Genomic DNA, 137,729 nt, shown 5'->3' on the forward strand with positions numbered 1-137,729 from the left:
GTGGGACCCCATGTCCTGGGAGCTCCGGCGGGAATCCCACCGTGGGCTGTGTCCGGAGCTCCCGCCCAGGGGGGACACGGAGCGGGTCGCCGGTGGGGACCAGGGCGGGTGGAGGGGGACAGGGCGGAAGAGAGCTGTGTCTTTAAGACTGTGCGGTGGTGATACGTACTTTTCTCTCCTGTGAATGGGTTTTGCTGTAAATTACAGCTCTGCCCCTGGTCCCTTGGGTCAGAAGAACTGGTCTCCAAACAGAAACCGCTCCGATTGGCGCCCTGCGCTTCCCTCCCAGCCCCTTCCTAATTGAAACCAAATGTGCGGCGTGCTGGATGCTGGGAGCCTGGCGCCGGCCCAGGAATCCTCAGAATGCGAGGTTTCTCGCAAAGGCATCTTGCATCAGCCCCGTGGATGTGCCGCCGCGGCCGCCGGCTGAGCGGGCGGCCTTCACAGCCCGCTCTGCTCTCCCTCCGGCCGGACCGGGACCGCAGCTCTGTCCTCAGCCTCTGCCCGCAGCGCGCACTCCTGGATGAGCGTAAGTTCCGCGTGTTTTTTTCTTTCCTTCGTTTTCTTTCTTTTCCGCAAACGAAAGCTCTGACTGTGCTTCTGGCGTCTCCGGAAGAGTTTACAGAGGAGGCCGGAGGCGTTTCTTCAGGTGGGGCCGGGGGCAGCGGGGCGGCTCCCGGAATCCCGGAATCAGGGCCTCCCTGCTCCGGGCGCTGGGCTCTGGTTCCAGGGAAGATCGGCAGAGCTGCGCCGGGGGCCAGGCAGCCACAGGCCAGGCAGCCGCGGCCGTGGAGGCAGGCCTGGACGCGGAGCCCGGCGGGCGGAGGCGCTGGGCGGGAGCGCCGCTGGCACTGGCCTTTGAGGCCCCAGTTTGAGAGAGGATGTTCCCTGGTGCTTTGTTTTGGGGGCACCTCGGGCAGAGGGGTGCCTCACCCCGAGGTTCTGTGGCGGGGCCTGCGTGGACGCGATGGGAAAGCCCGCTGCCGTCCTGGTCCCCGCGCCGGCCTGGCGGCGTTGCCTTTGTCCCAGGACTTGGGGCTGTTTGCCTTGTTGGCTGTGGGACCTCTGAGTCGTGGCTGAGGCTCAGGAGTCCCATTGACAGGAAGGAGCCTGTCCGAGGGCGGCCGCCGCCAGCCATTTCAGGCGGGAGCCCTGCCGGCGGCGGGGCCTCAGCACCATTTTGCTGCTGCCTGGCCGCAGCGCCCTCCCAGGACGTCGCCCTCCCAGGACGTCGGGGCCTGAAAGGCACTGGTGTCGCCTGGCCTCGCCCGGGGCAGGGGGTGAGCTGGCCTGCGTGGGGCCTCTGCTTCCCGTCCCTCTGGCCCAGCTCCACGGAGCCACTGCGGGCAGCACGGTCGGACCCCGTCAGTGAGCAGGGTGCTGAGGGCGTGGTGGGGCATGGTGTCTGTGGGTGCCCTGGGCTGTGTGTGGACACAAGACAGCGACCCCCAAGTGCTCACAGCACCCCAGGCTCCGCTCAGAGCTCCGCTGGTCACGGCTCCACCTTCTGCAGGGGGCGGCCCAGGAGGGTGAAGGGGGGAGCTGTGGGCCAGGTGCTTAAACGCAGTAGTAAGTCTGACAGCAGTGTGCCCTTGCTGTCTGCATTTTCTAGCGGCCAGGGCCCAGCACAGCAGGTGTACACATGATGCGATGTTGTCTGCCTGGGAAATGCTCACTCACCATCGTCTGGTCCCCATAGAAGAGCCTCGTCCTCTCGGGATGAGGACTCAGACCTGTGCCCGAGTCCCCAGCAGTGCGCCCGCCGCGCGGCTCTGAGAAGGCGCTGGGCGGCCTGGCGGAGGCTCATTCTGCGGCTCCGTGAGCGCCTCCGGCCTGCAGAGCCCGGGAGAGCCGCCGGCTCAGTGGGTGCCCCAGCCGGCACCCCTCCGGCCCCTGCGCCTCATGGTGCTGCTGCTCCGAGAGGTCCTGGACGTGGCCGCGCCTGAGGGCTCTGCAGGGCCTGCACCCCCAGTTCAGTGGGTGGTCATGTGAGCAGCCTCGGCCAGGAGGGGTGTGCCGGCCGGAGGGGGTGCGCTTGGGCGTGTGACTGACAGGGTGGCTTGTCTCCGTGGCCACCTCCTTGATGGAAGCCATCCCTGCTCGCGGTCAGTGTCCCCAGGTTTCTATCTGGGCCCGTGGCTGGCGTGGCCAGGACCCCTCCCCCAGCTGTGCCCGCGTCCCTGCGGGACCTGCGTCCCTGGTTGCTCCTCTGCGTTTTCCCGACGCAGCGTCCGCCGTGTCGCTTTGCACAGCGGGGTCTGAGGCGCTGGCACCTCCAGTGTCTTTGGGGAATTGTTGATATTTGGTTCCAAAAAGTATCGAAACAGCCGCGACGGGAAAGCGGGAGCCTTGCTGCCTGCCCCCCGCACGCTCGGCGCTGTGCTGGGGACGGTGATGCCTGCGTCCAGGCCCCGGGGCCCCTGAGGTCTCGGCAGGCCCATCAGCTGTCGTCACCCACGAGGTCGTGAGTCTGCTCCGCCACCCTGTGGGTGCAGCTCCCTGTGGTGGATGCACGGCGCTGGGTGGGCAGGTCACCGCGTGGGCGTCCAGACCACGCCATTTCCTCGTCAGACCCCGGCACCCCCTGCCCTGCCACCACCCACTCTTCCCAAGGCAGGGGCTCCCCCTGGCCTCTCCCAGGCCCTGGAAGTGGATGAGAGCGGGGGCCCCTGAGTGTGTGCTCACCCCTGACTACCCAGGCACCCCCTTCTCAGGAGTCAGCTCCTCCGGGCAGTCGGCCGCTGGGCACTGTGAGCACAAGCGGCCGTACCAGGTCTGCCCTCCACCAGGGCCCTGCACGTTCCCCCCAGCACGGGCACCTCCCCCCGCCTGTGGGCACCTCCTCCACTGCCCACTCTGCCCACTGGGCCTCCACCTTCGCTGGCATCACAGGCCCCGGAGCTCTGTAAATAGGCAGATCCAGGCGCCGCCCCAGACGGCCAAGAAGGATGCGTATGCGGGGTGACCAGGGCACCTGGACCGAGCCGCCTCCCTCGGTGACCTGGTGGGTGTCCTGCCTCATGTGGGGGCCTGGAGGACCACGCAGGGTTTCGTCTTCATCTCAAGGATGGACTCAGAGCGGAGAACGTGGTCTTGGGAAGGACGCGCCTCTGGCCAGACCCTCGCGGCCCGGGGCCGGCGAGCAGGAAGCACAGGCCGGTCCGTCAGGGGACTTCCCGGGGCGGGGGCCAGTCTCCCTTCCTGTCCTAAACGACGTGGCCAGAACTAGACAGGTTTGCATGCCTGTGGCCAGAAGGAAGCTGCGTGGATGTGGTGTTTTCTGCTTCACTCCGCCCGAGGTTAACGGGACTCACTCCTGTTCGGCAGCAGGTTCAGAGCATCGACTAACGGCGGGTGCCAGCCCCGCTTCTCAGGTCCCCTGTTCCGCCTCGGGCTCCCCTCTACGCTCTGCTCCCCTGCGCCCGGCTCCATCCTCAGGCAGCCACGTCCTCCATGTTCAAAATCGCTCCTCCTTGCTTGTCCCAGCTCTATTCTGGGTCACGTGCCCCGTCATGTGCGGCTGGGGCTGCCCATCGCGCTGAGCTCTCACCATAACTCGGCTGTGGAAATGGTCCCCTTCTCTGAGACGAAGTTATGTTTCCGGAGTCAGCTCAGTCTACGCCTGCCCCCCGGCCTCCCCTGAGCCCTCGGTGGGGGGCTCCTCTCACACCTGCAAGGCCGCTCTCCCTCGTGGAGCAGGGGACCCAGTGTCCCCGAGACCTTTTCGGGGAATCCACAGGTCACTGCTGTCTTCATAGCGGCACTAGATGCTCTGCCCACCCCCCCCCCCTGCCACGAGGTGACGTGACATTCACTCTCGCAGCAAATTGAATCCAGAAGTAGCAGAGACTCCTGTGTCCCAGTGCCACCCTTCTCGCTAAAAACTTCTGAAAAGATGTATTTTTAGAAAAAGTCATTATTTATGTTACCACGCAATTGTCATTTCACTGATTCCTAAATGACGAGCGCAGTCCTCGTGTCTTCTGAGTTGATGGACGTCATGAGCAGAGCCTCTGGACAGCGTGTGGGCCCCGGTGGGTGAGGGGTCAAGAGGGGAAGAAAAGGGGACTGAGGCTGAGTCGTCCACTTACTCTCCACCCTCTCGGGCCCAGGGCCGCACCCCAAGTAGAGGTCAGTTCTGGGGTCCCGGCTCAGGGGGACGGCCCGGCCCCACAGGGCGCGGGATGCGGGACCTTTCCCATCCCCTCAGGACCTGCCGGAGCTCTGGTTCCCACGTCCACCTGGGTCTCTGCTGACATCGCCATGTCATTTATTTAAAGTTGCATCTTACACAACAGCTGCCGGTGGTTTTGGGGGAAATACTGAACAGAAACACTACCAGCAGCATGACCGCCAGAGCCCGCGAGAGGCTCAGAGGCCTCAGTACTAGGAAGCCTGGTCCCGGGCGGCTGCTGCAGATGGATACACCCCCCACCTCCCTGTCTCATGTCGGCGGCAGGTCAGCAGGTCGGTCTGGGTCTGGGACTGTCAGTCAGCGGGCCCCGCGTGCGGTGCTGGGACTGTGAATCAGCGGGCCCCGCGTGCGGTGCTGGGACTGTGAATCAGCGGGCCCCGCGTGTGGTGCTGGGGCTGTCCGTCAGGGGGCCCCGCGTGCGGTGCTGGGACTGTGAATCAGCGGGCCCCGCGTGTGGTGCTGGGGCTGTCCGTCAGCGGGCCCCGCGTGCGGTGCTGGGGCTGTCCGTCAGGGGGCCCCGCGTGCGGTGCTGGGACTGTGAATCAGCGGGCCCCGCGTGCGGTGCTGGGGCTGTCCGTCAGCGGGCCCCGCGTGCGGTGCTGGGGCTGTCCGTCAGCGGGCCCCGCGTGCGGTGCTGGGACTGTGAATCAGCGGGCCCCGCGTGCGGTGCTGGGGCTGTCCGTCAGCGGGCCCCGCGTGCGGTGCTGGGGCTGTCCGTCAGCGGGCCCCGCGTGCGGTGCTGGGGCTGTCCGTCAGCGGGCCCCGCGTGCGGTGCTGGGGCTGTCCGTCAGGGGGCCCCGCGTGCGGTGCTGGGACTGTGAATCAGCGGGCCCCGCGTGCGGTGCTGGGGCTGTCCGTCAGGGGGCCCCGCGTGCGGTGCTGGGGCTGTCAGTCAGCGGGCCCCGCCTGCGGTGCTGGGGCTGTCAGTCAGCGGGCCCCGCGTGCGGTGCTGGGGCTGTCCGTCAGCGGGCCCCGCGTGCGGTGCTGGGGCTGTCCGTCAGGGGGCCCCGCGTGCGGTGCTGGGGCTGTCAGTCAGCGGGCCCCGCCTGCGGTGCTGGGGCTGTCAGTCAGCGGGCCCCGCGTGCGGTGCTGGGGCTGTCCGTCAGGGGGCCCCGCGTGCGGTGCTGGGGCTGTCCGTCAGCGGGCCCCGCGTGCGGTGCTGGGGCTGTCCGTCAGCGGGCCCCGCGTGCGGTGCTGGGGCTGTCCGTCAGGGGGCCCCGCGTGCGGTGCTGGGGCTGTCAGTCAGCGGGCCCCGCGTGCGGTGCTGGGGCTGTCCGTCAGCGGGCCCCGCGTGCGGTGCTGGGGCTGTCCGTCAGCGGGCCCCGCGTGCGGTGCTGGGGCTGTCCGTCAGCGGGCCCCGCGTGCGGTGCTGGGGCTGTCCGTCAGCGGGCCCCGCGTGCGGTGCTGGGGCTGTCCGTCAGCGGGCCCCGCGTGCGGTGCTGGGGCTGTCCGTCAGCGGGCCCCGCCTGCGGTGCTGGGACTAGGCTGGGTCCCGGAGTCTGGAGTCTGGACCTGCAGCCCCGAGGGAGGAGCCCTGTCCTTCGTGCGGCAGAGAGAGGGGCCAAGCCCACCATGGCCCAGATGTGTCCGGTTCCTCGCAGTTTCTGCAGTTTTCAGAGCGAAGAGTCAAGCAAGTGGCTGCAAGCTCTTGGGGGGAAGGCTGAGTCCACAGGGGTTTCTCCTCACTGTCAAGCCTTTCATGGGTTTGCCTGTTCATTATCTGGGGCCGCACCCCATGCCTCCTTAGCCACCTTGTGGGAGAAGATATCTCAGGTGCCCTTGTCCCCACAGAGTCCTTGAAAGGAATTCTTTCTTCCTTTCCCCTCTCCCCCCGTCCCCCTCTCCTTCCCCTCCCTTCCCCACAACAGGCTCCGGATACTGCATTGCTAAGAGGTCTTAGCCTAGCCTCCATGGCATGCATTTCAGAATGAACAATTCGTAGCTACAGTTAACCACTGACCAGAAGTTATTGCAGCTTCTCTATTGCATGAGATCCTCAAACATTAATTATCTGAATCATTCTGCTGTACCTTTCAGAGACTATCATTGTGGTCTTTCCTTCCCCGGCCACTCCATTGTAAGTGACTATTTCCAGAAATTACTACTGCGCTGTCCAAGGCATGTGCTGTGTACGGCCTCGGCCGGGAGCCGGGTCGGAGCCTCCACGGCCCAGTGTCGGACCTGGAAGTGTCCCTGGGCCCCCTGGGTCTTCTGGCCTCGGATCCAGGCTCAGTCCTCCCGAGAACGAGGAGAGAGTGCCACTCCGTGTCCTGCGTGTCACTAACAACAGGTGTTAGCGTCTGACCTGGAACACCGGAGGGAAGTGGCTGAGACAGGCTGGGCCCAGGGCCGCTCCGCGCCCTCGCCAGCTCTCCGAGCCTCAGGGCCTAGGGGACGGTCTGGCTTCTGCACCCTCATCCTGTTCGGGCCGGGGGCTCTGGCCTGGGTCCTACAGCACCAAGTGCTCCTAATGGGTCCGCAGAGCAGTCCTGCCTGGGCCTCTCGGGACGTTACGCTTCTAGGGGACTCAGGCTGAGGCTCAGGTGCCACCTCCTGCTGGTCCCTTCTGTGCCCCCTTCCCTCCAGCGTCCTGTCCCATTCTCTCCCATTTCCTTCTGTGTCTCTGTGGACAGAAGGGGCCACATGCTGACCTGACCAGCTCAGGGAGGCCTTGCAAACTCAGAGACCTAAAGTCACCACAAAGGATGGTCTGAAATTAAACTTTAAAGCAATGATGGTGGGTAGTCACGTCCTAGGCTGGTATCTTCCCTGACAAGGTCAACCTTTACCTTCCCTGAGCCTATTGTCTTTTTGCATCTATGATAACATCCCTGTGAAGTGTCTGGGTAACTTGTAACTTCCCTTTTCCCGGACCCCTCAGGGCACAGCCGAATGTGCTGGGCGCCAGGACAGAGACCACAGGTTCCTTCATTGTTGTTGTCATGTTAATTGTTGACTGTTAACTATCCTGCACCCACCTGAGTATGTGTCTGTCATTTTACTTTTTATCCAATCCCAGGGGCTCCCCTCTCCCTGCCCCCCACTCCGCTGTGCTTTCTCCCGCCTCTCTATCTATCACCAGTGGAGTTCGTGTAACCCACCTGTGTCCCTCCTTTGATTGCAATGTATAAAAATAGATGAAAGACCACCATTCTTTGGAGCACTATCTCTGCTTCTCAGCAGTTGTCGACAGTTTGGCTCCAATAAACTCACAAAAATTCTTTACAGGTTTGAGTGTTTTTACATTAACGTCTCTTTGTCTCTCGGCTCCACCTGTCACACTTTCTTCCCTTCACTGGAGGGCGGCTCCCGAGGGCGGTGCCGCTGAGCTGACTTCTCCGTGAAAGGAAGGGCTTCAGTTTCCCCGCAGGAGCCACCACTGCATCCGCGTCTGTGCCCCACGTCTCTCATCTCTCGGGTGGACTTCTGGTCCGGGGTTGGCCTGGGGGAGGCCGCGCTGGGGCTGGGGCTGTGACTGAACAGCCCGAGTGTCGGCTGTCTCAGAGGGTCCCATACGCTGGCGGGAAATGAGACAGTGTGGCTGTCGCTGCACAGGCCTCCGTCGGGGAGTTCGGATCTGTGCCGGTGACCATGAGGAGGCCAGGCTGGGCAAGCGCATCAGGAAGCGCTGATAATATTTTTGTTGTAAAACTTGACTTTCCAAAGCCCTGGGCAAGTGTGGAAGCCTCTGCCTTCAGGAGGACATACCAGACAGAGCCCTGTGGCAGTGACAGGACTGATGACCCATAGGGCCCGAGGCTGGGCCAGCAGGGGCAGGTGGGGCGGGACAGAGGGAGGGTGCCGCCCTCCCTGCCGGCAGGAGTGGTCCCGAGGACGCCCCATAAAGGTCACGTCACGTAAGCTGGTCTTTACCCCATAGTCGAATTTTATGGAGAATTTTCTTTTCTTCAAAGAGGAAATATATTTGTAACTAAAGAAATATCACTGAAGCAGAAACTCCTTGCATTCAATAAAAACTAGTAATTCTACGTGAGCAATCTGACCCCAGACTGTAGATCAGCGCCTTTACCCTGTCCGTGCTGTTGAGAGGGTCTCACTGCTCTGGGTCTATTCAGAGGAAACACTCCCAAGGGATGACACAGGTCACAGAGACGCAGCCTCAGGGGCGAAGCAGACGCCCGCCCGTGGGCTGGGGAAGGGAGCCGAGGGCCCGCCTTTAAAACCACGGTTCTGAGAATTTTGGATGATACAGCTACTTCAGGTTTTATTCACAAAGTTGTATGAAGGTGGTCAATCAATTATGTGCAATAAAGATGCACAGGAAGGACCTTGGGTGAAGGCGGGCCGAGACGCCAACCAGGTGGATGTTTGGGGGACACTCGTTCTTCGTGCCGTGGGTAGTGTGTGATGAGCCTGCCTTCCTTCACGATCAGCAAGGAAAGAAGTTGTGTCATTTCTACGTAAGGGACAACATCAGGAAGGAGTGTGTGTTGTTCCCAGAGACAGCGCAGTCAGCCTGTCGCCTCCCTTCCTGGGACGCGGAGGCTCTTTGCTCTTGGAAGGTCTGTCCTGTTCCCAGCGGGGTCATCACCACACGTCAGTCTGCTCCCAGGGACGAGAGCTGCTATTCGCACCTGCTCGTCACACGTGGATCTCAGCATGCGTGGATCTCCAACACACACGGATTTTGGGCACATGGACTCAGGCACACGTGGATCTCTCTGGCACACATGGATCTCTCTCTGGCACACGTGGATCTCTCTGGCACACATGGATCTCAGTCACCTACATGGACTGGAGATCTAAACCCTTGGTTTTCTGTCAGCATCGTTCAGACTCAAACCCAATTGCGCTCTCTGGCTTCTCTGCCACACTCACTTTCTGCGAAGTCAGAGCCCCTCTCAGAAGCACTGGGCTTCACCTGGGGCCCAGCTCCCTGTTTCTGACCCTCTGCTCATGCCCAGGGGCAGCACATACCACCCAGCCCAGCAGGCTAGGGGCCCCTTTCCACAGGACAGGTTGACAGTGCTGGGTGGGCACTTCTGGGTCTTGGATGGCACACCTGTGACCTGAGGGCGGGTGACAGCTGGTTGCCACGGCTCCCTGCAGCTCTGAAGCTGGTGGCCTTGTTCCGTCACTGTCCCAGGTGCGCATTCACCTGTCTGCACCGGCCTTGGGTGCCTGTCGAGCTCACGTTCCTTTTCTGCCACGATGTGTCCCCAGCGGTTCTAATTCGCAGCGGGTGTATGGTCCGTTGGCCACTCGTACATACCGCCTCTTGTCGAAACCACGGCAAGGACCTATGGATAGTACTGGAATAAAATTCAGCGCCATGGGGAGATCAAGTCAACGTTGGGGAAGAAGGTGCGCCCTTCCCTGGCGCTGGCCTGGGACCACGCAGGGCGAGGGGCATGGAGGCCGTCTACATACAGCATTTCTGGGAACCTCAGGAAGCCACGCCCGGCCTGCAGCTCATTGCTGTGTCTCAGGATTGTTCTTTTCCACCGACCGCAGCCTCCTCTCCTTCAAGTTCCTACAGGTGCCTCTTCCTCCTTTCTCGCCGCAAGCCCTGTGTCCACGTTGGACACAAGAAGAGGTCAGCTGAGAAAGGTGAGGCTGTGCTGACATGCTGCCAGGCCCCACACAGGGCATGCAGGAGGGGGTGTGTCCCAGCGGGAGGGGCGTGTCCCAGCGGGAGGGGGCGTGTCTCAGCGGGAGGGGGCGTGTCCCAGAGGGAGGGGGCGTGTCCCAGCAGGAGGGGCGTGTCCCAGAGGGAGGGGGCATGTCCCAGCAGGAGGGGCGTGTCCCAGAGGGAGGGGGCGTGTCCCAGCGGGAGGGGCGTGTCCCAGCGGGAGGGGCGTGTCCCAGCGGGAGGGGCGTGTCTCAGCGGGAGGGGGCGTGTCCCAGCGGGACGAGGGCCTCTGCTGACCAGCCTCACAGTGGGGGTGGCTGAGGGAGGGCCCCTTGTTTACCCTCTGCCTGGGAGCGTTCTCTTCCTTCTGTTAGCTGCAGAGGAGTCTGAGCTGCTTACAGGCAGGAATCTTGCTGGTTCATCTTTGCAGCTCTTTCTGGAACCTACTATGGTGCTAAACACAGGGTGGGCGTCGGTGCTGGGAAGGATGAGTGATGGAGGACAGGTGCGCCTGAGGGCAGTGGGGGCAGTGTGAACTCGGGTCTGTGGTTGTGGTCAGAGCCGATGACGGGTCATTCATTGCTCAACATATCTTTGGGGGGGACTCAGTTCACCCCAGCACTGCTAGATGGTGAGGGGTACCCTGGGTGTAGCAGAAGCCTCGTGGATTTGTAGAAATATGGCACTCGAGATGGGAGGACCCGTCATGATTTAAGCGTCTAAGGAAATATGTAGGGAAATGCAGTGGAGTTGCTTTGGGGTTCATGTGACACACGCCAGGCACGGGATGGATCCCTTTACGTGTATTCCTTGGCTCACGTGTGCCCAGAGGCTCTGCGACACAAGGCTGTGTAGGCGCTCCGGGCTCCCCACCCGGGAGACGGACACACGTCTCCTGTAGGAGAAAAAACACAGCACAGAGTGGCCGATGCCCTGCCCTGGTCACCAGCAAGGGGGGCGGGGCTGAGAACCCAGGCGCCTGGCGCTGGGGCAGGGGGACGGCGCTGCTGGCTCGGAGAGGAGGGGTGAGCGCAGGGGACAGGTGGCCAGTAAGCAGCGAGGGGGCGGGCGGGTGTGGTGACACACAGGTGGGCCTGGCAGTGCGCAGAGGGGGAGGGGACTGTGGGGGGCAGCGGGGGAGGCATGATAACTAGGAATTTGAACAAAAAGAATTGACATGAGATGATCCGAGACAGGAGAGGGAGAGGAGAACGTAAGAAAGCACCGAGTTCTCCCGCAGGAAACCCAGCATTTCCACGGGCGGGTGACATCCGGGGGCCGCGGGCCAGGCGAGGCGAGAGCTGGGCGAGGCAGGCTTGGCCAGGCCAGGCTGTGGGGGCAGAGGCCCTGAGGCTCCCGGCGGGTGCGGGCCACGTTTTCTTCCCGCGTGTCACGGTCCTTCTGGCCTGTCTGCGAGGCTCGCCTCCAGCCCGTCCTCGAGTCAGACCCTCACCGGGGAGTTTGCTGTCCATGTCGCCTCCTCACCGGGACTTGCTCCCAGGTTCCCATTCTGGTTGCTTCTGGTCGTGTTTGCAAAGCCACCCACAGACCAGTGCTGAACCCACATGTGCCGCATGGTACATGCCGTGGTGCCCTTCCCCGCCCCACACTGTGGGGATCTGTTATCTGCGTGCATGTTACTGTACATGTGTTATGACACAGATTCCTGTACACTCTGTTTCCTAATTAACTGCCCTCGTGTTTTGATGATGTTTCTAAGTGGAAAAGACTTAAATAGGCGAGTCCCTCCCTATCGTGTGACGGCAAAGATCAATTCCCACGCTCTCCGGGAGCGGCCTGCCCCACACTGACCGTGAGTCCTTCGCCCGGGCGGCCGCGCGGGCTGGCCCCAGCCTGTCCCCCTCAGACGGAGCCTGTCCCCCTGAGACGGAGCCTGTCCCCCTCAGACGGAGCCTGTCCCCCTGAGACGGAGCCTGTCCCCCTCAGACGGAGCCTGTCCCCCTGAGACGGAGCCTGTCCCCCTCAGACAGAGCCTGTCCCCCTCAGACGGAGCCTGTCCCCCTCAGACGGAGCCTGTCCCCCTGAGACGGAGCCTGTCCCCCTGAGACGGAGCCTGTCCCCCTCAGACGGAGCCTGTCCCCCTCAGACGGAGCCTGTCCCCCTGAGAAGGAGCCTGTCAGAGACGCGGACACCCTTGAGCCGGGCTCGTCGCCGGACGCTTGTGCGGGAGTTCGGGCGCGGAGTGCCCGGACCCCACTGGCTCCATGGCAGTGTCACCGTCACGCACGTCCTCTCGTTCAGCCTCTCACGCCCTGTCAGCTCCGTAATTAGCGATGGAGGCGGTCTTTGTGTGGATGCTACAATGAGCGCAAATGGACTTTCAAACTCTTTGCCCGGCCCCACCTCTCAGAGAAAAGCACTGCGTCCTTGCAAGCTTGGGGGAGGGCCTCTGGGGGCGGCTGTGGGGCTGGCAGCGCTGCCACGGGGCCCTGCTCTGGAGGAGGCAGCCGTCACGCCCGGACAGGCGGCCCCGCGGCGAGCTCCTCTCACCCTGCCCACCCGGCTCCGGCCTGGGGGAGAGCAGGCGCATCGGTGCCCAGGGACGCACAGGGAGAACTACCGTCGGCTTTCGTTTCCCTTGTGGCTTGTGGAAGGGTGAGGAGGTGAGCGAGGTCTAGATTCATGGAGTGTGTGCTTCATGTTTGTGTTGGCCAGCTCATTGCCTGCTATCTTCTATCTGTCTATCTATCTATCATTCTTCACTATCATCTATCGATCCGTCTATCCATCATCTATCTACGCTGGTCCTATTCGGTTACATACCTGACCCCACAGTGAATGATGAGTATTTAGGGTGTACATTCCAAGCATTAGTGGGGTGACGGGGGCCGTTCTTGGGGGTGCGGAGAAGCTACGTCCACGGTGGAGGGAGCATCAATCCGCCTGCACGGCTTCTGACAGGGGAGCTCCCTGCTGACTCGGGCGGCGACTGTTCTGGAGAGTCTGAGGACTGGCTCCCAGGCGTCGGCGTGGTGTGCGTGGAGGGAGGCCGTTAAAGGCCCTTCGCTTTGGACGTGTGCCAAGTAGCTGGGAACACGGAGCTGGGGCCAGTGACACGCGTGGACCGACGTGTTTCTCCAGTGAGAGCCAGAGTGTGGTCTGCGGGGCAGGCGCCTCTGCCTTCCTCCGCCTGCGCTTGGCGCCGGGGCTGCCTAACCACGCCAGGCCCGTGACCGTGACCCTGTGACTGAGGCGGCAGCTGAGGCTCCAAGGCTGATGTCTCGCGTGGGGGACCGGGTTTCCGCGAGATGGGAACCGGCAGCACCTGCCCTGAAATTGGCGCTCGGAACCAAGGCTGCGTTGGCACCATAACACCTGCGCGTTCCTTGATTTCAATCTGTTTGTGGGAAAGCATTTATGCCCCATTTCTATTCACAATTCGAGCTGTGTGTGGGGTCTGAGAATGGAGCCATCTGTCAGGAAGGCTCTGCAGTGATCCACACAGGAGGGCGTCCAGGGTGCGCTGGCCTCAGTCATTCGAAAGCTGTCCTGGTTGAGCCACTGTGGCCGGGGGACACTGGCTGGAGAAGGCCCGGGAAAGCCGCGGCAGGGAGGTGACAAAGCGTGCCCTTGGCCCTGCCCCGCCTGCTGTGGTGCCAGTGGGTGCCGGCAGGGGAACTGGCTTCTTCGCTCTCATCAGTGGGTTGGCACCTGTGCCTTTGCTGCCACTGGGGTTGGAGTCCAGTCCCGGGGTCTCCTCACAATGTCCTGCTGACACCTGCCCGCTCTGTTGTGACGGGGGTTCCTGACTTGGCCTGGGGAGGCAGTAGTTCTGCGTGTCTCAGCTGGTGTCAGCTGCCCTGGGGGTGGGCCTGTGGCTCCGGGGCCAGTGGCAAGGTGTCCCTGCTCAGACACAGCGAGGGACACGGCAGCCCGCATGGGCACGTAGCGGAATCGACAGCGCACGTGAACCCACGTGGATGTGCGGACGCTCTCTCCTTTGAGCCAAACCAGCCAAGGCACCGGGCTGGCTGCGAGCTGTCGGTGGTCGGTGGGATTGCTGGAGCGGGTCCTGCACTCACTGCCGCAGTCACTCCCAGATGGCAGGCCGTTCCGACGGGGCGCGGGCCCAGGGCACACTGTGGGCGAGGGTGTCCTGGGAGACAGGATCAGCCCTGTGGCCGGCATGCCCACCGGGGAGCTGGGGGCGGGAAAGACCTGAAGGGTGGCGCTGGAGACAGGCCACCGCGGGCAGGCCGGGTTAGGGTCGGGACGTGGACGGCACAACTGTGTGCGCCGGGCCCGTGGGGACCGGAACCGCGGTCACCAAGCGGGGTCCGTGAAAGTGTCTGGTGCGGGTGGGTGAGCGCTCAGAGCGGAGCCCCTCCTGGGGAACCTGGGACCCGGCGGCACAGAGGGAGCGGCCGCCCCCTTCCCGCGGCCCCTCCTGGCCGGCTCCGGCGCTCGGCCGAGGGCGTGTTGTTTGGCTGGGACTCCTTCCCTTTGGTTTCCTTCTCCGGGGCCCGTGTCAGGGGCTCAGGGCCAAGCAGAGACACTGGCCTGCATCCCGGCCTCCGTGGCCACGCGGGGCGGGTTTGGAAAGACACGGATGGGGGCCATTTGCTGGGCACTCGCTGGGCGCCAGGCGAGTTTGTACCTTCCCAGGCCCAGCCGGAGTAGCAGCTGGCAGCCCACCCTCCGGGTTGGGGCCCAAACCACTGCTTTCAGGGAGGCCCTCCCCCCTCCCCCTCCCACTCCCCTCCCCCTCCTCCCCTCGCCTCCTTCTCCCCCCACCCCCCAGAGCCTGCAGCTGCCTGCCCTGCCTGCGCGTCCTGACTTCTGGACCGGAGGCCCTGATTAGCTGCCACCTCTCCATGCCACTGGGCTGGTCTCAGCAGCCCTTGTGCCCTCTCCTCGCTCGCTGGCCCCGTGTCCATCTGGTGGGAGGTGGGTGGGCGCACAGCCTTTGGACCTGCCTCTGGGGCAGAAGCACCTCCGCCCTGCCCGTTGGTTGGCTGACCCTCATAGAATTCGTGGACAGGGCTCCTGGCGGGAGCGTTCCTCTCAGAAGGTTGGGGGTGGACACAGTGTTGGGAGAACTAGGAACCGCCTCCCAGCAGCAGGGCGCTGAGCCCCAGCCCCACGCCTGGTTCCATGCAGAGTCTGGACATGCCGCCCATCCCCGCGTGGACGTCCTGTGCTGAAACCCAGGCTTCTGTGGGGAATGGCCAGGTGGCTCTCACGTGGGCCTGCCATGAGACTGGCTGGAGGACTGGCGACGTGACCGTTCCCACCAAGCGCGGCGGGGTTGGCCCTGTCGCTCCGCGCTCCGTGGCTGTTGGGCTCACTCAGAGCAGAAAACAGAAGCAGAACTAACTCCCGTGAGACACTTGTTATTCCCACCAATTCTGCCCACGTGAAAGCCCAGGTCTGGTTTTCTAGCTGGCGCCCAGGAGGGTGATAGCCCGTCCCACGGGGAAGTCCCCAGACAGCGAACGCACGGCGGACACTCAGGAAGGCCTCTCCCCTAACAAGTGCCCGGGCTCTGCACTCGGTGTCACGCCGCCGTCTCCGGCCGCACTGCTGCTCCCGCGGCCGCGGAGGTGGGGCCGCCCTGGGGCACCGTGGCCTTGCTCTGAGCCGCCCACGAGGTTCTCGAGGCTGGCCCTGCGGACTCTCACCTGCGGCACAGCTTTCTGTTTGCAGCTCAGCTCAGCCCTCACTGGATCTCAGCCGTGGCGTCCTGGCTGCCGGGGACACAGCTCCCGCCACTGTGGGGAGCGTGTCAGCCCCGGTGCCTCTCGCTGTGGCAGACCCTTGGCCTAGATCCATCTGGGCACTCATGTCTGTGCCACAAGCCTCTCCAGGGACCCAGGTGCTGGGCGTCACGCAGCCACTCCAGTGCCGTCCTGGAGGCTCACACCTGGGGGACCGTTGTCCCCGGGCAGCTGGGACCCTGGGGCTCTGGGATGATATGGAGACTCTGAGCCCTCGGTCGTCCTCCTGGCATTTCTGGCTGGGACCCGGAGGCTGTGCCGTGTGGGCCGGGCAGTCCCCCATTGAATGTACATTAAATACGTGCACCACGTGGGTGGAATATACATTCTCTCCAAAGTGTGAGAAGCACGGGAGCCCAGCGCTCACGTTGGTTGGGTGGGTGTGTGACAGCCGTTGGAAGGCGTGTTCCTGAGAAAACGCAGCTCCGAGGGCTCAGCCGGAGGCCGTGGTCCGGTCCGCCGGGCACTGTCGGGGCAGGACGGCGCCCTCGCCTCGCACTGCGGTGTGAGACAGGGAGGGAGCTGGATGGCGGCCTGAAGCCATGGTTCCTCCCGGCTTCTGTCTCCCACACATTTGCCAGGAAATGAGACGGGACACGCGCTGGACAGCATCAGGACGGACGCCGAGGCAGGCTCAGGGCTGGGGTCAGGACCGGGAGGGACACAGACACAAAGGCAGCCTCCCTGGACGGAGGCAGACACCTGACAGCGGGCTTCATGCCTGGCCCAGGAGACGGCTTTGTTCTACAGCGGCACACGGTGGCCGCAGTGTTTTGGGGAGGCGATCAGTTTTGCCCTCCAGCTCTGACGCCCGCGGGAGCTGAGCGCCGCCCTGAGCAGTGTCGCTGCAGAGAGAGTGTTGTCCTCACCTGCCACGCGGCCACCGAGTCCGGCCAGACGGCACGTGCACGGCACCAAGGTGGCGTGGCCGCTCTGTGCCAGCGAGCCGTCTGGGGAAGTCGAGGAGGCCCGTCGCGTGCCGCCCCCAGCCCGCCTCCGGCCTCACTGACGCCCCTGGGCTCGCACTGCCTAGAGGGTCCTTTGGGTCGTGGCCTCCCTTCCTCCTGGTGGGTGAGTCCTTCCCTTTCCTTGGGGACTGTCTGCCTCTCCCATCACCTGGAGCAACGACAGACTCTCAGCCCCTCTTCCCTCCAGCGGGGAGCCTCATGGAACCAGCGAGCCCACGAAGTCCACCGCACATAGAGCCCATGGTCCCAGGCGTGTGGCCGTGTCCACCACACGATTCACGTGCGGCCCCAGCCCAGCCCCCATGCCCACGCCTGCGACTGCTGGTCTCGGAACGTGTAGTTTATGGGGCTGCAAAGTAGCTGCATTGACATGCAGTTTAAATGCTGCCTCCTAACCCGTCAGCCTCCCGCCTCCCGTCCTCTTGCTCGCGACCGCACTCTGTTCTCTGCTGGGCTGTAGTCAGAGGACGCTGCTGCCCGTGGCGGGAGGGCAGGACCCTGCGGGCTCTGCAGCGGGCGGTGTCGGGCGGTGGACGGTCACACCCTCAGAGGAGCAGCTGCGCACGGGCTGTTTCCACCGAGACACTCAGCAGGCAGAGATCCATAGTGTGTGTGTGCATCGTGTGCACACGTGTGCATGCATCGTATGTGCATGTATGTGCATGTTTGGGTGTGCCCATGCGAGTGTGGTGTGTGTGCACTGTGCACATATGTGTGTGTTCACGTGTGCACACGTCTTTTCCTTTTCGCCACCTGGCGCGTTGCTGGCGTGCGGAAGGTCAGTGGCCGCTGGCTGCCGCATGTGTGCAGCCTTCGCTCCTTTGGAAAGTGGGCATGTGTTTAGGGGAAGAGACGAGCGAGGCCTGAGGGATGGAGCCAGGAAGTGGGGCTTCGGGGTGCCTGCGAAGGTGGTCCCAACAGGTATCGTGTCACGCTGGGTGCCGTGGCCGCTGCAGCGGCGTCCGGCTCAGTCCCTGGTCGCAGTGTGTTTGTGCTAATACAGCCGGCACCATGCAAGTGGGTAAAGATGGAACAAGATTGAGTCGTATGAAAAAATTAGCTTCCAGTCATGGTCGAAGGTGATTGACACGGTGAGGAGCTGGGGGCGGGGTGAGAGTGCTTGCTCGCGGTCCCCGTGGGCGGGTGGTGGTGTGAGCGCGGAAGGGCCCGGGTGGAAAAGGTGTGGCTCTGACCGCCAGCCCCGTGTGGCGGACGGCCCCGCAGCACAGTCCGCTTGAGGCCCTGAGACCGAGGCGGCGGCAGCGGAGGGAGCGGGGTCTGCCCACCTGCCGACCACAGACTCCCCTCCTTTTCCCGCTCGGGCAGCCGGGGCGCTCACGCAGGAGTCCCAGCCGCCCCGGGGGCTGGCAACCAGGCGCCCCGGCCCATGTGCACATCCCTCCTCCCAGCCCCAGCCTGGCCCACGTCTCCATGCTCCCAAACCTCCTCCGACCCACTGGGAGCTGCTGGGGTCCCCGTGAGAGGGTGACACCGTCGGCCACGGTCCGGCCGCCAGGTGGGCATCCCCACAGTTACTGCTGAGGTGGGTCCCGCACTGACTTCAGACCTTCCTGCCTTTGTCCTCGTGTGTGTGTGTGTGTGTGTGTGTGTGGGGCGTGTGCATGTGCATGCATGCGCACGTGGGTATGTGCGTGCATGTGGGTGTGTGCATGTGTGTGCATGCGCACGTGTGTGTGTGAGTGTGTGTGCGTGTGTGTGTGCACATGTCTGACAGACACTGTCATCGGGGAGGAACAGAGCTGGGGAAGGGTCACGCACGTGTTGCTGTTAACCCACAGTATTGTCACGTCTCTGCCTTTCCTGGCAGAGGCACCTCGGGGGGCATCTCCCAATCTGCGGGGTCCAGGGTGCTGAGGGCGGGAGCTAGGTTTGTGAGGGCAGCACACGGGCCTGCTTCTCATTGTGGGGCCCCTTCACCCAGAGCCCACACTCCAGGGATGTCTGCGGAGGCCCCAAGCAGTCAGGGCCGATCTCAGAATGTGAGGCCAGGGGCCCCGAAGGGGGAGCCGAACAGCACAGATGCCTTGTGGGCGGCAGATGCCCTGAAGCCTCGCCGGCCGTGGGGAGGCCCGGGGGAGACTGTCCCCTCCACGTTGCCCACGGCTCCGTCCCATCTGAGTGCGGATGCCTCCCGGGCCCGGGACTGGCCTCCTTCTCATGAGGCCTTTGGCTGGACTCCTCGGCCTGTCTGTGTCCCAGGGGTGAGGACAGGTTCCTGCAGCCTGGGGTGCAGGCCCGCCCTCTCTGCCAGTTCAATCGCTGCAGCTGGGCCTCTGTCCTGGAGTGACCTGGCCCTCCCCTGACAGGCCCAATGCGTGGCCACAGTGACACTCCCTCCCGATGCAGCGTGTGGCCACGGCGACGCTCACTCCTGCTGCAGCACGTGGCCACAGTGACATCCCCTCCCGATGCAGCGCGTGGCCACGGTGACATTCCCTCCCGATGCAGCGCGTGGTCGCAGTGACATTCCCTCCCGATGCAGTGCGTGGCCACAGTGACATTCCCTCCCGATGCAGCGCGTGGCCACAGTGACACTCCCTCCTGATGCAGCGCGTGGCCACGGTGACATTCCCTCCCGATGCAGCGCGTGGCCACGGTGACATTCCCTCCCGATGCAGCGCGTGGCCACGGTGACATTCCCTCCCGATGCAGCGCGTGGCCACGGTGACATTCCCTCCCGATGCAGCGCGTGGCCACAGTGACATTCCCTCCTGATGCAGCGCGTGGCCACGGTGACATTCCCTCCCGATGCAGCGCGCGGTCGCAGTGACATTCCCTCACGATGCAGCGCGTGGCCACAGTGACATTCCCTCCCGATGCAGCGTGTGGCCACGGCGACGCTCACTCCCGATGCAGCCAGGGGCCAGCAGGGCCAGCGTGGCCTCTCCTCTTCCGGGGCCTGGGCAGGCCGTACGAGGAGCCGGGCAGCCACGGGCTTTGTGCTGTGACAAGGAAGCCATGGAGCGCTCATCGTTGTGGTGGAGGGCAGCCTGGGCCATGGGAGGGCCGTCTTCGTGACAGGCAGTGGCCTGGCGCTGAGCCGGCAGTTGGGAACCAGGGCCAGTGGATCATGGCGCCGGGGAGGAGCGGACTGAGGTGCTCCATGCCCACCTCCCCAACCAGCAGGGCACCGAGCTGCTGCTCCGGCACAGCCTGGCAAGGGTGGTGGGCCAGCACTCGGTCTGCATGGTGCCGCCCTCCAGTGCTGAGGTGCCCACCTCTCCCTCCCACTTGCTTGCCACCCTGGGAGGCTGAACCTGACTGTGTGTGTAATTTTATATTCTTTTATATTCTTTTATATTCTTACTAAAGCTTGTCTGAGTCTAAGGCCACCAGCCCTCCATCGCGCAGACCCTGCTGCCCTGCGCTGCCTTGGGGCCCCGCTCGGCCGTGTGTGGGCACCTGGTGGCTCCAACGCCCAGGCAGCACCCGCCCCCTGTCCGCTATCCCCCTGCCCCCTTGCCCCCCTGCCCCCCTGCCTCACAGCACCGTGCTGTCGGCTCACCGTAGCCGCGGCCCTTCCTTGGTGCCCATTCCCCCTCACCCCTATTTAGTGTCATTGGTGACACTGTTCCCTGCTTTCACCCACAGCTCAGCGTGTCTATAGAAAGTGCTGTTCACCCCGAGGTGAATGGCATTGGCCGTTTAGAAGCGCCCAGCCTGCGTCCGCTGAGGCCTCGGATGCGAGGGGACTGTCGGTGGCCCCGGCACTGGGCGAGCCCTCGCCTTCAGGAGGCCCAAGTGGGTCACAAGAAGGTCTCTGTGGGCCTCCTGTGGGGACAGAGAGCAGGGTCGTTCTCCCTGAGGCTCTGGCCGGCTAGCGTGCCTCAGTGACAGAGACGTCCCAGGCCCCCGAGCGCTCTGAGCCCCTAAGGATGAGGCCTGTGCCAAGTAGCCAGGAGCCCGAGAGCCGGCGCCTAGGGGGCCACACGCCACCACATGGACCCGAGGGCCGGCTCCTAGGGGGCCACACGCCACCACATGGAGCCGAGGGCCGGCGCCTAGCGGGCCACACGCCACCACATGGACCCGAGGGCCGGCGCCTAGCGGGCCACACGCCACCACATGGACCCGAGGGCCGGCGCCTAGCGGGCCACACGCCACCACATGGAGCTGAGGGCCGGCGCCTAGGGGGCCACACGCCACCACATGGACCTGAGGGCCGGCGCCTAGGGGGCCACACGCCACCACATGGACCTGAGGGCCGGCGCCTAGGGGGCCACACGCCACCACATGGAGCCGAGGGCCGGCGCCTAGGGGGCCACACAACACCACATGGACCTGAGGGCCGGCGCCTAGGGGGCCACACGCCACCACATGGACCTGAGGGCCGGCGCCTAGGGGGCCACACGCCACCACATGGACCCGAGGGCCGGCTCCTAGGGGGCCACACACCACCACATAGACCCGAGGGCCAGCGCCTAGCAGGCCACACGCCACCACATGGAGCCGAGGGCCGGCGCCTAGGGGGCCACACGCCACCACATGGAGCCGAGGGCCGGCGCCTAGCAGGCCACACGCCACCACATGGAGCCGAGGGCCGGCGCCTAGGGGGCCACACGCCACCACATGGAGCCGAGGGCCGGCGCCTAGGGGGCCACACGCCATCACATGGAGCCGAGGGCCGGCGCCTAGGGGGCCACACGCCACCACATGGAGCCGAGGGCCAGCGCCTAGGGGGCCACACGCCACCACATGGAGCTGAGGGCCACGCTGTCTGGGTCTCAGTTGGGATCCTAGGCGTCCAGGTCTCAGCTCAGGGACACTGGACTCAGCGCACCCAGCAGATCACTCTGCTTGGAAAAGGCCGCTGCCACTGCCTCCCCGCGTCCCGCTCACCAGAGAGGACGTCAGCTGTGGCCCTCGTGCTTCCCGTGGACAGTGTGACAGGCAGAGGACGGTGCCTCGTTTGGTGATGGTGGCGGCGGGACGGGAGGCTGGGAGCTCTTGCCCCCTCTACCTCGGACAAGCTCTAGTTGTCTGCATCTCACAGATGAGAGAGCGAGACGGAGGGAAGCACAGCGCTCCTCTGACCAGGGCCAGGCCGGGCTGGCTGCGCCGTCCCCTCGGAGCCGTGAGGGGCCTTCCAGCGAGAGCAGGGAGTGAGGAGACCCCTCAAACACGTGGAAAGCAAGGAAAAAACGTGAGGACGTTGGGGCAGCTATGGGACATGTGCATGAGTGTTTGCACATGTGTGTGCACGTGTGTGCGTGTGTATGTTTGGAGGCTGTCTCCTGCCAAAAACAGGCCCACATCTGCACACTTGTTTGCTGAGTGTTAATTCCTCCCGGGTCCTCTTCCCCTTTGTTGAATCTGAAATGAAAATGACTCAGCAGAAGGGAAAGCCACACCCTGATGCCCTGAGTGAGAATATGTGGCCCTAGAGCTGGCGGTTCCCCCACCAAGCCCTGGTCACCGTGGTGCACGGGGCTCCTGACCCATCTGTTACCTGGCCCTTCCCATGGCCGCTCGAGGCCCGCCTTCCTGCAGGGAGGCCGTTCGTGGGGGTGGAGGCCCCACTGTGGCCACGCGACCTTCCTGGAGGGCAGGCCCCTCCTCTCTGACCTCGTCACGGGCTTGGGAGAAGGGCCCTGCGGGGGGTCGGTGACTGGTCTTCAGATCTGAGGAGCCCAGCGGCCGCCATGCCGGCGCCTGCTCTGTGGGAGGAGAGCCTGGGTTAGGCACGCTCCTGCCTGCAGGTCCTGGGAGGGTTTGCTGTTCAAAGGCACCCGCCCTGGTCCTTCGGGAAAGTGGAGAATTGTCCGTCGCGGGGGGACTCCCTGATGGGGGGGGAGCAGAGGGAGCTTGTGTGCACTGAGTGCGATGTGAAATGTGCTGCGTGGTAGCTGGGCACCGAGGACGAGGGCCGGCCGTGGGGGTTTGGCTCTTTCCTAGTTCAGCTTCAGAGGAAAAGACGGTTCATATTCAGACTTCGGGGAGAAAGAGAGCGCTGTGCCCGGGGGCTGACTCCAGGGGTGTGGGGCTCCCCTTCTGTTAGGACAAAGGCCCCCAGGATCCACTCCCCTGCCCACCGCTCCCCGGGTTGTGTCCCAGTGGACCCGGTGCTGCTTCTGCAGATAAACGAAGTTTCTCTCACAGCTACGCCTCGAAAGCTCTTCCCTGTACCTCTCCACCGTCCATCACCGCCCACCTATCCACCGCCTAGCCATCTGTCTAATACCCAGCTACAGTCTGTCTGTCAGCTCTCTGTTACCAGCTGTAATCCATCCATCTGTCACTTTTATCTTCCTGTGATCCATCTACTATCAGTCCTCAGTCACCTCACTCGCTGTTACACGCACTCACTGCCGCCGTGAAGCACAGACACCAAGTGTTTGGAGACAGACAGGTGTGGTTCCCCCAGTGCCCAAAGCCCTGCTCCCCTTTCCCTCCTCGCCCCCCCCCCCGCCCCCAGCCATGTCCCAGGGGTGGGAGCTCACTAAGAGAAATCTTCCCAAGTTTTGTTATTTATAAAATATTGCACCAACAGTGCTTAAGGGTTCCCCTCTCTCCACATCCTTGCCTATACGTGTTGTCTTTTATTTATATACTAGTGGCCTGGTGCATGAAATTTGTGCACATTAAAAGGGGATTAATTAGAGGAAATATTTTAATAGTGCTATTTGCCCTTTCTGTATAATAGAAGTGTCAGAGATGAAAGAAAATTAGTAGAATGTATATGAAAATCTTCCTCCTGTCAGAGTCTGGGGCATGCTGCGGGACCCAGAGTCAAGTCCCCGCACACCTGCAGCACCTCAAAATTGTGCAAGACCCAGATCCAGCCAGTCCCACCCCCATTGGCCGAGATCCAGACCTGGCTGTCCCCACCCTTGTCAAGCCCCGCCGGGCGGGGGGGGGGGTGCGCAGCCTCACGTCCCCCAGCACACCCTCAGGTACCCCGGCCTGGCACTGGGGTGGGGGGCATGGCCTGAGGTCCCCAGTCAAGCCCTGCTAGGCGAGAGGCACGGCCTGAGGTTCCCTAGCCTGGACCTGGGGTGAGGGGCATGGCCTGAGGTCCCCAGTCAAGCCCACCAGGCGGGGGTGGGGGGGTGGTGTGGGCGCAGTCTCAGGTCCCTGCTGATTGCTCGTTAAGGCTTACGGGAACTTGGCCTCTGCTTGGGCACAGCCATCTTGATCATTTTGGTCAATTTGCATATTCCCTCTTTATTAGATAAGATTTTTAAACAATAGCCATCCGGACAGGTCTGAGGCGGTTTCTTGTTGTCGTTTTGACTTGCATTTCCTGGTGATTAGCGATGTTGAGCGTCTGTTTGCCATTTCTGTGTCTTCTTTGGAGAAATGTCTGTTTAAATCCTTCGCCTCCTTTTTACTCAGGTGATTTATTTTTATTTTTGGTGACTGAGTTGTGGAAGCTTTTCACATACTTTGGGAATTAATCTCTTATCAGATGTCGGTTTCTCCCATCTCAGAGGTTGATTTCCGTGTGCCTCCCACTTGTTTGTTTTGTTGCCTGTACTTTTGCTGTGATGTCTACAAAGTCAGTGCCAGGACCCCTGCCATGAGCTGTTCCCCGCTTCCTTCCGAAAGTGGTACAGTTTCCGGTTCGGTTCTGAGTGGCGTCGGCGTGGAGCGGGGCGGTCTGCCCCTCTGCGCCGGGTGCGGCTTTCTCCGCGCCGCTGGCTGAGGAGACTGGCCTTCCCTCGGCGTCCCCGGCTCCCTTCTGGAAGTTCACTGGGCCAGGGCCTCGAGGGAAACAGTAGGAAGACCCTAAAAATAAAAATAGAATAAAACCACCATGTGACCCGCCACCCTTCTGCTGGGTATTTATTCAAAACAACAGAAACGAGGGCCTCAGGGGAGCGGGATGAGTGAGCGAGGAAGGTGTATGTCCACACAGTGGAACACTGTTTTGCCTTAAAAAGAAAGGACAGTTGGCAAGGCCCAAGGGTGGACGTGAGGACCCCGGGACGTGAGCCAGGCACAGAGCGAGCACGGCACGCTGCGGCTGATGTCCCTGAGACCGCACGCTCACGGAGGGAGACCGCGAAGGGGGTTGCCAGGTGCGGAGGAGACCGCAGGAGCCTGGAGAGCTGATGTCCACATTGTGCACATGGTCCCATCTTCGGCCGTCGGGAGTCCTTCCTCGGACTCTGGGCCCTTTGACACAGCCCCTCATTTTTGTGGGTGTAGCTCCCTCAACCTCCGACACCAGAAGTGTCTCCAGGCTTGTCCTGTCTGTCTCCTGCCCAGTCCCAGACCCGCCGGCCAAGGCGCCCGCTGTTGCGTGGGCGATGGTGTGAGACAGGTCTGCACAGGGAGCTGGCGCATTGCTCTGGGGGTGCCATTGCTTCTCCCCCCTCTCAGCTGGCAGAGCGAGAGGCGTCTGTGTGCGTGCTACCCGCGTGCATACAGATACTTCATTAAGGGGGACGTGAGCTCGTGCTGATGCCGCAGCCTGGGTGCCTCACGCTGGGTCATCCGGGGAGAACATACAATTCCCAAGCACCGCCCAGAGCCACTGAGTCAGGACAGACAGTGAACATCACGGAATGTTTTTCTTGGTGTAATGTTGGCATCAGTATCAGAATTATGACAATATTGTAAGTGTAAGTTTTACTGTCCATCACTCGCCATTTGGGTAAGTGTTAACCTTTGGGCAACTTGTTTCCTGCCTCTGGTGTGAGCATTTCAGCTCCATGCGCGTGTGAACTAGCAGTGTGGAAAGTCTCACATGTGTCCATTCAGCTCTCAGGGTCTCCGGTTTGAAGCTCTAAGTACAGAAACCAACGCTGTGGAGGCGTGAGACTCGGGCACGCGGTGCCCTGGCCCACGCCTCACTCACCGCTGTCTTCTCTCCCGCGTCCCCGTGGCCGCGCTGCAGGTCCCTCGCTGCCGCTGAGATGGCCCCGGTCCCCAGGATGCCCTCAGTGCTGCTCCTGCTGCTGCCCGTCCTGAGTTCTGCAAGAGCCCAGGTCAACCCAGGTAACAGCGTCGCTCAGCCGGGCCCGATGGGCAGGCAACGGGGTGGTGGAGGGGGTCACAGCAGGAGCCGAGGGGAACCCGCTCCCCACGGGGGAGAAGCACGAGGAGGCCTATTAGAGAGGGGGTGGGGCCGCGGCCACGTGCTCTGCACCTACAGAGCAGGAGCCACTGGCTGGCGCAGGCTGCGTTTTCCCTTGTGGCGCTGCAGCAGGGTCTCCTTCCTGCACGTGTGGCGTGCTCAGAAATACGTTTCAGGAGGAGTCTTTCAGGCCCCCATGTTTTTATTGCACATGTTTAAACTTTACATGGACATAGACAATGGTATCACTTGCCTGTTGCCACGGTGATGCTGCCTGGCCACCTGAGTGGGGGGTGACAGTCGGGCTTGGATGGACCTTTCTCTGAGTTCCTCTTGGTCCCCACGAACCTGGAGCCAGCTGGTACTGCCCGTCTCTGTGGCCTGGCTCTGAGGACCAGGTTGCGGGCTGTGCCCCGCAGCTGGTGTGGGTGCGTTGCAGTGGAAACGGCTTGGCGGCCAGAGCAGACGCGGGAGAGTGTGGCACCGCCTCGGCCAGCCTGTCATGCGGCCCGGCCCGGGGTCAGAGGGCCAGGGCACGGAAACCACTCGGGGGTGCAAAGGATGGGGCTGCGTCCGCATTGGCCGCCGATGTAAACCTAGGAAAGCAAACATGCTAGGTGCTCACCCCAGGTGGGGAAGCAGCCGCCCAGCCCCATGCCATGGCCCGCGCGCCTCCTCGCAGCGGGTGAGTTTTGCTGGCTGTGCACCTTCTGTCAGTGCCATCGGTGATGCTGAAGCATCCCGTGTGCCTGGCTCTTCCGCCCGAAGGTGTCTGTGATGTTCGCCGTGTTGCGTGTAGTCGAGCCTATCTTGCTGCATGCGTTGAGAATGGAGGTGTCCGGTCCACATGGTGGGACAGGGCATTTCCGGTTCGGCCGTTGTAAGTAAAGCTCCTGTGATCGTGCCGTGCAGGCCTTTCGTGGGGTATGCGCTCAGTTCTTTTGGGTGTAGACCTAGCCGTGGAATTTCTGGGTTTTGAGTCACCCGTGACCATATTTGCACGGAGTTTTCCCAGATGCCTTTGCCTGTTCACCAGTCGCGCAGTGTGAGGCTTCTGCTCCATCTGCACTAGGACCTGAGAGCGTTTCCATTTTCTTTCCTTTTTATTGAATTTACTAGTGGCCCGGTGCACAAAATTCATGCACATTAAAAGGGGATTAATTAGAGGAAATATATATTTTTTATATATATTTTATTGATTTTTTACAGAGAGGAAGGGAGAGAGAGATAGAGAGTTAGAAACATCGATGAGAGAGAAACATCGATCAGCTGCCTCCTGCACACTCCCTACTGGGGATGTGCCCGCAACCCAGGCACATGCCCCTGACCAGAATCGAACCCAGGACCTTTCAGTCCGCAAGCCGACGCTCTATCCACTGAGCCAAACCGGTTTCAGCTAGAGGAAATATTTTAATAGTGCTATTTGCCCTTTCTCTATAATAGAAGTGGCAGAGGTGAAAGAAAATTAGTAAAATGTATATGAAAATCTCCCTCCTGTCAGAGTCTGGGGCATGCTGTGGGACCCAGAGTCAAGTCCCTGCTCATCCACATGCACCTCAAAATCACGTGAGACCCAGACCCGGCCAGCCCCACCCCTATTGAGTGAGATCCAGACTCTGCCTGTCCCACCTCTCTCAAGCCCCACCGGGCAGGGGGCACAGCCTCAAGTCCCCCAGCACACCCTCAGGTCCCCTGACCCAGCACCAGGGCGGGGGGGGGGGGCGGCCTGAGTTCCCCTGGCCTGGCGCTGGGGCAGGGGGCATGGCCTGAGGTCCCTCGTCAAGTCCCGCTGGACCGGGGGCATGGCCTCAGGTCCCCTGGCCCAGGCTGGGGCGAGGGGCATGGCCTTAGGTCCCTGGGCCTGGCGCTGGCACAGGGGGTGCAGCCTGAGGTCCTCTGGCCCACACCGGGCTTGGGGCGCAGCCTGAGGTCTCCCACTGCAGCCTGGCACCATGCAGCCTCAGGTCCCTGCTGATCGCTTGTTACGGAAACCCCACCTCCGCTGTGGGCGCAGCCATCTTGTGATGCGTGATGGAGTGAGGGTCAATTTGCATACCCCTGCTTTATTATAGAGGGTAGGGGTGACACTGGTTAAAAAGTCACACAGGTTTCAGGTGCACAATTCCACGACACATCGTCTGTACACTGTACTGTGTGTTCAGCGCCCTAGTCAAATCGCTGCCATCACCTCTTATCCCCGTCCTCCTCTCCATCCTCCCCCGCCCCTCAGAGCACATTTTACCCTGTTCCCCTCGCGTAGCATGAGGGTCGCTTGTGAGAATGCTCACCCTTTCTCCTTGCAGAAATCCCACTTCCATGCCACAGGCTTTGTGCCACCAGGAGGTGTCATCAACGCACCTTATACTCAGCCAGCGCCCTGCGGCTGTCCTGCCCGAGCCAGTGTGGGCCTCAGGTCTGAGCGTGGACGCCGTCCTCTCCGTCCTGCTCCCGCCCAGTGGGGTTCGGTGGCTCCTGCCACACAGACAAGCCTGCTGTTGTCATTGTGTCGTTGTCCCTGCTCTCCTCTCCTCTCCAGGAAGAGCCACTGTGAGTGACAGGGCAGGGTGCTGCCGCTGGGCACACTCACGAGACGGTGGGGCAGGAGGGCTGCACAGCTGAAGTGAAGGAGCAGCTGCCAGTCCGAGGCCTGGCTGCGGCGGAGCAGGAGCAGAACCCCGCAGCATTTCCCCGTGGCTAACGACTCTGTCAGCGGGAAAGAGACACAGGTCTCGACTGGAATGATCTGTGTAAGAACATGGTGTGTGTTGTGTGCATATGTGTGTGCATGTGTATGCATGTTTTGTGAGCGCATGCATGCGTCTTTGTGCGCGCGCATGTGTGGTGTGCATTTGTATGTCCACAAGTGTGTGTGTGTGCGTGTGCGCATGTGTGCACGCACTTGTGTGTGTAGACTTGATATGGCCTGAGCAGAGCCCTGGGAAGGAGAGGCCTCCTGGTTGGACTTCTCTCCAGTGAGCGGTGCGAGACGCTGCGGGTCGGCCTGCGGGTGGCTCCAGTGTCCGTCCTGGCAGTGAAAGGGTCTCTCCATGGAACAATGGAAACGCATCTGCCCCTTCAGCGCCCTTGATTGTGCCAAGCAGAAACAAGGGAATGCCCCGTTCCAAGAGAACTGCCTGGCATTCCACAAGCCCTCGAGGCATTCCTGGAGCCACTGGGAGGTGTCAGCAATGTGCTCCTCCCACACCTCCTGAGCAGGTCGTGCTGAGTCCAGGTCCAAGGGGAGGATTGGGCCGGAACATGAGGCAGCTCACTCCGGGTGCGCACAGCGCTCAGTGCAGAGCTGGGCTGCAACCCTCCGGCCAGCACCTTCCTGACCTCTGTGCTCACGCCTCCTGCAGAGCCAAGGCAGCGCTCCCAGCACGGCCTCCAGGGTCTTCTTGCTGAGAGGTGGAGGGTGAGAGGGAGCGAGAGACGAGGGAACTGGCGAGGTCAGGGAAAGGAGAGCAACGCTAGAACACGTCCCAGAGGCGCCCCAGGCAGTGAAGGTGGTGGCTGTCGCGAGGGGCACCAGGCAAAGGCCCCTGGCGTGGCGCCTGAAGCAGGAGCCACGTGGTTCTCGGATCCTCAGCAGGTGACGGGAGTTTTCTGGCCAACAGCTTTGGCTTCACCTGCGATAACAAGATCATGCACCATGTTCTCCCTCCCAGGATGCAGGCTCCATTATTTTTAAAAACTAGATCATTTTATTTTATGTTTAAAATTTTCAATAAATCTATACCCCTTCAGCCATCCCTCATGCCCTCCACCTCTGGCAACTGACCATCGGTTCTGTTTCTAGGGGCTTCGTGTTTTGTGGTGCTTTCTTAGATTCCACATTTAAGAGAAGTCATATGGTATTTGTCTTTCTCTGATTCTTTCATTTAGCATAATACCCACTAGGTCCACCCGTGCTGTCACCAATTGTTAGAGTTCATCCTTCCTATGGTCTTGTAGTATTCTGTCGTGTAAAGGTACCACAGCTGTTTAATCCAGTCATCTATGGGTGGGCACTTAGATTGTTTCCATCTCGTTGCTATTGTAAATATCGCTGCACTAACTCTGCACATTGCTGTGGGTAGTACAGATATTTGAACAATATTGATTTTTCCACTCCATGAGCATGGAATATCTTTCCATTTCTTTGTGTCTTCTTCAATTTCTTTCATCGCTGTTTTGTAGTTTTTACCTCCTTGGTTAAATCTGTTTGTAGGTGTTTTGATTCTTTTTGATACAATGTGAGTGGGCCTGTTTTCCTCCTTTCTCTCGCGGGTGGTTCTCATCAGCAGAGATGCAGCCGCGTGTGTGGCCTCGTCCTGGGGCGGGCTGCGGTTCCCTCTGCCATCACATGTCCCCCGAGCTGGGCAGGGCGTTCTAAGACTGACACAGGCAGCCGGCCTCCTCCACCCTCTGTCCACATTGTTGCCAACTTGGTTCTTCTTGTCCCTGAGGCGCACTCCACACAGCGTGGAGGGTGTGTGGTAACGGCAGCGTCAGAACACCGGCCCTGGGACCTCCCCACGGCCATGGAAGTGGAGAGGTCTCGGCTCTAGTTCCAGCTCCATCACTATGCAGCTTTGCGACTTCAGGTGAATCTCTGGGCCTCAATTTGCTCACCTATAAAATGGGCAGAATAAGCTACTCTGCACTTCACAGGGAACCAGATGAGACAGTGGGGGTCAATGGGCTTTGGAAAGTCACACGCAGATATTGAGGGCTGGGATCTGTCACTTTTGGATTTGGTTTTTTTGTTGTTGTTGTTTTTTTTTTAGAGAGGAAGGGGAGGGAGAGAAACAGTGAGAGAGAAACATGGATAGGTTGCCTCCTGCATATGCCCCACCTGGGGGATTGAAGCTGAAATCTGGGTATGCTCCCTGATTGGGAATCAAACCCCCACCTTTCGTGTGCGGGATGACTCTCCAACCAACAGCCAGGGCGGGGGTGGGTGGGGGTGGGGGTGGTGTGGTTGTTACTTACAGGAGAGGCGGACATTAAACACCCGCACACTGTGAGACAATGGTCTGTCAAGCAGCTGCAGGAGGAGGAAACAGCAAAGACCTCGTTGGTGACCATGATGGCCTTGTAGTTCTGAGGGAGACTCGAGGTACCTCTGGGGAGGGGAGTTCCACCAACCCTGGGCTCTGGCCACCCTAACTGCAAGGGGCTGGGGCCTGTGCCAGGAGTGTGTCCCCTTTGTGGGCTTTTCTGGGGAGAGCAGTCTGGTTGCTGACTTAGCTCTTGGTCTGGCCAGCAGGCCTCAGAGAAGCATGGATGTGGCAAGATTGGCCTCCCAGCGTTTTTTTTTTAAATGTGTTTTTAAAAAATTGATTTTAGAGAGAGAGCAAGGGAGAGGGAGAGAGAGAAACACCGATCAGCTGCCTCCCACATGCACTCCAGCTGGGGATGGAACCCACAACCTGAGTATGTGCCCTGACAGGGAACTGAACTGGTGACCTTTGGTGCCTGGAATCATGCCCAACCACTGAGCCACACAGCCCAGGGCAGCCGCCCAGGACTCTTTGGTGGTTTGGACACATATACAGTTAAGTAGAAGTTTGACTTTACAAACAGTGAGGTTTGGGGGGGGCGGGCATTAAGTAGAAGGTGATGAGCTGTTTAAGTGTCTGTGACTTTCCCCTGCTTCCCAGAGTTTATGACCTGGGCCACTGTCTGTGCTCTTGACCCCGCCCCCCCGCCTCCCGCCTCCCGCCTCCCGCCTCCCGCCTCCCGCCTCCCTGGTGCTTGCTTCCATCAGTGACGTGGGGGGAGGACAGGCAAAAAGGAAGTCAAGGAGCTCCCACGCTTCTCTGTGTTCTTCTGCAAAAAAAAGGATCCAAATGATCCATGTGGGACATGGCCTCGCGAGGGGAGAGGAAGCTGCGAAGGATCCTGTGGGAGTGCCGTCGCTTTACAGTAAATGGGGGTGGGGGGTGGGGTGGGGGGGAGGGGGGGAAAATGAGCCCAGAGGGAGCTAGCCAGAGGGGACCCGGAAGTCCTGCAGGCCCTGCTGTGGCTTTCCCCTGCTTCCCAGAGTTTATGACCTGGGCCACTGTCTGTGCTCTTGACCCCGCCCCCCGCCTCCGCCTCCGCCTCCCGCCTCCTGCCTCCCGCCTCCCGCCTCCCGCCTCCCTGGGCAAGCGCACCACGAGGAAGCTGTGATTTTAAGTTGTTTGCTTTTAGGGGGTGAGGCCAATATTTAAGGCTTCATTACAGCTCTCCTTATTGAGGAATTTGCTCAGTCGTGACAGAGCTTTGCTGGGAACTACTAATGCATATATCTTCGCTTATCGGTTGTGTTTCATGATTAGATAAAATTGACCCCTAATTTCTCTTATGGGGATGGATCTGAATTTCCCCCTTGAAATGCCAGGAGTAAGAGACTTATATGTATTTGGACAAATGTGAGCACATTTCCCTTGTTTATAGCCACTAAGATGCCTGGCCTGAGGGCAGAAATTGGCTTGGCAAAGCTGGGGTGATCTTCTCTTAGAAATGTGCTTGGATCTTCGACTCCCTTAAGAAGGTGTGAGCCCATAGTCAGACCGGCCGACAGTTAGAGTAGGTGCGCCCGCCTCACGTGGTAGAGGAGAAAGTCTGCACTCTGGGTCCTGCGTCGGGTGGAGCCTGAATTGTCAGTCAGTCGGTGCTCTTTATTTTATGTATTTATTTTTTTAAAAAATATATTTTATTGGTTTTTTTACAGAGAGGAAGGAAGAGGGATAGAGAGTTAGAAACATCGATTAGCTGCCTCCTGCGCACCCCCGACTGGGGATATGCCCGCAACCAAGGTACATGCCCTTGACTGGAATCAAACCTGGGACCCTTCAGTTCACAGGCTGACGCTCTATCCGCTGAACCAAACCGGTCAGGGCAGTCGGTGCTTTTTAAAATGCCCATGTGTTGTCTGGAGCTCCCTCCCTGGTGGGTCCTGAACTCTGATCTTGCCTGGTCAGAGCCTCAGCTCAGCCTCCCTAAGTGTTTACGTTGCTGTCTCCACACCCAGCAACTGTGCTGAGCGAGAAAGGCTGCCTCCAGGGGGCCGTCTCGGGAAGCTCGGGACTTTGTCTCCCGGACCCTCTGCCTGTGCAGAGCCCCTTGCCCAAACCCAAACAGCTAAAGTGGCCGCAGAGGGTCTGTCCCCCAAGTCTGCACCTCTGCCCTCCCGACCTCACCGACGACTAGGTGCCCTCAGAGACCATCTGTGGATTCATCTGGTTCCTCTGTTTCTTCTCAGGGGGCGCTGGTTCCTGCCAGCTCCTCCATCCCAACAAAAACAGGAATAAGGAGCCAGCTGTACTTGTGGCCGTTGTGACTCAGGCTGACTGACGACCTTTTACTTTGAATTGGCTACTGGGGAGCTCAGAGCCCAGTTGGAGGCCCATCACTAGCAAAGCACACAGAACCAAGTGCAAGGTGTTTTGGACATTAACCTGAAATGAGCGCCTTCATTATAGTCCCTATTTTTTGTTCCCCTTAACCCAGCGGTTCTCAACCTGTGGGTCGCGACCTCTTTGGGGGTTGAACGACCCTTTCACAGGGGTCGCCTAAGACCATCGGAAAACACATATATAATTACATATTGTCCTTGTGATTAATCACTATGCTTTAATTATGTTCAATTTGTAACAATGAAACTGGGGGCACCACAACATGAGGAACTGTATTAAAGGTTGCGGCGTTAGGAAGGTTGAGAACCACTGCTTTAGCCCATCTTTCCTTCCTTCCTTCCTTCCTTCCTTCCTTCCTTCCTTCCTTCCTTCCTTCCTTCCTTCCTTCCTCCCTCCCTCCCTCCCTTCCTTTCTCTCTCTCTCTCTCTCTCTCTCTCTCTCTCTCTCTCTCTCTCTTTCTTTCTTTCCTTTCTGTTTTTCTGTCGTATCTTACACAACTTTGGAAGCCAACTGCAATCTTTTTTTAGGCTGTGTCAGAGGGAAAATAATTACAAAATAAATAACACCACCCAGCCGGCGTGGCTCAGCGGTTGAGCGTTGACCTATGAACCAGGAAGTCAAGGTTCGATTCCCCATCAGAGCACATGCCCGGGTTGCAGGCTTGATCCCCAGAGCAGGGGGTGCAGGAGGCAGTGACCAATAATTCTCTCTCATCATTGAGGTTTCTATCTCTCTCTTGCTCTCCCTTCCTCTTTGAAATCAATAAAAAAGTCTAAAAAAATAATACCTAACTTTTATTAAATGACAGGTCTCTAAGTAGTTGGCACATATTAACTCATATGTGTCACAGCGTTCCTATACCCAAGCACTGTTATCACCATTAAACGGCAAGCAACCTTCCAAGGCTAGAGAAGTGGCTGCCATGCCTACCAGGAAGGCCGCCATCCGTCCCCGAGCGCCCCGTTTCTCACGGAGCACCCGCTCTGTCTGACCCCACCAGCTCTCCACCACCCGCTTGGTACGGATGAGGAAGGCGAGGCTCGGAGAGCGGCAGCCTCAGGTGCTAAGCACAGGTGACTCCCCGGCTGCTTCTGCTCCCAGCGGCCAGCTGCTGCGCTGGTGCAGCTCCCTCCTGGCGGGCGAGGCGCGTGGTTTCACTGTGCAGCCTCTGACTCCATTAACCGGGGAGGATGCACCTGTCTGACCCTCACGCGGTGCCCTGTGCTCAGGGAGCTCAGCAGGATTATTTCTGGAAAGTTCTGGGTCTTCCAGGAAAACTGTAATCCCAGAGGGCAGCTCCTAAGGGGAGTTTCAAGGCAGGCAAAAGGGGTCTTGGCAGAACAGCTCCTTGTGCCTGGAGCAAACCCAGTCATCGTCCGCGGCCCCTGGCAGGTTCCCGTGGCGTGGAGCCTGACCTGATACTTCCCTGGCGAAGCTGCAGGTGGACTGTGGGCACTTGTTGCAGCCTCTTTAACTGGGGCATCCTGTCCCTTCTGCACTTGGAAGAACTAGGCCAGTGATGGCGAACCTTTTGAGCTCGGCGTGTCAGCATTTTGAAAAACCCTAACTTAACTCTGGTGCCGTGCCACATATAGAATTTTTTTGATCTTTGCAACCATAGTAAAACAAAGATTTATATTTTTGATATTTATTTTATATATTTAAATGCCATTTAACAAAGAAAAATCAACCAAAAAAATGAGTTCATGTGTCACCTCTGACACGCGTGTCATAGGTTCGCCATCACTGAACTAGACCATGGTAGCCTAGGGTCGAAGAGCAAGGACACAGGGATCAGGAGACCTGGGCCTGGCCTGGTCACATGAGTCAGCTGCATCCTTGGTCAGTCAACCTACGTCTCTGGCTCCGATAATTAACTTGGGGCCATCACAGGGGTGTGGCTCCTGGAGGTCCTTCCTGGCTCTGAAGGCTCAGGATTGCAGGCATCCCACAGACCCTCTTGGGCTTCCCCCCACCCCCCACCCCAAGTCACTCGTGTCCTCCCCGTGCTCAGAGGGGCCTCATGTGCGCCTGGCGTTTTCCTGGAAGCGCAATAGGACTCTCACTGGTGGGAGCCGAGGCCGGGGCTCTCAGCCAGACGGCAAACAGCAGCAACAAGCAGCCCTTTGAGCTTCCACCTTGGCTCCTGGGCAGCTGCCCCTCCCAGGCCAGCCCGCCAAGCCCACTGGATGCAGCGCCGGGGATGCGCCCCCTGGGCCTGGGCCACGGGCGCTGGTAGTTTTCCACTCTGGGAGCTGGAAGAGGGAACTGGCTTCTCCGTCCAGGAGACGGGCAGCGGAAGCGTCGGGGAAACCACCAACACAGCCTGGCAGCAGGGGCAGGAGCCACGCTCGGCCTGAGCGCCTGGCCCCGCGCCCCTCGCCGTGCCCCGGCCTGGCTCTGGCTGCGCCCGGATGGGCTCCCAGACAGACCTTTGGGGTCTGAGGAGCGACAGGGCGGTTTGGGGGCCCTGGGGCCTGGCCTTTAGAACCTGGGCCACTTGCCACTTACATCTTCACTCTTGGCTGGATCCCTCCCCAGAGGAGCTTACCCGGCACCGGCGTGCTCAGCAGGCGGGCCCGGTGCTGCTGCTGAATGCCACCCGTGCCTGCGCCACGGCTCGTCCTGGCCCACGGACCCGCCGGGATGCAGGATGCCAACCCCGGCTTGTCCTTCCCTGTGCCCTTCCCCTGCGGCCGGGCCGAGCCTGTGCCTGAGTGAGAGCTCTCAGAAGGGGGCCCGTGGGCCTCTGTGGCCTGCTTTTCAAGGTTGTTTGGCTATTCTGGGATCTGTGCGTTGCCCTGTGAGTTTTGGAATCATTTGTTTATTTATGCAAAGACGCCCATCCCCCGGCTTTGGCTGGGTGGCTCCATGTCCTCGCAGCCCTCACTGCGCCACCTCCCCCGGCGTCGCCCCGGAGGTCTCAGCAGCGGGGTGCGGCGTGCGCACCCGCCGTGCTGCCTCGGTCCGTCTCCAGGTGTCTCACGTCACGTCACAGGAAGGACAGCTTCCGCTTCTATAGGCCTCTGCGCTGTCGTCTGATGCGTTTACTGGGGTGTCGGCGTGAACCCCACAATTCATTATTACTTTTGTTTAAATGGCCCCTTACCCCTTAAAAACATACAAATAACAAGAAATCATCCTCTGTGTTTACGATGGAATTCCCATTTGGACGGGAGGGTTGCTGTCAGGGTGTCTGTGGGCCTCTGGTCACAGTGGCTCCCTTTTCTCTGGCTGCTTTCAGATGTTCTCTTTGTGCCGTTTTTAAGCAATTGGATGAGGATCCTGTCATATAGTTTTCTTCATGCTTCTCGTGCTTTAGCTCGTAGAACTTCTTGGGTTTAGACTTTTCATCAAATTTTTAAAAAATAAATCTTTATTGTTGAAAGTATTACCTATATCCCCCCATTGCCCTCTCCACCCCTCCTCTTCATCAAATTTTATTCAATTAATTTTCTGTCTCCCTCCCTGCTCTTCCTCAAGGAGCCCACTGACCTGAATCCACGAGGCCTGAAAATTCCCACATCTTACTGATGTTTTATTTTTGTTGTTGATTGATTTTCTCTCTTGTTTCTTGTTTTGGATAGTTTCCATTGATGTTTTTAAGTTCATAAGTCTTTTCTTTAATGTCAATCTGTAATCCCATCCAGCATGCTTATCTCACACATTCAAGTCTCATCTCTAGAAATCTGATTTACTAATTTGCTATAAATATATATAAAAGGCTAATATGCAAAGTGTCCCCTTGGGAGTTTGACTGACTGGGAGTTTGATTGCTTGCTATGACGCGCGCTGACCACCAGGGGGCAGTGCGGAATGAAGGGAGGCCCCAGCTGGCAGCCAGCCGCCGTTAGGGACCCTACCCTTGCATGAATTTCATGCACTGGGCCTCTAGTCTATATATATAAAAGGCTATTATGCTAAATGTCCCTCCTACCGTCCGATCAGTTGCTATGATGTTCACTGACCACCAGTGGACTGATGCTCAATGCAGGAGCTGCCTAGTTGCAGTGACTTGGCAATGGCAGTGCTCGGGTGACGTGCCCCAAAACCAGAGAGGAGGGAGCCCGATTCCTCACAGGAGCACATGATTCCACCTTTGGCCGTGGGCTAGGTTGTTGCTGGGGCACTGTCAGCGTTGAATCTGGTTACTGCTCACTCGTGTTTGCGTTCCACACCCTGTACGACAGCAACTTTGCAGAGCGCCCTCTCACACCCGGGACCCCTCGGGGGATGTCGGAGAGCCTGTTTCGGCCCGATCCCCGCAGGCCAGGCCGAGGGACCCCACCTGCTGGAGGGACTCACTCACTCTGCAGATGCCCTTTCAGCCATGGCGCCACCCCAGGTGCAGCCGGCCGGGGAGGGACGGTGGGAGGTTGGCTCCAGGGCGTGTCCGCCCCACTGGCCACCTTCTAAGTAATTTCCTTTCAATGTGCACGAATCCGTGCACTGGGTCACTAGTATCATATAAGCTCTCCTTATGGTTAAATACATGCAACACAGTTCTGTTTTACTGTTTGATTTCCCAGCTCTCGTTTCTATATTAGCTCTGAATCAGTTGCAATTGGTTGATTTTTTTTCTCATCGAAGGTCTATTTCCCTGCTTCTTTACGTGATTTTTTTTTTTCTAATTGCATGGGACATGTTCATGCTCAAAGGTATTTGTTTTTTATCTGAAATGTGAATGTAGCTGGGAGGCCTGCATTTCCTCTGACCAGCCCTTCTTGCAAGCTCTGTCCCCTGTCCTCCCGGGCTCTGCTCTGTCCCCACTCAGGACACCCTCCAGCCCCGCCTGGGCTCTCGCTCCTGAGCGCCCGACATGGCGCGGTGGGAGCTGGTACAAAGTGGGCTCTCGCCTTGTTTCCTGTCTTTCAGGGTTGCTGCCCTGGGTTGTCTTATGTTCATTATATTGGACCCAGTTTTTCACATGCTTTATCCTTGTTTGTTTGTTTGTTTCACCCAGGAGAGCGAACCCGGCCCTGTCCCTTACCCCGGGTGGAGGGGCCCATCTCTGAGGTTCCTGATGGAGCCAGGGCCCCAGCCTGGTGCCGAGGGGCCGCGGCTGTGCCCCGCTCCTTCCCGGGGGTCTGGGCTTGCTCCCGAGTTCCATGAACCACCCCCGGGAGGAAGGGGTGCTCTGGCCCCGCCCCGGGTTGCGAGGAGCATCGCCTGTAGGAAACCCCACCTGCTGACAGGGAGTGCGGATGGGAAGGTCGACACAACTCGTGTTACAGTCCTTTCAGCCCTTGGACCAAAAGGTAGTTTGGCCGAGGGCCAGCGCTCGGACGATGGCGCGGTGATCGGTTTGGGGGCAGAACCAGGAAGGCGGGCTGAGCGTCACGGTGAGCAGAGCAGGTCATCGCGATCTGGAGGATTCGAGTCGCTTTTTCCACGTCCCATAACCAACTGTGCTCTTCCCAGGGAGGCCTCTGGACGTAACAATACGGATTTCCTGTCTTTGCTTTCTCTTGGTCCAGCCGTGTGCCGCTACCCCCTGGGCATGTCGGGAGGCCACATTCCGGATGAGGACATCACAGCCTCCAGCCAGTGGTCAGAGTCCACCGCGGCCAGATACGGACGGTGAGGACGGGGCCCAAGGCGGGGACCCGGGCAGCAGCTCCGAGTGGGACAGGTTTCCTGGACAGGCTGGTGCTTGGTGGGAGCGCGTGGAACCTGGAGGACGTCACGGGCCTGCCCTGGGCTGCGTGTTCTCAGGGAGAGTTGGGGCTCGGCCGCAGGTGCAGGTCTGGCGACATCCTGACCGCGGAGGCCGGGCCACACTACAGCGGGGGCTCCGGATGCACGGGCTGCCCTCGCCCTCTCGTCGGGAGATGCCAGAGGGTGGCTGGGCGGCAGATGCGGGGGTGCAGGTTAGCGAGGACCTGCTCTGGGAGCACCCTGCTCTCAAGGACGGTCCCGGGAGGCCCAGTCCCCGGGAGTGTGGCGCTCCCCGTGCGCTGGGACCAGGTCGTCTGCAGGAATAAACTCCTCGTCAAAAGCCCCTCTGCTTGTTAGGGCCGAACCGCCTTCTTCGAGCTGAGTCTTTTGGTGTGAAGTGTGGATTTCTGTTAAACTCGCATCACCCATAAGAAGAGCAACCCCCATAAATTCCACTCGTGTGTTAAGGACGAGAGGGGTGGTGGTGGGCTGGACGGGGTCAGCAGGGGTCAGAAACACCTGTGAGCAAAGGCACGTGCCAGGGAGGAGGGAGGGTGTCCCGGGGTCCCCAACGAACCTGGCACCCAGTTCCCCATTCTGCTCCGGCAGCGCAGCCTGGACGTAAGCACCAGATGACTCGCGGTTCCCTCTCCCCTCACTCCCACCATGTTTCCACCTGCTGGGCGGCCACGCCCCTCCTGCTGGCTACGCTGCCCACACTGGGAACCTTAGCCCCCCCAGACTTCCAGGCGACCATCAGGGGAGGCAGGTGCAGTGACTGTGGGGGAGGCTTCACGGCACCTCCAGTGAGGTCTCCGCATCCGGAATCAGGCCTCCCTGTGACCTGACGGCCCCAGCTCCCAGTGGTGACTGTCCTCCGGGTCCCTGGTGCCAGGGAGAAGGGCCTGACCATGCGGGGCACGGTGGTGCAGCCACCACGAGGGAGAACTCCCTGGTCCTGGGCCAGGCCGGGCAGCTGCTGGCTGCGCGGAGTCCGGGAGTCCGGGAGTCCGGGAGTCCGGGAGTCACGGATCCCCATCTCGCCCTCATGTCTCAGGCTGGACTCGGAGGAAGGGGATGGAGCCTGGTGTCCCGAGATCCCGGTGGAGCCCGACGACCTGAAGGAGTTCCTGCAGATCGACCTGCACTCCCTGCACTTCATCACGCTGGTGGGGACACAGGGCCGCCACGCCGGCGGCCACGGCATCGAGTTCGCCCCCATGTACAGGATCCACTACAGCCGGGACGGCGCACGCTGGATCTCCTGGCGGAACCGGCATGGGAAGCAGGTAGGAGGCGAGACGTCCGGCCCTGGGGGGAGGCTGGGGGAGGACGGGTCAGCGGAGCGTCGCAGCCGCCCCCACTCTCTGCTCTCCGCTCAGGTGCTGGACGGAAGCAGTAACCCCTACGACATCTTCCTGAAGGACCTGGAGCCGCCCATCGTGGCCAGATTCGTCCGCTTCATCCCGGTCACCGACCACTCCATGAACGTGTGCATGAGGGTGGAGCTCTACGGCTGCGTCTGGCTGGGTAGGTGTCCGAGCCGCGCTGCAGAGAGCGAGGGCGGCAGCGGGGTCCGGTCCCGGTGCGGGCTTCCCTCTCGGTCAGAGGAGAGGGGGAGCATCGCTCACCCAGCGCGGGAGGGGTGTTCCCAGCGCGGCATCACTTCAGCCCCCCTGGCTGCGCTGTGCCCGCTCGGGGCCTGGTGGCTGCAGCGCCGGGGCTCCCAGGCTGGTGGGCTCCGGTGCTGACCGTCCGTTCCCCTCGCAGACGGCTTGGTGTCTTACAACGCTCCGGCCGGACAGCAGTTCGTGCTCCCTGGAGGCGCCGTCGTCTACCTGAACGATTCTGTCTACGACGGAGCCGTCGGGCACAGGTAGCTCCTGGAGACTTGGGTTCTCAGGGTGGGAAAACGGCCACTAGAAGAGAACCATGGCTCGGGATCAATAGCCAATCAACCCGTCAATCCACCCCCAGTTTCCTTCAGACCCTGTCCTGGGCGTCACGGGATAGCCTAGATGGAGTTTACTCCCAGGAAGTGGGGCCTCCTGGGAGGACAGGGAATGGCAGGGGGTGGAGCTCACAGGGCGGCTCAGGCCGAGGACGCCGCGTGCTTTCCCCCTTGAAGCGGGACATAGGGTCTGACTCACGAATGGCAGCCGTGCACGGGCCGCAGGGACGGAAGGCGTCCATTTAATACATTGCACAGGTTAAGAGGTTCAGGCAGGATGCCCCATAACTATGCGTGCTTTAGAAGGTGCGAAAAGACGGGGCCAGTAGGAAAGGCTTAAGGTAGACAAGGAGGGTTCCGAGGATGGGCTGATCCTTGGAGCAGTGGGGAGGGGGGTGAGGACAGGACGCCTGGCCCAGGAGCTGGAGCAGAGGGGGGTAGAGGGGGGTGAGGACAGGATGCCTGGCCCAGGAGCTGGAGCAGAGGGGGGTAGAGGGGGGTGAGGACAGGACGCCTGGCCCAGGAGCTGGAGCAGAGGGGGGTAGAGGGGGGTGAGGACAGGATGCCTGGCCCAGGAGCTGGAGCAGAGGGGGGTAGAGAGGGGTGAGGAAAGGACTTCTGGCCCAGGAGCTGGAGCAGTGACGGCCTGGAGTGGACCTGTGAGGCCGTGTGCAGTCCGTTCAGGCCCTGCAGGAATTAGGGTTGGATAAGACCTGTCCCCACCTGTCCCAGGTGGCACCACACCTGGCCATTTGCCCACCCACTTCCACACCTTATCTCGCTCAGCTCAGTCTTGATCGGCAAAAGTGGAGCCTGGCGGAGTCAGCCCACGGCGAGGGCCAGACTGGAGCTCCGAGGTTGGTGACTCAGGAGCGTGGCGGTCCAGGGCCACGGCCCCGAGGGGAGAGCAGGCGGCTGTCCCCGCGCCCTGGCCGCAGCCTCCTGCTCCGGTCACTTCCTTCCCATCCGCTCGCCCCGCCCCTCCGCTGCCTTGTCGGCGTGCCTTCATCCCCCGCCACAGCCCAGCGGCCTATTCCCAGGGCCCAGAGGAAACCCCAGGCTTGAGTCCAATTTGCTAATCATGGTGCCTGCCAGGCACGGTGGGCATTCTCACCATGCAGCCATTGGTCCCGAAGCTCTCAGTAGAATGGGGCTAAAATAGGGATCAGTGGCCACACGTGGGGGTGAGTGAGCCGCGTCCCGAGCGGCCTGGCGCAGAGCAGGGGGACGCCCGGAGGAGCCCAGCACGGAGGGAAGGCCCTGGCCCACCTAACGAAGGTTCCTTCGCTGCGCTCCGAGGCTTATGGGATTAAAACGGAGGGAGAAGCGCCCCGAAGGGGGAGAGCTGCGCGTGTAGGGAGGGCCAGCGAACACCTGGCGGGATGGACAGACGGGCCCAGAGGGTGTGGAGCCGCCCGGCAGGGGGCGTGGAAATGGTGTTGGAGGCAGAGGGCCAGCATGTGGACAGCACCACAGCCTCCCTTTAGGGGAGCAGCAGCTCAGCTCCCCAAAGCCGCAGCGCGAAGCAGAGCGAGGCAGAGTCTGTCGTCCTTTGGAGGAACCTGAATGCCAGGCCAGGAGGGGTGGGGAAGGAAGTCCAGGCCATATGGGGACTGGGGGGTGAGGGGGACGTTCACGCAGGGAAGGAGATTAGGGCTGGCACGTGGCGGGAGGAGATGGCGGTGGAGACGCCGTGTGGTGAGCTGAGCGGGACCCAAGCCCGCAGTGCAGTCTTGGGGAACGGCCGAGCAGTGGGGCTCCCGCAGCTCCGCCCTCAGAGCGGCCTTGTTCGGAGGTGGAAAGGCTGCCGGGCCCAGAACAAAACGGAGCAGTCCCAGACCCTCGTGTCACCCATGCCTCTCACTCTGTGGGTCTCATTGCCTCTGAATTTGATCAAAATGAAATATGAATGAGTACTTAAATGTGGCAGGTTCTTTATTCTTAAATTACAGTTTACTTCCAATATTATTTGGCATTGTTTCCCGGTGTACAGCACAGGAATTAGACGTTGCTATCATTTACCACGCGGTCCTCAAGAAGCCCAGGCCCCCGGCACCGTCCATAGCTAGCGCACCTCGCTGGCTCTGCCCCTGGCCCGCGGCTGCCTGGGACGGCCGACGCGCACTTCTCGATCCCTTCGCCTCTTTTCACGGGCGGGGTGAAGGGCCAGGGGCCTCCTGCCCTGTAGTTTGGTGTCGGATGGGGTGGGGGTGTGCTGGCTTACTGAACCGACTCGCCGAGCAATGAGTTTCCAACCCGCTCAGGGACCAGGACAGGGGATGGGCAGGCTGCGGTCCACTCCACGTGCGTTCCTGCAGTCGCTCACTCCTAGATTCGTTAATCAAATGTCTTTGATAACGCTGAGTCATTATAAAAAGACTGGTTATGTCAGTATGTAGGAATAGGTCAGGGCACAAGAGAGTATAGAAAGTGATAGAATGTTGTTTAACAGCTTTGCCATTGAAGGGGGCTCAAAATCAAATGTTTTGTAAAATTCATCGATATGAAGCTTAATTCTGCACCGATGCAGGATGAATGAGTCGATACTGTCAGACATATCAGATTTCTCACAACCCGACACCCTCCATGATAGCCAGCTTTTTCAGAACCCGGCGCAGCCGGCGAGAGCTCTTCCGCGAGCATGCGCTAACTCGGGCCTCTGTCCCCTCCTCTCGCCCTTGGCTGGCAGCATGACCGAGGGGCTGGGCCAGCTGACGGACGGGGTGTCCGGCCTGGACGACTTCACCCAGACCCACGAGTACCACGTGTGGCCCGGCTACGACTACGTGGGCTGGAGGAACGAGAGTGCCGCCAACGGCTACATCGAGATCGTGTTTGAATTTGACCGCATCAGGAACTTCACCACCATGAAGGTCAGCGGGCACACGGCCCTGTGCGTGGCGGGGGCTGGTGGCCTTGGGCGGGACTGCAGGACACGCTCCTGACTGGCCACGTGCGGCCCCCCGTCCCCCAGCCGGTCTGGCCATTTCCTCATTGTAAACAAGGCGGCCGGACGAGGCCGCTGTCCCTCGTGGCGTGTGGTGCCAACGCAGAGCGGGCGCGTCCAGCAGCACGGTGGGCGGTCTCCAGGGCCACCATGCTTGTGGGCCCATGAACATGGTTTACCTCCTTTAAATATCAGAGGAAAACAATGAACTTCAGGGCCAAAATGATCCCCCCTCTGAACAACAGTTGTGCCATCTGATTTTAATGTCTTTTTAAGGAGGGAGGGGCCACAGAGGCACCCGTGCCAGGCTGCGGAGGCGACCCCGTGCCAGGGGGGTACCTGAGGGTCCCACCCAGGAGGGGGCTCCGCACTGTGCTCTCCCCACGGAGAGGGGGGGCTTTGCATTGTGAACCACTTCCCACGCGGGTGCCTCCCCCAGCACCGCGGAGTCGGCCTCCGCCAGCTGTTCACAGGCAGGGGTGCGTGTTCTCCGACGGCTCGGGCTCCTCCAGGGGCTCCCCTGTCGGCTCTGTCCCTGTACTCAGCATACCACAGCTCCGTCACCGCTGCGAGTGGCCAGGTTAGCGCCCCTGGTTGCCTGCGCCAGCCGTCTCTCGCTCTAAATGCTCTGCCACGCTGGTGCCAGGAGGCGAGCTCGAGGGCAGGGCTAGGACCCTGGCAGAGAGCACCTCTCTGGGTCACAGCCTCCGCGGGCAAGCGCCGCGGGCCGCCCTCTGGGCTGGACCACTCGCCCCGCAATGGCCGGCTTCAGTCTTCCTCTGTAGGGACTCGGGGACTCTGTCCACGGACGGGGTCACCTCTGCCTGCCAGGAGGCCTGGAATACAGAGCACGTCCATTTCCGTGTGCGGCCAGCGCCAGCACGGAGAGTCACGGCCCGGCCCCTCCCCCAGGTGCACTGCAACAACATGTTCGAGAAGGGCGTGAAGACCTTCAAGGAGGTGCAGTGCTACTTCCGTGCGGAGGCCGGCGAGTGGGAGCCCAACGCCGTGTCCTTCCCGCTGGTGCTGGACGACGTGAACCCCAGCGCCCGCTTCGTCACCGTGCCCCTGCAGCACCGCATGGCCAGCGCCCTCAAGTGCCAGTTCCACTTTGCCGACACCTGGATGATGTTCAGCGAGATCACCTTCCAGTCAGGTTGGGGCGGGGCCCGGGAGCGGGCGGGTGCGGGTGCGGGAGCTCCCCCGCCGGGGGCTTCTCAGGGGCATGGAGGGACCGCGCTCCTGGCTGCCCCCGTGGAGGGACAGGGCCGGGGCTGTAGGGACAGGACATGCGCTGGCTCCCACCTGTTTGTCTAAGAGGACAGAAATGAGGATTGAAAAGGGAGAGCACGGCGTGGTAGACGCTTCTGTGAAGTAAGCCCGTCGGCGGGAGCCCCCACGTCACTGTTCAAACATCGAGAGGAAATTCTCTAAAAGCACAGGGGGCACAGGGAGCCATGGTCCCTCCGCTTGCCCGACCGGCATGCCCGTGTGCTCCATTCCCCCTTTGCTTAAGGCAAATCGAAGGCAATGTTTGACTCAGCACTAAGAATGCTCGGTGCCGCTAAGAAACTGGCATCATCTTTATATGCATGACGCCATCATAACATCTACCAACACTCACCAGCAGGCATGGCCACGCCTGCACGTCCCCAGCGGCCGCCCACTCCGCTGCCCGTGGTGTCTTGCTGCGCTTGGCTGATTGGATGGGCCTCTGGGGCTGTGTCCCTCATTGTATCCCACGCGTCTCTTTCATCTGAAATAGTCCTTTTCAAAAACGGCCACCTGGTTTGGCTGGCGGCTTATCCCTCAGACGGGAGGGTGTATCTACGGCTGATTTCAATTCTGATTCCATATTTATTTTTGTCAATGGCTTTTCCTAGATGGTGCTTCGAGCTTTTTAAATTTATTTTTTATTTTTATTTATTTTTTTTGAGGGGGAGGACTGATTGTTTTATTTATTTTTTATTTTATTTTATTTTATTTTTTTATTGCTTAAAGTATTACAAAGGGTATTACATATGTGACCTTTTTTTCCCCAGCCCTTGACAATCCCCTGGCCTCCCCTACCCCCCAGTGTCTTATGTCCATTGGTTATGCTTATATGCATGCATACAAGTCCTTTGGTTGATCTCTTACCCCTCTCCTTCCTGCCCCCCAACCCTCCCCGGCCTTCCCGCTGCAGTTTGACAATCTGTTTGAGGCAGCTCTGCCTCTGTATCTATTATTGTTCAAAAGTTTATAATGGTCTCTATTATCCATGAATGAGTGAGATCATGTGGTATTTTTCCTTCATTGACTGGCTTATTTCTCTTAGCATAATGCTCTCCAGTTCCATCCGTGCCGTTGCAAATGGTAAGAGTTCCTTCTTTTTTATAGCAGCATAGTATTCCATCATGTAGATGTACCACAGTTTTCTAATCCATTCATCTGCTGATGGGCACTTGGGCTGTTTCCAGATCTTAGCTATGGTGAATTGTGCTGCTATGAACATATGGGTGCATATATCCTTTCTGATTGGTGTTTCTGGTTTTTTGGGATATATTCCTAGAAGTGGGATCACAGGGTCAAATGGGAGTTCCATTTTCAGTTTTTTAAGGAAACTCCATACTGTCTTCCATAGTGGCTGCACCAGTCTGCATTCCCCCCAGCAGTGCACGAGTGTTCCTTTTTCTCCACATCCTCTCCAGCACTTGTCGTTTGTTGATTTGTTGATGATAGCCAGTCTGACAGGTGTGAGATGGTACCTCATTGTTGTTTTGATTTGCATCTCTCGGATGATTAGTGACTTTGAGCATGTTTTCATATGTCTCTTGGCTTTCTGAATGTCCTCTTTTGAAAGGTGTCTATTTAGGTCCTTTGCCCATTTTTTGATTGGATTGTTTATCTTCCTTTTGTTAAGTTGTATGAGTTCCCTATAAATTTTGGAGATTAGGCCCTTATCAGATATGACATTGGCAAATATGTTCTCCCATGCAGTGGGTTTTCTCATTGTTTTGTTGATGGTTTCTTTTGCTGTGCAGAAGCTTTTTATTTTGATGTAGTCCCATTTGTTCATTTTCTCTTTAGTTTCAAGTGCCCTAGGAGCTGTATCAGTGAAGAAATTGCTTCGGCATATGTCTGAGATTTTGTTGCCTTTGGATTCTTCTAGAATTTTTATGGTTTCCTGTTGTACATTTAAATCCTTTATCCATTTTGAGTTTATTTTTGTGTATGGTGTAAGTTGGTGGTCTAGTTTATTTTCTTGCATATATCTGTCCAATTTTCCCAACACCATTTATTGAAGAGACTATCTTGGCTCCATTGTATGCTCTTGCCTCCTTTGTCAAATATTAATTGAGCATATTGGTTTGGGCCGATTTCTGGGCTCTCTATTCTATTCCATTGATCTATATGCCTGTTCTTGTGCCAATACCAGGCAGTTTTGAGAACAGTGGCTTTGTAATACAACTTGATATCTGGTATTGAGATCCCACCTACTTTGTTCTTTCTCAGGATTGCTGCAGCTATTCGGGGTCTTTTTTTGTTCCAGATGAATTTTTGGAGAGTTTGTTCTAGATCTGTGAAGTATGCCGTTGGTATTTTAATGGGAAGTGCGTTGAATTTATAGATTGCTTTGGGTAGTATGGACATTTTAATGATGTTGATTCTACCAATCCATGAACATGGTATGTTCTTCCATCTGTTTATGTCTTCCTCTATCTCTTTTTTCAACGTCCTGTAGTTTTCTGAATAGAGGTCTTTTACCTTTTTAGTTAAGTTTATTCCTAGGTAGCTTAATTTTTTTGGTGCGATGGTAAATGGGATTGTTTTTATAATATTTTTATTTTTTAAAAAATATTTTTATTGATTTCAGAGAGGAAGGGAGAGGGAGAGGGAGAGAGAGATAGAAACATCAATGATGGGCGAGAATCATTGATTGGCTGCCTCCTGCACGCTCCCCACTGGGGATCGAGCCCACAACCGGGGCATGTGCCCTTGACCAGAATCGAACCCGGGACCCTTCAGTCCGCAGGCCAACACTCCATCCACTGAGCAACACCAGCCAGGGCTGATTATTTTGTTAGGGAAACTTTTGCATGATTAACCTGCCAGAGCTTTCACCCCTCCCCTTGAAGAAATAATTTTTAAAGGGACAAGCAGTAGATTTACATAGATTTTTAGAGTCTTTTGCTAGTTTCTTTACTAAAGGCCATTTGTGAGTAACCCTGGGATTGTGTAAAAACCTTCTCATGGGTCAGGAAGTCAATAGATTTAACCATGTTCATGGGCCCACCAGCATGGCGGCCCTCGGTGCTGGGGGAGGCCCCCGCCTGGGCGGGGGGTTAAGGGCGCTCTCGGGCAGGGAGAGGGGCCTCCGTGCTTAGGTGCCCCCACGACCCCGCACGGCCGTAATGCCCGCTGCTTGGGTCAGTCAGCTCCTGGGGGACGCTGAAGGGTGGCCCTCAGGTCTTGGATCCTCTGCATTTGTCAGCGCCCGTCTTCTGACGGGACCCTCCTGCACCGCTCGTGCCCAGGAGGCAGGGCGTGCGCCTGGTTTCCCTCCTCGGCAGCCGTCGGAGGGAGTCGGTGCCCTCGCAACCTCCAAGGACCTCTGAGGAGCTGTTGGCTCTCCGTCCTGGTTTTGTGTTGGTGTCATTGCGCACGCATTTCACTGCTTTTTGGAAATTCAATGTGTTGAGTCAAATGCTTTCTGAAGCTCAGACTGCCCTGCGGGGGGCGCACACCCGTGAGCAGCTCCGTGTCCTTCGGCCCCGGCCCCAGGGCCTCTGGAACTCTCCTGCTTTAGGAGGAACAGGATGCCCCGAGCCCATTTGAGCATTTACTGCCCCCGAGCGGGACCAACCGTCTCCTCGGCGATCGTGGCTGCTGTTGGTGGGAATGAAGTCTGGAGGTCACGGCAGGTCCCAGGACTGTGCCAGGCCTGGGGAAGCTAACGGCACGGAGGACGCTGTCAGATTGGGACCAACCCTCAGCGGCCAGAGGAGAGAAGGGCCGCGGGCAGTGGAGTTGCCTGGACGCTGCCCGCGGACTGAGCCTCGTGCGGGGCCTGGGGGACGCACTTACCTGTGTGACGGGACCGCGGATTTCCGTCCTCGTGCAGCGTGTGCACAGCGACTGGTACCGGGCACAGCTAATGGCAGCCCGACGGTGTTTGACTCCTGGGGCCTCCTGAGCTTGGGTTCCACGTCACGATAATACTCGTGTTCACTGGACCCAGTTCCGAGCCGTCCTGGGGGCCAGCTGCCGCCCGCACGCAGAAAGCACGCTGCGAAGGAGCGCCGAGGGTTTGGCGAGAATGTCCGTGGGACAGAGGTGCAGGTCTAGCTCTTGACCTCCTCGGCCGGACACCCAGAGGAGGACTTCCGCTGCCCACGTCAGTCTGGCCAATACTGGGGTCCGGTCCTGACGCTGCCGCCTCCCAGAGAGAGCACTGGGTGCCGTCCGTGTCCGCAGGACGAGCTCGGTCACAAGTCCAGGGCCAGGCCACGCGGCAGGGTGAGAGCCCTCTGTCACACAGTTTGACTTCCTGCAGGGAAAGAGGCCTTGGCAGGAGCCTGCACAGGCCCATGTACCCGCCTTCCTGTGCGCTGTCTGACTTGGGGCCTTACTTCCTATGTGAGCTTTGTGATAATATGTAGTCACGGCTCTCCACATCCCCCTCCCTCCCTCCCTCCTCCCATCCCTCCCTTCCTCTCTCCCTCCTTTCCTTCCTTCCTTCCTTCCTTCCTTCCTTCCTTCCTTCCTTCCTTCCTTCCTTCCTTCCTTCCTTCCTTTCTTCTCCTCACCCAAGGATTTTCCCCCATTAATTTTTAGAGAGAGTGGGAAGGGAGAGATACAGAGAGAGAAACATCAATGTGAGAGAGACACAACGATTGGTTGCCTCCCACATGTGCCCCAACTGGGGCTGGGGATGGAGCCTGCAACCAGGTACATGCCCTTGATCGGAATTGAACCCATGACCCTTCAGTCTGTGGGCCGACACTCTAACCACTGAGCTAAATGGGCCAGGGCCACATCACTGTTTCTTTCTTTTTAATACCATGGCACGAGTATATAATAACTTAAACAAAAGTTTTACAAAAGTTGTGCTTACTCAATAGATGAATGGTGATGTTTTTATTTAATGTATGACATGATTTCATGTTTAAGAAAGGTGAGTGGCCGGCTGAGAAGTTGATTTCACGCAGGGCCGGCCGGGCCCGCCCTCTGCAGACTGCTGCCCGCTCCTCGCCCACAGCTCTGACTCCGCCTGTCTTTAACAGATGCTGCCATGTACAACACCTCCGGGGCCCTGCCCGCCTCGCCGGGGGCGCCCACCACCTACGGTGAGTCCGCCTCCCCAAACCAGGTGAAGGGAGCTCCAGGGGGCGGAGACTGCACCTGCTGTCTGTGTGGGAGCTGGCGCAGGTGGCTCTGCCCAGAGACAGCGCCCCCCACAGGTGGGCCCAGCCTCTGCTCCTCCCTGCCCGGCCTGTGCTTGCCTGAGGCGGAGGTGGCCTGCTTCCAGTGGCTTCGTGAGAGCTGGGGAAATGGGGAGCAGAAGCAGGGGGACACCTTTCTACCCGCGGCCCCCCGGGTGTCCATGGATGGGTGGGGCGCTGAGAGCAGCATCAGCCTCTCTAATCGGAGATAAATGTGCAGACATGTGTCTGTAGCTTCAGACACTCACTGGCCGCGGGAGCCAGCACCTGGGAAATGCGTGACCCTGCGTCTCAAAGACGAGCCTCGGCGAGTTGTCACCTCTCAGAGCGCGCAGACCGGACCCTCACCTGGTTCTCAGGAGGTGTGACAAGGGGCCCGTAGACCCCGGCCGTGGTGATAAAGGGACGACATTTGGGGAAAGTTGGAAAGCTGTCCGTGATCCCGTCTGACACGGGAGGAGGAGGCGAGAGGACAGAGTAGCAAGGCCGAGAGGGAGCAGGTGTCCAGGTGGCACCAGAGGAATTACCCTGAGAGGCCTGTGGCTGGTCCAGGCCCCCTTCTCTTCCTTGTCTTATAAGATGAAGGCGTTCTCCATCTCTCTTCCTGGTTGCAGACCCAATGCTGAAAGTCGACGACAGCAACACCCGGATCCTGATTGGCTGCCTGGTGGCCATCATCTTCATCCTCTTGGCCGTCATTGTCACCATCCTCTGGAGGCAGTTCTGGCAGAAGATGCTGGAGAAGGTGAGGAGGCGCCAGGCCGCTGCTGCCCCGGGACCCAAGGGCGAACTGTGAGGGTTTGCACCCAGCGAGGCGCTCGCCCGGGCCCCGGGAAGCGCAGGGTGGAGAGGCTTGTCGCCGAAGGAGCCAGGAAAGAACGGGAAGGTCCACGTTCTCATTCTCAGAGCGGAGACTTTGGGACCTGCCCAGGGAGCTCCTCCCAGTCGTGAGATCTCAGCTCAGGCTCTGCCTCAGAGATGCTGATGCCCTGGGTGGAGAGGGAGGTGCAGGCATGTGCGTTTAAAAAAAGTGCACAGGATGCCCGGCCGGCGTGGCTCAGTGGTTGAACATCGACCAGGAGGTCACGGTTCGATTCCCGGCCAGGGCGCATGCCTGGTTTGCAGGCTCCATCCCCAGTGTGGGGCAGCTGCTGAATGATTCTCTCTCATCATTGATGTTTCTATCTCTCTCTCCCTTTCCCTTCCTCTCTGAAATCAATATATATATATTTAAAAAAATTAGCAGGAGCCTAGCTGGTGTGACTCAGTGGTTGAGCATTGACCCACGCACCAGGAGGTCACAGTTAGATTCCCTGTCAGGGCACATGCCCAGGTTGTGGGCTCCATGCCCAGTGGGAGGTGTGCAGGAGGCAGCTGATCCATGTTGCTCTTCCGTGGATGTTTGTACTTCTCTCTCCATCTCCCGTCCTCTCTCTCTTAAAACACAATTAAAAAAAATTAACAAGTGCTTCTGATGGACAACTGATACCTACCCAAAATCTCTGACAGTACTGCTCCTCTTCTTTGCTGTTTGCTGTTTATTTTTTGGTGTGTGTGTGTGTGTGTGTGTGTGTGTGTGTGTGTGTGTGTAAAGCATCCAGCCTCACTAATATCCAAGCCAAGCTCTCACAGTTCTATTCCCACTTCTCTGCGTGCTTAGCGTTACCATTGTCCATCCCTGTGGGCCCCTCCTCGGTTCACTGTCCAGGCCAGCTGATCTGAATAATTGTCATTACGTCTAACGCTTTACCGTCCACAAGGACTGCCACTTGACCCTCACTGAGTGGTGGCGAGTTGGGCAGAGTTGTACCTGACGGCCTCTCTCAGGGCCACACGTGATGTGCTCACGTCACACGGCTCACACCTGTCTCTCTGTTCCTTCAGCTGTCGGTCTTGAAATAAGTTGTCATTTTCTTGCGAAACACGCTCAGGTCACCACAGGTGGGCCAGCCATGACTCGCTTGGTTCCTCGGGCCAGAGACCAGTTTTCTGGACACGACTGCTCAGTGCCTCGGGCTCTTCCGGGGAGTAAGGGTTTCTACCTTTGGCCGTGGACGTCCTCCCTGGGCAGGGAGCTCCCGTGGGCATGGGCGTGGGCTGTGGGGGCTGGCACTGCCTGTGAGGGGCGGGCGGGCCAGGCAGAGCCTGGGAGGACTCCAGGAGACCAGTGCCCACGGGAGGGGCGGGCGGGAGAGGCCGGAGGACGGCTGGCATCACGGGCTCCAGACTGAGCTGCTCCACAGTCAGTTTCTGAGACGAGGGGCTCGCGTTGGGGTTTCGGCCGCAGCGTCTCACGGGAGAGGCCTGTGCTTCCCTGTGACTTAGGCCTCGCCGTCAGCCTGGAAGCACTTTCCCTGAATTAAGGCTCTCACCACAAATAGCGCCTGGAGACCGACAGGAGGCGCCTGCAGCACGCGTGACGCCTGTGACGGACACGCGTCCGCGTCCAGGGCGAGGGCAGCCCAGGGGCGGAGCGGTGGAGGCGGGGGTGGGGGCGCTGGCACCGGTGCCCTGGGCTGAGGCTTGCTGGGTGGTCGGAGCTGCTGTGTCCTGATCGCACAGGCGGTGGGGCCGAGGGGCGGGTCTCTGCCCCCACTCCAGAGCTCTCTGTCTCTCTCTCTCTCTCTCTCTCTCTCTCTCTCTCTCTCTCTCTCTCTCTCTCTCTGAGCCACGCTTCGCCCATTCCCTGGGCCTAGCCTCCGAACCCCCCGCCTGGGCCGAGAGGGTGCTGACTGGACTCCGGGTACAGAGGAGAGGAACGTCTGCCCTGGACCGTCTATCTTGGTCCTTGAAAGTTCTTTCTCCCCCGGGCCCTGAGCCAGGGACCCGCAGAGGCCCCGTGGCCCCGAGCGCTGCGGGCGGACCCCGTGCCCGGCGTCTCTCAGCATTAGCTTCGGGCGGTAGTTCCTGTGGGCTCCTGGCCGGGCGTGCGCAGATCTTTCTTGGGGAGGCTCAGCCGAAGGCCTTGAGCCCCCCAGTGGACGCAGGCTTCCCGTGCTGCCAGAAGAGAGGAAGCTTAGGTTTGGGGGTTTTACTGCCACAGGCACCTTCAGGCAGTAAAGGGGCGAAGCAGGCGTCCCATCAACACCCACAGCGTGAGGTGAGGGACCAGGTTCAGGTTCTGGCATTTTCTGAAGGAGCAGCAGGGCACACCAGACAGGACGACACACAGTTAGCTGCTGTGACCCTGAAGCAGGTGTGGTTCGCTGGGCACTGCTGGTTGGTAAGACTGTGGGCGAGAGGAACTGGGTGAGCCGCGGACGCACTGTGCTGTGGTTGGCACGGGGTGGCCAGCCAAGTCCACTGCTGCCGAGGGCATCGAACGCCGGGCCTGAGAGCTCTGGTTGGGACGGACAGGCTCTCCGCGGGTCAGGTGATGAACGTGCCAGGGCCTCAGGGGACGCGAAGTGAGGCCTGTGCCACCAGCCGGCACCGGCCGCACAGCGCGCAGTCCCAGAATTCGCAGAGCCCGGGGGGGGGGGGGGGGGCGGGTGAGAGGAGCCGGAAGGCCCCCCGTGCAGCGAGCCCTCCCTCCCTCCCTGCCAGGCCTCCCGGCGGATGCTGGACGACGAGATGACCGTCAGCCTGTCCCTGCCCAGCGAGTCCAGCATGTTCCACAACAACCACTCCTCACCGCCCAGTGAGCAGGGCTCCAGCTCCACCTACGACCGCATCTTCCCGCTGCGGCCGGACTACCAGGAGCCCTCCAGGCTGATCCGCAAGCTCCCAGAGTTCGCTCCCGGGGAGGAGGCGCCGGGTGAGGCTGAAAGAGCAGCAGGGGCTGGGGGCGGCCTGGCCGAGGGTGGGAGGGTGGGCCTGCCACCGGCTGGTCAGCGGGAGGGGCCCACGCCCCCCACCGAGCGCCAGGGCCCCACCTCAGAGGTGGAAGCGAGTGAACAGAAGGGCTCACTGAGGCGTCTGGGCCAGGAGCCCCTCAGGTGGCCGAGGGAGAGTGCCCGGAAGGGCCTTCCCCACACCAGCGTCTGGGGGCGCGCTCAGCGCTCAGGACCGGGGCCCCTGGAGGAGGAGCAATGGAGGCTGCGGGCCCGGGGCCTCGGTTCCCCACCCAGACCTGTTTCCCTTGGTGAGCTCTATCTCACAGATTCCCTGACGGGCGTATTTCCCGGCTCTTCTCAGTGAGAGCTCCGCTTGGAGAAGCAGTGCCAGCGGATCGCATCCAGCATTTTCGGAAGTGGCTGTGGAGCCACATCAGAGGGGCTGCTGGGCCCGGCAGGGGCGGGGGCGGGACGGTGCTCAGGGGCCGGGGAGGGCAGGCGACAGACCCGAGGGAAGAGAGGAAGCTGCGGCCTGAGCCTCAGGAGGTGCTGCGCGAGGGGCACGGCCTGGAGTGCGGACAGGCGGCAGGAAGAGGGCGGGAGTGAAGCGAGCTCCCAGGCTGGGCAACGTAGCTGGTTTCTGGACCTAACACCCCTCGTATTTCAATGTTTTCTTTCAAGTTAGGGAGTGTCTTAAACTAGATCCTGTAAGTTTAACCAGAAAGCGTTTCACGACCTAAACTAGGCCATTAAGCCGGGGTGGTGGCTCACAATGAAGGAAGATGCTGTTAGAGCTCCCGCCGTAACCTCCGCCTCACAGGCCATGGCCGCGGGGATAGCGTCCCCAAGGTGACCCAAGGACATGCTCGCGGTCCTGTGGTCTGAGAAAGGCAAGCGATGGTGGCCACTCCAAAGCCACGAGGAAGCCTCTGGGAGCCCAGCGTGGCGGGGAGACGGGGCTGGGGACCTGCCCCATCCCCTGTCTCTCACGGGGCCACCCCGGGAGCCTCAGAGCCCCGAGCGAGCCCTCCACCATGTCTTCCAGGCTGCAGCGGCCTCGCCAAGCCAGGCCCGCCCAGCGGCCCCGAGGGCGCGCCCCACTACGCAGAGGCGGACATCGTGAACCTGCAGGGCGTGACCGGGGGCAACACCTACTCCGTGCCCGCCCTCACCATGGACCTGCTCTCGGGGAAGGACGTGGCCGTGGAGGAGTTCCCCCGGAAGCTGCTCGCCTTCAAGGAGAAGCTGGGGGAAGGCCAGTTCGGGGAGGTGAGTGGCTCTGAGAGGGGCATCCAGTCCTGGCGGCCCACACGCCGCGGTGAACAAACATGGCCCGAGAGCGGAGTCCCTCCTCGGGGACCCGCCTGCAGACGCCCGCCACGCCTCCCCGTGGCTCCCCAGGAAGCCGGTGTCGGGTCACCGCACCTCTGCCCAGCTCCGTGGCTTCCTGGGCCCGCTGGCTTCTGTGTGGGAGTTACAGCGGGCAGGTCACCAGGCTCCCCAGGCCCGGAGAACATTCGATATGTTCACATTGGTAGCGGTGACAGCGGGCGGGGGCCCGCAGGAGGTGATCGTCTCGTAAACTGTCCTGACACCGTTCTCAAGGGCCCCCTGTTCTCCCTTCATGGGACTTAGTGTGCAAAGGCCCACACAAGCCCGCCCGCCCGCGTCCCACAGCAGCCCCGGCCCCACTCGCAGGCCAAGCCGAGGAGGAGCAGCGGGCGGGCGCCTCGAGGCGGGCCTGTGTGTTGGCCCTTCCCTCTCCCGTCAGCCTCCTCGTCACCGCGCCTCCGAAGGTCCGAGCAGTGGCCGCCCACGCTCCCGCGGTGACGCCTGGTTAACGGGTGGGGGGCTGGTTTCAGGTGCGACGGGCTCCCCCCGGGGGGGTGGTGCTGCAGGCGTCCGAGGCCCTGCTCCTGCTCTCCGTCCTCACGCTGCCCCGAGTGAAAGGCGCAGGCTCGTTGTGCTGTTACGGGACCCGCACTTGCAATGCCAGCCCTGTGCTAAGGGGTCGTCTTAGAGGGGACACTGCCTGGCGTTTGATCCACAAAGGTTCAAGCATGTGTAGCGGCTCGCACGGGTGGTGAGCCCTCCGTGGTGGATGCCGTGCTGCGGGTTCGTTCACTCACACACACCGTGTTCCAGGCCGTGGACACGACCTGTAGGAAGCAGCACACGTCCTATTGTTTTTATAAGCATTTGGGCAGTAGATGTGTCCATGCATCCATGCGCCTGGTTGTTGGACGTGCGGTGAGCGGCCGTCCCTCCCCCGGAGGCACCGCGGAGGCTGAGCCGCCTCGGAAGCGCTGGCGCTGAGACGCATGCCTTTCGTCCAGGTCCATCTCTGCGAAGTGGAGGGGATGGAAAGGTTCAAAGGCAAAGACCTGGCCGTGGATGCCAGCGCCAGCCAGCCGGTCCTGGTGGCCGTGAAGATGCTCCGGGCAGACGCCAACAAGAACGCCAGGTCTGTGGCTGCCTTTTGAGTTTCCTTTATGTGTTTCATCCTCGGGTCAGGTCAGGGACACCCCGGGACACTTCTGAGCAATCTTTTCTTTGGAGAGGGTAGGCCTGTGAGCCACCTCACGTTTCCATGGTTACGCGTTACCTTCTACCAGGCCAGCATCCTCACCTTTGTTCTCCATCTCCCTCCCAGAAAGGCACATTTCCCACTGGACTCGCTACCTGTTCACTCCCTGACCGTCCGCACGGCCTGACCATCCCACGGATGGCCGTCCGAGTGGGCGCTCCTCAGCCATTGTCCACAGAGGCTCGAGTGTCCTAACTGCCGGTCACCACGCTCCTGCTCAGCCTTCTCCGTCCTTCTTTCCATCTCCGCTTACTTTCTCACTTTCCCCCTCTTTTGTGCTCCTTTTCTTCTATGTCCAGCAACCCCCACAGTGAGAAGCTACCTCCACTTGGAAAAGGACCATGACCTCAAAGCGGAAGGATCCACAGTCCTTTAGCAGTTTCCCCAACGGGGACCCTCCCCTCCATAGATGGCAGTCTCGCTGAGACTCAGAGTGAGAGACAGTTTCTTATCCCTCCTCAAACACCGTGAACTCCAAACAGGATGAAAAGGGTACAGGAAAGGCCTTGCAAATGGCAGGATGGGGGATGAAGAAGAAAAGCCAGGGAGGAGACCTGAGAGGGGCCGGGACTTTCACTGAGAACTCCAGTGTGAGGGACACGAGCACGAATGACAGATGACACCTTGGGTCTCATCCAGCAATGGCACCCTCCCCCTGCGTCCACGCCCACTGAGCAGTGGTGGGCGACTGGGGCTCTGGCCCCTGTAGAGCCATGGGGACCCCTGTTTGGGGTTGTTGTACTTGACGCGGTTCGGGGGGTGTCCATTGATAGAATTTTCCTAGAAAACTCCCAGGAGACTTAACCGATCTGCTCCAGTCATTTGGGGAATGTGGGCTGGTGGTCTCCCCGACCCCAATATCGCTGTGGGAAAGGGCATAGCCACTCTGTGACTCGGGCGGCTGCCACCAAATACACGAACAGTTACTAGTCGTGGCCCGGTGAGCACTTGTTTTGAAATGACCGCATATTGCTGCCCACATCAACTGTAAGAAACCACGCTGATGTTGGGACCGGCGTTGGGCATGCCTGCATCCAGGAAAGCCAGCAGGAGAAGACGCGGAATTGCCAGGCGGGCCCAGGGTCCCTGCTTTATTCATAGAGCGGCTCCAGGGCTCTTCCTAGGGGTAGACTGCTGTGCTCGTCAGACGCGATTTCGGTGAAGAGTTTAACTTCGCGAGCAGTTCTGGGCGGGTGTATCTGATGCAGCCGGGGCCCCTCTCCGCGGGCAGGCCTGTGGCTGGGTGCAGGCTTGCCGCCGTGACTCCCAGTTCTCGCTCTCAGGCCGCAGTGCGGCCGGGGCTTGCTCCAGGCTGTGAGAGTGAGGCAGCCTGGCCGGCCGTCCTCTGTCCTCCCCAACGTCATCTGGGAACCAGGCTCGTGCGGGGGGGACGGGCGCTGTGCCACCTTCGCCTCCTGACTGGCTCTGGCCTCTCTGGGCTTATCCACGTGTCTCTCTCGCCAAAGGAATGATTTCCTGAAGGAGATAAAGATCATGTCCCGGCTCAAGGACGCCAACATCATCCGCCTCTTAGCCGTGTGCATTGCCGACGACCCTCTGTGCATGATCACCGAGTACATGGAGAACGGAGACCTCAACCAGTTCCTCTCCCGCCACGAGCCGCCCAGCTCCAGCCCCAGCCAGGTGCCCACTGTCAGGTAACAGCCGTGTCCCTCCCCTGCCTGCCTTCCTGACATGAACCTGGTCTGCAGACGGGGAGCAGCGAAGCCCTCAGCTCGCTGTGCGGCGGGGTTGGCGTGTGGGGAGTAGCCACGCAGGGAAGGGCAGAGAGCCACGTGGGGGTCGGCGTTGGCTGGAACCGTGCAGACTGTGCACTTGTCACGGCTCCTTCTGTCCACAGGCGACTTTCTCTCTTGTTTTTCCTCAGTTATGCCAACCTGAAGTTCATGGCGACTCAGATCGCCTCCGGCATGAAGTACCTTTCCTCCTTGAATTTTGTCCACCGAGACCTGGCCACACGGAACTGCCTGGTGGGCAAGAACTACACCATCAAGATCGCCGACTTCGGGATGAGCCGGAACCTGTACAGCGGGGACTACTACCGCATCCAGGGCCGCGCCGTGCTGCCTATCCGCTGGATGTCCTGGGAGAGCATTCTGCTGGTGGGCGCCTTGGCCCGGGGTGGGGGGGGGGGGGAGGGGGGGGAGGGGGGGAGGCGCTGCGGCCCGGGGGGTGAGTGCAGCGGCCAGGGACTCCCAGGCAGCCGAGGCAGCCGCAGGCTTGGTGTCTGCTCAGATGGGATGACCTGCTTTCAGTACTAATTGTTACTTTTTGGCACTTGCCTATTTCTACTGGTAAATGTGACAGGCTCACTGTAGAAAACTTGGGGAAAAGGGTTAAAAATGCACCCATGGTGATAAGGGATTTAGTATTTTCCCCCCTTTCTCCTTTCCACCTACTGAGTGGTCTTCATTAGTTTAGGGAATTAAAAAATCATTTAAAGAAATGTTATCCACACAAAATAGTTCTCTTCCGAGTTAATTCCATAACCATATTTCTAATTCATTATTTACACTGATCTCTATATTTTTATTTTAATGATTATCACCGTTTACTTTTTATTTTAAGTTCATCATTCTTTGTTTTATAATTTTTATTCAACTCTTGGTCTTCTGGACCATGGGTGGGTAAGAGAGACTTTTTTTTCCAAATGTCATTTCTTCTGACCATCGGCCCTGAGCCAGGGGAGGCAGCCCTGAGTGAGGCACAGGTGTCGGGGACTGCCCGGTCCTCTCAGCGCCTCCACCGGCCATTTCAGAGCCCCGGGGGCAGGGGGAGGGGGGCGGCGGTCACTCAGGTTGTGAGACCCCAGCGCCTCCTGCGGGCAGGTGATTCTTATTTTCTCTCCTGCCCCGATCTAAACAGGGCAAGTTCACCACAGCCAGTGACGTGTGGGCCTTCGGGGTGACCCTGTGGGAGGCCTTCACCTTCTGCCAGGAGCAGCCCTACTCCCAGCTGTCCGACGAGCAGGTCATCGAGAACACCGGAGAGTTCTTCCGGGACCAAGGGAGGCAGGTGAGGCCGGGCTGGGAGGCGGGGCCGGAGCTCTCTCAGGGGAGAGAGGGGGCCTGGCTTAGCAGGACAGGGTGGCTGGAGGACGGGCCACCGGATGAAGTCCTTTGTCACGAATCATCCAGATAAAGTGAAAGACCAGCTCTTGCCCAGGCACCATGCACACACTCTGCTTCTGTGTCCCCCCAGGATCCTTGGGGGGCAGAGGGGGCAGGTCAGGCTCCTCGCCAGCCCAGACATTCCAGATCTTACAATAGCTAAGATCTGGGCTGTTTCCAGATCTTAGCTATTGTAAACTGTGCTGCTAGGAACATAGGGGTGCATATGACCTTTCTGATTGGTGTTTGTTTTTTTAGGATATATTCCTAGAGGTGGGATCACTGGGTCCAATGGTAGTTTTTTACTCATTTTAAAATATTCAGTGTAAAAAGTCCACCATTTCCTACTGGTAGTGAACCAATATATTCTGATCAAATGCCCAATGGTTGAGTAGTGAAGTCAAATATTTGATGAAAGCCCAGGCCAAAGCCACATATCACCACCCTGTTCTGAGTAAGCTCCTTGCCTCTAAGCACAACTTTAAATTTTCAATAAAAATTTATTAAATTTGCTCTGGCCAGTGTGGCTCAGTTGCTTGGGTGTTGTCTTGTGCACTGAAGGGTCGCCAGTTCGATTCCAGGTCAGGGCACATGCCCAGGTTTCAGGTTCAATCCCTAGTAGGGGGCGTGCTGGAGGCAGCCAGCAGACGTTTCTCTTTCTCCCTCTCCCTTCCTCTCTCTCTAAAATTAATAAACTAAAAAGAAAAAATTATTTAACACATTAACTTACGAAATGTAATTTATTAAATTTCTATTTTATTATTTTATATTACTACATTTTATTATGTAAATACTAGAGGCCCGATGCACAAAATTCATGAAAGAGTAGGCCTTCCTTCCCTCCGGCAGCCGGGACCTGAGCTTCCCTTGCAGCCCCGGCTTCGTCCGAAGGTCGTCTGGAAGGACGTCTGGTCTAATTAGCATATTACGCTTTTATTATTATAGATGATATGAATTTCCAATTCATATTTTACTGCTTTCCGTCGTATGGGTAGAATTTCGGTGTGTGAACTGTGAAAGTCTGGGTTGGCGCGCATGCGGCCGTCTCTCCCACTGTCCCTGCCAGGGGTCGCCCAGCCTGCGTGCAGTCTCTGTGCCTTTCCGAAGGCACTGTTACCATCACTCCTTCCGGAACAGAGTGGATCTCATTCAGGAGAACTTCAGCGACATGAATTCTAGCAGGAATTTTATACGCAGGGCCCGTCGCTTAGGCAAACCTTACATCCTTTGCATGCAATTGAAAGTGCGTAGAAGCCTATAGAGCAATCATTTCAATACTGAGAATAAATGCGCTTAACATTTTTGTTTGCAATTTGTCTTAACAAACGGTGGAGAATTTCCAGAGGGCACTTTCCTTGGAGGCTCATGGTCTAAGTGGACCCCGGGTTCTAACTACTTGGTCTCCAGTCTGAGATGTCATTTTGCTGCCGCCTGGCCTTTGGGCTGGTGGTAGGGACCCCAGAGCAGAAAGTCCTGCTGAAGGGACAGGGACGGAGACGAAGGGGGCGGGGCCGACAGGCTGCGGGCCCCTCGGGACGCAGTGACCACCTCCAAGACGGTGGAGGGGCGCGAGTCAGTGACGATGCAGAGGCTCCCCCACCCTCTTTCCTGAATGTTCTCTTTTTTTGTTTCTAAAGACCTACCTCCCGCAGCCCGCCATCTGCCCCGACTCCGTGTACAAGCTGATGCTGAGCTGCTGGCGGAGGGACACGAAGCACCGGCCCTCGTTCCAGGAGATACACCTGCTGCTGCTCCAGCAGGGCGACGAGTGACCGCCTCCCGGGCCAGGCCGCCCGCGCCCACGCCACGCCACGCCCCGCGCCCACGCCACGCCACGGACCGAGTGCACGCGAGGCAGGCTGTCCCTTTCCTCCTGCCCCTCGTTTCCCACCGCTCCACCCCCCTGTCCACCCCTGACCCATATATACTTTTTTTTACATTAAAGAACTAAAAAAGAAAAAAAACGCTAGGGCAGGTAAAATCCAGTAAAGAAACCTTCATTGATGTACCAGTGTTGAGAACAAAGCTAGATAATTTAGATAATTTATAAAGGCTAAATATGCTTATGTTTATAAATGTGCAGGTTCTACAATATTTTTTTATGTTGCCTTTAAAAATAGTTTCAGAAGTAAAACCTTGAATGCTAATGTCTTAGGAACACAGAGATCAGGCTGGGGAAAGCACACGGCCAGTGGTGCCTCGGACTGGGCTCGGCCCTCGCTCTGTGCGTCCCTCTGGGGTCCAAGTAGCTGCCACCTGTTTGGAAACGCGCCGCTCTCTGGAGTGGGTGTTTTGTTCATTCGTGGGCAGGGCTCAGGGTGGAGGTCTCTGTGCCTAGAAACAGATTTTGCGTAGGAAGGAATTGCATTGTGTGGAGGTAGGAAGGGCAGCCCGTCTCGCATGGCCAGGTGTGTCTCGGTGAGGCCGCGTCTGAATCCGTGGAAACTGCTGTTTCGATAGCTTTACCTAGGCCCTTGGTTCATCTTCTCTAAAGCTGCCAACTGTTTTAGTGAATGGCGGGCGGGGTTCCTCAGGCGCGTGCCATAGGGGAGCGCCTGCTCCGAGGGTCCCTAGGGGCCGCCTGGGACCAGCGAGGGGAGCGCCGCCCCCCTTTGCCAGGGGCGCGCAGGATGAGTGGGCTGAGGAGCGAGGGAGGCAGACGTAGCTGTGGACCCCAGAGCAGTGATGTGTGGACGGTGCTGGGTGACCCTCTGCACAGGCCACGTGTGATGGAGAGAAAGAGGGAGGCCTGGCTTTCCAACCTGTGGGAACAGATACCGGTCAAATCAGAGTCCCGTCAGAATGGCTCCCGAGCTCCCTACCCCCACACCCCCAGAGTCAAGGGACAGCAGTGAAGGGAACCCCAATTTCCACTAAGGGGACACAAGAGAAGACGGCAGAGGACACGGCTCAGGCTCAGGAGCAGCGTGACCCCTGGGCCTGCTTCTGACGCCCGTGCGTCCCCGCTCAGCCCCCAGCCTTGCTCCAGGCCACGGCAGACGCCGCACCCCCGCTCCCCAGGGCGCTGGCAGGGCCTCTCCTTCCCCCAGCAAACGCCCTTCCTGTCGTGTCCTGGGACTCGGTCTCCAGTCTCTCCCTCGATGAACTGGAGGCTCGCAGGTGGGGAGTCAGGACAGCGGCTTGGGGAGCTTGACCCGTTTCTGCTTTGAGCAGCTGTGCCATCTTGGACAAGCCTGCCGCCTGCACTGCCTCCTGGTCTGTGAGCTGAGAGTGCTGCAGCGGTGGCCGCGAGGGCTCCCAGTCCCATGTGTCCAGTCTCGCTGGGAACCTGCTCACCTCCTGCCCCGAGAACTGTGGTCGGCAGGAGGTTGTCAGGGAAGTCGCTCCAGCCGCACTAGTAACACCGCCACGTGTGCGCTCCCACGCCCGTCAGACACCTGCAGGGCCGAACACGCTCGCTTCCCCCTGGGGACTTGCCCCTCTCTGCTCATAAGGTCCGTGTTAGCGTCACGTCCTATTGAGAGTCCCCAGAGAAACAGAGGATAGGAGACACACACACGTTTCTGATTCTTATAAGGAATCGGCTCATGGCACCATTTGTAGGGCCGAGCAAGAGACCCAGGAGACTGTGGTCACCTCTGAGGATAGACCACCGGGGGCCAGTCCAGGGAGGAGGCTGAGGAGTCAGCTCAGTTCAGGCGGAGTGGACTCCTTTCCTTCCACCCGAGTCCTCATCACAGTGGGTGCGGCCCGCACACTGGACAGGCCTCTGCCTTCCTCAGTCCAACAACCCACAGCTAATCTCGTCCGGAAGCAGCTCTCAGACACCGAATAACGCTAACCTGGCACCACAGGGCCCGTAGGGTGAACAGATAAGATCAGTCATCACGTTTCTCTAGAATTCAAGGGACTTGAGCATGACCCCAGCGGGGCCCAGCCAGCCCTGCCAGGACTGCTGGGGGCAGGAGGGCGGCATTTCTCCCGTCCTGCGCCTAACTTTTCTCCTCTGCTTCTTTCCCACATCCCGCCTCAGCCCCTGCATTTCATGACCCCGCAGAGAGCAGTCCTATTTAGAAGGAATGTGGGGTGTCTCTGTTCCCCGGCCGTGGGCGAGAGAGGTCATCGGCTCCAGGTGGCTGGCAGACCATCATTGCGTCCTGCTGGCCTTTCTAAACGTCACCTTTATTCTGCATATGGAACGCTTTCCGTCCAGGTGGTGGTTTTGGAGTCAGATCGGAATGTCTGTGTAGGCGGGTCAGTGTGCTGAGGGCTAGGCCCCGCCCTGGGTGCCCGGCCCAGACTCACCTGCTCAGAAAGGACTGGCCTGGAGGCCGGAGGGGGCTGTGGTGTCCGCGCGGGGGCAGGATCGCCTGCAGGTGCCCGAGGTGTGAGGAGCACAGGACGGAGGGAGTGGCAGATGGTGAACGAATGTGCGTGTGGCTGAGGGGAGGCCGGTGGCAGGAAAAGGCCGCAGGAAGGAGAGCGGACCTCGCATAGGTGGCTGCGAAGGGTCGGGAGCCAGACAGACTCCGGCGAGGGTGAGACTCTGTTCTGGAGACGGAACTAGTCAGGGCAGAAAAAGTAAGTGTCGTGAAGATGAAAGGAGGATATTTATGGAGGGAAGGAATTCTGGATGATGAAAGAGGAGACGTCAGGGGCAGCGTGAACAGAGGGAGCTTTGCAGAGCCTCTGAGAGAGAAGTTCCTCGTGGGCGCGGCCCACGGTGCCCGGCAGGGAGGCCCTTTCATTCCCAAGGAAGCAGGTGGCGGAGGTCTGGGCGCCTGTATCCTCAGCTGCGAAGCCATCGGCTCCGCCCGCCGTGGACCTGGTTCCCAAGAGCTGCCTGGGATGCAGACCTGGGCCTGGGGAGCTTGCAGACCACCAACTGGCTTTGCGTCCCATCTCTTGCTTCTGTTAAGGGATCACAGCTGGGCCCAGAAGGGCTACAGAAACAGGGAAGCATTAGGCTCGAGATCGGTCGACTCAGTCTCGTTTGACGCCCAGGCAGAGGTGGGTGCCGGTGGAAGCCCTGTGTCTTCTCACTCCATCCAGGCTTCCGCACGAAGTGGAGCGCAACCATGTGTTTTGTGTCAAAGGAGAACAGAGAGAGGGAAAGAGGAAGAAGTTTCAAGGAAATATTCTAAAACAGAGTAGCATCTGCTTTGCCCAAAACTATAAAAAAAGTGAAGAAAATTATAGTTAAGCCTTAAATTATTCTTCAAATAGGACTGCTAAGTCCCTGATCCTAAGTTGAATTTAGTGTAGTCCTGCCCTCTTCACCTTTTCCGTGAGACCTCTGACCTGTGACCTGTGGCCTGGCAAACGGCAGGTCCCTGAATGCTTCTGGGAGTTACAGATCCTGGTGTATGTTGGGAAATCCTCCTGAACAGAAATTTAACATTTTTACGAAGCAGATGAATGTCTTTTCCACTTGGTAAATGAATTGGAATGCTTCCCAACGCGGGAAGAAGCCGGAATGGTTAATGAGGACTGGATTGCTGGCATTTTGAGTTCTCCGCTACAATCAGCTGCACTGCTTGGTAGGCAATTGTTTCTAAAACTACTTATCTCAAAACATTTTAAAACTGGCAAGAAGTTGCAAAACTAGTACAGAGTGGCCTCACCCTAACACCAGGCTTTCCCACTGATAACGTCTTACGGAACCATCACGCTTTTCCAAAGCCAGAAAACTGACATTGGTCTGATATTAGCGCAACCGCAGATCATACTCAGATTCCACCAGCTTTTCACCTGCACTGATTTGTTCTGGATGGGCTTAACCCTTGCTGGTTTGTAACCTGGCCTTGCTTGGAGGCCTCGAGAAAGACACCATCTGGATACAAATGTACAAACTCTTAAAGAGAATGTAACAAACTCACCTGTTCCTTTATCAACGAGCATTATCCTGCCTGGGCCGCGCACGTGCACGCATCTGCTGACTTTGCTTGGCTGTTTAGCATCTGGAACCATCAAGAACAACTTGGAAGAATCAGGCAACACAGAGAACAGTGAAGACCTGACATGGCTTGCTGGCTAGAGAATCTATAATAATAGAAGTGTAATATGCTAATTAGACCGGATGTCTTTCCGGATGGCCTTCTGGACGAAGCCAGGGCTGTGAGGGAAGCCTGGGTCCCCGGTGCCAGAAGGAAGCTGGTGCCGGCAGCCGGGGAAGGCCTACTCTTGCACGAATTTTGTGCATCGGGCCTCTAGTCAGGTATGAAGGGAAATCCAGGCAGTTCCTGCTGTTTCTACAGCAAGGAAGGATCGTAATTGTGGCAAAGAGAGCACTCCAGAGTGAACCAGTGTTTTGGTCAAGGAGTAGGTGGCACCGAGTTACGGCCCCAGGGCACCTTGTGGGAGGACTAGAATACAGTGGTATAGACCCTAAATGTGATAAACTAGTTTCAGAATAGTAGAGGTTTCATTTGCCTAAATATCTGTTCTGAAATGAAATAAACCACACTAGACCAAATTAAATACTAATTTCAGGGGGGAGGGGAAGGGGTGGCTGGTATTGGGGCTCCAGCTCTGTGGCTCCCAGCTGTGAGGTTTGTGGCGGTGTCTGAAGTGCCCTGTTTAGGACTCACCAGATTGTAACTTGTTTACCACTGCGTCCCATATCCTGTAAAGTTCCCTGCCCAGACTCGCCTGCTGGGCACCCCATACATGCTTACTGAGTGTTGTCTTTGAATGAATCAAATATAGAAACAGAAACTTGTCCAACTGCATGACTGGGGTGAATTGGGGAGAATTGCTCAGCTGTGATAGAGGGTTTTTCACTTGAGGAGAGAGTAGAAAGGGCCAGAGCTTACTGGTGGAGAACAGCCCCCATCGGTGGATGTCCTGTGTGCGCCTTATTCTTTGAGGTCTTTCGACAGCATTTCAAGGTCGTTCTGTATAAGGCACCCCGTCCGGAGCAGGCACCAGACTCTGGCCCCAAAGTCAGCCCTTTGGAAACAAGTCTTGCCGATGTCTGGTCAATAACCTCCAGGACTCTAAAGGGGCAGGACCCGTCAGCCCGAGCTCGCCGAGCTCGCGGGCATTCGGGACCCGCAGGTACCAGCACAGGGGGGTTTGCGAGGTTTGAGGGAAGGCACCGTGGGGTAGGCAATCACTCCGAGTGAAAACTTGTTTTCTTGAAAAGAGGCTGGGAACTAACGGAAGGTGTGAGCATTCCTACAAACACACCGAGTGTGCAGTCTAGCTGCTCACGTCCGCCCTTCACAATCCACGCCGCCCATCCCACTCCCCTGTTGTCTGTCTGTCCGTCTGTCTGTCCAGTGGCTCTGCTTCTGCTTCAGCGAGGAGCAGGCTTCCTGGGAGAGGGCACACCTGGGCTGCTCTGCGGACTCTGGAGGGCCATGTGGCTTGTCAAGGGGTAAAGAGAAAACTGACTTAATTTCTGCTTAAAACTATTGTAGTCATTCCAAAATAGAGCATGTAAGAATTCTCTGTATTAGAAAAAGAACGAGATACCAATTGTATATTTTCTTTTCTTTATTTATTCTCTGTAAGTCTGATAATGGTCAACTGTAAATAGCAATGATTAAAGAAATATGCGCCTGATGGCGGTTTGAGCCTTCTCCCTCCTCCCCCGGGGCCTCGCCTCCTTCCCAGAGAAGCACCGGGCGCCATGTGGGGGGTTGGGGGGGGGTAGACCCGTTCGTGGGGCGGGCTCAGCAGAGCGCTGCTGACCGAGCTTCTCACAGAACAGCCTGCTTTGCTGGCAGGGAAGCACCTCGGTCCCTGGCACAGCCAAACCCAGGAGCCGGGGCCTGTGCCGTCAGACAGTCCGAGGTTAATGGGAGCCCTTTACTGCCACCAAACTGCAGTCCCTCCTAAATCCAAGCAGGGTTTGTCCGGGCTCCCCCCGCGCCCCCCGCCGTGCCTCTCGTCGCCCCCCCCCCTCCACACACACACATACAAAGAGCAACAGCCCCTGAACAACCGGAATGCTGACCCGGCTCTGAAACAGAGATTTGGACAGAACCACCCAAACAGCGCCTCCTGCCTGCCCTGGAGGGTATGTTCATGCTCCATTGTTCCGCTGAAGGTGGGCACATTCTACCAGTGAAGGCCACAGGGGTGGTGTAATGGGGCGACCCGCGGAGACCGCCACCAGGGACTCAGATCAAGATTTAGGAGCCTTTATTGAGCTGGCCAGCGACTACAGTTACAGCACCCTTCTGAAGCAAAGGCTGAACTGCAGTGCCGACTACAGGAGTTACATTTTATTATTAAATTCTGTGCAGGCCCAGAGAAAAATGTCTTTCAAATTCTGGGCCCCCAGTATGGAGGGAACTCTCTTCATTTATACTTTTTCCAGTCCTCTGTCTCCCAAGTTTGGAATGAGACTCCCGGGCCTTCTGAGAGAGAAGGCCGGCGTGCTGGGAAGGGGCCATGAGACCGTATCTCCAGGCCTGGCCTGTGTCAGCACTGACAGCTCTGTCTGGGGCACAGTTTACCGCCTCTCTGGATGGGAGTAGTCTTACTTCCCTTATTATTTAAGACAGAAGCCATACTATCAGGGTTAAAATTTCAAACAGCAGTTTTTATATAAGATGGATACTTCAGCGGGGGACGGACATCGCCCAGAGGAGGCCACGGGGGCGGGGGACGGACATGTCCAGAGGAGGCCACGGGGGCGGGGGACGGACATCGCCCAGAGGAGGCCACGGGGGCGGGGGACGGACATCGCCCAGAGGAGGCCACGGGGGTGGGGGACGGACATCGCCCAGAGGATGCCACGGGGTGGGGGACGGACATCGCCCAGAGGAGGCCACGGGGGCGGGGGACGGACATCGCCCAGAGGAGGCCACGGGGGCGGGGGACGGACATCGCCCAGAGGAGGCCACGGGGGTGGGGGACGGACATCGCCCAGAGGATGCCACGGGGTGGGGGACGGACATCGCCCAGAGGAGGCCACGGGGGTGGGGGACGGACATCGCCCAGAGGATGCCACGGGGTGGGGGACGGACATCGCCCAGAGGAGGCCACGGGGGCGGGGACGGACATCGCCCAGAGGATGACGGGAGGCTGCAGAGTGCCCACTCCGTCCTGTGCCGGCGGACGGCTGCGGCCCACAGTCCCGTGTTTGAAAACCGGCGATTCTAGCCTGTTTCCACATCAGTCACCCCAAGAGGACTTCTTAGAGGAGGAGGAGTGGGCGGGCGTGGCGGTGAAGGGGCCCTCAGCCCGGTGCTCAGGTCAGGAGGGACCAGCAGGGGGCAGTGCCACACGCCAGCTCCAAACCGGCCTCCCCGTGATGGGGGGCTCCGCCGCCGCCGCCCCGGGGACCTTCCCAGTGATGGGGAGCTCCGCCGCCGACGCCGGCGCGCGGCCAGAGACGCGGGTCGAGAGGTCCCCGAGGGCGGCTGCTGCCGAGCGGACGGGGGTCGGGGTGCGACGGGGTGGGGGCAGGAGGGCTGGAGGCGGGGTCATCTGCGTGGCGGCAGAGCGCGGATTGGCTGGGGCTTGGCGTCCCTTGGCCCCGCCCCTCGGCCTATCTCACCCCACTTGGTCCCCGGAAGCAGAGGGCACACTGCGGGCTGCGATTGGAGGCCCCAGAGCGCCATCTGTGACGCCAGAGGAGCCAGGGCATCCCCGGGCCCGGGATCTGATTGGAGGACGTGAATGGGGCGTGGCACTCCTGTGTCACCGAGTCCTGATTGGGCGGCGGGCGTGAGAGGCGGGGGCGGCAGGGATCCGAGCTGCGCGGGTCCTGCTGGGCTGTCGGTCGGTGCGCGGAGATGAGGAAGGTGGTCCTGGTCACCGGGGCGAGCAGGTGAGGCCCGTGCGCCCGGCCCGCAGCGGGCCTGCCCCCCTTCCTGTCCGCCTGGCTCTGACCGGGGAGACAGGCGTGCTGGGCACCGTGTGGTTAATTCCGTTTCTGTCTAACCCAGTGGCGTCGGCCGAGCGCTGTGCCAGCGGCTGCTGGAGGAGGACGACGGGCTGCACCTGTGCTTGGCGTGCAGGAACCGGGGCCGGGCCGAGGCCGTGCGCGCCGCGCTGCTGGCCGCCCGGCCCTCCGCCCAGGTGAGCACCGTGCAGGTGGACGTCTCCGACCTGCGCTCGGTGCTGCGGGCCGCCAGGGAGCTCAGGCGCAGGTGGGCCTCTCTGACGGGCTTTCTCACTGTGGCGGTGCCGCCAGCAGCGGCCATCGAGGAAGGGCCTGCGGTGGCACCGGCGTCCTGCCCTCATTCCCTGCGATCATGCTTATTTCATGAGGAGTAACCCAGGCGCGCCCCTGGCGGGCGGCCAGCCCGGCGCCTTACTCAGCGCCTTGGACACCTGAGAGCATTTTCTGCATCTTTGCTCGCTGGGTGCTAAATAGGTCAGCAGGTACCGGCATAAAGAGATGAGAGCAGTGTGCCCGTGAGGCATAGGGCTTGAAGCTGGGCAGGTCCTGGAACCCAGCTCCCCTCCCTGGCTCTTCAGGGCGGACATTAGTTACCGCAGGTTAGCAATTTATATCAGGTAAGATGCTCGGTGAGTTAGCCCAAGCTTAAGGCAACCAGTGAGCTGCCCCCAGCCCACAGCGTTGGTGCAGTGGTGCTGTCCTAATTCTCCAAGCAGCTCTTAGAGACGGGTGGTATTGCCCAGGTTTAGGGGATGATGGTTGTTGTGATACAAATTCGGGAGGCTGTGACTGTGTTCAGACAGATCAGATTAGATGAATGTTATTGTTATATAAATTTTACTTGTCAACTAGGGAAGATGTGAATCTAAAAATATAAAATAAATAAAGCCCCAAACTTCCTCAGACCAAAGGAGGGGTGTCTCATGGACAGGGTAGCTGCAGAGCCTAACGGGAGGACGAAGCGAAGGAGTGTTGATCAGCGAGGTCTGACTTCACCGTCCATTGTAGCTCCCAGATCCTGTGTGAAGCCAGCATCCGAGAAAGAACGCTCACGTGACTGACCCTCCTGTCTTGGTGTTTGCCGGCAGGTTTCAGCGGTTAGACTATGTGTACCTGAACGCCGGGATCATGCCCAGCCCGCACCTGAACGTCGGAGCGGTGCTCTCCAGTCTCTTTTCAAGGTAATGCCAGTGCCCAGACAGCCAGTGGCCAGCAAGGCGTTTGCCTCGGCCTGGTTTTGCCCTGGGCGTGTGAAGTTGGGTGGCAGAAGGGTGTTGAGAAGAATGAAGACAGGAGGGAAGAAAAGCATTCGTCTCTGGGGAAAGCTGTGTGTCATGATTCCGAGTCCTGGGTCCGACACGTCTGTGGTGAGCCCAGAAGAAGGTGGGACTCAGTCCCCAGGAGGCACCTCGGGCCGGGTGCTCTGACCAGCGGGCCGGGAAGCGCACGGAACTCGCTGGCTCCTGGAGAGCCTCAGTACAGTGCGGTGGCTCTCAAAGATGTTTGAGCCAACCTGCAGGACGAAAGCACTCCTACCCTGTGACCTCACCTACTTTTTCATAGAGGTTCTTGCTAGACTTTGGTGTCGCTCTCTTCCATTAAACACACACACACCCTCAGTCCCACACTGGCCTTCACCTGATACGCTGACCTTGCAGCAGGCACTGCGCTAGGATGCTCGATGCTCTAAGGATGACCAGCGAGAGCACCAGCCGCCTGGCTGGTTGGGCATTCGCCTCAGTGTGTGGGGGACCCCTCCTCGGCATTGGCATCGGCATCGGCATCGCTGTTGTCCCCGTGGACCTGTGATCTGGTTTGGAAAGAGGTGCCGAGGACTTTAGCAGGTTTAGAGGCCCGGAGGCTGTTGGCACATGGGCTGTGGCATGTGAGGCATCTGGCGTTGTATGTGTCACAGCCCCCCAGTCTGAGAAACGTGGTTCATTCCCGTGTCACAGAATCAAAGACATGGAGTTGGGGACAGAAGGGCAGCAGGAACGTCCCTTCAGGGTCCGGTTGCCGGACGTGGGAAAGTCATGCCGTTCTCTTCTGCCGTTTCAGAAAGGTGATCCACGTGTTCTCCACCGCGGAGGGGCTGCTGACCCAGGACGACAGGGTCACTGCCCACGGCCTCCAGGAGGTCTTTGCAACCAATGTCTTTGGCCACTTTGTCCTGGTAAGTGCCATCAGGCCTCCACTCCGCCCTGGGGTCCTGAAGGCTGGGGCACCATAGCTCTGCTTTGTGAAGCTCACCGGCGTGGGCTGGTGTTGGACTGGGAGTATTTAAATAGGACCCTCACGCTCCCCTGAAAACATTGGTCCCTGCAGCAGCCTCTTGAGAGATTCTTTGTCCTTTTGCCATCAGCTCTGGAGAGCAGAGAGAAAGCAGAAAGGAACACAGAGGCCTTCGAAGATCATGCTCAGTGATCTGTAGAGCCGGGCTGGCCTCAGAGAGGAGGGGAGCAGGCAAGCCATTACTGAACGGGACTCAGCTAATCTCTTGTCGCCCGTTTCTCGAGCCCCCGCACTGTGCGCTGCGGTTCCGGCACAGCTGCCTTGTCCAGCCTGCTCCATGCTCCGGCCTCAGGCTAATCTCTTGGGTGACATTAGCATCTAGACCAGCCGTGGGCAAACTACGGCCAGCGGGCGGGATCTGGCCCATTTGAAATGAATAAAACTAAAAAAAAAAAAAAAAAAAAAAGACCGTACCCTTTTATGTAATGATGTTTACTTTGAATTTATATTAGTTCACACAAACACTCCATCCATGCTTTTGTTCCGGCCCTCCGGTCCAGTTTAAGAACCCATTGTGGCCCTCGAGTCAAAAAGTTTGCCCACCCCTGCTCTAGACTGTCACGCCGGCTGTGTCCAGTGGCTGACCATTGCTCGGGGCAGCCACTGCTTTGCCAGTGCAACCTGCTTCTCTGATGCTAGGTTCATGGTCACTTTTCTGCACGTTGAGCCTGTTTTCCCTGAAAATTGGACCACCTTTTGAGGACTTAGCCTATATTTTATAATAAATTGAGGTTACATACAAACACTGAATATTATGAAACCGTGAAAAGAAATGAAGACTATTTTGCATTGGTGTGGGATAGCCTCTAGGATTTGATTCTTACAGCGAAATAGCGTAAAGATACATCTTTACAAAGTACGTGCACATGTATATAATATTTCTGGAATTATATAAATTGGGAACACTGGCTGCCAGGGCCTTGGGGATAAGTGGGAAGTTCATGTTTCATTCTATATCCTTTCGTACTATTTTTAATATGGTACTAGTTTTCAATCAAAAATTAAAATACAAAGTCAGGATGGGTTGAATTCCTATCTGGTCATTTAAAAAATAAGTTCACCAAGATCATTATCTAATATTTCTCTTATCTTTTCGTAACCCTTTCCTCTTCCTCTGGCATCTTTGCTTATTAAAGCATTGGTGCCGACAGACACCTGCGTGGGCACACAGGATGCACTTGCTGCCCGGGTTCCTTTCATTGGAGCGGGTGTTAGACACCAGAACCTGGTGCTTGTTGAGGCAGCAGTGCTTCTGGGCCCTCTGCTGGCAGCAAGGGGATGCGTATGTGTGTACCAACCCACATGTGTGCACGCAGCTGTACATATTTCCACATGTCACCATCCGCACCTTTAATGAATGTGAACACGAGTCCATGCTGTTGTCTTCACTCTCATCCGGCACCACGCAGGGCCTTCGGGCCCCTCCCTGCTCACCTGTGATGTCCCCTCTCCCAGTGACAAACCTACCCCGTTACAGTAGACATTTCAGTGCTTTCCACATTGTTGCCCGTCCTCCCCAGTCGATCTTGGTTCGCTTTTTGTTCCTTTTTCCACTCAGATTCGGGAGCTGGACCCCCTCCTCGGTCGCGGTGACAGCCCGTCTCAGCTCATCTGGACGTCGTCCCGCAGCGCCCGCAAGGCCAGCTTCAGCCTGGAGGACTTCCAGCACAGCAAGGGCCAGGAGCCCTACAGCTCCTCCAAGTACGCGCTGGACCTCCTGAGTGTGGCCTTGAACAGGAACTTCAACCAGCGGGTGAGGCCGGGCTCTGGCGCGGGTGGGGCGTGGTGTCTGAGCCGCGCTGCTCCTGTGGCAGGGCTCACGCTCACCGTGGCCGCTGAGAAGACACAGCGTTGTTTCTTGAGCAGGATTGCCCTGCGGAAGGCAGAGACCTGCATGGGATCGATAGTTGGTGTCTAGGCACGTTTTGGGACAGAGATAACGAGATCCTGACTTCTAGGGTACAGGGGTTCAGGGGTTCGTGCGCCGCCCTGTACTTCTTCCAGGCAGAGCCGCGCCTCGGCACCTGCGCTGCGAGCCCTCGCTGTGCTGTAGGTGCCCTCTCTCTGCCTGTGTCTTCCGTACCTTTCCCGTCCCAGGGAGCGGGCTCAGCGTCCCCCTTCCTGTGAGGATGTGGAGAGGTTAAGTGAGGAACTGGTGGGGTGCAGCTCAGGGTGGGACCCAGCCTTCTGACTTTGCGGCCTGGATCCCCTCAGGCCATCCGCTGCCCCGTGTTCATATTGGTGTCCAGTGGGAGTGGTGGCCCTTGGTGAGCCCCGCGCTCTGCCCGTCCGCGCCCCGGGTGTCGAGGGTGTTTCGTTGGAGGGCACCCTTGTCAGTCACGCTGGGGCCTGCAGCCTTGCGGTCTGGGGCCTGCTGCGTCCTTGTGTGTCTCAAACGTTAACATCGCCTGTTGTTCCCATGGTGTTTTCCTGGGGGCTTTTCAGTGGTTGGGGTGTGAGGCTGTGGAGCAATTTAATTCCACTAATATTTACAAAATCTTACCATGTTTAGGGCACTGGGCCAGGCCTGGGGTGGAAGAGGAGGGAGAAATTAGAAGAGGACCGTGAAGCCATCTGCCTGTAGGGGAGCTGCTTTTGTTGGTGGTGCTAATCCTCACCAGCGGAGATTTTTTCCATGATTTTTATTTTTTTTATTTTTTAGAGCGGATGGGGGAGGGGAATTGATTTATTTTTTAGAGAGAGAAACATCAACGTGAGCGAGAAGCATCCGATCGGTTGCCTCCAACAAGCACCCAACCAGGGCTGAGGCTTGAACCTGCGACCCTTTGGTGCAGAAGCCGACACTAACCACTGAGCACTGTCCAGGGCAGGGGAGCAGCTTTGGTGCATTAGACACAGCAGCTGGCCTCCCGGGAGGGTTGGGACCTGCTCTGTCCTGGAGTGGAGGCCTGTCGGGCGGGCCCCACTCTGCGAGTCCTGACTCTTAGTGGTGAGCATGTGCACAAGTAGCAGCTGGGAGCCTGCAGCGGGGCCTGTGGGTCCTGGCTCAGGCCCGGGCCTCAGTTTCCTCACCTGGCCAGGAGGGACAGTAATAGTTCCTGCCTCCTGGGTGGGGAGCGAGGGCTGGTCTGGAGCAGTCAGCAGTGCTTTGTGCTCAGAGCGTGCCTGTGGGTGTGCACAGGGGTGCGCTTGTATGGTGTGTGCACATGGTCTGCATGTGTGTGCTCGTGCCTGTGCGGGCTGCTGTTATTCTTGGTACTGTGTTACAGTTTGAGCCCAGTGTGCTGGTCCAATGGAGAGCCTCTGGCTTCTTGAGATGACAGCTTGTCACACTGCTTGTCCCCAGACCCCCTTGTGGGGGCAGGTCAGCGTGGGCGGGCTCGTCTGACCTTGGACAGCTCTGGGCTAGTGAAGTCTGGTTGTCAAGCAAGTGAGGCAGGGTGGGGCGCCTTTTCTGCCAAGGGCCACTGGTGTTTATAGCATCATTCACTTCCTGTAGTTCCCTTAACATGAATTGATGTAACTGAGAAACGCTCCCAGATTGATGGAATTTCGAGTCCCGCCTGCAGTTGCCGTGGCAGGGCCAGACCCAATGATCGCGAGGGCCTCCTATGGCCCCAGGGCCAGACGTTCCCCACCCCACAGTAAGGGTTGGGATTTCATCGTACAGCTCTGGCCGGTGTGGCCCAGTCGGTTGGTGCTTCATCCTGTCCTGGTTTGATCCCCAGTCAGGGCACGCACTTAGGATGTGGGTTCGATCCCCAGTCAGGGCGCATGTAGGAGGCAACTGATCAATGTTCCTCTCTCACATCGATGCTCCTCTCTCTCTCCCCCTCTCCCTCTCCCTCCCTCTCTCTAAAACCAGTAAACATATCCTTGGATGAGGATAAAGAAAGAAGGGAGGCGTAGCTGCGGCTGCTGCTGCCCGGTCTGTGCTGCGGCTCAGCCTCAGCGTGGCCTTGACTTTTGCTCAGAGAGGCAGCCAGGAAAGAACTGCACCCTCCAGAGCTGAGGGATGTGTGCGCGTTGGGGCCCACCGGCTCCCGCTGAGCTGCCGTCCGTGGTGACGTGCCCGGCACCCAGAGCACCGGCCTCGCAGTCCGTGGTTCCCTGTGGGCAGTGGTCGTGGTGGAGCCCCTCCCTGCGTGTTTCTGCTGTGGCTCAGCATCAAGGTTTAGTTCACAGACGTCTTCACTTAGGGCTGACTGGCTCCCAGAACAGAGGTCCCTGGCTGTCTCGGGGGAAACCGTGACTTTCTTGGGAGGAATTGTTGGTCTGTAAGGCTGGCGAGTCCAGGCCCCTGGTAAGCGCGGGTTCTCCCGGGGGCTGGGGATCAGTGTGCTTTCTCCCCACGGCCGCCTGTTACACTGGTACTTCCAGCGTTGCGTTTAAAAAATAAGATGAAAAGTAATAAAAATGAGTTGAAATGGTCAATATCAAAGAAGGTCAAAGTAGTAAAAATTAAACTGATTCACTAGTAAAGCAAGTCCCGGTTCTGCAGGGGCAGACTGCACCCCGCCCCCTTCTGGTCCAGGAGTTGTGTTGCTGCGCTCCACAAGAGTCCTGGCGGAGGCCCCCTGGGAGGCCTGCAGGGGGCGGGGTCTCTGTGGGCCGCTCAGCCCTCTGCTCTGAGCCCAGCGCCCCACCCGCCCCACCTGCAGCTGGAGTCTGGGCCTGTGCCCCTGCTGGAAGGCAGACACACAGGGCAGTTCGTGTCTGTTCCCAGAGGCAGAGACTGTCCTGTGTGTCTTTTTGTCTCCAGTGATTTTTAGGGTTGACAAGCTGACCTGCACCTGACCCAGCAACACGGGGAAACTCAGGTGCCAGGCCCCTTTCTCCAGCTTCAGGTCTGGCTGCTCTTCATCCAGGGCGTTGCTTGAGATTAGAGACAGTCTCACTAATTTTCTGCATCCTGAGTACCCCCCACAGTGGGTCCTCAGCCCCAACTTCCACTGACAGGGTCTCCCCAGTGCCCAGGACCCCTCAGAGCAGAGGCCTTTCCTGCCTGTCCTGGCGCGTTGGTGCGTGTCCTTGGCTCACCAGCATGTCCGGGGCTGAGTCAGCGCCCCGAGCTCAGCCCTGCCTGCCGCCCCTGCGCCCCGAGCTCAGCCCTGCCCGCCGTCCCTGCGCCCCGAGCTCAGCCCTGCCCGCTGTCCCTGCGCCCCGAGCTCAGCCCTGCCCGCTGTCCCTGCGCCCCGAGCTCAGCCCTGCCCGCTATCCCTGCGCCCCGAGCTCAGCCCTGCCTGCTGTCCCTGTGCCCCGAGCTCAGCCCTGCCCGCTGTCCCTGCGCCCCGAGTTCAGCCCTGCCCGCCGCCCCTGAGCCCAGAACTCAGACCTGTCCGCCATCCCTGCGCCCCGAGCTCAGCCGTGCCCGCTATCCCTGCGCCCCGAGCTCATCCCTGCCCACTGTCCCTGCGCCCCGAGCTCAGCCCTGCCCGCTGTCCCTGTGCCCCGAGCTCAGCCCTGCCTGCTGTCCCTGTGCCCTGAGCTCAGCCCTGCCCGCTGTCCCTGTGCCCTGAGCTCAGCCCTGCCCTCCGCCCTTGCGCCCACAGGGCCTGTTCTCCAGTGTGGTGTGCCCGGGGACCATGCTGACCAACCTGACCTACGGGATCCTGCCCCGCTTCGTGTGGACACTGATAATGCCGATCATATGGCTGGTGAGTGCGCCCCGCCCAGCGCTTCCTTTCTCTGTTTATGCAGCTGTTCCACTAGGGACTGAAGGGTGTGTGAGGGCTGGGAAGTGATTTCAGAAATTGAATCGGGAGGTGGCAGAACCTCACATCCCTGGAGGATTGAAGTCCATGGCAAGTAGCCTCAGCTTCCCCCCAGCTGACGCCACACTGCCCGTCCCTTCTCTGGGAGGGCGCGCTCCCCTGAGCGTGGTCCGTGGGCCCGGGAGCCCTAGGGCCATGTGAGTGGGAACCTGGCTGCATGGTGGTTACAGGCTTCCTCGCGTGCTCGGTGTGGTCACGTGCACGTGCACACAGCTCCCAGCAGGTCGTGTGTGCTCACAGCCAGAGCCCCAGGTCAGAGCTTCTGGTTTGTGTTTTGAGCATTTCTCGCAGAAGTGCCTTCAGCCACTAAAAAAGGCTCCTTTGAGGGACTGTCCTTCCATGTGGAGCTCAGAAAACACCCTCCGTCGCCAGGCGCGAAGAGGCAGGAGGAATACGCCTCCGCGCTCCAGGGGCTGGCCTGGAGGGGGGATGAAGTGCCATTTCTGTTTTAGACTTCTTTACTTCGACACTTAAATGTTCAGGGAGAAGAAGTGCAGGTTTTCTTTAAATGTGTGACGAATGCTGCTTTTGGGGCCTTGTTCTAAACCCCCACGGAATGACGCCTGTTTTCTCTCCGTCAGCTTCGCTTCTTTGCAAACGCTTTCACCTTGACGCCGTACAATGGAGCCGAGGCCCTGGTAGGTGAGGGCCCCAGGGCGATGGTGGCCGGCACGCGGGCTTCCCGGGGAGATCACCTGTGGGTCAGCCTAGGGCAGTGATGGTGAACCTGTGACACGCGTGTCAGAGGTGACACGCGAACCCATTTTTTTGGTTGATTTTTCTTTGTTAAATGGCATTTAAATATATAAAATATCAAAAATATAAGTCTTTGTTTTACTATGGTTGCAAATATCAAAAAGTTTTTATATGTGACACGGCACCAGAGTTAAGTTAGGGTTTTTCAAAATGCTGACACGCCGAGCTCAAAAGGTCCGCCATCACTGGCCTAGAGACAGCAAAGCCCAGGCCACTTCCTGGGACGGAGATGCTCCTTCCTCCGTTCACATCGGAGTCGAGCTGTTACTGTTGGGAAACCAGCGCGTTTACTTACTGCGCTCCGGCCGGGGCTGCCGCGCTCCCTCGCTGGGGCCGACGCTGCTAATGGCTCACGGTCATCGTTTCTGTCGGACACACAGGACGTCCCCAGGGTCCTCTACTGCTGGGTCAGGGCCCGCTGGCCTCACCGTCTGGGTGAAGTCCCCCACTTGGTCACTCTGTGTGTCTGTCCCTCACTCCCCAGCGCTCCTTCAGGACAAGGGGCAAAGGCCACCAACAGAACTTTAAACTGCCTTAATCGTAGGAAGAGACGCCCAGTCTTACACTGAGAAATGCAAACCAAAGTCACAGTGAAGCTTCCAGCTCCGAGTGGCGGAGATGAGGGAGTTCACGATGTTGGCTCTGGGCTGGGGTCGGTGGACCCCGCAGGACAGTGAACACGGTCAGTGCGCAAACCCAGCCATCCCGGCTTCGGTGTTTATCGTCTCTGTGTGCTCAGACTCCAGGTAACGCTGGACTGTCCCTCATCACAGTGCGGCTGTGACAGCAAAAACCTGTACGTCCGTCCATTGGAAACTGGTTATATAGATTGTGGAATGCCGGCTGCTTAGAAAGAGAATGAAACAGACCCGCTCACCCACCCTGATGAAAATGTCTGCAGACGCTTGCGGAGTGTGGGGTCCTGCTTCCCTGTCAGGGCGAGCAGAGGCCACGCTTCCAGCAGACACGTGCTCGTGGGTGAACACGAGATGCTGGTCGCCTTTGCTTCCCGAGAGGGGACGGAGAGGAGGGGACCGAGAGGAGGCGCGGCGGGAAGGGGGCTCCCGGTGGAGTGCCGCTGCTTGTCTGTCACTGAGGCACCGCTGTTTCTGTGAGTTACCTGGTGAGCGGGGTGCCATGAGCTTTAATTTGGGGATTAAGAGAAGAGGCTTTTGCTTCAGGTGCTTTTCAAAGGATGCCGTCAAGCAGGCCGCCCTCTCCCTTCAAGTCCCAGCAGCGGGTCGTGGAGCCGTGACAGCGAGCTGGTCGAGAGGACTTCTAGTCCAAGTCCCCACCGGCCGCGCCCTCGGCCCGACCGCCCCGCGCCCTCTTCCTTTCCAGGTGTGGCTCTTCCACCAGAAGCCCGAGTCCCTCAACCCTCTGACCAAGTACCTGAGCGCCACCACCGGCTTCGGGAGCAACTACGTGACGACGGAGAAGGTAGGCTGCCCGCTGTCCCGGGGCGGCTCCGGCCTTTCCCCGTGGCCGTCTCAGTCCTCCACCTCGGCGAGCGCCCGCCCGTTCCCAGAGCGTTCGTGTCGTTCCCCGCCACTGTTTCCGGTTCCCTTCCAGATGGACCTCGACGACGACACTGCTGAGAAGTTTTACCGGAGCCTCCTGGAGCTGGAGAGGCACCTGCGGGCCACCCTGCTGAGCCCCGACTAGCAGAGCGGCGGTGGCCGGAGCGCGCGCCCTCTGTCCTCTGTGCCGGGCCCCTGGCCCCTGGCGCGGGGATGGTGTTGTTTGTGGTGAAGTGAACGCTCCGTCTCCCTTCTGTCCGGCGTTCTCTCCAAGGCCGTGTGTGCTCGTGGAAAAGGTTCACAAGTGAAAGTCACTTGGCTGTTCTCCAGAGTGGTGGCCCACCCAGCTCAGCCAGAGCCCCCGCTGCCACCTCCTCTCGGGGCTCCTGTCCCACCAGCTGGAGCCCCAGCCGGGCTCCGGGCCAGGCCTGGCAGGGACACGGCCACTCTGAGTGACAGGCTCAGCTGTGCCCTTGTCCCGGGGGCATTTTCTTAGGCCTTTCCCTTAACCTTCCCACTGCTCCTACCAGCCCCACGCTCCAGCCTGGCCTCTCCTTCAGGCGCCACCTGGCTGTCGCAGGAACTAAGGAACTAGTGTGCTGGGGCCGCCTCAATTATTTCTTACAATTTTTTTAAATTTAAGGGACAATTTAAAAGTATATTTGTATTGATTTCATAGAGGAAAGGAGAGGGAGATAAAGATGATGAGAGAGAATCATCAGTTGGCTGCCTCCTGCATGCCCCCTCCTAGGGACTCAGCCTGCAACCTGGGCATGCGCCCTGACCTTGACCAGGAATCGAAACGTGACATCCTGGTTCGTGGGTCAGCGCTCAACCACTTAGCCACACCGCTGGGCTTTCTTACTGTATTTTAAAAGCGTCATCTTGACATTGAGGTCAGTCCATGTTACCATGGGCCTGGCTCTTAACACCATCTGCAAATCTGACCAACACATTACTGACCAACACATTTTCATGCCCATGTTTTAATGGATGTAAACTTGGGCAAGAATGATTCACTCACATTTTATGTTTCAATAAAATTTTCCAGCTGAGCTATTGCTGGTGTTGGCAGTGGTCAGAGGCAGTGGTCGGAAGTTAATTCAGACTTTGTTTCCATGACATGAAGACAAAATGCTGAAATGCTTAGATGTTTTTACCCTAAATATAACCAACACCTGGGACACAATAAAGTGAGTGATGTTTCGGATGAGTCAATAACAGTGAAAAATTATATTTAAATATAATTTCTATACATTTTGAAGTATGAAATTTTTATTATAATCTCTCTAATTTTGTTGCTAAAGATATTTTCAATAAAGTTGGACATTCTATAGGCAAAAATGAGGACTGGAACCTCCCTGTGGAGTGAGGGTGAAGCGGGCCCCGAGGGCAGGGCTGGCTTGGGCAGTAGCGCCTGGCGGACACCCCGGTCCCTGAGTACAGGGGGCGGGGTTGTCTGCTTCCTCTGCCCATGGGAGGGTGAGCATTGAGCGCCATAATGTGCGCGAGGGAAGGAAGTGTTTTCTGGAACGATGACAACGAAGTTTTTACTAGAGACGGTGGGATGTCATGGCTCAGGTGCTACAGGTCAGGCACGGGGTGGCACCACGTGAAATGTCTGGACACAGTGGGTGGAGGGCTGCAGCAGGGCTCGTCCACAGGAGTGGAGACGGCACGATGCGGGGAGTGCGCTGTGTGTGTTCCCGTCCACAGCCCAGCAGCGGCCACGCTCGGGCTGCCTTGGCCTGGCCCCTGGCCTCTGGCTCTGGCCGCAGGAGAAACACCCACACAAAATGGGGAAGAGACAGAGGCACAGATGGCGGGCTGGGCGGTGTGCACGCAGCCTCTGTCCTGGCGCGGCCTCCACCATGGCCCGTGCGTTCATGTTGGTCATCCGAGCCGCCCTGGGCTGCCACCCGCCCCCGTTTGGCTGGGCAGGAGATGCTGGCGGGAGCACACTGCTGCCAGCTGTGGATTAGGTTGCCAGTTTGATGTGAGCAGGTGGAAGGTGGGAACAGGAAACCTAAATGGGGTGCCTGGGAGGGAGGTGGTCTGCACAGGCTGCGAACCCAACCCTCAGGGGCCCGGGACCCAGGGCGGTACCCTCTGGCCAGCAGGTGGCGCCACAAGTGTCAGAACGGGCGGCACCATCTCTTCAAGGCAGAGTCCTATTTTTGAGACCTTAGCCAGGGGTGCAGGTGGATCACTTACTGGTTCCCAGGAGACTCCCCTCCCCTCGATTTTCATCAACTGGCCTTGCAGATTCGGGGAATGGGGGAAACGGTTGAAAATAAAATTGCGCACATTTCTCTAGTGGCTGACGTGTTACTCTGAGGGCTCGGGAGGGTTGGAGAGGTGACCTCCAGGTGCCCTGCGCTGGGTCCCGGGACCCCCGTGCCCAAATATCTCCCCCATGCTGAGCACCCGCTCAGCCTCAGGAGGCACCCGGTGCCGCAGGTAGTGGGCGTTGGCGGCCCTTGCCAACACCTCCCGGAAGGAGGGGGCCCCCGGGGACACGTGCTCCCTGGCGCGGAGGTCGGGCAGCAGGCCTGTGGCCTCCGGTCTGGCCTCGCCGAGGGCCCCATCACCGGCTGGGCTGGCCCCGGGGCAGGGGGCTGTGGAGCAGGTGGCGGCGGCTGGGTCGGGCGGCATCTCCCCTGCGAGGGGGGAGGTCACCTGGCTTTGAGGCGGTGACTGCTCTTTGCTTCTCGTGGGGCCCTTGAGGCCATCGCGGCGGGAAGGAGGCTGGGCCCGGGCCCCCTGTGCCTCCTGGGCTGTGTTGGTGGCCAGGGCTCTGCGGGGGTGAGAAGGAAGGTTCTCTGAAGCCCATGAAGGTGCCCATATGTTGAATTTCCAAGTGATTGCCCCACGGCCCCACATGGGGTGTCAGCCAGGCCACAGGGGGGGGCGTGCTGCTCAGGGGCGGCATTTCCTCAGGGAGGGGCCCTGGCAGGGACAGCGGGAGGAGGTGGGTGGGTGCCCAGGCGGGTGCGGAGGGGCTCACCTGGCTCCAGTGGCCCGGGGGGTCCCGAGGTCCCCTCCCTGCTGGGGGCGCACGGGGGCGCCTCCCGGACTCTGCCGAACTCGGTTTCCGGGGGAGGAGGGGCACTTGCCCTTGCGGTCTGCTGGGAGGAAGTGAATACCTGTCATGGGTTGAATTGTGTCCCACACCGATCCCTCGCAGCCCTGACCCTGGGCAGCCTGTGGCCGTTGGCGGGGGGGCCTTACAGAGGCGCTCGGGCCACATGAGGGCACCAGGGTCCCTAGTCGCACGGGACTGGTGTCCATCACACGGGGAGATCGGACGCAGACACCTGAGGGGGAGACGTGAGGGGAGACAGGAAGGGAGACAAGGGGGAGGACGCCTGGAGGTTGCCTGGGCTCGCTCCTCCCTCCCAGCGAGCAGCCTGGCCACACCTGGGTCTGGGCCCCAGCCTGCAGGGCGGGCATGACTGTTTTTAAGCCCGGGCTGTGGGTAGGACACCCAGGCCCAGGGCAGTGCGGGAGGAAGGAAGAGAAGCTGAAGCCGGCTGTGCCTGGGCCGTGACTGCCGCCCGGAACCCCGATGGACCCTAAGGCACCAGGCTTCCGCCCGTTTGCCTCGAGTGGGTGGGGACCTTCTGTCAACGGCCATGTGGATATTTATAGCTTCATCTCGGGCCACACAAAACTCTCCTCTTCGCTTGCACACTCGCCTGCTGTATTTGGTCAAACATTTCTTTACCTCCTCCGCATGCCTGGGCCGGTCAGGCCCTGTGCTGTCACAGCCTCCTGGGGCCGCGGCGATGCCCACCCCCGGCTGGAGCGTGTCCTGGGGATTTAGGAATCGGCATCAGCGGCGTCGACTCTGCCCTGGAGGCTTTGTGTGAGCGTTTTCCTTGTGGAGCTGGGTGTTTGCTGAACCGAACCATCTCGGTGTGAGTGACAGCCAGAGAGGGTGCTGCCGTCTCCTCCCCGCTGTCACGGCCCCTCCCGCCGAGCAGGGCCGCGTGGCTCCTCCCGGCTCCGTCTCGGCCCCGCGCCCGGGCGAGTGGGCTCCGCCCGGCTCCGTCTCGGCCCCGTGCCCGGGGGGTTGCCAGTCTCACACCCTTTGGCTCGGTCTCTGGGCTCCCTGAGTGGACGTGGGGGTCGGGGCACCCGGCAGAGGGAGCAGGACCAGACGGGGCCCGAGAGCCACACCTGACACCTCCAGCCGTCTCCGCACTCCTCCGGGGGGCACTCAGACCAGGGAGTCCTGTGTGGGCCCCGCGTCCTCTGTTGCCTTTAGTGTGTGTGTCTGCATGTGTATATGTGTGTGCATATGTGTGTCTGAGTGTGCATGTGTGCACATGTGTATATGTGTGTGTCTGTGTGTGTGTCTCTGTGTGTCTTTTCCATGTGAGAACTTCACTGACTCCCTCTACACTGAGATCTGGAGCTTCTCCTAGCCCTGGCCGGGGCTCAGTGGTTAGCGTGTCGGCAATTTGAGACCCTCAGGGCCGACAGGTTCAGAAAGGAGCATAGCTTTTCCCTGACGCCTGACCTTTCGGAGCTTCTCTGTGAAGGCGTGGCCTGCCGCCAGCCAGCGTCCGGCTGAGCATGCCTGCCCGCTGTGCCAGGAGGCGTCCTCTTGACTGACAGTCCCACCTTCTCAGTATCTCAAGATGCTCCTTCCCTCACCTGCCAACGCCCTGCGTTAGGTCTTCACGCCGCGAGGCCTCCCCTTGCCCTCTGACTGTAGGACAGGCCACCGCTCCACTGCCAACCCTCAGGCTGGGGTTTCCACTCTCCGGCCCCTTCCTGCCCTCAGCCTCCTGCAGCCCCAGCTCCTGGCAGCCAGTGGACCCGTGTGCACCCTGCGCGCACCCTTGTCCCAGCCTCTCGTCTCCTCCAGCTGGGCTTGCATGCCGCCTCCTTGGGAGGCCTTCCCTGACAGACACAGGGCCTGGCTGCTCCTGCCTCCCTGGAGCGCCCCCTGAGCAGCGAACAGGTCCGTCCTCAGCTCTCAGGCAGCGACCTCGCAGTGCCGAGGCGAGGCCTGGCGGGTGTGGGCCCGCAGTCGGCTTTCTCCTTGGCATTTCTGCCTCCATAGGAGCAGCCGAGACAGTGTCTGTGCCTCTGGTCCCCAGACCCCTGTCCCAGAATAGTCTGCAAACCCCTACCCTGCGGCTCCAGACTGGCCGAGCGGGATGCGTGTGCACCAGCCCTGGGCGCCCGAGGCTCCACGCGGTTGTGGTGAGTGAGGCAGGCGCAGCGCCCAGCGGACATGGAGACTCACTGCACCTTTCCTTCCGTTCCCCGAACCCACGGTCAAGAAATCTGAGGCTCAGAGAGGACCCCCTTTCCAAAGGACACAGTCGGAGGCCGCATCGACGTCCTCTGCCTCTTCCCTGCCCCTGAGCTGCGGGCCAGGCACCCACCTCCGCCGCCGGCTCCTCCCCTGGAGGCCCTGGGCTCAGCCGAGGGCCTCTCCCCGCCCAGGGCGCAGCTAACTTGCAGCAGACAGGGAAGCGGGAAGCAGAGAGGGCTGGCTGCCCGTGACCACCTTCACCTGCGACGTGCGGGCGCCACGCATGGCTCCGTGTGCCCCTCAGCTGTGAGGCCCAAGGAGCTGACCCGGTGGGACACCTGGCGCCCTGAAGGCATGGTTCTCGGGGTGGGCTGGCACCTGCCTGGCAGGACGAGTGGGGCTTCGAAGAGGTGAGGGTCTGTGCTGAATTACGGGATGATCTTAAAACCCAGCCGTTCACGGAGCCCCCTGAACAACTCTTTCCTGACTGGCTGGCGAGCCGTCACTTGCTAGATCTCACTTTGCGTTCAGGGGCTGCGCCAAGTGCTCGCTGAATGGAGGTGACTTCCCCCGTAGGGTTTCAGCCTGAGGCTGGGCTGGGTCCATGGACGAAGGTGGGGCCTGCGGGAGCCTGGGCTCTGCACGCACGGTGCCCCCACCCCCCCCGACCCCCGTGGTGACCAGGACTGCTCACTAGGACGAGTTAAGGCTACTCTCGTTTTGACTCTCGCCCACACAGTCGGGGCTGGCGGGTTCTCAGTGCCCGGGACACCGGTCTGTGGGAGGAGTGACTGGAGACCCGAGCGCACCCGTCTAGGTGAAGAGGCCTCTGGGGGATGACAGAGCACTTGCCCTTTGGCTTAAGAGGAGCGAGAAGCCCGGAGTGGACGCGGTGCAGGGCGTCGAAGTGTCCCAGGGAGGCCGGGCGGTGGGCAGAGCTGGGAAAGCTTGCCCCCCCCCCCCCCCCGCCCCATCTGCTCAGCGGGGCCGAACCCTGGGGTTCAGGTTTGATCCCTTCCCTAAGGTGCCCTCATGCTCATCGCTGCGCTGAGTGGTACGGACCCGGCATGGAAAAGAGGTGAAACCCACTCTAAGGGGCGCGAAGGGAGAGTAGAATAAAAGCAAAGCGAGGAAGCAGGAGACCAAGGGTTCGAGCGGGAGAGCGAATTGAAAGAGGGCCTGGCCTCAGCGGGAGGTCGGGTGGGCGCTCCAGGAGCTTCGAGGGCCTGGCCCCGCCCCGCCCCCTCCGGGGTTACCGTGCTGTAGCCTCTGCAGCTGTTTCTGCAGCTGCCGCTGCTCCCAGGCCAGCAGCCTCAGGTGGCACAGGTGGGCCTGCTCGAGTCTCTGCAGATGCTGGCTGAGCCTGGCCTCGGCCTGCTTGGCATGCTTCCTCTCCCAATCCAGCTGCTTATGCAGCGGCCTCCCGGCCATGTGCCGCTCCGTCCCCTTCATGCTCTCCCAGGTGACACGGAGGCCCCGACACAGCGAGTGGGCGCCTGGCCTGGTCTCTCCCAGGGGTCTGAGCCGCGCTGCCTGCCTGTGAGGTGGAGGCGCTCTGTTGGGAGTCTGCTCTGTGGTGAATGAGATGCCAGGGACCCAGAGGACGGAGGGACAGTCGCTCCTCTGAGCCACCCTCTGCCCAGAAATCCGTGGTAGATGGAGCCCCCCGCCCCCCCAGGACCTGCTGTAAGATCAGGGGAAGCACACAGGACTCCGGGGAAAGAAGGGCAAGGCTGTCTGTGGAGACGGCATCGCCACCCACGGAAGTGCCGCCTGCCTTCCTCGGTGTCCTGCTCAGGGCTCCTTTCCGTTCATTCACTCACACGCGCAGGTCCGTGGCCTGTAACGGCCCGTGCCAGCCGCTCTGGGAGGGCCGGGGTCCCGTGGGAGGGAGATTTCAGGCTGGTGACTTGGGGGCCAAATCGGAACAATCACTTTCCAAAGTGCAAAGAGTGGGACCTGCTGGTCCAGGCGCTGCCCGCCCCCCCGCCCCCCCCGCGCCCCCCCCCCCCCCCCCCCCCGGGCCTGACACAGTCCTCGGGCGCCCTCAGCCTCTCGTCTTCCCAGAACCGCCCCCTCCTCCCTCTGGACCCTGAGGACCAAGCCCAGGGTGACTCCTCCCTGCTCGGGTCTCCTGGCAGTGAGGGCAGGGACAGGTCTCCCTGCTGGAGCCCGGGGTGAGTGGGTTTCCATCGATAGTGATAGCACCGTGGTGGCAAGATAAGGTCAGGACGAGGGAAGACGAGCGAGGACACAGGAGAAGCTAGGCAGCCGCTCTGTGGAGCGAAGGCCAGGTGAGCAGCACTCACCTGCGAGCCCGGCTCCCCCGGAGGACGCTGCTCCCTCCTCTGCGCTGGGTAAGGAGCTGAGCTGCGCTTCTTGGGCCCAGGGGTCTGGTGCGGGGAGCGAGGCCAGCTGGAGCCAGAGCGGAATATGCTTCAAAGCTCACAGAGCCTGTGTCTCACTCAGGAATGCTGGCTGCCTGGCAGGCTCGCCCCAGGCTCTAAGCCCCGCCCCCCCAAGGGTCCCGCCCCTTACTGTCCCCGTGTCCATGGGAGCCCAGAGTGGAAGCCAGGCATGTCCGTGCTCGCACCCCCTTCTTCCTCTGCTTAGCCCTGCCCCCTCCTTTCCCCATTCCTGCCCCCGGGGAAACCAGGCCAGGCCCCAGAGACGCAGAGTGGTTTTCTGTCTGTGCTTGTCTGTGGGCAGGAGGGACCCGCTTCCTGGCGCCACTCACCCCCAGGCTCCTACCCTGTCCCCGCATTTTAGTGCCAATGTTAAGATTTCCCAGGCTCAGACCCAGAGCCGGATGGGAAACTGCAGGTGCTTCGGGATTGTCTCAGGGACAATGCAGGCGGCCAGGCCCCTGTGGGTTATGGAAGGAGGTGTCAGTGGGATTTTGGCTGTTGCCTTGGGCATCATCCAAGAACAAGAGGCATGAATGCCCCACGGGGTTTACTCATCTCCAGAACGTCCCGGGAGGCAGCCAGGCCGGCCTGATCCCCACGGCCCCCCTCACACAGGCTTTGTGGGGATCTCTGAGGGGGCTGCTCTCAGTGGGGAGCGCTCCCTCCTCTGCCCTTCCCAGGACACCACCCTCGCTCCTCCTGAATGCCAAGCCTGGGCCAGGGTGGGTTCCAGGAGAACCACCAGCCAGAGGGCGCCTCGCCCCCATCGGGGACCTGGCAGGACCACAGAGCAGCCCATGCCCACCTGGTGGCCCGGAGCTGAGCACAGCGAGGAGGGCTCAGGAGAGAGTTACCCCTGCCACCCTGGGCCGCCCTAGAGGAAGCTGCCAGGGCAGGTTCGCAGAAGGGCCCCGAGCTTGAGGGGCAAGAAGGAGCCCAAGTGTGGTGACTCGGGAGGGAATGGGGCCAAGCCCTGGGGTGCAGAGGGCCCCGGGCTCCTGGTCCTGCAGGAGCAGGGCTGGAGGAGGGAGCAGAGGCCGCGGTCTTGCCCTGGGAGACGCCAGGTCCAACGAGGTCATGCTTCTCATACTTCGCCCAGAGCGCGCAGAAATGGCAGGGCCGCGGGCAGACCGCAGGGGAGCGTCCTCACCTCAGCCAAGAGCAGAAGACAGCGGGGCGCCCGGACCAGGAGTGCTGCTCATCAGGAAGGACCTGCCTGGTCCCTCCCTCCTGTCCTCAAGCACAGGGGGTGCAGTGCTCGGGAGACGGGAGAGGACTCGGAACCAAGGACCCCCAGGGTTGGAGACTGCAGTGACAGAGCAGGTCACCCTCCCTCCCCTCCTGGGACTCAGGGAGGAAGGGATTAAATGACCTGGGATCCGACTCAGTGCGAACTGACTCTGGTGGAACCACGGTGGCCCTCAAGGGCCAGAATGCAAATGAACGACAGACGGAGGAAGCCCGTCACTTTCAGCCTCTGACGAGGTCACAGGCCAGGCCACCGGCCTCAACCGGGGCGCGTGGGGGGACTCACGGTGGCCTCACCGACATCGCTCACAGCCACAGCTCAGTCTCAGGGACAGAGGGGAGAAACCCAATGCCCAGCAGCCTGAGTGCACAGAGGGGCACCGCCGGAAACTGCTTCCCCTGAGTCAATCAGACCTTGAAGTCTGGCTCCCAACGCACAGGATTCTGGGGGAGCTAATGGACAAGCTGAGAAAGCAAGTCCGAACGTGGGTCTTTCTAATCAGTGACCTGGTTTCTCTGAGTCAGTAGCAAAGGGGGCGGGGGGGGGGGGGAGTGAAGAAAGGGCCTCTGGCCCCGTAATCAGCACTCAGCACTCCGAGAGACACAGCCAGAGCAGCGGCCTGCTTAGACCCGCCTCTACCGCCTGCCTGGAAGGCGCCCTTGGGACAGGTGGGCATTTGAACAGATGTGGGTGTTAGAGACCCTAATGTTCTTGTGGATTTGCTGGTTGGGCACTTCTGTTAGTAAGATCTTTATCAGTCATGCTGTGGCCTGAGTACAAGGAGGGGACGTGTCTGCTCTCAAGCACGCCAGCCAAGTAAGATAAACTACCATGTGCATAGGTGTCTGCAAGGGGGAACATGGTGGCGACTCAAGCTGGGGTGTGGCATAAAAGGGTTTATTAGATGATTCTTTCTAAATTTGGAAATGTTTTAGGTTTTCTATAGTAAGTGCTTAAACATCACAGCAAACTGTGTGAGGCAGCCAGGTGGAGGGGAAACTGATGACGGCCACAGGAGTGACAGGGAGTGACAGCCACGGGAGTGACAGGGAGTGACAGCCACGGGAGTGACAGCCATGGGAGTGACAGCCACGGGAGTAACAGCTGCAGGAATGACAGCCACAGGAATGACAGCCACAGGAATGACAGCCACCGGATGTCCAGAATTGCTGGGGTCCAACCCCAGCAGGTCCAGGGGTCCCCAAAGGTGTAGATGGAGTCGGTGAAGAAGGAATGACATGGAGACAGCGTTCAGTTGATCAGCAGCCTAGCCAGGATCTCTAGCCAGGATCTCCAGCCAAGTTCTGGTCTGGATCTCCAGCGAAGTTCTGGTCAGGATCTGCAGCCAGGTTCTGTGTCCATGTTCTCTTGCTAGGTTCTCCAGCCAGGTTCTGTCCAGGTTCTCCAGCCAGGTTTGGTCACCAGATTCTGTAGCCAGGTTCTTCAGCCAGGTTCTGGCTAGGTTTTCCAACCAAGTTCTGTAGCCAGGTCCTGTCCAGGATCTTTTGCCATGTTCTCTCCAGCGAAGTTCTTGTCTCTAGGTTCTGTGTAGGTTCTGTGTCTAGGTTCTGTGTCTAGGTTCTGTCTAGGTTCTGTCTCTCTTGGTTCTGTCTTCTAAGTTCTGTGTCCTGTTGTCTTGTTACATCTGTATTTATACCAGTTGATTCAATCCTATCAATCTCTATTACAAAGGTTAGGGCGTTTCTTATCTCCATTCCAGGGAGTAAAGATTATGTAGCTTAAGCATAATTGTTCGTAGTTAAAGTGATTAGTTACCCGCCTGGCACTTAGTTGAGGGGTTTTATTCCCTCCCTAACTTCAGGGGAAAATCCCTACTTGGGGAAACAACCTTTCTCAGAGAGGTGACCTTAGTTAAAACACATAGTGCCAAGAAGGTGAACAAACATATTAAGAACAGTATGCCATATATGCCAGGTCCCTTGAAACAGCAAGGATGGACCGGCTCCCGGCACAGAACCAGTGGCAGCGTCATTCCCCCAGGTCAGTAATGAACACGCTCAGGTAAGATGCAGGCAGGACATGGGTATTTGGACAACATCATGGCAAACTCAGCCTCAGGAATGTCCTCAGCCTCCCTTCTCAGCAGTCGGGGAAAGTACACAGTTTTCACATACCACACGCCCCACCTTGCGCCTAACAGCTCTGCACAGGACGCCGTCTCCATGGTGACAAGCCCATGTCTGCCCCACCTACATGCTAAACATCCACCTCCCCCGACACGAGTGTCCCTGGGCCACCAAAACAGAGTCCCACAAACTGGGCGGTTTATTTTATTTACTTTTTAATATTTGTTCAATTGATTAGGTGACATTGGTCAACATGAACATAGGATTCAGGTGTGGGTTTCTATGCTAGAAGATCTGTATGTTGCACCATGTGCCCACCACCCGAAGTCACATGTTCTCCTGTCACCTCATATCAGGACCCCTTCTGCCCCCACCCCCTGCCTCTGGCAGCCACCTCACTGCTGTTTGTGTTCATGAGTTTCAGTTTTACTGTATGTCCCACATCGGAGTGACATCACATGGTCCTTAGCTTTCTCTGCCTCCTTTCACTTCGCATGATGTTCGCAAGGTCCACCATGCTGCTATGAATGAGCCATTTCCTCCTTTCTCAGGCTGAGTGGTGTTCCATGAGCATGTGGACCACATCCCCTTTGTCCAGTCCTCTGTCGCAGGCACTGTGGCTGGTTCCACACCTTGGCCCCTGTGAATAATGCTGCAATGAACATAGGGGTGCATAGATCTTTGCGAATACATGATTTCAAGTTTTTTTGGGTATATTCCCAGGAGAGGGATCACTGGGTCGTAATTTTTTGAGGAATCGCCAGACTGCTTCTCATAATGGCTGCACCTGCCTGCATTCCCGCCAGCAGTGAGTGAGGGTTCCCTCTTCTCACAGCCTCCGGCACTTGTTGTTGCTTGTCTTGTTGGTAATGGCCACTCTAACAGGGGTGAGGTGGTAGCTCATTGTGGTTGTGATTTGCATTTCCCTGAGTGCCAGTGAGGCCAAACATCTTTCCATCTGTCTATTGGCTGTTCGCATGTCTTCTTGGGAGAGGTGCATCTTCAGGTCCTCTGCCCACTTTTCGATTAGATTGTTTGTTTGGTGTTGAGTTTTATGAGTTCTTTATTTTGGAAATTAAACTTTTGTTGGAGCTACTGTTTGCAAATATCATCTCCCATCTGGTTGGCTGCCTCTTTGTTTTGTTATCAGTTTCTTTTGCTGTGAAGAAGCTTTTTAGTTTGATATAGTCCCATTCATTTATTTCTGCCTTGACTTTCCTTGCCTTTGGGGTCAAGTTCATAAAATGTTCTCTATGACCAAGGTCTATAAGTTTGGTACCTATATTTTCATCTATGCAACTATTGTTTCAGGTCTTATATTTAGGTCTTTGATCCATTTTGAGTTAATGTTTGTACATGGGGACAAACTGCAATCCAGTTTCATTCTTCTGCATGTGGCTTTCCAGTTTTCCCAGCCCCATTTATTGACGAGACTATCTTTACTGCGTGTTTCTGACTCCTTTGTTGAAAATTCTCTCTTTGTCGAAACATATGGTTTTATAGCTGGGCTTTCTATTCTGTTCCATTGATCTGTGTGTCTGTTTCTCTGCAGTAACATACTGTTTTGATTATCATAGCTTTGTAGTATAATTTGAAGTCAGGTAGCGTGATACCTCCAGCTTCATTCTTTTTTTCCTCAGGTTTACTTTGGCTATTTAGGCTCTTTTGTTTTCATACAAATCTGATGAATTCTCATTCTATTTCTTCAAAAAATGACATTGGGATTTTGATGTAGATTACAGTGAATCTTTAACTATGTTGATTCTTCCAATCCATGACCATGGGCTATTTTTCCATTTTGTTGTTTCTTTTTCAATTTCTTTTAACAATGCTTTGCAATTTTCAGTATACAGGTCTTTCACATTCTTTGTTAAGCTTATTCCTAGTTATTTTATTATTTTCGTTGCAATTGCAGAAGGAATTTTTTTTGCATTTCTTTTTCTAAAGTTTTGTTGTTAATATATAGGAAGGCGTTGGATTTTTGCATATTAGTTTTGTATCCTGAAACAACTATATTTGCTTATTGTTTCTAATATTTTTTTTGGTGGAGTCTTTAGGGTTTTCTATGTACAGAATCATGTTGTCTGTAAAAAGTGATGGTTTGACTTCTTCCTTCCCTATTTGAATATCTCTTATTTATTTATCTTGCTTTGTTGCTCTGGCTAGCCCTTCCAGCACTATGTGGAATAAGAGTGGTGAGAGTGGACATCCTTGTCGTGTTCCTGATCTTAGGGGAAAAGCTTTCAGTTTTCACCACTGAACATGAGATTAGCTGAGGGCTTATCATAGTTGGCCTTTATTGTGTTGAAGTACTTTCCTTCTATCCCCATTTTACTGAGTGTCTTAATCATAAGTGGATGTTATATCTTATCAAATGCTTTTCTATCGATAAGTTCATATGGTTTGATCCTGTCTTTGGTTAATGTGGTGTATTACGTTGATTGATTTGCATGTGTGGAACCATCCTTGTGCCGGTGGAATGAACTCCACTTGATCGTGATGGACTGTTGTATTTGATGAGCTAGTATTTTGTTAGGATTTTTGCATCTGTCTTCATCAGCGATATTGGTCTGTCGTTTTCTTTTGTGTGCGTGTGTGTTATATTTTCCAGATTTTGGAATCAGGGTTATATTGGCCTCATAGAATGTGTTAGGAGGTGTTGCCTCTTGTAGTTTTTTGGAAGAGTTGGAGAAGGACAGGTTTTAATCTTCTTTTGACTGTTGGGTAGAATTCACTGGGGAAGCCTGGATTTTTGTTTTTTGGGAGTTTTTTTTTTTTTTTAATTTATTGATTTTTTACAGAGAGGAAGGAAGAGAGAGAGAAACATCGATCAGTCGCCTCCTGCACACCCCCTACTGGAGACGTGCCCGCAGCCAAGGTACATGCCCTTGACCAAAATCGAACCTGGGACCCTTCAGTCCGCAGGCCAACACTCTATCCACTGAGCCAAACCGGCCAGGGTATGTCTTTTGAGAGGTTTTTGATGGTGGTTTCAATTTCCTTACTGCTGTTCTGTCTATTTAGATTATTTAGTTCTTGCTGATTTAGTCTAGGAATGTTATATATTTTTAGGAACTTATCTATTTCTTCTAGGTTGTTGAATTGGTGACATATCGTCTTTCATATCATCCTTTGAATATCTGTGATGTCAGGGCGACTTCTCTTTTATTTCTTATTTTGTTTATATGGGTATTTTCCCTTTTTTCCTTCGTGAGTCTAGCTAGGGGTTTGTCAATTTTATTAATTTTTTCAAAGAACCAGTTCTTTCTTTTATTGATTTTTTGTATAGTCTTTTTGTTCTCTACCTCATTTAATTCTGCTCTAATTTTTATTTTTGCCTTTCTTCTGCTGACTTTGGGTTGCTTTTGTTCTTCTTTTTCTAGTACTTTAAGATGTGATGGTAGGTTGTTTACTTTGTATTCCTTTTTTTCTTGAGATAGGCCTGTGATGACATAAACGTCCCTCTTATTACTGCTTTTGCTGCATCCCAGAGGTTTTGATATGTTGTATTGTGGGGAGCCGCTATAGGGTTAAGCCTCAGACTGACCTGTTGGCAAAGTCACAAACAAGTCCCAGCTTAGAGGGCACAGTCCTCTTAAGCATAATTAGGCTTGACCTTATGACGCTCCCTAGATCTTACCTGGGAAGCTAATGGGCTGAGGGAAGTGCAACAAGAACAAAAACAAGCAAGACTCACAAGAACAGTGTAAACAAGTGAAACTCACAAGAACAGTGTAACCTTGGTAACCACCACCTTGTTTACCTCTGACTATAAAATAAAGGCTCAGCTTGCCTCCGGATCTTTCTCTGTGGCCTCAGCCAGGCACAGGAAGATCCACGGAGACTTAAGAGAGCTAGAGAGTTCTGAACACTGTCTCTGTGTAAAACATTCTTCGCCGACTCCGTCCACACCTTTGGGAACCCCTGGACCCCCGGGGCTGGACCCCGGCATTGTATTGTCAGTCTCATTTGTCTCTATGAATCTTTTGATCTCAGTCATTTTTTAGTAGTACGTTGTTCAATCTCCATGTATTTGTGGCTTTCTTTACTTCCTCTCTGCAGTTGATTTATAATTTCAAGTCATCGTGGCCAGAGAATCTGCTGGTATCATTCCAATCTTATTGAATTTGTTGATGCTGGTTCTGTGACCCAGCATATGGTCTGTCCTTGAGAACGTTCCATGTGCTGGAGAAGAATGTGTAACCTGATGTTCTGGGATGAACGTTTCTGTAAATGTCACTTACGTCCATTTGGCCTAGTGTTTCATTTAAGGCTGATATTCCTTTATTGATTTTCTGTTTGGTTGACCTAGAGCTGTCAATGGAATATCAAGGTCCCCAATTATGACTGTGTTTTTATCTGTTTCTCCTTTTAGCTCTGTGAGGAGGAGTATTATATATTTCAGTTCTCCCTGGTTGGTGCATATATATTAACAAGTGTTATGTTTTCTCCATGTAGTGTTCCCTTTATTATTATAAAGTATCCATCTTTATCTCTTGTTATCTTTGTTGTCTTGAAATCTATTTTGTCAGATATAAGTGTGGCTACACCTGCTTTTTTTGTGGATGTTATTTGCTTGGAGAATCATTTTCCATCCTTTTATTTTAAATTTACCTTTGTCTTTGCAGCTTAGATGTGTCTCTTGTAGGCAGCATATGGCTGGGTTTTGGGGTTTTGATCCACACTGCTACCCTGTGCCTCTTTCTTGGTGAATTCAGACCGTTTACACGTAGGGTAGCTATTGATGTACAAGGATTCCCCATGGCCATTTTATTGTTGTTTCTGGTAGCTCTGCCTTGGTTCTTTCCCTTTATGTTTCTGTCTGTTGTTTTGTTTGGTGGTATTCCATACATCTTTCCTGTTCCCTCTTTTTTTTTTTTTTTTAAAGCTATATGTTCTGGTTTGGGGATTTTTATGTGTGGTTACCATTCGGTTTATGAAAAATGAAGTTGCATATTGTCAGGGTCAGGTCCATTCTCATGGGTGGGGCAGACAGAGGAGCCATGCAAGGTTGTGGGTCTATAAGAATGAGTCTTTATTGCAGAAGCCAGTGGCCATATAGCCGTCAGACAAAACAGTTCTTTACAACAAAGTCCATACCAGCAGGCAGCCGGACACTAGTTGGCTAACATGTACCTCTTTCCCACAAAGCTGTAGAAACCTCTGTGCTCACAGCTGTTATCTGAGCCGCTGCACGCTGCCCTCTAGACGCATCGCCTCACATCATAGCGGCACCTAAGCTCTCTGCCACCGCAGCTTCTCTAGCCTCTCTGGCTCAGCAGCTGCTCCTGTCTCCTCTGCCCAGCACACTGGCTGGTCTCTGCAGCCTCACACAGTAACTACCTATGAGCTCTTAGTCTTACATCATATCAGCAGCTCTCAGCTTCATCTGAGCTCTCTAGCCTCTCCTGCACACATAGGAGCTACATTCTCTGTGCCTACTGCCTGTGCTTCTCTGAGCTCCCTCTCCTCTCTCTCGTCAGTAACCTGTATATTATTCCAGAGACAAAGAAGGCTAGCTGCCAACAGTGACATCAATCATTTTGGCTACAGAAGGGCATAGCGTACCGTGAGATCACTGTGGCCTTGTAGCTGTTTATGGCATCTTGGTCTTGGGCACCCCTATTAGGCTCACGCTCCGAGCACTCTTGGCCATCCTGGTGAATTGACAATGAGGCCTCTGTGCTCCCATTGGCCTGACTATCCTGGGACTCATATATTCATATGTGGGTTCCCACACGTATATATCATAGTTTTTTTCTTTTGAGTTCATCTGATCTTCATCTTCTTTGCCAGTTCAGACCTTTCCCCTCTCCCTTTTATGTTTTTGTTGTCACAAATTATCCATGTTTATGCTATAAAGTTTTTGGTGATCTTACTTGTAGTGTTGTGACTTTGTGTTCTTTGTTTTAGGTAGAATTACTCCCTTGAGTATTTCCTGCAATTGAGGTTTTCTGGTGATAAAATCTCTTAGTTTCTGCATGTCTGGGAATGTCTTTATTTCTCCTTCATATTTAAAAGAAAATTTTGCTGGATATATCACTCATGGCTGGTAATTTCTCTCTTTCAGATGTTTGACTACCTGTTCCACTCTCTCCTGGCTTGTAGAGTTTCTGCTGAGAAGTCAGGTGAAATTCTGATGGGTTTCCGTTTTTTAGGTCACTTCCTTCTTTTCTTTGGCTGCTTTGAGAATTTTTTCTTTGTCATTAATTTTTGACAGTTTCAATACCAAGTGTCTTGAAGAAGGCCTCTTTGGATTGAGTTAACTAGTTGTTCTGTTTGCTTCTTGAATTCGAGTATCTGGTTCTTTCCATAGATTTGGGAAGTTCTCATCTATTTGTTTTAACAGACTCCATCCCATGTCCCCTTTCTTCCTCCTCTTCAGTACCTATCACTCTAATATTGCTTTTTCTGATAAGTCAGATTGGTCTCATAGAGCTCTTTCCTTTTTCTTTATGCTCAGGTCTCTCTCCTCTTCCTTCTGTATCATTCCTATTTTTGATATCCCTAATTCTTTCCTCTATCTGGTTGGCTCTTTTTTCTATGCTCAATAGTTAATTCTTTTTTTAAAAAAATATATTTTTATTGATTTCAGAGAGGAAGGCGGAGGGAGAGAGAGATAGCTACATCAAGGATGAGAGAGAATCATTGATCAGCTATCTCCTGCATGTCCCCTACTGGAGACCAAGCCTGCAACTTGGGCATATGCCCTCACTGAGAATTGAACTATGACCTCCTGGTTCATAGGTTGATGCTCAACCACTGAGCCAAACCGGTTGGGCAGTAGTTCACTCTTTTTTTAAAATATATTTTATTGATTTTTACAGAGAGGAAGGGAGAGGGATAGAGAGTTAGAAACATCGATGAGAGAGAAACATCGATCAGCTGCCTCCTGTACACCCCCTACTGGGGATGCGCCCGCAACCAGGGTGCATGCCCTTGACTAGAATCGAACCTGGACCCTTCAGTCTGCGGGCCGACGCTCTATCCACTGAGCCAAACCCGTTAGGGCAGTAGTTCACTCTTAATCTCCTTAAGTGCATGCTTCATTTCCAGGATTACGGATTGTTCTTTTTAAAAGTTTAATCTCTTTAGTAAAGTTAACTGTTTTGTTCATTGATTTGTTTTCTGAGGGCACTGAATTGCCTGTGGGTATTTTCTCACATCTTGTTGAGTATTTTCAGAACTGCAACCTTGAAATCTGTCATTTATTTATTTATTTTTCTCTCTTTTTTTCTTTTTTTTTAAATTAAATCTTTATTGTTCAGATTATTACATTTGTTCCTTTTTTTTTCCCCCATAACTCCCCTCCTCCCAGTTCCCGCTCCACCCTCCGCCCTCACTCCCCACCCACTGTCCTCATCCATAGGTGCACGATTTTTGTCCAGTCTCTTCCCACATCTCCCACACCCCTTTCCCCCCCAAGAATAGTCAGTCCATTCCCTTTCTATGTCCCTGATTCTATTATAATCAACAGTTCATTCTGTTCATCAGATTATTTATTCACTTGATTCTTAGATTCACTTGTTGATAGATGCATATTTGTTGTTCATAATTTGTATCTTTACCTTTTTCTTCCTCTTCCTCTTCTTAAAGGATACCTTTCAGCATTTCATATAATCCTGGTTTGGTGGTGATGAACTCCTTTAGCTTTTCCTTATCTGTGAAGCTCTTTATCTGACCTTCAATTCTGAATGATAGCTTTGCTGGATAAAGTAATCTTGGTTGTAGGTTCTTGGTATTCATCACTTTGAATATTTCTTGCCACTCCCTTCTGGCCTGCAAAGTTTCTGTTGAGAAATCAGCTGAGAGTCGTATGGGTATTCCCTTGTAGGTAACTGAGTTTCTTTCTCTTGCTGTTTTTAAGATTCTCTCTTTATCTTTTGCTCTTGGCATTTTAATTATGATGTGTCTTGGTGTGGTCCTCTTTGGATTCCTTTTGTTTGGGGTTCTCCGCGCTTCTTGGACCTGTAAGTCCATTTCTTTCACCAGGTGGGGGAAGTTTTCTGTCATTATTTCTTCAAATAGGTTTTCAATATCTTGCTCTCTCTCATCTTCTGGCACCCCTATAATTCTGATGTTGGTACGCTTGAAGCTGTCCCAGAGGCTCCTTACACTATCCTCACATTTTTGGATTCTTTTTTCATTTTGCTTTTCCGGTTGGATGTTTTTTGCTTCCTCGCATTTCAAATCATTGACTTGATTCTTGCGCTCCTCTGGTCTGCTGTCGGGCGTCTGTATAATATTCGTTATTTCAGTCCGTGTGTGCTTAATTTCTAGTTGGTTCCCCAATATAAGATCGAGGGTCTTATTAGTTTTCGTGTAGATCTCATTAAGTTTATCGGCAGCTTCTAAACAGTTCTTGAGAGACCTTAAAAGTGTGGTTCTGAACTCTATATCTTCCATTGACAATTTTGTCCTGTTTCTTTGTCTCCGCATTTTGTTATGCTTCCTTGGTGCAGCCCCTAGTGGTCTTTGTTCGCAGTCTTATAGATAAATCTTGATTGTTGTAGCTAATTCCAGGGAGGGTTTGACCTCCAGGCCAAGTGGCTATGAGAATCAGCTGTGTCAGCAGTGAGAGAACTTCTGTCCTCTAGGGAGGTGCTAATCTAGCCTTTGCCTGAGGCTATCTGGCAAATGCCTCTGTGCAGGGCTTGGGCGGGGCGGGTCGCACAGGATCAACAGGGTGGGCCGGAGAGAGCAGTTATGGCGGCTCTCAGTCCTGTCCCCAGGGGCTCTGCCTCTCTGAGTCCCAGCACCCGCTGCAAAGCTGGGAGAGAAAGCTGCACTCGCTCTGACCGAAGCCAGACAGTCCCGCTTCTCCCGTTTGAGTCTGGGTCCCTAAAGACTCGCCCGGATCTGGAGCTCAGAGTCTGCGACTCCCTCCCGATTGACAACGCCAACCGCGCCCTCCGCCACCAGCCCGCTCCGCACACTCCGCACCTCAGAATTTGACTTCAGCACTGCGCCTCCTCTGAGTGTCCGTATGCGTTTCTCTTTCCTCCTAGTTGTAGGACTTCCACTCAGCCAGCGTTCCTGTGGTTCTGGGTGATGTCCGTTCCGTGTTTTAGTTTCACTTTTGAAGTAGTTGTTCAAAGCAGCAAACTCCGGCGTTAACCTATGCTGCCATCTTGGTTCTCTCGAAATCTGTCATTTATATCACACATTTCCATGTGTTCCCGCTTGCTTTCTAGGGATTTTTCATTTTCTTTCTGGTCATTCTCATTACTGATTCTTCATGGTATGTGCTGTCCTCCTTTGCTTACACAGGATCTCTGAGGAGCTTTCTACTATTTTCAGTAGATGGCACTGAACTGCATGATTTTTACCTCTGGCCTCCCGGTCTTGACCCTCTGGTTTCTGTAAGGCAGCACGGCCACACTGCTTGGGGTAGGGTTGTTTGCCCTCGCTGGAATGGCGACCCCTGACCTCCATGGGGTTCCACCCCAAGCACCCTTCCTGGGGATCAGTCACAGAGGGAAACAGGGGCTCTATGCAACAGTTCTTGGTTTACAGACAATGCGCTCCTGGACCCGACTGCAAGGGCAATGGGAGTTGAGCTTGGGGAGTCCAAGTGGCGGCAGAGCTCTGTGGTTCTGTTTCTTTGTCTGAAGCACCACTGCCTGGCCCGACAGGGGAGAGCCGCACGGCAGAACCTTGCGCTCTCTCAGGTGTCTGCTAGCTCAGACTCCGTTCACTCTCTTACTGCTCACCCTGCTGGGCTGCCCCCCGCAGCTCTCTGTTCCTCCTGCCAAAGGAAGTTCCTCTACCACAGCCTCTCCCCTCTCCCGACCGAGCTGCGGGCTCCTAGCTGCGGGGCTGCGTCTGTGGGCTCCTAGCTGAGGGGCTGTGTCTGCGGGCTCCTAGCTGAGGGGCTGTGTCTGCGGGCTCCTAGCTGCTGGGCTGTGTCTGTGGGGGCTCCTAGCTGCGGGACTGTGTCTGTGGGGCTCCTAGCTGCGGGGCTGCGTCTGTGGGGGCTCCTAGCTGCGGGGCTGTGTCTGTGGGGGCTCCTAGCTGCGGGGCTGTGTCTGTGGGGGCTCCTAGCTGCGGGGCTGTGTCTGCAGGCTCCTAGCTGCAGGACTGCGTCTGTGGGGCTCCTAGCTGCGGGACTGTGTCTGTGGGGGCTCCTAGCTGCGGGGCTGTGTCTGTGGGGGCTCCTAGCTGCGGGGCTGTGTCTGTGGGGGCTCCTAGCTGCGGGGCTGTGTCTGTGGGGGCTCCTAGCTGCGGGGTTGCGTCTGCGGGCTCCTAGCTGCGGGACTGCGTCTGCGGGCTCCTAGCTGAGGGACTGTGTCTGCGGGCTCCTAGCTGTGGGGCTGCATCTGTGGGGGCTCCTAGCTGCGGGGCTGTGTCTGTGGGGGCTCCTAGCTGCGGGGCTGTGTCTGTGGGCTCCTAGCTGAGGGACTGCGTCTGTGGGCTCCTAGCTGCGGGACTGCGTCGGTGGGCTCCTAGCTGAGGGACTGCGTCTGCGGGCTCCTAGCTGAGGGGCTGTGTCTGCGGGCTCCTAGCTGCGGGGCTGTGTCTGTGGGGGCTCCTAGCTGCGGGGCTGCGTCTGCGGGCTCCTAGCTGCGGGGCTGTGTCTGTGGGGGCTCCTAGCTGCGGGGCTGTGTCTGTGGGGGCTCCTAGCTGCAGGGCTGCGTCTGCGGGCTCCTAGCTGAGGGGCTGTGTCTGCGGGCTCCTAGCTGAGGGACTGTGTCTGCGGGCTCCTAGCTGCGGGACTGTGTCTGTGGGGGCTCCTAGCTGCGGGGCTGTGTCTGTGGGGGCTCCTAGCTGCGGGGCTGTGTCTGTGGGGGCTCCTAGCTGCGGGGCTGTGTCTGTGGGGGCTCCTAGCTGCGGGACTGTGTCTGTGGGGGCTCCTAGCTGCGGGGCTGCGTCTGCGGGCTCCTAGCTGAGGGACTGCGTCTGCGGGCTCCTAGCTGAGGGACTGTGTCTGCGGGCTCCTAGCTGAGGGACTGTGTCTGCGGGCTCCTAGCTGTGGGGCTGCATCTGTGGGGGCTCCTAGCTGCGGGGCTGTGTCTGTGGGGGCTCCTAGCTGCGGGGCTGTGTCTGTGGGGCTCCTAGCTGTGGGGCTGTGTCTGTGGGGCTCCTAGCTGCGGGGCTGCGTCTGCGGGCTCCTAGCTGCAGGGCTGCATCTGTGGCTCGTCTCCCCGTTAACTCCTGGTTCCCCACCTATAGAGGTTTCAGTGTGCGGGTTCTCAGGCGTGTGTCTGGGTTGAGCAGGGATTCCTTGATCTGACTACGTTGGTTAGCTTGTTGAAATTTCAGCGGGAGAGTAAAAGGTGTGCTCTCACAGGGCCATTCCTCTGACATCACTCCGGGTGGTTTAAAAAACAGAAATTTATTCTCTCGAGGTTCTGGAGCTGGAAGTGTGAGGCTAAGGTGCTGGCAGGGCCACGCCCACTCCTGAGCCTCCAGGCGGGACCCTTCCTCACCTCCTGCAGCTCCTGGGCTCATGGCCGCCTCAAGCCAGGCTCCGCCCTCTTCTCCTCTTTCAAGGACAGCGGTCCTATTGGCTTAGCGCCCACCTGCTTCAGTACGGCCTCATCGTAAACTCATCACATCGGCGAAGACTGCGTTTGTAAATAAGGTCACATTCCTAGGGACCACGGGTGAGGACGGACATAGTTTTGGGGCCATGATTCAACTATGACAGGGACACGTGCAGAGGTCCTGTGACAGGGACGAGGGCTGAAGACAAGGATTAAGGGCAGTGACATAGCCGGTGAATGAGGGGCTCTCACCCTGAAACACCCAGACCCTCAGGCCACTTGTGTGGTCGAGGGAGGATGTCATGTGATGATGTGGTGACAGTGATGGCCAGTTCACTGGCTCTACTTTGCTTCCAGACATTATTGTTTTCTAATCCTCACCCGAGGATATGTTTATTGCTTTTAGAGAGAGAGGAAGGGAGAGGGAGAAGGAAGGAGAGACGGCGACCAGTTGCCTCCCATATGCAACCCAACTGGGGATTGAGCCGCAACCTAGGTATGTGCCTGGCTGGGAATTGAACCTGCCACCTGTCAGTGCACAGGACGACACTCCCACCACTGAGCCCGTGGCCAGGCAGGAGTCTTTCTGAAGGGCATGGGCAGTGACCAGGCCTGTGCTGGAGCCAAGCTCCATGGGCTGCACAAGTAGCCACAGGCCTGAAGCAGGTGATGGTGGCGCTTCAGTTGGGCTTGTCCAGGTAGAGCTCAAGTGAAAACCTGTAGTTTCCGAGTAAGACACGCGGGGGCGCTCCTCCACCACACTGAGCTGGGCCTGGCTGGGCAGGACCCGGGACTGGGAGTGGAGCCCAGGCAGCTTTTCCCTTCCTCGTTCCTGCGCATTTAACGCCGGCTGGGCCTTCCCTCCCGGGTCCCTCGTTGCATTGCTTTCTTTATTTTACTGCCCCTTAAGCTGAAGCTATTTTTTTCAGTCAAAGTTAGGAAACGTTTCTAAAGGATAAAACGAGGGTGCCTGGCCCCATCGGCTCTTCTTTCGTGTTCGGGGGACGTAGAGACGAGGCGTCTGAATTAAAAGGAACGTCCACGGGCTCCTGCGCAAAGGCTCATGTCAACGGCCCACTCGGCACCACCGGAGCCACTTTGCCGGGAAATTGACAGAATCAGGTGACAGAGTGAAAGGGCTTTTTAAAAACCAACAAGTTTAAAAACAGACGTGGCCGGTGGTGCTTTTGTTGTAAGGGTCGCCTGGGCAGGAGGCTGAAGTGCCTTCAAACTGCCGAGGACTTGGCCAGCCTCCTGCCGCCGGTCTCAGCCGCCCGCACGCAGAGCAAACCGCGGAGAGCCCTGCCGCCCCGGGGTGCCCGGCAGGGACGTCCCTTGGCCCTGGCTGAGCCGCAGCACCTCCTCCTGTTCACCTGAGCCTGGCACGTCACCTCCTCCCGGGCAAAGAGCCCCGTCTGCTCCCTGGCGTCTCCTGCCGCGGGGACCTGCCTGGCACCAGCCTCACGTCCCCGCACCGCGGCGCCGGCTGAGCTCCTGCTCTGGTCCTTCTCGCACCTGCAGCTGCAGCTGTAAACTCGTTGTGAAAGGGGGCGGCCGGTCTTGTTCCGCGCTGACCGCCTTTGTTTCTTACTTTTCCGTTGCTTTGAGGCTCCCACTTCCAGACACACCCCTCAGCTGTGTGTCCTTCTCTTTAACTGCGTCCCCAAGCCTCCCTGGCACGGAGTGGCCCGGTGTGCCAGCCGCTGGCGACACTGCGCCGTGGGCCTCCTCCAGCTACTTCCTCTCTGCGGAAGCCAAACTTCTGAGCTGTGAAGCGGAGAAATTTAAAGAAACTACGAATAAGCCTCTTAGCAACATGCCCAGCGCAGTCAGCACCACAAGGTCTGATTCCTAGTTTCCCCTCCACGTCAATTCCACACGCATTGTCCACACGCCCGCGGACGCTGGGCCCTCGGAGCTCGACGGACCGTGGTCGGCCGCAGCCCTTGCCCGAACAACTCCGGGCCTGAGCCACGGGCCGGCGGGAGCAGGCGTGTCGCTGACGCCTGAAAAGCAGCGCGCCCTCGAGCCAGCTGTGGGAAGAGGGCCGGGCGACCCAGCTCAGCCTCTGTAACGGGGCCGGGCGCTGTGCAATCTCAGGTCTCAACTGCTCATTCTTAAGACAACGGCGCGGGCACCCCTGTCCTCCTCACGGTACAGGGCAGGGGACGAGGTGGGGAGGGTGGGGCACCCGTGAGGAGTCCTGGTCCTCAGAGGGGTGTCCCGGGAGGTGGGGGACAGCTTGCCAGTCCCGGAAGCAGACCACACACAGGTCTGTGCCAAAGCCCCGTCAGCTGTGGGCACCTGGCCTGGGAGGCAGGGACACCCAGGGCCGCTCAGGACGTCCATGATCCTACTCCTGCGTTGGCATCACACTGACTGCAGTTGAGGGGGCCCCTGGCCCACCCCGGGGAAGGGGGTCGTTTGGGCAGCAGCCACTGGGGCAGAGCAGGGAGTTCCTTCTCCCGCTCCCTCACCCTTTGCCCACACGCCCGCCTTCCTCAGGCCCGGGGTCAGGCCTGCAGGTCAGAGCCTGCTTCTCTGCGCCCGGCGCAGCCTCCTCCCATCCCGGCCCCGGCTGTCCGGGAGGCGAGGGACCATGCAGGCCGGCTTTCCACGTGACTTCCTGGGCGTCCTGTGTCCCCCCCTGCCCTGCCCTAAGTAAGGCCCCTTCCAGCCGCCTTTCCAGCACCCTGAGAGCGTGGCAACATGGACCTGCGTATGGACAGGGCAGGCAGTGGGCGGGGGAGACAAGACTGCTCCTGGCCCAGAGCCGCGTCCTGCCTGCTGCCTGTGCCCGTGCCCACCCTGTGTCCCCGGGGGGGGCGGGGTGTCGGGGCCCAGCAGATGTTTGCTAAGTGCATGACTTCCAGCCTGCGCTGCCGGCTGCCTGGCAGGGCTCCAAGGGCCTGCAGAACCAGATGGCTGTCCCCAAGTCCCCTCGCTTCCCTTGGGTGCAGGGGAGCACGTAGCCCAGTGGCAGGGCCCCGGGCGGGGGAGGGGGGCAGCGAGGAGAGGAGAGGGACTGTTTGTGTCACTCTCTCCATGTGTCTGGACACATTCGGCACCGCCTGCCCCCTGCCCACCTCTGACCCCGGGGCACAAAGACAAAGCTGACACTGAGCAGCCTGTGGCTCCTTCGCCCTGTGGTCCCACAAACACTGAAAAGACGGGCCCTGCGGCCCCGACTGTGGGTGGTGAGGCCTGGGAAAGCCGTAGCGGGAAGCCGTGTGCTGTCGGGGAACACGCACTCGCCTCTGAGATGGACCTGCGGGAACTGCTGGCGTGGGGGCCGCGTTAGGACTGAGCCCACTGGGCTCCCGCTGCTGCCTGGGTTTGTGGAGTGACAGAACTGGAACGTGGCTGGGAGCAGCAGCCCGCCCGCCTCCCCGCCCACGGCCACAGCTGTTCTCCCTGCGCCCCGCGGTGCTCAGCTGCGGACACGCGGGTTCCCGACAGCGTGAGGGCGGGTGGGGCGACACAGGGTCACTGTTGCGGAAACGCAGCCAGACCGGGACACGCGTGGACACCTACTCACCCTGCCAACCAGCTGCTCCGGCAGCCCTGCCCCTGGCCCGGCCCCGCACCTCGCGCTGCGGCCGCCTCGTCCGTGGGAGGCGTTGGTGCCCGGCGCCTGTGTCTCACCCCCGTCTCCAGGTTCTCGACTCCTGTCACTCGGTGCCCCTCTGTTGTTACATCTTCTCTGACGTCACTGCAACCTCGACCCCAGTGGGCCTGTGACCAGAAGGCTGCTGCCTCGTTTCCCGTCCGCCTGCCTCTCTGACGCCTTCCTGGCCCTGGGCACCCTTCCTGCCCCGTGCCTGGCCCAGGTGCTCCGCTCCACGCCCGCCTTGCTGTGACGGTGCAGGCCCGGCCTCCCGGGACCATCCCCAGGCCCTGTGTGTCTCGGTGCCATCCTGCCACCGGGTGAAGAAGTGTGTCCCTTGCCCAGGGACCAGCACCAGGGCTGGGTCCCCCTGACAGACGCAGAGCAGGCGGCTTGGGAGCCAGTGCCGAGAGCCACGGTCAGGCTGCGCTGTCGGTGAGGCCAAGTGAGGAGGCCTTGATTCTGAAGCCAGGTGTAGGATGAGTTGACGGGAGGAGAGTGAGCTATTAGTGAGAAAGTTACGGCTCATCTGTTGCTCCAAACACTCACTTTTTAAAGTAATGGTTGTTCAATACTCACTGACGTTTACATGGTTTGATAAATATGCTTTTATTTTTTAAAAAAGGAATAGTAGCCGGGCCAGTGTGCCTCAGTGGTTGAGCATCAACCCATGAACCAGGAGATCATGGTTCAATTCCCGGTCAAGGGCACGTGCCCGGGTTGTGGGTCGATCCCCAGTGGGGGGCGTGCAGGAGGCAGCCGATCCATGATTCTCTCTCATCGTTGTTTCTCTCTCTCCCTCTCCTTTCCTCTCTGAAATAAAAGCAAAAGGGGTAGTAAATGCCCGCTGTGCTTGGGCACAGGGCCCCTCGGTCTCAGCCGGCGCGGCTGCCACTTCATACGTAGCCACGCGCGGCCCTCACCTCACCCGTCATCCGCGGGGCAGCCCGTTTACCAAATTTTTGTGTCAACTTCTGGAAAGACAAGCAACTCCTTGAGAATTTGCTGTTTAAAACTGAAGTGGCTGCAGGACCCTGGCGCAGGGATTGCCAGAGGCCTGTGGGGCCGGCCCTCGACCCCCAGGCGGCCGTTCCTGCCCTTGGGAATCAATCAGGTGGGAGCTCAGAAAGCCCTGCTCGCGGCCCAGGCCATTCATCAGACTGTCCCGGGGGTGGGGACAGGCCTTCTCACCATAATTCCTTTTGTTTTTTCCAAAAATTGTAATGTTTAAAAAATTTTTAAATTGATTTGAGAAAGGGAGAGAGAGGGGCGGGGAGAAGGGGGGGAGAGGGAAAGAGAAAGAAACATCAACTGGCTGCTTCCAGAGACTGAACCCGCAACCTGGGTTCGTGGCCTGACTGGGATCCAACCGGCAGCCTTGCGGTGCATGGGACGGCGCGCCAACCACTGAGCCCCAGCCAGCGCCTCGCCATTATTCTTTTAATGCTTCGGCATCTCAGTCGCCTGAGGGCTTGTTAGAACACAGGTCTGTGTCTCACCTGGGTTTCTAATCCGCAGGTTGGCGTGAGGCCGGGAAGTCCATGTTTCTGGCACTTTCCCCGGTGCTGTTGGTGCTGGTCTGGGGCTGTGCTCTGGGGACCGGGGTTGTCTCTCCACCCAAAGCAACGACCTTACTGTTTACAGCATTCTTATCAGAGGGCGAGTGAGCTGCGCCTCGAATTGACGTCTGTCCTTCCATGCTGGATGTTTTTGCAAGAAAAAGGATTGGCCATACCTCCTTCTGTCCCTGTCCTCAGGGCGGGCACAGATGCGCGGGGCGGGCACAGGTACACGGGGCGGGCACAGGTACACGGGGCGGGCACAGATGCGCGGGGCGGGCACAGGTACACGGGGCGGGCACAGGTACACGGGGCGGGCACAGGTGTGCAGGGCGGGCACAGGTACACAGGGCGGGCACAGGTGTGTGGGGCGGGTACAGGTACACAGGGCAGGCACAGGTGTGTGGGGAGGGCACAGGTACACAGGGCGGGCACAGGTGTGTGGGGCGGGTACAGGTACACAGGGCAGGCACAGGTGCGTGGGGCGGGCACAGGTGCTCGGGGTGGGCACAGGTACGCGGGGCGGGCACAGGTGCGCGGGGCGGGCACAGGTACTCGGGGCGGGCACAGGTACGCGGGGCGGGCACAGGTGCGCGGGGCGGGCACAGGTGCGTGGGGCGGGCACAGGTGCACGTCTGTAGAGAAAACGCAGCACATTTAAAAGTTTGGATGGAGTTTCCGTCTTGTCTGCGTCTCCCCCAGAGGCAAGGCAGCTGTCAGCGAGGGTCCCGGAGGGTTTCTAACCCCAGTTTCCTGGTCCTTAGGTAATGGTGACGCTGAGAAAATGCTCGTTTTCCTAAAACGAAGTGTCTTGCTCTCCGGGATCCGTGAGGGAGCTCTTTTCCGAGGCTGGTGGCGGTGGTCCCCGAGGGGCTGTGGCGGAGAGAGGCCTCCACGTCCCTGGGAAGTTGTTCGCGCTCGGGTCCAGCGCCCGCAGCAGGCGGGGCCGGGCTCAAGCGCTGACCTCGCTCCTCTCGGCTTCTATTTTGGTCTTCCTTGTAAACAGATTAGCCCAGATGGATGGTATTCGTCCTCCAACCATGGCCTGTTGGGGTTAGAATAATCCAGAAACGTAGGGGCAGGGCCGTGTTCTTTCTCCAACGCCTCAGGCCAATTGGCACTAGTTGCACTGGCTGCTGCCCGCCAGGTCCCAGGGAGGGTCCGCGCGTGCAGTGGCCGGCTCACTGGTCTGGACGGATCAGGGCTTTGCAGAGACAAGGCTACGGGGCCCAAGTTTCTCTGACCCGTCTCCTCTGCTGAGTCCTCTGGCCCTGAGTGTCTGATCAGATGTCCTGCTATCCCCCAGGTAGGGGGCGGCGGGGTCCCCAAGGCTCAGTGGGCCAGAGGACAGAGGAGTCCCGACGCAGCCAACAGGGCTCTTGTGCCCTGATTTCCCCTGTGCAGGCCACACAGGCCCCGGAGCTGGTTCTGCTCCTGCACCCAAACCACGGACAAGCGACGGAGCCGTCTAATGCAGGGGCCGCGGCGGCCTGACCTCACTCCCTCAGACACAGGAAGTGACACGTTTCATGCCACGGTGCCTGCTGAGCACCCACGGGGGTGAGGCTGGCACGCACTCTGCGGGGACTCGGCGGGCTCCCGCCGCCAGTCATCACCGAGCGAGGCGCGTCGCTGAGAATTCTTTAAAGCTGGTGGAGGAAGCACCACATGACGGAGGCGCCACGGGGTCACCCCTCCCCAGCCTCTCCTGTCCGGGTCCCGCTCAGCCTGCTGTGTCCGGGCCTGGGAGGGAGGGCAGGCCCCTCGGGAAAGGGCGCTCGGCTCCGCCCCCAGCACCACCTCCTTAGCACGTCACCGTCACCCCGTGAGCTGCTGGGTGTGGAAATCGGGAGCTCGGGAGCCGCCTGTCTGATGGGAAGACAAGCACGGGGTCTGTGTGGCCAGTGGCCCATGTCCCCAGCCACTCGCGCTCCCCAGGACTTGGTGCCTGAGCCTCTCGCTGGACCCGGGACACAGGGACCAAAGCGACAAATGGAGACCAGCCACTTGCCGTCGTCCGAGCCTCAGCGCATCCTGGGAGAGAACACGTGCACACAGAGGAGGAGGAGTCGTGTTGAAGGCCCTTCACAGCGCCCGGGGCCTGTGCCCCTCGGAGGAGGGGAGAGCGGCCGGCTGGTGGGCACAATCCCCCGGGGAAGCCCTCCCGCCCCGCCCGGGTGTCGGTGCACGGTGTTTTCTGGTGCCCTCGGGGTCAGCACAGGAGCGACATGGCCACGGGGCGCTGGGGACCCCACGAAAGCCGTGTGGTCTGGGTTGCAAACGGGGGCCAGGGCGTGGGGACACTGGCTGGGCCTGTGTGGGGTGAGCATCGCCTGACGGGACAGGGACCACTGATGCGGCTTTAGGTCCGGACCATGGATCACAGCAAGGCCCAGATTCAGTGATCTCCGCTTCTTGCTTAATTGCAGGTGTTTTTAATCAGATGGGCCCCTTAATGGCCACTTAGGTTTCGATGGGGAGGTCACAGGCGGGCAGTGCTGCCGTCACGGCCCCGTCTGCAGTGGCCGCTGGGCTCCCTTCTGCTCCCGGTGGGAGGGGAGTGCCTGGGCCCTGGCAGCCTGAGAGGCGGAGACTGGGCCGGGGAGACAGACGGGCCGGTGCTGCTCAGACCAGAGGGAGCCCAGGACGCCTCCCGGGTCGTGGCGGTGACTGCGAGCTGGCAGGGGCGCAGGCTCTGTCGTGACAAGGGCTGCTGTGGGTTCCTCGGGGCAGCACCGGAGGACGGGTGCTGGTGCGACTGCATCGGGCGACCGGAGCCCCAGGTGGCCTCTGCTGTCCTCTTCTCGAGTCACCGTAATTAGAGGGAAAACAGGGTTCTCCTCCGTCAGCGAGTCTACTGAGCGGTGGGCTCTGACCAGCCCCTGAATGGTTGGACGGGCACAGTGTCGAGAGTGGGACACACTATTTCCACGTCACGGAGGCAGACACGCAGGCAGCGGTGAAGCCCTTGGACGTGGTGTGACCGGCACCAGCCTCTCCCGGTGGCGCTCCGCCCGGCGTGGCCCGGCGTGGCCCGGCGTGGCACTGCTGGTCTCCGACCCGCACCCTTGAGCCACATCTGCTCCTTTCCCATCGGAGACAGGAGACGTGTCCTTTTCTCCATTTCTCTCGGGGACGAGGATGGAACAATGGCATCACCGTCAGCGTGAAGGAGCCCAGCTCCCGCCCCCTCCCCTCGCCCCCTGCTCCTGGGGCCACAGCCGCGCAGTTTCAGGCAGGAGCGCAGGAGCGGCTGTGCGCGCCCTCGCTGCACAGGCCTTGGCGGGCCTCCCGTGGAGGTTCCGGGCAGGAGATGCGGGAGGCAGCCCGGGAGCGAAGACGGGCCGGCCTCGGCCTCCTCTTTCCCGAGAGGTTGGAGGTAGGCCTTCCTCTGGCCTGAACCGGACACATGGTTCCAGCTGAACGCTCAGGGGTGGGCATGCGGGCAAATGGAGATACTCATTAAATCGGCGGCATTTTAACACTAAGGTTCCCCTCCCACATGCGTGGGCTGTGCGGCCGCTGTGCTGTGAGCAGGCCAGCATAGGGATGAAGGCGATGCTGAGCCACTGACTCCCACGGCGGCACACAGCATTGCGGGGGCCCCACGTGCAAACAGCGCCACGTGCTCCGCGGCGAGAGGCATGGCGCCTCTGAGAACTGACAGGGGTGCTCTCGCTTCTTCCCGTTGGAGGCGGTGCTCAGGCCTCTGGACCGACGTGCTTCGCTGGCGGAACCAGGCCGTCGGGGACTGAGTGAGCCGCGGGGTCGGCGTCTGCACTTCAGCCGCCTGCCGCTCACACTCCGGCCGTGGAAACTGCTTGGTGTCTCACGTCTCTGAGCCTCCGTTTCCACCTGTCCCATGAGCACACGCATGTCCCAGGGTAGGTGTGAAGAGCCAGTACGATCATGTGTGACATGCACGGGTGGACCGAGTGCTGCTGACCCACCTGCGTCCTGAGAGCCCTGAGCTGCGGACCCACCAACGTTCCGTGGCACTGCCCAGGGATGGCCCTCCCCGCCCGGTCCCCACCCTGTCCCGCTCCATCTCTGCTCCACTTAAAGGTGAGAAAACCTCCCTCCCAGCATGAGACTCCACCTTCAGGTGTCAGTTGGTGTCAGCCAGCCGGTGTCCTCAAACACCTCCTACTGCTTCCTCTCCTGCCTGACCCTCGGCCCTCCTGCCATCCAGGTTCAACGCAGGCCTTGTGCTCAGGAGGACAGGGGACGCTGCAGCTTCTCTTCGGCACCGGAACCCGATGCCCTCGTCCTGCTGAGCTCAAGTCCTTCGGAAAGGAGGGCGGTCACGCCTGCCCTGCCGCCTGGGTTCCCAGGGTGGGTGGGAACCCGGGAGACGCGCTTCGTGTTCTCGGGTTGGGGCAGTTGGGGACTTCAGGTCCTTCCTTCTTAGTCCTGGGCCGTCCCTGGTCACAAACATTCTGCCGTGTGGATGAGAAAGGCCCTGACAGAAATCCATGTCTCCTTCCCGACGGGCAGGTGGGAAGGAAACACTCAGGCTGAGGCGTGCTGACGCACAGGTGCAGAAGCAGACACGGGCTTACTTATCAGAGGAGTCTTTGAAGATGCTTTTATCATGTGCACAGTGTCGATTCATTTATTTAACTTTCTTTGATCCATTCCCAACTAGTTGGAATGGTTGTCAGTATGCTACATCTATATCTACACTAATAAAAGACAAACATGCAAATTGACCATACCTTTGCTATGCCTTAAGCCATGCCCACCAGCCAATCAGAGCAACTATATGCAAATTAACCCAACCAAGATGGCGGCCGGCAGCCACGGAGCTGAAACGAGCAGGAGGCTTCCCTCCGCCTGCCCTGGCTGGCTCTGAGCTCCTCTCAAGGCTACAAAGTTTCAATTATAGAAGGTAAATAAATCCCAGAATTAAAAAAAAAGAAAAGAAAAAAAGGAGAGTCTGGGAGCTTCTGTCATCGGGGGGGTTTGGTCAGCCTGAAAAAGGCCCTCAGCCCCTCACCCAGACTGGCCAGGCACCCCAGTGGACCCCCCACCCTAAAGGGGGTGTGGCCAGCCTGAAAACAGCCATCAGCCCCTCACCCAGGCTGTCCAGGCACCCCAGTGGGACCCCCACCCTGATCCGGGATACCCTTCAGGGCAAATCAGCTGGCCTCCACCCATGCACCAGGCCTCTATCCTATATAATAAAAGGGTTATATGCAAACTGACCCTAACAGCAGAATGACTGGTGCAAACTGACCCTAACAGCAGAACAACACACTGACCACCGGGGGCAGACGCTCAATGCAGGAGCTGCTCCCCTGGTGGTCAGTGCACTCCCACAGGGGGAGCTCTGCTCAGCCACAAGCCAGGCTGATGGCTGCCAGTACAGCGGTGGTGGTGGGAGCCTCTCCTGCCTCCTCAGCAGCTCTAAGGATGTCCGACTACAGCTTAGGCCTGCTCCCCGCTGGCAAGTGGACATCCCCCGAGGGCTGCTGGGCTGACAGAGGGATGTCTGACTGCCAGCTTGGGCCCGATCCCCCAGGGAGCAGGCCTAAGCTAGCAGGTGGACATCCTCCAAGGGGTCCCAGACTGTAAGAGGGCATAGGCCGGGCTGAGGACCCCCCCCCCCCCAGTGCAGAAATTTTTGTGCACTGGGCCTCTAGTATAATATAATATAATATAATATAATATAATATAATATAATATAGTATAATATAGCCCATTAAGATTATGTTTTAAGAGTATATATCTAGATATCTGTAATGACACAGAGCTAAAATTCAATGGTTCAATATTAAATAATTTGATTCAGGAATCAAATCTCTTATAATGTATAATCCCAATTTTATAAAAAAAATAGTTGTGCCTAAAATAGATGAACCAAAATATTAACAGGGATTGTCTCTGACTGCTGGGCTTACTATTGGTTTTGTTTGTTTGTTTATTTTTTTCATTATACTTTGCTGTGCTTTCTAAGTTTTCTACCATAAAAGGTATATTTGTTGTTTAATTAGAAAATGTCATGTTAAAAAGATGTAGAAAGGATTTTCAGAACTTTCTGAGTTAATGAAATGCAAACTATTTCAGGAATTTTTTTCATAAACTTCCCTCATTCTTCCTGTGGGAGATAAAATTGGCATTACAGATGGCTTAAAGATTAAACATAAAAATAGCAACATTTCCCCAGGAAAGCGCTGGTTGCTGTACCGCTCGTCTTGGAATGAGCAAGCCTTCAGGCGAGAGCGGAACCCGAGTCCCGTGTAAAATGTTTGACGTGTTTCACTGCATGAAGAGTTTCTTAAAAAATCTGTTTGGCAAGAAGAAATGCCTCAAGTAATGTTAAAAGTCAAACCCCTGAGAAGAAAGCCTTTTTGTAGCAGACATGATGGGAACTAATCGTCTTCACTTACAAAGAGGCCATCTCAGTCATTAGGAAAAGAGACCTCAGGGACATGGGCAAAGGGGTTTCTGCTTTTCCGGGAGCAGGCCGGTGCTGTAGACCCACCATCTCGTCCTGAGAGGGCCCAGGGAGGTAAAGGAGAGCTTACAATGTGCCGTGCTGGGGAACCAGGGGCAGGGTCCAGGGTGACCGGGATTCCCCAGTGAGCCGGGCCGTGGCCTTCGGGAAAGGGCGGTGAGGCGAGGCGACACTGCCCTGAGTGCAGCCGGGCAGGGAGGGTGGGGGAATGTCGATTCAAAGACGGTGGAGTCCTCACCCACTGGGCACACAATGAAAGGCTGAGGGTAACTAATCACAGGCGTCAAGGTGATTAGGAAAGACGGGATCTTCTCCGCTACAGGAGGACCTGAGCAGCAGGCCAGGACTAGTTGTCAGGATAGTAGAGGTGCAGAGGAAGTTGACTTCGAAGCTGAGCCCCTGACGTGGCACCAACCCTTGAGGGAGCCGGTGAGCCTCGATGGCACGTGGCTTCCAAGGGACGCCTCCCCCCCCCCCCCCCCCCTCGGTGTTCCACTTGCTGCCTGGTCACCTCTTGTCCTTCGCTCCAAGTGAGGACCTGGTCCCCTGTATCTTGCAGCCTTTCTGCAGTTTGAGGTCCACCCTCTACCGTGTCCGGGAGTGGAGCTTAAGCCCGGCTCTACTGATCACTGGTGTGACAGCAGGCGCGTGAGGGCAGTTTATCTAAGGCCAAGTGCAAGCAGACCCCTCTCACAATTCTCCGAAACCCGGAGAAGCAGATGTGGAGGAGGTTAAAGAATGTCTGCAAAGCTGCGGAGCTAGGAGGTGGCGGGGTCAGGGTTCCAGCCCAGATCCACCTGTACCCCAAACCCACTCCGTGGTCGGCTTCAAAACCTGGGCCTCAAAGTCCCCAGGTGGAACATGTGAATAATCACGCTGCCTCGTGGACTGTGGGGAAGGCGCACGGCGCGTGGGGTGGTGCTTTGCACAGAGCGGGCCACGCGGACGCAGGCTGAGATCTGTGGAGGGATATTAGGTGCCAGGCCCCCCGAGAGCATCAGTGTGTGTCATCCATGAGCAGGAACACTGACACCCATCGCAGAGCTCCGGGGATGGGCCCCAAGGCTGAGCCATGTCCTCGCGGCTCTGCGGCGTCCAGGGGCAGACCCGGGCTGTCCTCAGGCCGCTGGTCTGGAAGCTGAGAGCCTGGGCTCCGGCCATCGCACCCACCTTCCACCCACAGGTGCTGCTCCCGATTCACTAAATTGTGGCCTGTGTTTGTTTCCTAGAGCTGCAGGGACAAACCAAGAGGTTTAAACAACCGATGTTTCCTGTCTCAGTCCTGGAGCTACAAGTCCCAGGTCAAGTGCTGGTCCCGTGTGAGGGGGAATCGGGTCTGACCTCTCCCCCTCCCCCTGCACCCTGCCCCCTGCCGCTGGTGGTTTGCGGACAGTCTTTGGGGTTCCTTGGCTCGTAGAAGCATCACCCCAGTCTCTGCCTTCGTCTTCCCATGCTGTTGTCATGACTGGGTTAGGAGCCCATTTTAACTAATCACAGTAGCAGCAAGCTCTTCCCAAATGAGGTCACTGCTGATGTGCGGGGAGGGGCTGGGACTTCAGTGCCTGGCCTGTGGGGCCACACTCAGTCCGAGGGCCCATCAGCAGACACTCTCCGGATACTCTTCTCTTCTTGCTGCTGAGCGAACCGATGCGGTGCCGGGGCTGCGGCGACAGTGCCCCCTCTCAGCACCTTCCGAACCATGGGGCTGGGAGGCGTCCGCGCTGGGAGTTTCCCAACCAGGTGAGGGGCTGGGGGCTGGGACAGCACCACCTCACCCATCAGGACGCTGTGTACACAGTGCATGCCCTGGGGACAAATGTGAAATGTGATTGACATGTTTCTAATCGCTTCTGTTTATTGCTGTTTGCTTTGGTCAACACCACTCTCAATTAAGTCCTCTCTTTACATAACATCTCATCCTGTGAGTCGAGAGGTTTGCCTTGTAGCAGGGCTCAGTGGAAGTCTGGAGGCCGTGGACTTGAGCCAGATCCCCCTTCTCTGGGCTCAGTTTCCTCCTCCCGGGACCTTCCCGGGGTGGTACGTGCCCTTGGTCTTCCTAATCCAGCTACCCCTGCCCTGGCCCACATGTCACACCTGCCCCCAACCTTCAGTCTGGCCTAATCAAGTTGTATACATTCTTATCTCCCACCTTGGACCTCACAGGCACCTTAATTAGTGGCAAACTCCTCACTGGTCTGCAGGGGTCCTGGGTGCGGGCTGGACTGAGGTCTGTCCTCTCAGGAAGGGTCTGGTGGCAGGAGCAGGACAGACAGTCCCCATGGACACTGGCTCCTCAGGGACGGGGTGGGGGGAGGGCAGAGAGATGGGCAAAGCAGACTCACTCTCCATGGACAGGGGTGAGGGGCGCAGGGAGGGAAGAAAACGTCAGGAAGCGGGGGAGTCTTACTGCCCCATCCTCTCCAACAGGAGGGTTTACCCAAGTTAACAAGCCCAGTTTCAGCAGAGCTGGGGCCAGAACGGGACTTGGGAGCACTTGCCGCCAGGAGTTCCGCCCTCTCCAATGAGGAGCCAATGCCGAACGGTCCCACTGTCTCCACTGCAGACAACAGGCATCCAAGAGGCCACAGCCCCGCCCTGCCGACAGGGCTCCCAGACCCTCCTCATGCCTGAAGATGCTTTCATCCCATTTCCCAGGGCGCCTGAGGCCAAGGCTGAGAGATGGAGTCACCAGCCCACAGGCACAGAGCTTGGCAAACGCAGGGCTCAGGGCTCAGGGCTCGCGTCTGTCTGCTGGTGAAGTCGGTTCTTCTATGACCTGAGCACTTCCTGAAGGACGCGGCCTGAAAGGTGGGCAGGCAGCAGGTGAGGGCGGCCAGCACAGGGGCCCGTCCCAGGGAGCTGCCAGGCCAGGTGACAAATTCTCTTTGGAGTAACTGCGACTCACGCCCAGAAGGACGTCCTGCCTAAGGAGAACCCGATGCTTTTCCAGGAAGAGGCACTTAGGTTCTGTCTCCTGGGGTCAGGGCCCTGGTGGCCCTTCCGTGCTCACACAGTGACCCAAACACAGGGTATCCAAAGGAAAGCTGCCCTCCCGGGTGGCACAGTGCAGCGAACTGGGAAACACAATTCTCGGTGTGAAGCGGCTCATCTGTCTGATAAATTTATGATCTCCATTTCATTTAGCTTTTCTTCTGGAGAATTCTCTAGTTCTTTCATTTGGGGGTTGGTTTTTCTTTTTTTAAATAAATCTTTATTGTTCAGATTATTACAGTTGTTCCTCCTTTTCCCTCCATAACTCCCCTCCACTCAGTTCCCACCCCACCCTCTGCCCTTACCCACCCCCACTGTCCTCATCCATAGGCGTACGATTTTTGTCCAGTTTCTTCCCGCACCTCCACACCCCTTTTCTCCCCGAGAATTGTCAGTCCACTCCCTTTCTATGCCCCTGATTCTATTATATTCACCAGTTTATTCTGTTCATCAGATTTTTTATTCACTTGATTTTTAGAATCACTTGTTGATAGATATGTGATTGTTGTTCATAATTTTTATCTTTACCTTTTTCTTCTTCTTCCTCTTCTTAAAGGATACCTTTCAGCATTTCATATAATACTGGTTTGGTGGTGATGAACTCCTTTAGTTTTTCTTATCAGTGAAGCTCTTTATCTGACCTTCAATTCTGAATGATAGCTTTGCTGGATAAAGTAATCTTGGTTGTAGGTTCTTGCTATTCATCACTTTGAATATTTCTTGCCACTCCCTTCTGGCCTGCATAGTTTCTGTTGAGAAATCAGCTGACAGTCGTATGGGTACTCCCTTGTAGGTAACTGACTGTCTTTCTCTTGCTGCTTTTAAGATTCTCTCTTTGTCTTTTGCTCTTGGCATTTTAATGATGATGTGTCTTGGTGTGGTCCTCTTTGGATTCCTTTTGTTTGGGGTTCTCTGCCTTCCTGGACTTGTAAGTCTATTTCTTTCACAGGTACGGGAAGTTTTCTGTCATTATTTCTTCAAATAGGTTTTCAATATCTTGCTCTCTCTCTTCTTCTGGCACCCCTATAATTCGGATGTTGGTACACTTGAAGTTGTCCCAGAGGCTCCTTACACTATCTTGATATTTTTGGATTCCTTTTTCTTTTTGCTTTTCCGGTTGGGTATTTTTTGCTTCTTCATGTTTCAAATCTTTGACTTGATTCTAGGGATCCTCTTGTCTGCTGTTGGATTGCTGTATATTATTTTTTATTTCAGTCAGTGTATGCTTAATTTCTAGTTGGTTCTTTTTCATATCCTCAAGGGTCTCACTAAATTTATCAGCTGTTTCCAGAAAATTCTTGAAAAACCTTATAACCATGGTTTTGAACTCTATATCCAGTAGTTTGCTTTCCTCCATTTCTATCATTTGTTATCTGTTTCTTTGTCTCTGCATTTTGGCTGCTTCCCTGTCTTGATAGAGTGGCTTTGTATGCTAGGTGTCCTATAGGGCCCAGTGGCTCAGCCTCCTCAATTATTTGAGGTGGACACTCTTGGTGCACCCCTTTGTGGGCTGTGTGCACAGTCTTGTTGTAGTTAAGCCTTGATTGTTGTTGGTATCACTGGGAGGAATTGACCTCCAGGCCAATTGTCTGTGAGAATCAGCTGTGTCTACAGTGGGAGAACTTCTGTGCTGAAGACACCCTTATGGGGCAAAACTTGCTTCAATGGGGCTTTGGTGCTCACTGAGTCTGCCCCCTGAGTGTGTCCCTTATGGATCTGAGGCGTTGTAATCTGGATGGTCCCACTCTGACCACTAGGTACATGGGCTCTTGGATCTCTAAGGAGGTGCTAATTTAGCCTCTGCCTGAGGCTACCGAACAGGAGCTACGGAGAGATCTGAAGTTTCCTCTTCCTTGTTTGGGGTTTGGAGGTGCTTCGATGAGGCCCAGCTGTGAAGCAATGCAAGCTGCTGTGGGGCCTTGGGCCTTCTTTTGGAAGTTCTGGGTCTCTCTGACCCAGCTGCAGTTTGTTAGGTAATTCTAGATCTCAAAAGGCCAGCCTATTCATATGCAAAAGCTTCTGCTCCCAGCTCGGGTGGGGCGGGGTCTCAGGGAATCAACAGGGCGGAGCAAACAGCTATGGCTGATCCTCAGTCCTGCCCTAAGAGGCCCCGGGTCTCAGTGTCCAGTGGTAATTGCTGCAAGCACCTCTGAGAGAAAGCCGCCCTCGAGTTCCGCCTACTGCCAGACAGTCCAGTTTCTCCCCCTATGAGTCTGGGTCCCCAGAGATTCGCCCGGAACTGGAGTCAGGGCCGTCGGGAGCTTGAGACTCCCTCCCAATTGAATAAGACAACCGTATCCTCCATTGCCAGCCCTTTCCGCACGCGTGCCTCTGTACCTCTGCACTTTATTTCCGCACCTCCTCTGAGTCTCAGTGTGCTTTTCTCTTTCCTTCTAGTTGTAGAATTTCCACTCAGCCAGCCTTCCTGTGGTTCTGGTGATGTCTGTTTTGTCTTTAGTTGTATTTTTGAAGTTGTTGTGGGAGGCAGCAATTTCTGGTGTTTGCCTATGCCTCCATCTTGGTTTCTCCTTGGGGGTTGGTTTTCTATCTCCCCATTTTGGCTGCCTGTTTGGTTCTGTGACCATTAGGTAGGTCTGCTACACTGTTTCTGACTCAGGCAAAGATCAGGCAATGACTCAAAGCCTCCAGATCGCCTCTGCCTGCACACTGAGTGTATTCAGTCTTGAGTAGCCGAAGGCAATTGTCCACAGGTTGAACGTGAGGTTTTCCAATAGGGTGGGGCAACTGTCTTAACCCGAGGCAAAAACCACCTCGATAGCAAAGCTCTGCCTGAGAGGGTTGTCCTCTGCAGGTGAGGGAATGACTCAGCTTAGAAACCGGGGTGTCTGCCCTCCACGTTCTAACCCTAGAGCCCCCATCTCTGGCTTGTGCTCACACAGCTCAAGTCCACACTGCCCTCCCTCTGCTGGAGCCCAGGGTAATTGGCTACACATGAAATTTTGTGTGTTAGCTCTTTAAGAGGATGCCTGAAAATTTTCCCATCTTAGTGATATCTTTATTATTTTCTTTTTTTTAATATTTCAAGAAAAACTATCTTAAATATAATAATGTTACATGCAATAAACCTTAATATTTCAAGAAAAACTATTTTAAATATGATAATGTTACATACAATAAACACCAATTATTCAAGAAAAAGATCTTAACATAATAATATTACATGTGATAAACATTAATATTTCAAGAGGAAAAAGGATTTTAAGTATATTACCAAAATTGTACTAACATAGTATGATATCACAAAAGTTGTAGGAAATATTAAAAATCTGCAAATAACAGGATTACTTCTATTCTAAAGTATTTTTTTTCTCTGGCTCTATTTTTGTTCATCAGTTTATGTTGTTCATTATATTCCACACATGAGTGAGATAATTTGATATCTTTCTCCAACTGGGTTATTTTGCTTAGCATGATGCTCTCCAGTTCCATCCATGCTGTCGCAAATGGTAAGAGTTCCTTCTTTTTTACCTCAGCATAGTATTCCATTGTGTAGATGTACCACAGTTTTCTAATCCACTCATCTGCTGGTGGGCACTTAGGCTGTTTCCAAATCTTGGCTATTGTAGATGGTGCTGCTATGAACATACGGGTGCATATATCCTTTCTGATTGGTGTTTCTGTTTTCTTGGGATATATTCCTAGAAGTGGGATTACTGGGTCAAATGGAAGTTCCATTTTTAATTTTTTTGAGGAGACTCCATACTGTCTTCCATAGTGGTTGCACCAGTTTGCATTCCCACCAGCAATGCAAGAGGGTTTTTATTTTTCCTCACATCCTCGTCAGCACTTGTTGTTTGTTGATTTGTTGATAATAGCCATTCTGACAGGTGTGGTATGGCACCTCATTGTCATTTTGATTTGCATCTCTTGGATGATTAGTGATTTTGAGCATGTTTTCATATGTCTCTCAGCCTTCTTTATGTCCTCTTTTGAAAAGTATCTATCTAGGTCCTTTGCCCATTTTTTGATTGTTTATCTTCCTTTTGTTAAGTGGTATGAATTCCCTGTAAATGTTGGAGATTAAACCCTAATTGGAGATAACATTGGCAAATATGTTCTCCCATGCAGTGGGCTTTCTTATTGTTTTGTTGATGGTTTCTTTTGCTGTGCAGAGCTTTTTATTTTTATGTAGTCCCATTTGTTTATTTTCTCTTTAGTTTTCATTGCCCTAGGAGCTGTACTGGTGGAGATATTTCTACAATATAGGTCTGATATTTTGCTGTCTATGGATTCTTCCAAGATTTTTATGGTTTCCGGTCTGTGTTTTAAGTCCTTTATCCATTTTGAGCTTATTGCTGTGTATGGTGTAAGTTGGTGGTCTAGTTTCATTTTTTTGCATGCATCAGTCCAATTTTCCCAGCACCATTTATTGAAGAGACTCTCTTGTCTCCATTGTATGCTCTTGCCTCCTTTGTCAAATATATAATAAAAGCCTAATATGCTAAGTGTCGGGTTGTCCCTTCAACCAATCAAAGTGTAATGCTAGGGCTGCTCAACCGCTCACTCTGATGTCCACTGACCACCAAGGGGCAGAGGCTCTGACTGGTAGGTTAGCTTGCTGCTGGGGTCTGCCCTATTGGGACTGAGCTAGATGGGCTGGACATGCCATGGAGCCCTCCCATGGTCCCTTCCTGGCTGGCCAACCTCCCGCATTCCTCCCCAGCCCCGACTGTGCACCAGTGGGGTCCCTTGGCCTGGCCTGCACCCTCTTGCAATCCAGAACCCCTCAGGGATTGTTGGAGAGCCGGTTTTGGTGTGATCCCACAGGCCAGGCTGAGGGACCCCACTGGTGCCTGAATTTGTGCACTGGGAGTCTAGTTTGAGTATAATGGCTTGGGTTGATTTCTAGGTTCTCTGTTCTGTGTCATTGGTCTATATGTCTGTTCTTGTGCCAATACCAGGCAGTTTTGAGGACAGTGGCTTTGTAGTATAGCTTGATAACTGGTTTTGTGATCCCTCCAACTTTGGTCTTTTTTCTCAGGATTGCTGCAGCTATTCGGGGTCTGGTGCCTGAATTTGTAGCCATTTCTCCCTGGCAGACAGCAACCCTGCTGCTTTTCACAGCCAGAAGTTATGTGGGCACCCTTCTCCGTTCTGGTGCTCTCTGCTGGGGGCCCCAGCTTGGGGGTTACACCCCAGAGTTCTCAGTGGCAACCCCCCACAGCTGGGATATCCCTCTGGGACTTCAGCTGCTCTCTGTGGGAGCCTTCCAGCCCTTTTGCACCTCTGCCCCTCCTACCAGTCTGTATGTCAGGGGTGGGCAAACTTTTTGACTCGAGGGCCACAATGGGTTCTTAAACTGGACCGGAGGGCCAGAACAAAAGCATGGATGGAGTGTTTGTGTGAACTAATATAAATTCAAAGTAAACATCATTACATAAAAGGGTACGGTCTTTTATTTCAATAGTATTATTCATTTCAAACGGGCCGGATCCGGCCCGCGGGCCGTAGTTTGCCCACAGGTGCTCTATGTGGTCTGCACTTTCAGTCCTTGGTTATCAGGGTTCTCTCCAGCTCCGTGGTCGGCAAACTGCGGCTCGAGAGCCATATGCAGCTCTTTGGCCCCTTGAGTGTGGCTCTTCCTAAGCCTTAGGAGGATCCTAATTAAGTTAATAACAATGTACCTACCTATATAGTTTGAGTTAAAACTAAAAATTTGGCTCTCAAAAGAAATTTCAGTCGTTGTGCTGTTGATTTTTGACTCTGTTGACCGATGAGCTTGCCGACCACTCCTCCAGCTAGTCTTCAGGTGATTATTCAGGGTGCTTGTTGCTGTTGTTGTATTTTAGCTGTAATTCCAGTTTGATTCTGAGAGTGTGTCTGTGTAGCTTCCACTTACTCTGCTGCCATTTTTAATCCTCCTCGGGGTTTATTCTTGATCACACAGCTAATAATCTGAGGCCATTTGTTCTTATTTTATTTTATTTTTAATTCTTTATTGTTTAAAGTATTACATAAGTCTCCTTTTCCCCCCATTGACCTCTCCCCAGTCGCCCCCACCCCCCAGCACATGCCCTTTCCCTGCTACTGTCTGTGTGCGTTGGTTATGCTCATATGCATGCGTCCAAGTCCTTTGGTTGATCTCTTACCCCCTCACCCCCTGCCTTCCCTCATAGGTTGGACAGTCTGTTCGATTGTAGCCATTTGTTCTTAACTCAGTTTGATGCTGATCAGAATCTGGTGTCCTAAGGGCTTAATGATTAAGGGATGCAGTGAATGAACAGAAAGGAGAAAAGGGATATATATATCCCTTCCTCTCTGAAATCAATATATATATATACACAGCTAAGAGAGGAAGGGAAAGAGAGAAACATCAATGATGAGGGAATCATCAATCAGCTGCCCTCTGCACGCCCCCTACTGGAGACCGAGTTTGCCACAGGGGCCTGTGCCCTTGACCAGAATAGAACCCCAGACCCTTCAGTCTGCAGGCCAATGCTCTAGCCACTGAGCCAAACTGGCTAGGGCAGAAAGGGTCATATTAAAGAAATGGAGTTTCTGAGCAATTACATTTATCTGTTTTATGCCAATTTAATTAGGTCAGCCAAAGAGCCTGGACGAGTAAGGGAAAAATTTTCCTCTGTGACAGTTTGCACACACAACACCTAAAGTCCATGTATGTGCTATAGGGGAAGAAAAGTTGCCTTCAGCTGAAAGAATCAAAATTCCAAAGTGGCATGTTTTGGGGTAGCATATTCTGTCAGCCACCAATGTCTGTTTTTGGATGGGAGTGTCCTATAAAGGACAGGGTGAAATCCTTAAAGATGTTCAGACCGTGAAAGGGTGGCATTAATGTTGGGTGAAACCATCAGATTTTTTTTAAAAAGGTGCCAGGAGGCAGGTACTCTTTAGAGCAGTGGTTCTCAACATTCCTAATGCTGTGACCCATTAATTCAGTTCCTCATGTTGTGGTGAACCCCAACCATAACATTATTTTCATTTCTACTTCATAACTGTAATGTTGCTACTGTTATGAATCGTCATGAAAATATCTGATATGAAGGATGTATTTTATTTTTTTATTTTTAAATTAAATCTTTATTGTTCAGATTATTACAGTTGTTCCTCTTTTTTCACCCCATAGCTCCCCTCCACCCAGTTCCCAACCCACACTCTGCCCTTACTCCCCCACCCCCCACTGTCCTCATCCATAGGTGTACGATTTTTGTCCAGTCTCTTCCCACACCCTTTCTCCCCTGAGAATTGTCAGTCCACTCACTTTCTATGCCCCTGATTCTATTATATTCACCAGTTTATTCTGTTCATCAGATTATTTATTCACTTGATTTTTAGATTCACTTGTTGATAGATGTGTATTTGTTGTTCATAATTTGTATCTTTACCTTTTTCTTCTTCTTCCTCTTCTTAAAGGATACCTTTCAGCATTTCATATAATACTGGTTTGGTGGTGATGAACTCCTTTAGTTTTTCTTATCAGTGAAGCTCTTTATCTGACCTTCAATTCTGAATGATAGCTTTGCTGGATAAAGTAATCTTGGTTGTAGGTTCTTGCTATTCATCACTTTGAATATTTCCTGCCACTCCCTTCTGGCCTGCATAGTTTCTGTTGAGAAATCAGCTGACAGTCATATTGGTACTCCCTTGTAGGTAACTGACTGTCTTTCTCTTGCTGCTTTTAAGATTCTCTCTTTGTCTTTTGCTCTTGGCATTTTAATGATGATGTGTCTTGGTGTGGTCCTCTTTGGATTCCTTTTTTTTGGGGTTTATGCGCTTTCTGGACTTGTAAGTCTATTTCTTTCACAGGTAGGGGAAGTTTTCTGTCATTGTTTCTTCAAATAGGTATTCAATATCTTGCTTTATCTCTTCTTCTGGTACCCCTATAATTCAGATGTTGGTACACTTGAAGCTGTCCCAGAGGCTCCTTACACTATCTTCATATTTTTGGATTCTTTTTTCATTTTGCTTTTCCGGTTGGGTGTTTTTTGCTTCTTCGTATTTCAAATCTTTGACTTGATTCTTGCAATCCTCTAGTCTGCTGTTGGGAGTCTGTATAATATCCTCCATTTCAGTCAGTGTATGCTTAATTTCTAGTTGGTCCTTTATCACAACCTCGAGGGTCTCATTAGATTTCTTGAGGGTCTCATTAAGTTTATCGGCGGTTTCTAGAAAATTCTTGAAAAACCTTAAAAGTGTGGTTTTGAACTCTATATCCAATTGTTTGCTTTCCTCCATTTCTGTCATTTGTGTCCCGTTTCTTTGTCTCTGCATTTTTTTATGCTTCGCTGTGTCGATAGAGTGGCTTTCTGTGCTAGGTGTCCTATAGGGCCCAGTGGCTCAACCTCCCCAATTACCAGAGGTAGACACTCTTGGTGCACCCCTTTGTGGGATTTGTGTACAGTCTTGTTGTCGTTAAGCCTTGATTGTTGTAGGTAACACTGGGAGGAATTGACCTCCAGGCCAATTGGCTGTGAAAATCAGTTGTGTCTACAGTGGGAGAACTTCTGTGCTGGAGACACCCCTCCGGGGCAAGACTTGCTTCAGTGGGGCTTTGGTGCTCACTGAGTCTGCCCCCGAGTGTGTCCTTTATGGATCTGAGGAGCTACAATCTGGATGGTCCCACTCTGACCACTGAGCACACTGGCTCCTGGATCTCTAAGGAGGTGCTAATCTAGTCTTTGCTTGAGGCTACCGAGCAGGAGCCAGCTGTGATGCAATGCAAGTTGCCCTGGGGCCTTGGGCCAGCTGCAGTTTGTTAGTTAATTATCAGATTGCAAAGGGCCAGGCCTTTCATATGCAAAGCCTCCCTGCAGGGCTTGGGCAGTGTGGGTCCCAGGGGATCAACAGGGCGGAGTGAGCAGTTATGGCTGATCTCAGTCCTGCCCTCAGAGGTCCTGCTTCTCAGTGTCCCGGCAATTGCTGCAAGCAACCCCGAGAGAAAGCTGCCCTCGAGTTCCAACCGATGCCAGATAGTCCAGTTTCTCCCGTATGAGTCTGGGTCCCCAGAGACTCACCCGGACCTGGAGCTCAGAGCTTGAGACTCCCTCCCAATTGAAAAAGACAACCGTGTCCTCAGCCGCTAGCTCTCTCCACATGTGCCTCTGTACTGAAATGGCGAGGGCTATGCCCTCCATCTTACCCCGGATCCTCCATTTTTGGGCAGCAGCCATTAGCCATGTGCTCGGCAAGTGCTTCTTCCCGGAAGCCCAAGCCTCTGCTAGAAACTAACCAATGACAATCAAGAGAAGTGTGCACCATAGGCACAACCATATCCTTTGTAACAAGACCCAGACTTGCACCTGGCCAATCGGCAGGGCCCACAGTCCTCTCTCCTCCCCTTACTCCAACCCCCCTATAAAACCCCTCTTCCCACAGAGCTAGCTCTCTCTGACCCCCCCCCCCCCCCCCCGCCGCTGCGTCGGCGAGTGTGGTCGGGGAGCTCGAGCTAGCCCGAATAAAGACTATCTGCTTTTGCATCGGACTCGGCTGGCTCCCTGGTGGTCTATTGGGGATCCTGAAATCTGGGCTTAACATGTACCTCTGTATTTTACTTCTGCACCGCACCTCCTCTGAGTCTCGGTATGCTTTTCTCTTTCCTTCTAGTTGTAGAATTTCCACTCAGCCAGCCTTCCTGTGGTTGTGGATGATGTCCATTCCATCTTTTAGTTGTATTTTTGAAGTGGTTGTGCGAGGCAGCAAACTCCGGTGTTTACCTATGCCGCCATCTGGGTTTTCTCCTGCAGGATGTATTTTCATTGTTACAAATTGAACATAATTAAAGCATAGTGATTAATCACAAAAACAATATGTAATTATATACGTGTTTTCCAATGGTCTTAGGCAACCCCTGTGAAAGGGTCGTTTGATCCCCAAAGGGGTCAAGACCCACAGGTTGAGAACTGCTGCTTTAGAGGTTAAGCTAAGCAGGTGTGGGTGGAAAACAGCCTGTATTGTTCCTGGTAGAGCCACAGAGGAGCTGATATAAGGAAGTGGTTCTGGTTCGAGGCCAGGTTACATGGTCGCACATAGTAATCTTTGGCCTGGAGTTCTTGTCAATGCTGTGGGTTGTTCGAGAATAGGTGCTCTACATGCATGAACTTACTGAATCCTCACACCTAAGAGAAGGTGTTACTGTCCCCGTTTCCAGGCGAGGACAGGAGGCACAGAGGCTGGCGCTCCCTGTAGGTCACAGCTGGGAGTGCAGCCACCCCAGGGGGATGGCTTTGAGCCTGGGTTCTGAAGGCCGCTCACCACACCGCCTCCACCAAGGCTACGGAAACACCGTCCGTGGGGACACGAGCTTTGGGAAGCTTCCCTAAGCCAAGTCTGCACCTTGACCCCACATGCAGTCCTCCGTTCAGAGCACCACCGCCTTCAGGGCCCCGTCTCCGCGTGCCCTCAGCCCAGCTTCAGACTCAGGGCTGGAAGTGGGTCACAGGATGGAAAATGAGAGGGCTGGCCTGAGGGGAACTGGAAGTGTTTGCTATGACGGGAAAGCAGAAGAAAGGGAAAGTCCCTGCCTTCACCCTCCCTGGTGACGGGAAAGGGGTCAGGCCCTGTGTGTGCGAAGGTAGGGAAGGAAGAGAAGGACCAGGGGAAAGGGGGAAAGGGAGGGAGGGCATGTGGGCAGACAGGCAGGGACCTGGAGCCCCAGCAGCTTCTTCAGAAAGCGCTTCAGTTTGCAGCGTTGAAGGCGGACGTGAACGTGCAGAGAACGCCCAGGCCTATAGGGTTTTCTAGCACCAACTCCTCCACATCCCCCACCTACCAAGGGCTCCACTGTTAGCCACACTCTCCCCTGCACCCCCACAGTGTTGGAAGGGACGTCTAGGATGAAGGCGTGTGGCCCCATGTAGGTCTCCATGGCAGTGAGACGAGAGCTGGACAAGTTCTTGGCTCTGCCTGTGCACAAAGCTGCTGGGCGGGGGAGAGCGAAGGGCAAGATTGTTCACTGGTGTGAGTCACTGTGAACCCCACCCACTTGAGGCAAACTTGGCCAGTTTAAGTGGTGGGAACTGTCAACCGGGCGAGGGACTGTGGCTTTTTCAGCAGCCTCGTTAGCTCTCAGTCAACGAGGAAGCCTCTGGGTGAGGAAACTGTGGCCAGACCAGCAGCGGGCCGTGCTCTCGGCCCCCTGACTGGAGGCTGTGGGGCCTGTGCACAGAGCACCTGCAGACGGAGCCGCCCGGCCACCTGCCTCTGGAGATGCTGGGGCCAGCTCTCGCCTTCCTAGTCCTGTTCCTGCAGGGACGGCACAGCCCAGGTGAGGCCCCTTCTGCATGGGGGGAGGGGGGGGGCGGGGAGGCAGGGGGGTTGGGGGGCGGGGGGGCGGGGGTGGTGGTGCTGCATGGACTAGCGGCCAGGCCCATGGGCGTCAGATCCTGCCCCCTCTGGGTGGTGTGGCTCGCCAGGATCATTTGGAACTGGGCTGAGCACCTGACGGGGGACAGGCTGGCGGAGGGTGGCGGGGCCTTGAGCACAGCCTCAGGCTTAGTTGACCTCTGTGTGGTGGGAGGGTGTCCTTCCTGGCTTCGAGGAGGGCCAAGGAAATAGCCTCTAATTGGGTGCTATTAGCAGCAGAAGGGAGAGGGGCCCTGGGCTTGGGTTTCCACCAGGAAGCGAGTGGTTCTGGGGTCAGAGACCACAGATTGTCCCTGAGGCAGGAAAGCTGGTGCCCAGGAGGACGGTTGTCCTCTGCCTGGTGGCCTGGCCCCGCTGGCAGCACCCAGGCCACAGACGCCCGAAGGGGGAGAACGTGCGGCCACTGAGAGCTGCACAGAGAAGCAGCTGGAAGCCTGAGGGGACCAGGCCGCCGCATTCAGTGGTCTCAGCTGCAGGCAGCCCCCTTTGGAGACTTGGAGGCATTCCAGGTTGACGAATCCTCCAGGGCATTGTGGGCGGGTGCGGGAGGGGAGGAAACGGAGGCCCAGGAGTGTGTGTCGGACCTGTGAGAAGGCTGAGGTCGGGCTGAGGGGTCAGGAGCCTGGCTTTGGGGATAGAAGGTCGAGACCAAGATGAGACGAAAAGGCTGCGATGGGGCGAGCTCTCCCTCAGCAGCCGGCCCTGCAGCCCTGGCAGGTGGCGCTGGGTGCGGGGTGGGGGCGATGGGCTCGGTCTGAGGAAACCGCTCACAGTGTCCTGCAAGGCTGGCCTGGGTAGGCTGATGGAAACCAATCTTGTTTTTAAATTTTAAATGTTTAGTTTGAAAAAATTTCGGAGTTCCAGAGCAATTGTAAGAAAATGCCTGTATATATTTCTTCACCTGGACTCACCAGTTACATTTACTCTCCTTCGCTTCGGTCCCTCTTGTCTCCACATGACGCAGGTGCATAGAAATGTTTGCTGGTAATGGTTTTTGTTGAAGCATTTGAGAGTGATGCCCCTTCACTCCTAACTGTTTTGGTCCACATCTTTTAAGAACAGGAATATTTCCTATCATATGACTTCATCACAACGATCACATTTAGAAAACCTGATACTGATCCCATCGAATACACAGTCCACTCGCAAATGCTGCTCGTTATGCCAGCAGCACCGAGGCCATGGCAGTTCCCTGCCGCCACCGGGCGGACTGGGCGCTCCATCCACCGGCTCGTCCTCTGCAGCGCGCCCCGCGCTCCTGCTCCTGCTGCAGGACACGAAGGGACAGTCAGATGCTTGAGGCTCCTCATCTGCTTGGTCCGCTGTTTCCTCGTGTGGTTCGGGTCAACGCGATGCTGGCTTTCTGTTTTTGTGTTTAATCCTCACCCGAGGATGTTTTCCACTGACTTCTTTAGAGGGGGAAGCGGGGGGCGATTTGAGAGAGAGACACTGATGTGAGAGGGACACGTTGATTGGTGCCTCCCACACACGCCCCGGGACTGGTGACTGAAACTGCCTCCCAGGAACGTGCCCTGGACCCAGAACCGAACTGGCGACCGTTGGTGCTCGGGCCAACGCTGTAACCACTGAGCAACCGGGCAGGGCCTGGGTGGGTTGGTTTGTTTCATTTCATCCCCTCAGGAGACACGATGACAGTGAAACGTTTTCTTAACAACTTGGGTTCCTGGGGAGTTTAATGACACGTGCGGGAAACTCACTCTCCAGCGCTGCCGTCTTCCGCAGGCTGCGCCCCGTGGTCTGCGGGCTCTGCCCTCCTCTGCTGCTCAGGGCCTTGCAGCCAGGCTGGCCTGCAGGCTCCTCCCCCCACCCCTCAGGGTTCCGCTCGAACCCGCCTCCCCTGAGGTCTTCCTTCCCCTGAAACGCCCTCCCTGCCAGCGAGGCCCTCCCGCTCTGGGCTCACTGCTCTGTGCAGCGCAGCCTCCATTGCACACCTACCCGTTACCTACTTATTTCGTCTCCCAGGCTGCTCGGTGCGTCCGGGACGCAGGTCTGAGGCCAGGCCTCTGTCCGTCCTGCGCAGACTGGGAACCAGCGTGACCGAGCCAAGTGCGAGTCACCCGCTTCTGTGGCCGCGAGGAGGGGGACTCGCCTCCTGTTTCCTCGTCTCTCGTGTGTCAAGTGGGGACAGCAGTGGTGCCCGCTTCCTGGGGCGGCGAGGCCCTGAGGAGGGGCCCAGACCCAGGTGCTGGGAAGCCAGGCCCCCGCCCGGCGCGCACGTGGAGGGCGGGCGGCGCACTGAGGTCCCTCATCAGAGCCCAGCCCTTCCCCCACCACTTAACTGAACGGAAAGTAAGAAAGTCTTGCGAGGATGATAAACCTCGACCGTGTGGCCGTTGGCTGAGGCCTCTCATGATCGTGACCAGGAATGTAGGGAGACCTCAATGCTTCCCTTAAGGAAGCACGTGTTTCCCTTAGGAGACATTTAGTTGTATTATTGCATCATATTGTGAAATATTTTTGTTAAAATATATATATATATATATATATATATATATATATATATATATATTTTTTTTTAAAATATATTTTATTGATTTTTTACAGAAAGGAAGAGAGAGGGATAGAGAGCTAGAAACATCGATGAGAAACATCGAACAGCTGCCTCCTGCACACCCCCCAGTGGGTATGTGCCTGCAACCAAGGTACATGCCCTTGACGGGAATCAAACCTGGGACCCTTGAGTCCGCAGGCCGATGCTCCATCCACCGAGCCAAACCAGCCAGGGCATATTTTTGTTAAAATATATTTTATTGATTTTCCACAGAGAGGAAGGGAGAGAGAGAGAGAGTTAGAAACATCGATGAGAGAGAAACATCGATCAGCCGCCTCCTGCGCATCTCCTACTGGGGACGTGCCCGGAACCCAGGTACATGCCCTTGACCGGAATCGAACCCGGGACCTTTCAGTCCGCGCAGGCCGACGCTCTATCCACTGAGCCAAACCGGTTTCGGCATATTGTGAAATATTTTAATTGTTTTCACGGCAACATCTCCCTCTCCATTCCCACTCCTTCCCTGGACGTGTTTTGAACAGCTGTCTGAGACCCTGGGCTCCACGGCCTTCCTCTCACATGGTTACAGGGTGGTTGGTGCGCAACACGCAGGGGCTAAGGCACGCCGGGGACTGAAGGAGTGAATTCTTTTCAAGCAGCTCAGAGGCAGAGCGGGATGAGTGTGGGTCAGATGAGTGTGTGTGGGGGGGGGCCTTCAGATCCCTGCCCACAGGAGGGGCCTGTCCTCAAGTTCACTTTGGACCCTAAATTCCGGTTTGGGCTGTGATTCCGAGGAAACCCCACAGGACACACTGGAGGCTGCGAACAAACGGGGGGCGGGGGGGGGGGGGCGGCCGGGCAGCCCCTGCGGGTCAGCTGAAGGGCTGTGGCCACAGCCACTTCCCAGGAGGAATCCCCTGGCTGCACGGCGCCCCGGCAAGCTCTTCTCCGCCTCACAGTGAGTGGGGGCCTGCGGGGCTCAGGAGAGCGCCTGGGGCAGGGGCGCTGGACCCGCTGGAAGGAGCCGACCTGCAGAAAGCACTGTAGGGCCGGCTGAGCAGTTTCAGCACCACACCTTGCCCACCGCAGTGTGACAGGCACAGAGGACACCGTTAGGGGAACAGAGCCCCAGGTGGACGCGTTTCCTCCCGCGTTTCTTCCCCCCTTTCCAGACCCAATCCCCCCCCTCGCGCCCCCCCCCCACACACACCCCGGCATCCTTGGCCAGTTCCCCGTGAATGGGGACAGCAGGTACTCTTGTGTTTGGCCTCTTTTGCTCCACATCTGATGAGGTGGTACTGTGTGTAGCTGATCATTTCATGGCCGATTGAGATTTCATTGTCTGACTATATGATAGTTTTTTCATCCATTCTGCCATTGCGGAGGCTGGGTCGCCGGGTTTTCTGTGTAATGCTTCTGTGAGCCTTTCGTACGTGCTACGTGAGTCATTTCTGGGAGTTAACTGAGGTAGATTTGGGAATTTAATTAGGTAATTAATTAAACAGCTCCATTAAGCCCTTGTTATGTTCCAAGACATATGCAAGATTTTGTGAGGGAAAAAGATGAAACAGATGTGGATTCTATCCTTAAGAATCTTCCCGATTGTTAGAGGAAGAGTCATGGAAAACAAGGAGAGACAGACAATGCTGAGGGTTGCTCAGAGGCAAGCTGTGCTTAGAGAAGAAAGGCCTGAGAAAATGGAGCTTCCTGTTGGTGCAGACCCCGGGGAAGGGCCTTGCAGGATGAAGAGGAGTTCGGGAGGAGGGAGCAGGACAGTGCAAGCGGGGAGCAGCCTGGACAGAGTGGCACCCGCAAGGCGCCGCCCTCCTTTTCTTGGAGAGACGGTGTGAGTGACAGGATGCAGGTGATGGCTGGAGGTCTGGGCTGCCCCGGGAGAGAGGCCTGCGCGCGGCGGGTGCGCGCGGCGGGTGCGCGCGGCGGGTGCGCGCGGCGGGTGCGCGCGGCGGGTGCGCGCGGCGGGTGCGCGCGGCGGGTGCGCGCGGCGCTTGGGGGTTGGGGGGCGGGACCCGCCGTGGGACTTTGCGGGACGGCCCTGCGCCAGCATCTGAGTCTCAGGCTCCGCAGACCCGCGGCCGCCTCCGGGCCGCCCGCTCCAGCCCTGAGCTGGGGAACCTCAGCGTCCTCTGTCGCTGGTGGAAGTTCCACTCTCAGAGGCCCCTGCGCCCCCCGCCCTCAGAGCGACTCCCGGCTGCGGGGTCCGAGGCCTCCGGGTTCCCCCCCCTCCCTCCCTCCCGCGCCGGCGGCGGAGGCCGCAGAACAAAACGCAACAACAAAAAGCAGCTCCAAGTTCTGAGGCCTCTGGACCCACTTTCCTAAGCGGTGGCTCCAGAGGCCCGGTGCCCCCGGCGCGTCCCCAGCCTCCGCCCTCCTCCAGGCGGGCTCCGCCCACCGCCGCCGGGTCCCCACGTCGGGGCCAGCGAGGCCTCGGGGCCGCGGCCGCCCTCCCGTCCCCCGCCCTCGCTCCTGCCCGCCCCGCGCCGCCGCCACCTGCCCCGCCGGTTCCTCCGCCCGCTTCCCACCCACTCCCTCCGTTTCCCCCGCGATCGGAAGTCGCCGGGGCGCCCCTGCCTCCGCCCGCCTCGCTGCTCCCGGGCCGCTCTGCTCCCGGGCGGACGGGCGGGAGCATCCCGAGCGCCAGCGGGTCGTTTCTGCGGCGCGTTTGCTGAAGGCCGGGCCCCGGTCGTGGGGCTCAGTGGTGAGCACCCGCCCAGGACCGGGAGGCACAGTCAGGGCACGTGCGGGGCTCAGCCCCAGCCGGGAGCGTGCCCGAGGCGGCCCCTCGGGCTTCTGGGCAGGGACGGTTCTGTCTCCCTCGCCCTCCCTCTCTAAAATCGGCTTAAAAAGGTCCAGTTTCGGAAGCAGCTGCAAAGGAGGATTGCCAATGTTATGCCCAGATTTCAAGATCCCCAATAAAACCACACCAGGGAGCCAGTCAGTCCGATGCAAAAGCAGAGAGTTCTTTTATACAAGCTCGCTTGGTCCCCCCCTTGTCTCCATTACTGGGTGCAAGAGAGAGCCCCAAGTCCCAAGAGAACAAAGAATTTATAGGGCTTGGGGGGGGGGGGTTGGGGCAGGGTGCAGCTAGGGTCTGGTTACACAAAGAGGGGGGGGGTGGCCAGCATACTTTTGGCCTTGGGCTAGTTCCCCCCGCCCCCCTTCCCATTGGCCATGACTGATACACCCTGCGGCTTTTTCTTGGAAGAGGGGTTAAGGACACAGCCATCAGTCCTGCTTTGTCCTTTCACCAAGGGAATGGCCGTCTGCATCTGCTGTGGTAGTTCATGCTGAAATTCTCAAACTTACCTTTCGTTCCCTGAACCTGAGAAACATCATTACTTTAGTTACAGCTGATTCCTCCCTTACCCAGAGGCCCCTGGCCTGTCTCTGTGGCTGTTTCTTTCGATGTTGGGATGTGTTTCCTCTTGTTGGGCCCGTTTCTTTCTTTTGTTTGTTTGTTTTGTTTCATTTTGGGCATCATATATGAAAACATCTAGAGGTAATTTAATGCTCTGGTTTGTGGCATTTTCCTCCAGGAATAACTTCTAGCTGCCTCGAGTAGCCAGCCGGGTTGGAAATACGAGAGATTCTGGAACACTGTGATCCAAGTCAGGGTGCACACGATTCCAGCCCGGGTTTGAGCCTGTGAGAGCTGGCCGGTTTCTTGTTCCCTCTTTAAAAATGTTTTTACTTACTCATTTTTAGGGAGAGAGAGAGGCAGGGAAAGGGAGAGGGGAACCAATTTGCTGCTCCACTTAGTGACCCATTCACTGTTTGACGGGGGATCGAACCCACAACCTTGGGGTGAGGGGGCGCTATGGGGGGGGTTCTTGTTCACTCTTTATTTTTTTATTTTTATTTATTTGTTTTTTAAAAATCTTTAAATTCTTTATTAGTTAAGGAATTACAAATGTGTCCTCATTCCCTCTTGTTCACTCTTAATTCTCAGTGTGTAGGCATTCCTGGCACCAACCCCGAGCCTGGGGGTGAGGCACCTGCACCTCCTTCCTGACGGCGGCTCCTGAGCTCTGTGCTCTCTGTTCCTTGAGTTGATTGTAAACTCTGCTGAGCGGCTCAGCCTTTCCGCTGCTTTTATGGAATCAGAAGATGCCTCCAGGGAGCAACGGAAAACCGCTAACCCTCTGAATTTCCTTCTTTCCCATCCTGGCCCTTAATATTTCACCGTTTTTGTTTTTGTTTTTTTTTTTGCCCTGGCTGGTGTGGCTCAGTGGATAGAGCGTTGGCCTGCGGACTGAAGGGTCCTGGGTTCAATTCCAGCCAAGGGCACATGCCCAGTTTTGGGCTTGATCTGGGGAGGGGGCCATGCAGGAGGCAGCCAATCAATGTTCTCTCTCATCATTGATGTTTCTAGCTCTCCTTCTCCCTTCCTCTCTGAAATCAATAAAATAAATATATTTTTTAAACAAAGAAAGCTATGCCGAAGTGTGTCTTACCATCTAAAACTCAAAAATGCTTTCTTATAAAAAATTTTTTTCACCATTTTATTAGCTCTCTGATGCCTTTAACAACATGCTCTTACATTTCGCCCATTTTTTCTTAGTTATTCTTAGTGGGAGCATTGGTTAGCATGTGTCTACCTGGTCTTCCATGATCAGAATTAAAATTCCTTAGGTGGTCACTTCCTCAGGCACTAAGCGGATGCTGTGGAATTAAAAGTAGGATCTGGTCCCAGATCCCGGATTCTGGGGTCAGGAACGTGCTTACACAGGAGGCGGTCGGGCTCCTCCGGGCTCTGGCTCCAGGGAGCAGTGCGGACGGAGCGCCCAAGGCCCTTTCTGTAGGCTTACCCATGACTTTCCATTCGGAGCGCCCAAGGCCCTTTCTGTAGGCTTACCCATGACTTTCCATTCCCTGGGCCTTGGCGTGCGGGCCTGCTCTCAGGTGGAAGAGTCTGAGGACCACGGAGACGGCCATGTGGTCCAGCCAAGCCCTTTAATTATTTGGTCAGTGTCTGGCAGGAATGCTGGGGTGAAGGTGTGGCCGAGTGAGTGCTTATAACACATGTGGACATCCAAACCCCTCCCCCATCGCTCTGTCTCAATGGCCTCATTTTAACAGATCTGTTTGTATCAATAGCCCATCTCCTAATCTCCTCCAAATTCTCTTTGACCCTCCCCAGCCCACCCAGACAGGCTGGTTTTCCTGCTCCATTGGCGATGCCTTGCAGCTCTCCTGCCCCAAATGACCACAGGGTCAGCCCCTTCTCTTCCCTGCCGCGCTGGCTGCTCTGCGAGGGCAGGGGCACCATCCTGTGCAACAGCTCCCACCCCAAACCTGGCAGGAGGCCTGGGAGGGAGGGACCTGGGCAGGAGGCCTGGGAGGGAGGGACCTGGGCAGGAGGCCTGGGAGGGACCAGGCAGGAGGTGCTGGGAGGGACCTGGGCAGGAGGCCTGGGAGGGAGGGACCGGGCAGCAGGCCTGGGAGGGACCAAGCAATGTATTTTTCTTCTTGCCTTTCAATTTTGTTTCTACGGAGCAATACTGTGGAGACCTTCTGGTGACTGAAAACCTGGGAACCATGAATAAAGAATGACCAGTTTGTTGCGCCAAGTTCTCCAGGTGGATAGGAGCCCAGCTCTATGGGAGGGCGGAGGAGGGCGCTGGGAATTCAGTGTGGAGTGTTCATCTTACTTGGTCTGACTCTTCAGAACGTGTAGTGGTCACCGCTGGCCACCAATGGTCACGCCAGTGCTGCAGGGGGACGTCACATCAGATAGGATGTTTATTGAGAGCAGGGGTCCTCAAACTACGGCCCCGCGGGCCACATGTAGCCGCTGAAAACATTGATCCGGCTCGCCGGGTGTTTTTGCCGCCGCTGCCTGTCCTGCTTAGCAGCCGACTCGTCCCGGGCCCGCAGTGCGCATGTGTGGAATGCCTGAGGGACAGTGAACTGGACCTGTTTAAAAAGTTTGAGGACCTCTGAAGAGTGATGTAGTTAAGAATTCACCCTCCAGCTCTAGCTGGTTTGGCTCAGTGGGTAGAGTGTTGGCTTGCAGAACAAGGACACATGCCTGGGTTCCGGTCAAGGGCACATGCCTGGGTTGCAGGCTCCATACCCAGTAGGGGGTGGGCAGAAGGCAGACGACCAATGATTCTTGCTCATCATGGATGTTTCTATCTCTCTCTCCCTTCCTCTCTGAAATCAATAAAAATATATTACAGTTCACCTTCTAATGAAGTGGTTCTCAACCTTCCTAATGCCGCGACCCTTTAATACAGTTCCTCATGTTGTGGTGACCCCCAATTTCATTGTTACAAATTGAACATAATTAAAGCAGTGATTAATCACAAAAACAATATGTAATTATATGTGTGTTTTCTGATGGTCATAGGCGACCCCTGTGAAAGGGTCATTCCACCCCCAAAGGGGTCGCGACCCACAGGTTGAGAACCACTGTTTAAAGCGAAATTAACTGGGTTGCAAGCTCATTTTTCTCACTGTATAATTAGGGGTCATGACTTTTAAGTTCTTTCTAAATCTGTTTCCTCGCTTGTAAGATGGGGATGAGAACCTTGTAGGGCCACTGTGAAGTGCAATGGTTAACACATGTAGAGAGTTTACCACCTGCCTGCGCCATGGTGAGAACTCAAAACGTTCACTCTCATGAGGGGCTGTGGGCGCCTTCCGAGCTCGGGGAGGAGGGGTGCCCATGAGGATGTGTGCTCTCAGGTTCAGGCTCTGGGCCCCTCGTAGCTCAAGGGAAGTCGCGTCCAGCTGCCCCCATGCTGAGGCCTGGCGCCCTTCCTGCCCGCAGCCGCTTCCTCTTGCCCGGAACCCCTGTCTCCGGATGGACCTGTGGTGAGACCTTCGGGCACGTCTTTCTGCTTAGGGCCCGGCCACACCCCGACAGCCGTGAGGTCTTTTGACTGGCAGGTACGGCTGCGCTCAAACCCAAGCCCTTGTGTGCTGTTCACTTGGAAGAATGATTCTAGGTGGCATCATGCGCATCGGAATGCCAGTGACTGCAACAATAGGCTCAATTTTAGCATCAAGGAGTTAAGGCTCCTCCTTAAGGCCGCTCAGCCCGACGACAGCGGCACCTACTCCTTGGAGGTCACCTTTGAGAACGGCACCGTCAGGACCCACCGCTTCCACGTGTCCGTGTTGGGTGAGTGCCCCTCCCGGCGCGCAGGCTGGTGCTTGAAGCGCCTTCCTGATCAGAACCTCTGCTTCCAGACCCTGTGGGGAAGCCCGAG

At 57.1% G+C, this 137,729-nt stretch overlaps 4 protein-coding genes across 6 annotated transcripts in view; 3 read left to right on the forward strand and 1 right to left on the reverse strand.

The window, feature by feature from the left end:
- The first annotated feature begins 348 nt into the window (after window positions 1-348).
- On the forward strand, window positions 349-66,927 carry DDR2 (discoidin domain receptor tyrosine kinase 2). Of its 2 annotated transcripts, XM_059674275.1 has the most exons (17): window positions 393-529; window positions 25,358-25,458; window positions 38,400-38,502; window positions 39,638-39,869; window positions 39,963-40,110; window positions 40,351-40,456; window positions 43,221-43,404; window positions 44,391-44,634; window positions 49,745-49,807; window positions 50,518-50,648; window positions 53,450-53,660; window positions 54,725-54,948; window positions 56,016-56,143; window positions 57,733-57,924; window positions 58,155-58,389; window positions 59,153-59,302; window positions 61,035-66,927. In XM_059674275.1, the coding sequence occupies exons 2-17, from the start codon at window positions 25,377-25,379 to the stop codon at window positions 61,167-61,169; spliced, it is 2,568 nt and encodes an 855-aa protein (XP_059530258.1). In that variant the 5' UTR covers window positions 393-529; window positions 25,358-25,376; the 3' UTR covers window positions 61,170-66,927. The 2 variants fall into 2 exon arrangements, with proteins under 2 accessions (XP_059530257.1, XP_059530258.1); XM_059674274.1 differs by lacking the exon at window positions 25,358-25,458 and having other exon boundaries at window positions 349-529.
- A 2,071-nt stretch (window positions 66,928-68,998) lies between these two features.
- HSD17B7 (hydroxysteroid 17-beta dehydrogenase 7) lies at window positions 68,999-80,867 on the forward strand. Its single transcript, XM_059675094.1, has 9 exons — window positions 68,999-69,145; window positions 69,264-69,467; window positions 70,309-70,401; window positions 71,279-71,393; window positions 73,071-73,265; window positions 77,026-77,130; window positions 77,829-77,885; window positions 79,345-79,443; window positions 79,576-80,867. The coding sequence occupies exons 1-9, from the start codon at window positions 69,111-69,113 to the stop codon at window positions 79,666-79,668; spliced, it is 996 nt and encodes a 331-aa protein (XP_059531077.1). The 5' UTR covers window positions 68,999-69,110; the 3' UTR covers window positions 79,669-80,867.
- A 674-nt stretch (window positions 80,868-81,541) lies between these two features.
- Window positions 81,542-86,475, reverse strand: CCDC190 (coiled-coil domain containing 190). Its single transcript, XM_059675095.1, has 3 exons — window positions 86,052-86,475; window positions 82,531-82,648; window positions 81,542-82,320 (listed from the first exon to the last, which is right to left on the reverse strand). Exons 1-3 carry the CDS (start codon window positions 86,245-86,247, stop codon window positions 81,852-81,854), a joined length of 783 nt encoding a protein of 260 aa, XP_059531078.1. The 5' UTR covers window positions 86,248-86,475; the 3' UTR covers window positions 81,542-81,851.
- Window positions 86,476-126,647: 40,172 nt separating this feature from the next.
- The window catches only part of LOC132220979 (natural killer cell receptor 2B4-like), a 16,085-nt gene continuing 5,003 nt past the window's right edge, over window positions 126,648-137,729 (forward strand). For both annotated transcript variants that reach the window (XM_059674805.1, XM_059674804.1), the window contains exons 1-3: window positions 126,648-127,884; window positions 137,288-137,641; window positions 137,710-137,729. The exon at window positions 137,710-137,729 is cut by the window's right edge and continues 262 nt beyond it. In XM_059674805.1, the coding sequence (XP_059530788.1) occupies window positions 127,827-127,884; window positions 137,288-137,641; window positions 137,710-137,729 (432 nt within the window). In that variant the 5' untranslated portion in view covers window positions 126,648-127,826. The remainder of the gene's footprint in view (window positions 127,885-137,287; window positions 137,642-137,709) is intronic.

The sequence above is a fragment of the Myotis daubentonii genome, chromosome 18 (genome assembly GCF_963259705.1).
Source record: "Myotis daubentonii chromosome 18, mMyoDau2.1, whole genome shotgun sequence".
Taxonomy (NCBI): Eukaryota; Metazoa; Chordata; class Mammalia; order Chiroptera; family Vespertilionidae; genus Myotis; species Myotis daubentonii.

Bases quoted from the DNA above. Each gene is read 5' to 3' on its own strand.
- DDR2 (XM_059674274.1), top strand. From the start codon at position 364: ATGCGAGGTTTCTCGCAAAGGCATCTTGCATCAGCCCCGTGGATGTGC. The intron at 38,503-39,637 runs GTGAGGACGGGG...CTCATGTCTCAG, and splicing joins ACCGCGGCCAGATACGGACG to GCTGGACTCGGAGGAAGGGG. The intron at 44,635-49,744 runs GTTGGGGCGGGG...TGTCTTTAACAG, and splicing joins CGAGATCACCTTCCAGTCAG to ATGCTGCCATGTACAACACC.
- CCDC190 (XM_059675095.1), bottom strand. From the start codon at position 86,247: ATGAAGGGGACGGAGCGGCACATGGCCGGGAGGCCGCTGCATAAGCAG. The intron at 82,649-86,051 runs GTAACCCCGGAG...TCCTCCCAGCAG, and splicing joins GCTGCAGAGGCTACAGCACG to ACCGCAAGGGCAAGTGCCCC. The intron at 82,321-82,530 runs GTGAGCCCCTCC...TCACCCCCGCAG, and splicing joins CCCCGGGCCACTGGAGCCAG to AGCCCTGGCCACCAACACAG.
- HSD17B7 (XM_059675094.1), top strand. From the start codon at position 69,111: ATGAGGAAGGTGGTCCTGGTCACCGGGGCGAGCAG. The intron at 71,394-73,070 runs GTAAGTGCCATC...TTTTCCACTCAG, and splicing joins TCTTTGGCCACTTTGTCCTG to ATTCGGGAGCTGGACCCCCT. The intron at 77,886-79,344 runs GTAGGTGAGGGC...CTTCCTTTCCAG, and splicing joins ACAATGGAGCCGAGGCCCTG to GTGTGGCTCTTCCACCAGAA.